The sequence below is a fragment of the Chiloscyllium punctatum genome, chromosome 4, assembly GCF_047496795.1.
Source record: "Chiloscyllium punctatum isolate Juve2018m chromosome 4, sChiPun1.3, whole genome shotgun sequence".
NCBI classification, from domain to species: domain Eukaryota; kingdom Metazoa; phylum Chordata; class Chondrichthyes; order Orectolobiformes; family Hemiscylliidae; genus Chiloscyllium; species Chiloscyllium punctatum.
This window is the reverse complement of record NC_092742.1, coordinates 84,479,172-84,592,706: the sequence shown is the minus strand read 5'-3', so window position 1 is coordinate 84,592,706 and position 113,535 is coordinate 84,479,172. Positions and strand designations below refer to the sequence as shown.

The window sequence follows — 113,535 nt, the reverse complement described above, 5'->3', positions numbered from 1 at the left end:
AGGTGAATTGGCCATGCTAAATTCCAATAGTGTTAGGTGCATTAGTCAGAGGGAAATAGGTCTGGATGGGTTACTCTTTGGAGGGTCGGTGTGGACTTGTTGGGCCAAAGGGCCTGTTTCCACACTGGAGGGAATCTAGTCAATCTAGACAGATTAGAGGCTTGGAGTCCTGTATCCTACCTCCACAGTACCTGTTCACCATCAACAATTCACCAGTCAGAAATACTTCCCACTTGTCCAAAGATACTCAAGAAGCTTGTCACCATTAAAATAAAGCACCCTTCTGGATTAGCACCCCATCCACCACCTTCAATATTCGCTCCCTTCACCACTGACAACAGCTGTTTATGCTATCTACAAGAGGCACTGCAATAACTCGCATACTCCCCCAACATCAACTTCCAATTCCACAACCTCTACCAGCTATAATGACATGGTCATCAGATGATTGGGAACAGCAGCATACGCAAGTTGCCTCCAAAACACAAACAGTCTTGATTTGGAACTGTGTCGCTGTTCCATCACAGGGTCAAAATCCTGGAACTATCACCCTAGCCATGATTTGGAGATGCCGGTGTTGGACTGGGGTGTACAAAGTTAAAAAAATCACACAACACCAGGTTAAAGCCCAACATGTTTATTTGGAAGCACGAGCTTTCAGAGTGCTGCTCCTTCATCAGGTGGTTAAAGTTAACCTGAGAATGTTAACTTTTTAAAAAGGTTTGTGATTTACATATGAAAGAAGTGAAAAAATCATGGTCATTCTAACAGATGAGAGACTTAACAAACAATCAAGGTATTTTTCAATATATAATTTCAGTTACATCGCAGCGTAAACTTTTGCGATAAATTCTGTGTCTTACAATTGTGTACTCCACAACCACCTGATGAAGGAGCAGCGCTCCGAAAGCTAGTGCTTCCAATTAAACCTGTTGGACTATTAGCATAGACAATCCACCTAATCTGCACAGCTTTGGACTATGAGAGGAAACCAGAGCACCCAGCTGAACAAAGAGACCTCGGAGTGCAGGTTCATAGCTCCTTGAAAGTGGAGTTGCAGCTAGATAGGATCGTGAAGAAGGCGTTTGGTATGCTTTATTGGTCAGTGTATTGAGTACAGAAGTTGGGAAACCATATTGCAGCTGTACGGGACATTGGTTAGACCACTGTTGGAATATTGCATGCAATTCTGGTCTCCTTCCTATCAGAAAGTTGTTATGAAACTTGAAAGGGTTCCGAAAAGATTTACAAGGATGTTGCCAGGGTTGGAGGATTTGAGCTACAGGGAGAGGCTGAACAGGCTGAGGCTGTTTTCCCTGGAGCGTCGGAGGCTGAGGGGTGACCTTATAGAGGTTTACAAAATTATGAGGGGCATGGATAGGATAAATAGACAAAATGAGTCCAGAACTAGAGGGCATAGGTTTAGGGTGAGAGGGGAAAGATTCAAAAGAGACTTAAGGAGCAACTTTTTCACGCAGAGGGTGGTACGTGTATGGAATGAGCTGCCAGAGGAAGTAGTGGAGGCTGGTACAATTGCAACATTTAAAAGGCATTTGGATGGGTATATGAATAGGAAGGGTTTGGAGGGATATGGGCTGGGTGCTGGTAGGTGGGACTAGATTGGGTTGGGATAGCTGGTCAGCATGGATGGGTTGGACCGAAGGGTCTGTTTCCATGCTATACATCTCTATGACTCTATAACCTGGTGTTGTATGATTTTTAACTTTGTATCGCCCTAACAGTACTGTAGATGTACCTACACCCCAAAGGACTTTGCACTTTGCTGCCATCCCTCGAGGGCAATTAGATTTGGGCAATAAATGCCTTAGCCAGTGATACACACATCCCATGAATGTATAAGAATGAGGAGAGTGAGAATAAAAGAGCAGTTTTACAAAAAAAGGATTCTTACATAAACATGCCTGTTAACTGTGTATTACTAACGTTAAGCATTTTAACAATGATAGTAAGTGAGTAAAAAAGCAGAGTTCAGAGAGTAGAGAGATTTGAGGTGACATATTTGGCAATTTATAATGATTTTATTTTGGATTTCTTCAACTAAGCACTAATCAAATTCTTAAGTTAATTTGATTTTGTACCTCTGGCAAGAGGTTTGCACTTGTTGTCTGTAGGCTTGAAGGCTTTTCCAATGACCCACAGGTAGAAGAGGTTTCTGTCTAATCTAACTCAAATTCTGGATAACTTTCACCATGTGGGCAGAGACCAGATACACCTTAGAAACAGATCAATGAAACAGCATTTTTTTTTATTTTTAGAAAGATTAAGAGCCACAATTCAAATTCTTCTCAGAAACCATGCCTGAAATCTTGGTGAAGAGGAAGAGTATGGTGAGAGTGGAGTGTGTTGGATGCCTTAAGTTTTCTGTGGAAGCTAGCGGTTCTTTCTTTAGACTGTTTATAAATGCAGGCATGTTCACTGCACACATATCAAAATCTCAACAGGGAATTTAGTTATTTCCAATTCACTGCAGCACAATATTTAAAATATTTGTTCTATTTGGTTGCATTTAACTAAGGCGGCCTAGAACTATTATTTTAATTTCTGAATGAAATGCTTTTGTAACTTCAAGTATTAAGTAAATAGGCTGTCACAGTTGCAATCAGTTGGTCATGAAATGTTTCGCACACTGCCCTGCCTACGTGTATAGATATTTAAAACATTAGGGAGAGCCAAGGGCTCTCAGAGAACAAAATCAATTCTCTACATAAATGGATGTAACTAAGAAGAATGATGGGCTGAGAGAGACAAGAGAAAACTTTGGATTTACAATAGATGATTTTTCAAGTCCACTAACTTCTCCATTAGAGCATCACATTTGCAGTTGATCTTTTTTTTGTCCTTCCTGCAACTGATTTGAAAGATTATTTCTGATATCCATTACTCTTTGAGTACAAGGTTTTTTTTCCTCACGGAAATCAGTCTGAACTATATGGTCAAATTCCTACTTGGATTTATTATCATTAAGTTCACCGGAACAATCATATATAAAGGAGATTGATGAATTTGATATGATTTAGTTTAAAATATCATTGTACTGAAAATATTTTAAAATCTAACAATTTGCAAAAAGATCTAATATCTTGTATGCAATTGACTTTTCTTATTAAAGGGGTTTGCTTGAAAAAATGACAGCAATCAAAGAATTGGAAAAGTAGCAAGTATTCCAAATTTCAGGTCTCCATCCATTCTAGAAATTCATTTGGTGGAGTAATGATTGATCAGTCGATCAGCCTCCCTCCAGCCCGACAGCAGTGCTCCATGGCTGGTGCTGTGGTAGCTCCGATGTGTTGCTTCACCAGCAAATAAAATCTGCATCGTCTAGAATCAGAGGGACATGATTTAAGTTGCAACAGCTAAGCATTTTTTCATGATTTTATAACGTAGATTCATCAGCATGAGGGATGACAATATTGGAGTGAGTGCAATATTTTCCATTTACCATGCAACAAGCGATCAGTCTAATTGTTTAATAGAGACCTCAATACCACATCTTCAGCTAACGTAACTCATTTGTAGCCTCCAGCAGTCTGTTTTTATTTCAAATTTTCAGCATTTACAGTACTTTATGTTTATTTCGGATATTACTAAGTTATTTTTATTATTAATACAGCTGTGACCAATATTTGTGATATGAATAACAACTACTTGTGCATGACACCCTATTGAAGAACAACAACCAGGAGCCTTCAGGAGTAGGTTAGAGAGAATCGCATTCACATCTACACTGTGCTTACGTACATCTGTAACAACTAAATGTATTTAGTTGGTAAGATTATCTCTGGATATACATGCAGCATTTTACAGAAGCTTGGAACATTATGACAGAAAAAATATTCATTGGATGTTCAGAAAGTTATTAAACCTAGCAAAAAAAAAGTTTAAGTCTTTACTTTGCATTGAATGAATTGAAGACCATCAACTGCAAGATACCATCTAAGCCATATATCATCCTGACTTGGATACATTCCTTTATCAGTACTGCATCAATGCAATGGCATTTCCCATCATTGACATTCTGGGAGCACAATCGCTATAAAAACTGCTATGATTCATAAAATCATACACTACAAAAGAGGCTCTTCAACCCATCGAGTCTGCACCATTAAAGTCTACACTAAATCTACTAATCCCACTTTCCAGCACATGGCCCATATCCTTCAATATTGTGACACTTAAAGCGCTCATCAAAGTACTTCCTTAAAGGTCAGGTTTCTCTCCTCAACTACCCTTCCAGGTTATGTGTTTCAGATTCCCAGCACTTTCTGGGTGAAAATAAATGCCTCAGGTCCCCTATAAACCGCTTGCCTTTCACCTTTAAATTGTGCCTCCTTGTTATTGACCCCTAAATTAAGGGGAACTGTTGGTTTCTATCCACTCTGTCCATTACACCTCCCCCCCCCCTCCCTTTGTCTTATGCACCTTAATGAGGTCCCCTCCAGCTTTTATTGTTCTAAAGAAAACAACCTGAACTTATCCTGCCTTTCTTCATAACTAAACCGCTCCCACCATGACAACACCTTGGTGAACATCCTCTGCACTCCTTCTGGCATAATCATATCCTCCCTATAGTGTGGTGACCCAAAGTGCACCTAGTATTCCAGTCATGGCCTAACTTAAGTTTTGAACAACTCCAACATAACCTCCCTGTTCTTATAGTCTATGCCATTACTGATAAAGCCAAGTGTCTTGTAAGCTGTCTGAACTACTCTATTAACTAGTCCTGCCTTCACAGATGAGCACCACAAGATCTTTCTGTTCCTCTGAGCTTTCTAATGCTCCGTCATTCATTGAGTACTCCCTTGTCGTCTTCTAAAGTGCATCATTTTACACTTTTAAGGATTAAATTCTATCTGCCACTCATCTGCCCACTGACCAACCCATCTATATCTTCCTACAACCTAAAACTATTAAACACCTGGCTAATTTTCATGCCATCTGTAACCTTACTTATCATCTACCCACATTGTCACCTATGAGGAGTCACAGAGTCATACAACACTGGAACAGACCCTTCGGTCCAACTCATCTACACCAACCAGACATTCCAATCTGACCTAGTCCCATTTGCCAGCATTTGGTCTATATCCCTCCAAACCCTTCCTATTCATATACCCACCCAAATGCCTTTTAAATGTTGTAATTGTACCAAGCTCCATCACTTCCTCTGGCAGTTCATTCCATACATGCACCAACCTCTGCATGAAAAAGTTATCCCTCAGGTCCCTTTTAAATCTTTCCCCTCTCACCTTAAACCTATGTCTTCTAATTTTGGACTTCCTCATACTAAAGGGACCCAGCACAGATCCCTATTGTATGTCATTGTACACTGGCCTCCAGTCATATAAACAATCTTCTATCACTACCCTCTGTTTCTTACTGCTATGCCAATCCAACTTGCCAAATTACCCTGGATCCTATACGCTTTTAACCTCTTTATCAGTCTCCCATGTGGGACCTTATCAAAGGCTTTGTGAAATCCATATAACCTACACCAATTTTACTACTCTCATCTACACAACTGATTACCTCCTTGAAAAGTTAACTCAAAATTATTAGGCATGACCTCCAAAGCCATGCTGACTATCCCTGTTTAAACCTTGCCACTCCAAGTAGATATCAATTCCCTCCTTTAGAGTTTTTTCCAATAGTTTCCCCACCACTGCTGTGAGGTTCATGGGTATATAATTCCTTGGCTTCTCTCTACCACCCTTCTTGAAAAGTAGAACCACATTGGCTGTCCTTCGCTGTGTCCAGAGAAGAATTAAAAGTTTGGTTTGGAGCCCCTATAATGTCCTCTCTCATCTCTCACAGCAGCCTGGGTTACAAGTCATCTGGAGCTGGTGATTGGTTCAACTTTAAGCCCGCCAACACTTCTAATACCTTCCCATTTCCTATGCCAAATTGCTCAAGAAGCTCACAGTCCCTCTTCCTGAATCGTGTGTCTATGTCCTCAGTTCCCAAAGTGAAGACAGATGTGAATTATTTATTTAACACTCAAGTAACGTCCTCTGGCTCCACACACAGATTGCTCCTTTGGTCCCTATTGGGCCTACTCTTTCCCTGATTACACTATTCCCCTTAATACACTTAAAGAATATTTTGGTATTTTCGCTAATCTTAGTCTCCAGTGTTTTTTTCATGCCCTCTCTTTGCTCCACTATTCATCATTGATTTCTCTTAGAAACTATGAATTGTTGATGAACATAACCCTGCCTACATTTCCTACATTCTGTAAAGAATCCAGAGGCCAGCATTACTGTGATGTATTTCTATAGTCTCCATTATCTGCTATCACTATCTATTTATGTTTGTAATTGTGTGTGATAGTGAGTGTGGTGTCTTTGCTGTTGGTAAACATAAGGTTTCATTGAAAATTGGCTTTTAATTATACTTATGCAAGGCTTGACATAGAACCACCCCTCAATAGTTCTGATACTTGTGAATTTACATCATTAATGATGTAGAATATCCTATTATATATTAACATTGAACCTTTACACTGCAGGTTAAAGATCTGTGAGCAGACCAGCTAAACGGGATTCCCTCTGTGCTTCCTATTCTGTGACTCCTGTTCCATATAATACACATGTGAACACTGAGTTAGAATAAGACTGGGCTCAATTGATTGGTTTACATTGATTTTCTGCTATGTCTTAGATATTAAGAATAGCCACTTGTGTCGCGTATTGGAGGCCAAGAAGGTGTACTTCTGCTCCTGGTCTAAAACTTAAAGAAGGCTGGAGGGAGATAGAAGTACTAATATGAGTAAACTGTTTGGTTATTTAGAATTCTAAGAATGATACATCAACCTTCATGTCAGACTGTTAAACAGTGAGACTTACCGGAGAAGAAGTTCCCTCTTTTGCCTGTGGTAAGGGTTCAGTCAGTGTGTCAATCATGTCTCCAGTTGAATTGATGGATATGTGGGAGTAGGAACCCCGAGTGTAAGGGTTACTGAACCATTTTGTCACAAAAGCATTTTTTGGTGCAGGCAGTGAAGGTCTCCCTAGGAAATATTACAATGGTAGTTAAAGTAGACCTCACAAAAAAAATGCCCAAATAATTACTGCCAAAATCATATTCCAGATACTGCATTTATGCAACAAAGGCAAAAAGTGCTGGCAACAGTCTGGCACCATCTAAACAGAGTTCATCTTTCAACAGAATTGGGAAATGTTAGAGGTGGACAACTATTAAACAAATGGAACATCAGAATGAAAGCAAAGAGCTGATTGAGAACAAAAGGGAAGATCTATAATAGGATGGAGGGCAGGAGTGGTTGAGTGACAAAAGATACAATGGGTTAAGTGAAAGTGCAATGAGACAAAGAAGCCTCATTAGAATTGTTTGACACCTGCTGACATTTTTCTAATTTAATGTCAAGATTGGACATTGGTGAAGCTTCTATTGAGAATTATTATCATACATGTTGGTTTATCAAAGTTAGTTGACCGTGAGCCCATCCAATCTGTTTATTCTGATAGTTCTATCCCATAAATAAACAGATTCCTCAAAGTTCCAAATTCATACCAGTAAATTGTCTGAAAAGTTTGGTGAAATTTGACACTATTTCTTCAGGACTCAGGGATTCCACAAACTCTGCCTCTTTTCCGGAGATTGTTCCCACAAGGACATGACCAAACCTTTGGAACAAAAAGTCAGACATTGGTCAACAGCAATTTTGTTAAATAAAAGGATAACATTTTGTGATAAGCACTTTCAGTCTGTGTTTTCTGTGTTGCCTAATAGCTATACACTTTTAATGCAGCATCTAGGTGCATACTGAATCAGAAAACTCCTTTTATCTTTCAGAAACAATAAACTCAGTTAGAAATTGAGCATGAGAACCTTTGGTGAGATGACAAGCTGGTCAAATTTAAAAATGCAATATATAATTGATACAACATTTTTTCCATTGTGTCCTCTATTGGATGCCCTCACTTGCTGACATGATTCAATGTCCTTCATTAGTATTACTCATTCATGGGGTGAGAGTGTCACTGATTAGGCCAGCATTTATTGTCCAACCCGAATTTAAGAGTCAATCACATTGCTGTGGGTCTGAAGTCACATGTAGGTTGGACCAGGTAAAGATGGCAACTTCTTTCCCTAAAGGGCATTAGTGAACCTGATCGGGTTTTTCCAACATTTCGAAATGGATTCATGGTCACCATTAGAGTCTTAATTCCAGATACTTTCTTCATTGAATTCTGCCTTGGCAGGATTTGAATACAGGTCTCCAGGACATTACTGGAGTCTCTGGATTAATAAGGTAAAAACAATGACTGCAGATGCTGAAAACCAAATACTGGATTAGTGGTGCTGGAAGAGCACAGCAGTTCAGGCAGCATCCAACGATCAGCGAAATCGATGTTTCGGGCAAAAGGGCTTTTGCCCGAAACGTCGATTTCGCTGATCGTTGGATGCTGCCTGAACTGCTGTGCTCTTCCAGCACCACTAATCCAGTCTCTGGATTAATAGTCCAGTGATAATACCACGAGGCCATCACCTCCCTGATAAGCCTAGATATTTAGCATCATGAGCTATTTTATAATGGAGGCCATCACATGCAAGTCTTGCAAAGGCAGAAGTGAAGTGCACTAGACAGCAAACAAAAGCAGCAGGCCTGACTGATTTCCTTCTTCCTCACAAATCATAGATTCTGGGACCAGTTGTAGTGCAACCTGCAAAACCCACACCTCACCCAAAAAGCTTGATTCTAAGCTGACTCAGTATTCAACATTTCTCTGGTTTGTGTAGGTCAAGATCACACAAAATAGCACAGATACCAACAAAGCTTTCAATGAAACTCAATGAGCATGTTTTATGCAATATTGATTGTGAGTAATCTTTCTAAATTTAAGATTAGAGATGGCATGTAATTTGTGATACAATTAATTGTGCAATAGATAGATTCCCTACAAAATTGCAACATTTATATTGGGGATTTAAGGGAAAATATCCCATGACACTTAGTGCAAATGTAATTAGGAAAAATTAGGAAGATGATCACAGATGGGATACCAGGAATGATGACAGGAATACTGCCTTAAGGAGGGTTCCAAAGCAAGAGAAGGAAATGGGAGGGGGGGGGGGGGAAGGCTTGACCTGCATTTACCCTGTTTATCCCAGTAAGGATTTTCTTTGTTTGAATGAGATTACTTCACATTCCTCTAAAGTCCATGGAATACAGGCTCAGTCAATTTAAACTTTGCTCACAGGACAATTTCTCCTTCCCAAGAAGTATTGTGGTGAGTCTTTATTGCAACCCCTCTATGGGAAGTATGTATTTCCTTAAGGAGATCAAAACTGTACATAATACTGCATGGTCTCACCAAGACTATACATAATTGAAGTAAGACATCTCTGCTCCTACATAAAAGTCCTCTCTTAGTAAAGGGCAACATTCCACAGAGTTATAGAGTCATTGAGATATACAGCATGGAAATAGACCTTTCAGTCCAACTTGTCCATACCAACCAGATATCCTAAATTAATTTAGTCAAATTATCCAGCACTTGGCCCATACCCCTCTAAATACTTCTTATTCATATACCCATCCAGATGCTTTTTAAATGTTGTAATTGCACCAGCCTCCTCCACTTCCTCAGGCAGCTCATTCCATACGTGCCCCACCCTCTGCGTGAAAACATTGCCCTTAGGCCTCTTTTAAATCTTTCCCCTCTCACCCTAAACCTATGCCCTCTAGTTCTGGACTCCCCCTTTCCAGGAAAAAGACCTTGTCTATTTATCCTATCCATGCCCCTCATGATTATAAACCTCTATAAGGTCACCCCTCAGCCTCCAGTACTCCAGGGAAAACTGCCCCAGCCTATTCAGCCTCACCCTATAGCTCAAAGCCTCCAACCCTGGCAACATCCTTGTAAATCTTTTCTGAACCCTTTCAAGTTTCACAACATCCTTCCTGTAGGAGGGAGCTCAGAATTGCACACAATATTCCAAAGATGACCTAACCAATGTCCTGCACAGCCACAACATCACCTCCCCAACTCCTATTCTCATTGCACTGACCAAAAAAGCAAGCGTACTAAATGCCTTCTTCAACATCCTATTCTGTTACTCCGCTTTCAAGGAACTATGAACATGCACTTCGAGGTTTCTTTGTTCAGCAACATTCCACTGGTCCTTAAGACTATTAGTAGCTTCAAAGTTCAACGCTTCCCAACTTTGCACTACTTCAAAAAATCTCCATATCTATGGGTTTGCCTAAAAGTGGATAACTTTGCCTTTCTCCAAGGATTAAGGTTGTTTGGGTTGTGTGGCAGTGGTAGAAGGCTTAATGGAGAGATTCAAATGTATTGAAAGATGGGCACAAATTGTGAAACAACAATTGCTGAAGGATTTTGGAGAGGATGGTGAGGTAAAAATAGAATATTAGCTGTCAATGAGAAAGGAGGTCAAGTGTTGTAACCGTAAAGTCTATCATTATAAACTGCTGCAGAATGCCTCAGTACTCATTTTCAATTTTCCTTTGCCTCTTGCTCCCCCTGCTGGTACTATAACCTTTACATGTGGTCATCCATTCAAACATAAGGAGAGGCAGAATATTCTGAACTAGGGATTGAACAACAAAGATAAACTCTAAGGACTCCATACTTATTTTGTTATTTCTTTCAATGCTCCAAATAATCGATTAGCGCAGAGTAAACAAGTCACTAGTACTTCAAGAATGAGGGTATTGTCCAATACAATTATGGTAGCAGTGAAGGTTGATGTCATGTCCTCTCAAATATTCGATGCTACATGCCACCATTTTACTTGACAGAGATGGGCAGCTTTTACACATTAAGACAGATTGTTGCCAGAAACCTTCTTGTGGTTGCATCTTTGATGTAGATAGTTGACTCTTCTGAATAAGAACAGGGAATTAAAAGGCATATTTTGATTATAAATCCTTAACCTTTACTTACAAAATAAACCTTTAAAAGCAGTGTCTAATCACATTTAAAATTCTTTTTCCTAACTCATTGACAAATCAAAACAGAAAAAAAATTTATCCAAATGTTAAGATTACTGTTCACACGGCTTTGTTGCTGGATTAGTAACCCAGAGTGGTGAGATCAGCAGTCAGAGAATTTAAATTCAGTTAATTAAATACATCTGAAATAAAAATTGTTTGTGTCTGTAATAGTAACCATGTTGCACTAACCTCAAAATTGCAGTATTGTCATAAAAAATAGTTTACTCTCTTATGTTGCAGAAATTAACCTGTTCCTAGCCAGTCTGGCCTATATGCCATTTCAAAGCCCCAGCAATAGGGTTAACTCTTAAGTCTTACCTAGCCTTGCCATCATTTAAAAATGACAGACTGCAAAGAATCAAGAAGTTAGTTCAATCATCATCTTCTCAAGGGCACCTCATGATGGGCAATAAATACTGGACTTGCCAACTAAGTCGTCACCCCATGAATAAATAAATTTAGAAAATAAGTTACTGTTAAACATTATTATCATAATTTTTGTGAAAAGAATTGCTTATCTCTGGCATTATAAATCTTGCATTCTCATCAACAACATAGAATTGTGAAAAACCCAAACTTTCAAAAATTTGCCAATGATACATGGAGCAATAATTTGCAATGCTTTTGATAGAGAACTGTCAGCATTTGCTGTCATTAGATTAGATTACCTACAGTGTGGAAACAGGCCATTTGGCCCAACAAGTCCACACCGATCCTCTGAACAGCAACCCCCCGCCCACCCTACATTTATCCCTAACATTATGGGCAATTTAGCATGGCTAATTCACCTGACCTGTATATCTTTGGACTGTGAGAGGAAACCTACACAGACACAGGGAGAATGTAGGTAAAAACAATGACTGCAGATGCTGGAAACCAGATTCTGGATTAGAGGTGCTGGAAGAGCACAGCAGTTCAGGCAGCATCCGAGGAGCAGGAAAATCGACGTTTCGGGCAAAAGCCCTTCATCAGGAATACAGGCAGAGCACCTGACGGGTGGAGAGATAAATGAGAGGAGGGTGGGGGTAGGGAGAAAGTAGCATAGAGTACAATAAGTGAGTGGGATTGGGGATGAAGGTGATAGGCCAGGGAGGAGGGCGGACCGAATAGGTGGAAAAGAAGATAGGCAGGTAGGACAAGTCATGGGGACGGTGCTGAGCTGGAAGTTTGGAGCTGGAGTGAGGTGGGGTAAGGGGAAATGAGGAAGCTGTTGAAGTCCACATTGATGCCCTGGGATTGAAGTGTTCCGAGGCGGAAGATGAGATGTCTGGTGGTGAGGGAACGGCGGTGAAGGAGGCCCAGGACCTCCATGTCCTCGGCACAGTGGGAGGGGGAGTTGAAATGTTGGGCCACAGGGCGGTGGGATTGATTGGTGCGGGTGTCCCAGTGATGTTCCCTAAAGCGCTCTGCGAGGAGGCATCCAGTCTCCCCAATGTAGAGGAGACCGCATCGGGAGCAACGGATACAATAAATGATATTGGTGGATGTGCAGGTAAAACTTTGATGGATGTGGAAGGCTCCTTTAGGGCTTTGGATAGAGGGGAGGGAGGAGGTGTGGGTGCAGGTTTTGCAATACGTGCGGTGGCAGGGGAAGGTGCCAGGACGGGAGGGTGGGCTGTAGGGGGGGCGTGGACCTGACCAGGTAGTCATGGAGGGAATGGTCTTTGTAGAAAGTGGATAGGGGTGGGGATGGAAATATGTCCCTGGTGGTGGGGTCCGTTTGGAGCTGGCGGAAATGTTGGCAGATGATTTGGTCCGTTTGGAGGTGGCGGAAATGTCGGCGGATGATTTGGTCCATTTGGAAGTGCAAACTCTACACAGACAGTTGCCCAAGGCCAGGATCGAACCCATGTCCCTGGTGCTGTGAGGCAACAGTGAGGCAACACTGAGCCACCATGCTGCCTCTACGATTGCATCTGTCTGTCCCTTCAGGATGTAGCAGGAATACAGATGAACGTGGAAATCCTGAAGTTTATTTTATTATTCATTCACAGGATGAGGCCAATACGTTTTGTCCATCCCAGAGGACTGTTAAGAGTCAACTGTGGTTCTGGAGTTACATGTAGTCCAGACCAGGTAAGGATAGCAGGATTCTTCCCTAAAGGACATTAGTGAACCGGATAAGTTCTGGTCTGTCATTCACATCTCTGCCACAGATTCCTCTCATACCCCTCACTCACGAAGTTTGCAATCCAAGAAATACATTGATTGGGTGAAATTTTTCCATTTTACCTATGGCTGTTAAAAAGTCTTTAAAATGTTATTCCTGACCCAAAGCTCTGTAACTACAAGGTTCCAAATACCTGCTATCCTTAACATAAGGAAGTGTTCCCTAAATTTATTCCTTTCACTTTGACTCTGACCCAAGTCTTATACTCCCAATGTAGAAGAAATAGCTTCTCCTGATCTATCATATCTATTCCTGCTAAGATTTAATCAAGTGACTCTCTAACCCTCTAAATTCAGGGAATATAAACACGGTCTGTGCATCGTCTCCTCGAAATTTAATCCATAAGGGTCTAAATACATTTTGGATAAAGCTTCACTGCATTCCTTCAAGGCCAATATATCCATCCTAAAATGTGATGACCAGAACTACTCCACTATAACCAAGCCTTTCTATAGCTTAAACATGAATTCTGTCCCCTTCTGTTCTAAGCTCTTATGAGGTACAGTTCACAACATTTTGATTTCACCAATAATTCTGCTCAATGTAGGTGTATCATACACTTTGAATTTCTGATAAAAATGCAAAGGCATTACTGCAGAACATGTACTGCTGCTGTACAGATGGGAGTTTTACTTTAGTACCTTTCAGGTGGCCTGATCACATAAATGACTGGAACACGTCTCCACCACTCAACCAGGTTGGGTTTCTGGACAGACAATGGGGTCTCATCCTCCCAAACCAATCCAATTATGTCTGTATTTTCATCCCAAAATGGCGCCTCATACTCCAGGTAAATCTTATTCATTGTACCAAAGCCCATGTTTTGAATAGCATGCTGATACTTCTTGGGAAGGCTTGGCTGAAACAATGACTGGCTATTTGCCTTTAGACAACCTGTGAATGTGAATAGAAAATAAATGACACTTTAAACATCATCCCTTTGTCATAATTACTCCATTGTTGCTTAAATTAACCATTTTACTACCGGCACATTATTTCCTTGTGTTGTTTGTTATTGTTAACATTTTGCTCGCACCCAATCGTGATAAAAACAGGGACCAATAATATGATGGGCATGGATAGGATAAATAGACAAAGTCTCTTCCCTGGTGGGGGAGTCCAAAAGTAGAGGGCATAGATTTAGGATGAGAGGGGAAAGATATAAAAGAGACCTAAGGGGCACTCAGAGGGTGGTACGTATATGGAGGAAGTGGAAGTGGTGGAGGCTAGTACAACTGCAACATTTAAAAGACATCTGGATGGTTATATGAATAGGAATAGTTTGTAGGGATATGGGCCGGGTGCTAGCAAATGGGACTAGATTGGGTTGGGATATCTGGTCGGCATGGACGAGTTGGACTGAAGGGTCTGTTTCCATGCTGTACAGCTCTATGACTCTATGTCTCTATGACAGTAAATCTACCTAATTCTTTGAAAAATGTTTAGCAAATCATGTTAACCCTAACTATTGAGACATTTACTAGTGTACAAACTACTGATTTTTGATCTCTACTGTTGCTGCTTCCAAATAATTTAGCATTAATTTTACTCTTTTCTTTTACAAACTGATGTGATTCATTGTAAATTTTCTAACAATCTATAATCTTTAAACTCATCCTTTCAAGTTTCCTCACCCTTTTCACAGGTGGATATTATTTTGAGAAGAATGATCTTTTGAACCTGTTGAGAAAATTCAATTATCAGAGGTTACATAGGACTTTGGTGAAGCCTCTTCTGGAGTACTGTGTCCAGTTTTTGTCTCCATGTTATAAGAAGGGTACTATTAAGCTGGAAGGGTTCAGAAAAGATTCAGCAGAATGTTGCCAGGAATGGAGAGGCTGGGACTTTTTTCACAGGGGTGTGGGAGGTTGAGGGGTGACCTTATTAGAATTAGAATCCCTACAGTGTGAATCCCTACTTCGGCCCAACAAGTCCACACCGACCCTCTGAAGAGTGACCCACCCAGACACATTCCCCTACCCTATATTTCCCCCTGACTACACAGTGGGCAATTTAGCATGGCCAATTCACCTGACCTGCACATCTTCAGATTGCGGGAGGAAACCCACACAGACACAGGGAAAATGTGCAAACTCCACAAAGATAGTCATCCGAGGCTAGAATCGAACTTGGGTCCCTGGCATTGTGAGGCAGCAGTGCGAACCACTGAGCCATCATGCCACCAAGTTTATAAAATACTGAGAAACATCAGAGGCTGAGGGGTGACCTTATAGAGGTTTATAAAATGATGAGGTACATGGATAGGGTGGGGTGGGAGAGTCCAAAACTAGAGGGCAAGGGTGAGGGGTGAAAGATTTAAAAGAGACCTAAGTGGCAACTTTTTCACACAAAGGGTGGTACTTGTATGGAATGAGCTGCCAGAGGAAGTGGTGGATGCTCATATGATTACAACATTTAAAAGGTATCTGGATGGGTATACGAATAGGAAGGGTTTAGAGGGATATGGGCCAAATGCTGGTAGATGGGACTAGATTAATTTAGGATATCTCGTTGGCATGGATGCATTGGACCTAAAGGTCTGTTTCCGTGCTTTATATCTCTACAATTCTATGACTGTTTGAGGGGCATAGATAAGGAGAATAGCAAAGGTCCTTTCCCTAGGATATTGGATTTCAAAACTAGGGAGCATACTTTTAAGGTGAGGGGAGAAAGATTTTAAAAAGACACGAGGGACAAGTTTTTTACACAGAGATTGGTTTGAGCATTGAATAAACCTCCAGAAGAAGTGTGGATGAGAGTGCAGTAATAGTATTTAAAAGACATTTTGATAAGCACATGAATAAGAAATCTTTGGAGGAATATCTGCCAAACGTAGGCAGGTAGGATGAGTTTAGTTTGGGATTAGGGTCTGGTTGGATCGATAGGTCTGTTTCTGTGCTGTATGACTCTGTGATTTTATGACTGTGGCTTCCAAGTGTTTTTTTTTTGTGCAACCAATTAGGTGAAGAATTAATGAATCACTGGTTGGGTATCCCTGGTACTCTTTGATTCCAACTCCTATTCCAGTTTATTTTCTGGCCGAAATATGTATCAATTGATAATTAAGTGAACACTTGGATGATGAAGCTTGTTAACCAAAGGTTATTTGCAAAATTTATGTGAGGGGATAAAATGGATTGGACCAGCTCCTATTGTCTCTCTGCTACATTTAATTGACAATAGTCTTTGGACCTGACATGACAAACACCATCAAACCATGCCAATATTCTGAAGAATTTGTAAGGATTACAATTTTTCTTGTTTCTGTTCACTTCAGAATACATTTGACTTGATCCCTAAGTTAGAATACTTTTCCATAAGAATGCAGAATACTTCCTTTGGCATAACAGTGGCAGTAATAAAATTTATTTGGAGATGCCGGTGTTGGACTGGGGTGTACAAAGTTAAAAGTCACATAACACCAGGTTATAGTCCAACAGATTTAATTGGAAACACACTAGCTTTCGGAGCGACGCTCCTTCATCGGGTGATGACTTGTCCCTCGTGTCTTTTTAAAATCTTTCTCCCCTCACCTTAAAAGTATGCTCCCTAGTTTTGAAATCCAATATCCTAGGGAAAGGACCTTTGCTATTCTCCTTATCTATGCCCCTCAAACAATCGTAGAATTGTAGAGATATAAAGCACGGAAACAGACCTTTTGATCCAATGCATCCATGCCAATGAGATATCTTAAATTAATCTAGTCCCATCTACCAGCATTTGGCCCATATCCCTCTAAACCCTTCCTATTTATATAGCCATTCAGATACCTTTTAAATGGTGTAATCATATCACCCGATGAAGGAGTGTCACTCCAAAAGCTAGTGTGCTTCCAAATAAACCTGTTGGACTATAACCTGGTGTTGTGTGAGTAATAAAATTGTTATTGTACTGTGAGCCAAACTAAAGGGATCCCATCAAACTGAAACTGATGGTCCAATTACAAGATACATATTTTGAAGAAATTACTGTGGATCATCATTAGTCTTGGCTTTAAAAAATAATTCGAGCTCAGTGGAATGGTTCACTGAGAAAATAGTTACCCAGTGAAATGGTTACGATGACGTGGTCAGCTAGAATGTGATTTCCATCTTCACACACCACTCTGACTGGATACAGTGAAGTGTCCTCCGATTTGAAGTTTCCATCCCATTGGATTTGTTTAACTGGCCTCTCCAGCAACAGTTTCTCTTCAGGGATAACCTCCAGCAATTTCTGCAAGAGGCTGGGAAACAGTCTGGAATGACACAGCATTTTGTCACCCATTGATAATGCAAACGTAAAGAAAAATCAGCAAAGGCAAACAAGATTATTCCATCCGGATACGGTGAACCCACAGGCAAGCCCTGAACCACTTTGTAATCGTGCTCTTCTCTGGAAGGGTGGGAGGTTAATTTAGGAAGAAGTGAAGGAAATATTTCTCAATTCCGTACCCCTGAATACCACTGATCACCCACACTTGCATCAGTCATCATCAGCACCTCCCCAGGGATATCCCAAGGTGACAAAGGCTACCTCTGGGAGACAGCAACAGTTCATCTCAGCTCCTAATAATTTGTTTATAGTGAGAAATATTCTTAATTCAGAGGAAGTTGTCAGGTTAATTTTACAATGAGTGCAATAAATCTGCACCCTATCCATGCCTTGGCAGTCTAGTCATCATTCTATCCAACTCAATTTGCTTCGTTAAACAGGTTATTTTATTTGAAAGACTTTAGCAACGCTCATGTCTTAAACAGACTCAAAGCTTCCCCTTGTAACTAAGAGCTGGAAAATTGGTCACACTCTTCCAGACCTTTTCCAGATCCTTGATATCGTTTGTCATGGAGAGACCAACAGCATTGGCTATGAACACTGAGAACATTTAACGATGGCATGAGATAAATCCTTAACCCTGAACCTTAACTCTTCATCATGGACACTCCTAGGTTATGCATTAAGCCCAGGTTTTGCAATGAATGATAACCAAATTTGCCTTGTTGATCTAACTTTTGTCAAACAATTTAGATGATATTCCAGCACCCAATTCCCATCAGGATCCTTTAACCTACTGAGTGAAGAAATTTTCAGTCTTCTGAAAATCATCAGACAACTTACAATTATTAATTACCCTTAGAATCATAGTCAGCAGTGAATATTTGAATATGCAAAAAAAATTGATAGATGAGCTCAACTGACAAAAATCGAGTCCACAAGATCAAGTAAGTGTGGGTTTACGCTGTGAGGATGGGAGGGTGGTTTGGCAAATGTTTCCGCTAGATAAGTGGAGCTGCAGGACTAAAATTTTAAAATTCTGTCGAATATAAATGAACAAAATAGTGACTGATTTTTGTTTTGCAACTGTCCAACTTGGGAAGTCAAATCATTTAATCTAGTGAAATGTGACTGGTGAGAAGAAACAGTCCAGTTGATGTTATTAAAGCTATTTAGTTTTTTTTTCACAGGAGTTGAGCAATAGCAGTTCAATGATTATTTCTTTTTGGTTGAGCTTAGTATCTCAGATTGATATACATTTGGGAGATTAGTTTAGGTTTACAGTCCTGAGATAACTAACCAGATAACAATGTGATAATCACCAGTCTCTTTCTGTAAACATTTCAGTGCTGGTATTCTTGCATCAGTGTGAGGGTCATGAGTTCAAATCCCATTCCAGGGAGAGCACGTAACCTTGACTAACGCTTCACTGCAGTGTTGAGGAATATCAATTCTATCAGCTTTCAATGTCCCTGGACTATCTCTGACACCTCGCTCCCCTTCCTGGAAAAATTCTGACAGAATCTGTAACTTAACCTGTAGGCAATCTCTGATACAAATTGCAATATATCCACACAATACAGCAACATTAGTTAACATCACTGAATCCAATAAAATCTTAAAGAGATATAAGATTGTACAAATGTAATTCAATTACTTTTCAAAGATCATAGGAAGTGCAGGTATTATTCATCATCTCATATGGCCAGAAAGGGTCAATTCCCTGGTGATGAACTAGAGTCTGATGTTCACCTAGAACAGGAAAGAATGGTAGGTTCTCCCCCTCAAACAATTCTGCTGAACCACTTAGATTTTCAAGAAACTTGATTATTTTACCAAAAGTACTGCAAGTAGAAGTTTTCAAATGTTGGGGCTTCTAGCTCCGTCATCAAAAAAAAACATCGGTGGACACATCCCTCCCAACCTCTGCACTCTTGCAGGCACTTCCTGCTCCACAGAGTGTTACGTTGCTGGAGACAGGGCTGCCAGCCCTCACTGCTGAGGAAATCTCAAAGAGCAACCTGGAGTCCAGTCTGTTCATCATGCAGCGTCATCAGCACTCCTGGTCCTAAGGATGGGCTCACACAGTGATGAGTGGGATTTGGTGAAGTAGGGAGAGGATGCTGAGGGTCCTGATGGCAAGTCCATACAGAGTGGAACAGTAAGTGGGGCGGCGGTGGGGGGTGGGGGGCAAAGCAGATTTTTTGGAGTGCGAGTATGTACTTGATCTTGAAAGTGGGGTCATTGGACACCACTCCCTTCAAAACTTTCCAAAACCAAGACCAGATCAGAACAATCTTCAATCAGCCTCCCTCTTCATCCTGGATCTACTCTAACAGCCTCAAATTTGGGGCTGGGTGAGAGCATAAGAACTAGGAGCATTTTAGGCAATTCAGCCCCTTGAGCTTGATCCACCATTTGGCTGATCTCACCTCAGCCTCAACCCCATTTTTCTGCTCGCTCCCTATAACTCTTCAATCCATTACTAATTAAAAATCTGTCTACCTCCTCCTTAAATGTACTCAATGTCTCAGCATACTCTGGGGTAGCGAATTCCACAGATTCTCTTTGGGAGAAGTAATGTCTCCTCATTTTTAAGGAAGCAGCCCTCGAGTGGCTAATTATCAGCCACTGTCGGATCACAATTGGTGGGGGGGGAGAGGGGGCATGAGTGTTTGGGCTGCTCAAGGCTTTGCTTCTCCCTCTCATATAATTGCAGACTATTCAGGGGTGGGAAGGAAGCTGGCAGGAAGGTGATCTTGGGACATTCACCCAAAAGATTTGGAAAATTGCCCAGGTATATCCTGTACACTAAACGCAGGAGAAAACCAGCCAATTTACCACCACATCACTCCACTCATTATCATCAGTAAGGTGATGGAAGGTGTCATCAACAGCGCTATCAAGCAGCACTTGTTAGCAATAAATGACTCTGCCACTCAGTTTGGATTCCACCAAGGTCATTCCAGCCTTATTGCAAACATAGATGCAAGACCTGAATTTCAGAAGTGATGTGAGAGTAACCACAGGTAGAGCAAGGAGGCAGCTCCTGAATCCACCCTAGCTAGATCAAGGATCAAACTCAATGCTATCAGCACCGAGCTGATGCACAGCAGCTCTCTCACCAACTGGCCCCTCAAGAACTCTGCGTTGCTATGGCAACACACATTTTTACTTGAATGGTGTAAATTGGAGCCAAATGGATAGTGATGTCAAAGGCTCCAATTTAGTTCCACCATCTGGCTGACCAGGAATTGCTGCTCACATTTGGCATGAAACTTGAAAGGGTTCAGAAAAGATTTATAAGGATGTTACCAGAGTTGGAGAATTTGAGCTATAAGGAGAGGCTGAACAGCCTGGGGCTGTTATCCCTGGACAGTTGGAGGCTGAGGGGTGTATAGGTTTATGGTGAGAGGGGAAAGATTTAAAAGGGACCCAATGGGCAACTTTTTCACGCAAAGGGTGGTGCATGTATGGAATAAGCTGCCAGAGGAAGTAATGGAGGCTGGTGCAATTACAACATTTAAAAGGCATCTGGTTGGGTATATGAATAGGAAGGGTTTAGAGGGATATGGGCCAAGTGCTGGCAAATGGGACTAGGTCATGTTAGAACATCTGATCAGCATGGACGCATTGGACCAAAGGGTCTGTTTCTTTGCTGTACATCTCTGTGACTCTATGTGTTGGTGGATTTCGAAATTGATACTCAGTCCTTTTGGCACTGTTATGAACCTTACCTGGCCATCAATTCCTGGAGTGGATCTTGAATCCAGACCTTCTGGCTCAGAGACAGAGATGCTACTCAATGCTCTACAACAGCTCCATTATAACCACTGAAATGGCTAAAAATATCAATATCAGTTAACATTACATACAGTAAAGATTGTTAAATGTGTTTACTAACCCTGGAGAATTTTGGTCATCACCTTCAATGTTTTTATACTCTCTGTATTCATGAACAGATACATCTCCTAGGCTATTTGTTGCAAGATGGATACATTGCCATTTCATTGACATGCTCAACAAAGCCAATTTCTGTATTCTCAGCTCGTCATGGTCATCAGTCCATTGTTTGAGTAAGGTCTTTACTTCCTCTGAGTAGACTTCAGCAAGGCTTTTAGCTTGAGTGTACCTTTTCTCTTCAGCAAGACAATGAGCACGCCTCAGAATGCTGCTTGCTAGATTTCTCATTTCCTCAGTGAAGTCAGAGTTGAGCAGTTTCTGAGTGTTGGTGAGCACTGACCACTCTGTGCCTGATTTATTGTACACTTGCTGCAGAAGGTCATTTTGTTTGGCCAGTCGAAAAATGGGGTTCTTCATGCTTGCCCCATGAATGTACTGGGCTCCTTCATCGACCACTGATTTACCTGAATGTATTGAGTGAAAATACTTTAATTCAGATGTAACAACTGTGCCAAATGCTTCCTTAATAAATATATTTAAGGATAAACCTAACATCAATGATTTCCCATGGTTTATTTTTTAAATTAAAAGTGCGTGTATTGGAAAGGTCATAAGTCTACATTCTGCAAAAGAACACAGTCCCAGACCCACAAAATTTTTAACTGCGTTAACCATGTGCTTTTGAATTTGTTTTAGGATTTTAAAATATAATTTAAATATCACATCCTGAACCTTAGCTAAATGAATTTTTTGTACACGCTGCTAACTCATAAAGTTTAAATTTCCATAATTTTAACAAGACCATAGGGCTGCTCTCTCACTAGAGACAGACAACTGATAGTGGTTTAAAGTAAGGATCACTACACCTAAGTGAAAGAGAGGGTCCTTCATGGTAATCTCAACCAGGGCAAAAATTGAACTCACACTGTCATATTGCAATGCAAACAGCCATCTAGCCAACTGAACTAACTAATACTGTCACACTGATGGGCCATCAAATGGATCCCACAACTGTATGCTTCAGATTCCTCAAACGAGCAAGGTCATTCATTATTCAATATGAACTCTTAATTCTTAAGTAAAACTCTTGGTTAAGTTTCGAGTTTGACAAATGGTACTATTGTAGGAGGGAAGCAGCACACAGCGGAAAACTGCTTTCAGTTTACGAACACACACACAAAGGACTTGAAAACATTGGGTTTACATTTTTGAGTTGAAGTGGAGATGAATGAACTTCCAGGAGTACAAGGTATTTAATCTTTTTTTATCGTTTTGGTTTATGAACTCTCTGCTGTTTCTGAGAGAGTGTCTGCTAAATGAAGCTAGGACAAGTATTAACTGAACATTTTCAAATGTTACCAGATGTAATTTATTGCATGTGAGTGTATCCACATAAGCAAATGGGACTGGCATAAGTGCAATGGTACTGTCCCTACCTCTGGGCTAGGTGGGCCCAGCTTCAGACCTATCTGCCCCCTGAGGTATGTCACAACTTGCCTGAACATGTTCATTAGAAAGTATCTCAATGTAAGAAAGCTCATGAAGTTATTGTTAGTTCACTGTTTTGCACTTAAAATGTTATACATCCTTGGTTGTTCATCTGATATCCATATTGCCTTTTACAAAGCTATGAAAAATCTACATTCACTCAATAGCATTAAGCGATGGGTGAATGTATTAACTATTTGTCATTGTTAATGCATTTTATCATTTAATCTACCTGAGCAGAGACTTAAAAAAGCCCTGGTCCAATGTTATGTGATTTCCATATTCACACACATTTACTGCTTCATACCAAATGGATAGCTCCTGATCCGTCCTCCAGGCTGACTTGATGCCTCAATAATCTGTACATCAGCGAATCCCTGTTGGTACAATTTTTCAGCAGCCGCCACACCAGCTATCCCAGCTCCAATAATGACCACCTTTGGGATTTTCTTCTTGGGATTCATGCTTCAAAACAGAAGAAAACAAGCACACACACAAATATAGTTACATCACAGTCACCTGGAAAATGGTCATGAGTAAATTGTTGGAGCTTCAGGTTGCTAGGTTTCTAGGTACTGATAGACTATTTCTTGGGGTCTTAAATGAGATAGCTAGTGACATAACTGATGCATTGGTTTTAATTTTCAAAATTCCCTCGAATCAGGAAAGGTTCTATCCCATTGGGAAGGAGTGAATGTAATTCTTGTATTAAAAAATTGAGGAAGATTTAAAGCAGAAAACTTACCTGTTGTTGGGACGATGTTAGAAACTATTGTTAAAGACAGTTTAGCAGGTCACTTAGAAAAGTTAAAGGCAATCAGACAGAGTCAGCATGGCTTTGTGAAAGAGCAATAATTTTTAGTCATCTCATTGGAAATCTTTGAGGAAGTAATATGTGCTGTAAAGAAAAGGGAACTGGTGAATGTACTGTACTTAGGCAATTGTGAGACTCCCACAAAAGGTGGGTAGGGTATAATTAAAATTCACCGGTCACAGGCTGATGACATCATCAGTTCCACAGCTTATATTTAACAGTGAGAGAGGAGGCCCATGGCCTGGGGTGGGGGGCTACATCGGGTCCCAGTAATGGGCCTGGGACTCGAGGGAGATGAGGGTGTCCTGCTGAGCTTGGGTTAGGAAATCACTGTAGCTTCAATCCTCTTTATCTCTCCACTAGCCCCCAACAAATCTCTACGATATCTGTGACTGCCCCTAACGCTGGCAATTTGATGATTCCCAATCCTAATTGCACCATCATCGGTGGTTGCGCGTTCAGCTGCCTGAGTTCTGGAATTCTCCCCCTAAACCTCTCTGCCTCACTTTCCTCCTTTTGAGAGCTACCTCTTCGAATAAGCTGTTGGTCACCCGCCCTAGCAAAAAGGCTCGGTATTAAATATTTTCTATAATGCTTCTGAAGGTTTGAGGACATCTTGTTACACTCCAGGCTAATGAATAAATTATCATCCAACTCAACTCTGACTGTGTGAAGTCAATGCTAAATAGCTGCTGCTTATAGTATTTGTTGTAGTCTGGGAGCACCACCCTGCTATTCAAGAATATCAAGGAAGCTCTGACCTTGCCTGGTCCTGACAGATTATTCAGCCTCTCCCTCACACTCAACAACCCTCCCAAATGACTGCTATGAAGTGACCTCACGAGTACTTCATTCCAGCCAGAAGGCTGTTAGTCTGGCTGACTATCAAGTGAGAATTTGCAACATTTCTTTTTAAGCAAGCCCCTATTGTTGTGATTGGTTGGGCCATTATGTCCCAGTCTTGCTGCGTTGTGGACCCCTGTGCCTTCCTGAACCCTCCCTGTCTTTCCAATATTATACAAGAAGTAATTTACACGTCAAACAACTTCACCAGCAACATCCAGCTCTTTAGTGTTTAATTTCTCCAGCAGTTACAATTACTATCATTATGAGTGTGGAACTTCTTTTCCAGTAGATACTAGCTCTCAGTTGCTATGCTGTTATTAACTGTTGAGTTTGTGAATAGCATTCATTTTACATTTTTAGATATAGCTCACTCTATGTTGTCTTATTTTATTGTGAACCAAGCCCTGTGCTTTACTTTATAAATATTCCCAATTCAGATGAGGAAAATTATAGACTGTCCTATTATTTTGGAATGAAAGATTACCCCAACAGTTGGAGTTTCGATTGGATACGTCTGAATAGAGAAGGATAATTGCACATAAGCAATCCACTCGATACCACAATTTCTTTTAAATAGGGTGAGTTTAGCTGATTCAAGGCTTTAATTACATACAACTGTTATTTTGAGCAAGGGCTCCCAGTGACCTCAGTCACAAATCTGCTGATTAGATTTGTTTGCAGCCAGTATTCCTTGTTCAAAAAGAGAATTTTTAATAATCACAGGTGGATAGGGTGGTTAAGACGGCATTTAGCACACTTGCCTTCATTGCTCAGACCTTTGTATAGGAGTTGGAATGACATATTGATGTTTTACAGGGCTTTGGTGAGAACTTCTCTGGAGTACTGTGTGTAGTTCTGGTCATCCTGTTATAAAAAGTTTATAATTAACCTGGAGAGAGTTCGGAAGAGATTCACCAGGGTGTTACCAGGAGTTATGTTATGGGGAAGAAATGGATGGGGTTGGGACTCCCAATGGAGAATAGGAAGTAAAGGGGTGACCTTGTAGAGGGTGTGGGATTTCAAGACTAGGGGCATATTTTTAAGTTTAGAGGAGAGAGAGTTAAAGGCAGACATGAGGAGCAATGTTTTTTACCCAGAGAGTAGTTCCACAGTGTGTGGAATGAATTTCCAGAGGAAGTGGTGAATGTGGGTACAATTACAACATTGAAAGGACATTTGAATGAGTACATAAATAAAAAATGTTTGGAGGGGTATGGGCCAAACATAGGTAGGTAGACTAGTTCAGTTTGGGATCATAGATGGCATGGACTGGTTGGACTGAATGAGGTAAAAACGATGACTGCAGATGCTGGAAACCAGATTCTGGATTAGTGGTGCTGGAAGAGCACAGCAGTTCAGGCAGCATCCAAGTAGCTTCGAAATCGACATTTCGGGCAAAAGCCCTTCATCAGGAATAAAGGCAGTGAGCCTGAAGCATGGAGAGACTGAATGGTCTATTTCTGTGCTGTATGACTCAATGACTCTTAAAATATGACTCGTAGTAAAGAAGAGAGATCTGGTTGAGGTGTATAGGTTTATGAAGGGTATGAATAGAGTGGATAGGAAGCAGCTGTTCCCTTTAGCTGACGAGACAATAGCAAGGGACCATAGTTTTAAGGTGAAGGGCAGGAAGTTTAGAGGGGTTTTCAGGAAAATCATTTCTACTCAGAGGGTGGTGGGAATCTGGAATAAACCTGCTTGCATGACCAATTGAGGTGGGAAACCTAACAACCCTTCAAAAGTATTTTGACGAGCACAGAAATGTCATAACGTACAAGGCTATTGTCTTGGTCAGTGTAGGCTAGTGACAGAGGCTGTATGGGCCAAGGAACCTCCTCTGTGCTGTATGAGTTTATGTAACAAAACAACTCACAGAGTAGGCCATTAGTAAATAATAAGAGGCAGTGTCAGTTCTTTGGAACAAAAAAGCCTCAGGTGTGCGAGTAGTGCCCAGCTATGACAAAAGAATGCTACATGTGTAAAGCTGTAGGTCACTTCCAAAGGAAGGTATAAAAGTCAGACATAGTTTCACAGCAGAACAAAGTCTAATACCTATTCATATAAAGGTGCTAATGCAGTCAACCCACCAGCATTAGAACAGTAGTGACTTTTCCTTTATTGAGGTTGTATAGGATTTTGGTGAGAACTTTTCTTGAGGAGTGTGTGTAGTTCTGGTCACCCTGTTATACAAAGATCATTATTAAGCTGTAGAGGATGCAGAAGAGATTCACCAGGATGTTGCCAGGAATAGAGGATTTGAGATATGGGGAGAGATTAGATAGGCTCGGACTTCCACTGGAGCATAGCAAATAAAAGGGTGACCTTGTAGAGGTTTAGAAAATCATGAGGGAGAGAGATAAGATGTACGGCGGTTGTCTTTTCCCAAGGGTGGGGAATTCAAGACTTCCTAATCACTTCCTAGCAGTCATTTGGGAGGGATGTTGGTTGTGAGGGACATCAGGGCCAGGCAAGGTCAGAATCTTCCTTGTGATAGCTAGAGTAGTACTCCCAGACCACAACAAATGTTTCCTATCCTTTAGTAATTGACATTTCTACCTTGGAAAAAGAAAGACACTAACTATCCTTTGCATTTATGCTTCTCTTAATTTTGAATACTTCAATCAGGTCGCTCAACAACCCCCCCTCCCCCACCCCACCACCCCCCACCCCCACCCCCCCCCCCCCCTCCATCCTTCGATGTTTTAAGTGAGAAAATGCATTCCTAGGTGAAGTTAGTGATCTATCCAACTCAAAGTTAAAAATCACACAACACTATGTTAAAATCCAACAGGTTTAATTGGAAGCACACTAGCTTTCGGAGCGACGCTCCTTCATCACCTGATAAAGGAATGGCGTTCCGAAAGCTACTGTGCTTCCAATTAAACCTGTTGGACTATAACCTGGTGTTGTCTGATTTTTAACTTTGTACACCCCAGTCAAACACCGGTATCTCCAAATCATATTCAACTCAAGTTTGACAGAATCTATCTCTGTTATTAGTTTAACATTGATAATGTTAATGTCAATTTGTAACCCCCTTATCTGATTAAATTACAAAGCAAAGTAATAGAAAAATAGAAATGGAAACTGAAGAATAAAAATTCACTAGGTGCAGACATGAAACAATATGATCGAGGTAGCATAAGAGGGTTATGCTACTCTGAAGATTAAAGGTATGCCACAAATAACTCTATAACATAAACAGCAAAAGAGAATTGCAAATGGTATGAGCATGATAGGATAGTCTCATATAATAATAACAAATATCATAAATACTATGACAGGACTATAAAATTTTGATTTCCATCATCTGATTTTTAATGCCATTGACTTAAAATGAACTAAAATGATGTTTAAAAAAAGACATTGAATTAAGTGGCTGTAGTAATCAGTTAATCAGTTAATGCAACAATTGCCCCAGTCTGAACTAAAATTAATGTCATCAAAATGACTCAAACCAGTCACGCAGATCTCTAAATAAAAGCTGAAAGAAGTGCAGATGCTGTAAATCAGAAACAAAAACAGAAATTGCTGGAAAAGCTCAGAGGGTCTGGCAGAATCTGTGGAGGGAAATCACAGTTAACATTTCGAATCGACTGACTGTGGTTCTGAGGAAGGGTCCCTGGACCCAAAACACTAACTCTGATTTCTCTCCACAGATGCTGCCAGACCTGCTGAGCTTTTCTAGCAATTTCGGTTTTGGTCTCAGATCTCTATTGCCTTTTGTGTATGGAACAAGCTGCCAGAGGAAGTGGTGGAGACTGGTATAATTACAACATTTAAAAGGCATCTGGATGGGTATGTGAATAGGAAAGGTTTAGCGGGATATGAGCCAAGTGCTGGCAAATGGGACTAGATTAGGTCAGGATATCTGGTCAGCATGGACAAGTTGGACCGATGGTTCTGTTTTTGTGCTGTACATCTCTATGACTGTATGACTCTATTTATAACTTTTTGGATTTTCGCACATTGGATTGAAGATCATCCAGTTGATATAAAATTGAAGTCAGACATGGGAACAGACAAATGAACTACAATTTGAATCCAAAGACTTTGGACAGAGCAGAGGGAACTATAGATTGTTAACAGCAGAGCTTGAAGGCTTAGTCTCTCTCTCTCTCTTTGACCTTCCTGAGAGAGAGACAGCGAGAGAGAGAGAGACAGAGAGAGAGAGAGAGAGAGAGAGAGAGAGAGAGAAAGAATATATTAAGGGCTAGGACACAGAGACTCCAGCTTCCACAGGCATCAACAACCCATTCAGGAGATTGTAGACAGCTTCTCAACCTTGGATAAAGAAATACTAGCTACTGGTCCCTTGATGCCAAAATCAGCACCAGGATTGCCAAAGTCACCACTGTCATGTCAGAGTTGAGGATTCACCCGTGAACCAACAGCAAACACACTGAAATGATAAAGCTCTGTGTGTTCCAGGTTTGTGTTCTCAGCAACTTCCTTTGCAGCAGCAAATCATGCACTACTTAAATTTTCAAGACAAGTTACACAGTATTGACAATTTCTGCCCCCACTAAAATAACTCCACTGATGCTGGTATCCCATTACCAAGCCACCCTTAATTTACACATGAACAGTCATTGATTATACTACTGCCTTATTCAGAGTCAGACACCAGAGTATCAGTCTCACTGCCATTCAATCTTTTTATGTCATCCAGGGCTCCCTGATTGGACCAGATTAAGAGCTCCAACCAGGGAACTCATATTTTTATGAGGTACAACTGGTTGATATCATTATAATTACTACATCCATTATCTCAGACAAATATCGCAAAAGAGTGTTGAATATGGAATCTTTGCCTCTCAAGTCAATGGTTTAGGATCTCTGAATCATTTTTACAGTCACTGATGTTAACTCTGATCTATTCTGCCTTCACAATCTGTGGTAGGGTTTTTTAAAACTTTCAGCAGGGTATTCCCTTCAGATGGAGTGATACTAATGCTCGTTGCCATAGCATACAAGTGAGACACAGATAACATGGCACTGAAGGATCCAACACTGTTTTGTTACAGCTCCTGGTGTTACAACTGAACATTCCTCATGAAGGGCTTATGCCTGAAGCGTCGATTCTCCTGCTCCTCGGATGTTGCCTGACCGGCTGGGCTTTTCCAGCACCACACTTTGCAACTCTGAACTCCAGCATCTGCAGTCCTCACTTTCTCTCGTGACAACTGGAGGCACTTCCATGCCTGGGCTAATGTTAAGCAATTCAGACGTAAATTGTATCATGCTTCCCATAGTGTCTCTCAGAGCATGGGAACCAGGTAAACTACTATAGCAACAGGTTACATGATATAATATTGTGATGACATTATGACCAGGTTTCTTTAAGATACACTTTATTCTAGCTGAATGACATTCGCAATAGTGGCAACTATGTTGACTGGGTTGTGTGACTGAATGGATGATGGCCTCAACCCCTCCACTGCTATTGGCACAAGACCAACAAGTAGCTTTTGTCTACAATACAAGGACTTCTGTAAAGGGGCTTACAATTGATTGGAATAAATGCAATGAAAATCCTTGCTACAGACCAAATGCCAGGAGACAAATTGTCCAAAAAGGCATGGAAAAAGCAGAGGACAAACAAGTGACCAGATGCTTGAAAAGAGAGCCCATCAGAAGCAAATCATCTGTCAACTATTCATATGTGCCAACTACAGAAGAGACTATCACACATGAATTGGCCTCTACAGCCATAGAAGCATAAAAACTGGGAGTAGGAAGAGGCTACTTGGCCCTTCAAGGCCTACTCCACCATTCGATGCGATCATCATTGAATCTCTAAGTAAATGCCACATTTCTGCTTTCTCACCATACCCCTTGATGCCTTAAAATCAGAACAGATAATGTTCAATCTCCGTGTAACCTCTACCTGGGGCTGAAATATCACCTCCCGAGGTGGACGGATGCCATCAGGAGTGGGGGTACATATGATAAATCGTGGTAACGTGATTGTTGTGTTCAACAGACACCACTGAAACTATGAAGTAAAATATATCTGAATGCCACATTTTAGAATTGACAGTAGCTACTCCAGTAATTAACTGGACTATTCAGGGAAGATTAGATTACATTCCCTACAGTGCAGAAACAAGACTTCAGCCCAACCAGTCCACACCGACCCTCTGAAGAGTAACAAATCCAGACCCATTTCCCTCTGACTAATGCACCTAACACTATGGGCAATTTAGCATGGCCAATTCACCTGACCTGTGCATCTTTGGACTGTGGGAGGAAACCAGAGCATCTGGAAAAAACCCACGCAGACATGGGGAGAATGTGCAAACTCCACACAGACAGTCACCCGAGGCTGAAATCAAACCGAGGAACCTGGTGCTGTGAGGCAGCTGTGCTAACCACTGAGCTACTGTGCCGTGAAGTTGAGTGGTGTGTTATGTGAAAAATGTAATTACAGCACAGGTCATTGAACCTGTCTCCAAATGGTTTTGAAACCCATAATTGGTGCTTGTTAAAACAATAGGAATCGTAAGTTGCAGGATAGAGTCTGAAGGTTGAATTATGCATTCAGAAAGGAATTGCAGTTTCCACGCTTTACCTCGCCCCTCCCCCATCACCTCTGAGCATGAGAGTTTAATTTACTGTTTGTAGTCATCGAGTTGTACAGCAGGAAACAGACCCTTTGATCCAATTTGTCCATGCCGATCAGGCATCTTAAATTAATCTAGTCCCATTTGCCAGCTGTTGACCCATATCCCCCTAAGCCCTTGCTCTTCATATATCCATCCAGATGCCTTTTAAATGTTGTAATTGTACCAAGCTCCATCACTTCCTCTGGCAGTTCACTCCATACATGCACCACCTTCTGTGTGAAAAAGTTGCCCCTCAGGTCCCTTTTAAATTGTTTCCTTCTTACCTTAAACCTAAAATCTGTCTGTCTGTCAACCTTGGATATACTTAAACACCAAGCATCTATAGCCCTTTGCGGAAAGAATTCCACAAATCCCCCCTCAGAAGGAAGAAATTCCTCTTCATCGCTGTCTTTAATGGGTGACCCCTTCCCACACAAAAATAACTGGGACCAAATGGCACCTCCTACCACCTTCCCCACTCACCTCAGGGGCAACAAACTAAACAGGCACTAAGAAACACAGGCAGAGATAGTAAGAAACAGAGAGAGAGAGAGAGAGAGAGAGACAGAGGCAGACAGAGAGAAGGGACCCCAAGGCTGGTTTCACCGATTTAGGATTGCACATACTGATCAAGAACACAAATAATTCCAAATAAATTTAACAGTGTCACAAATGGATATTGCCTGACATACAACAAAGGAAGAAAACCATTTGCTTGCTGATAAAGCCAAATCAATTCATGGGAAATTATATAATTATAGGTGTGCATGATCTCCTATTCACTGACCATCCTAACCCCAGAACTACTGCCTGTGTCTGATTATATGGTAGAAACAAATTATATGAGATACTAATACCAGATGAAATTGCTGCCGAGTCAAATGGATCATTAATAGTTGGCTTGTAATGAGAATATCTTCAACCAACTCAGAATATTTTTACATTGTGGAACTCCTCACTTTCATTGAGCTTCAGACCTGCTAGTTGAGCCAAGCATGTTATTACAGAATGTTATTTAGCAGTCAACAGGAGATACCATGGGTTCTGATAGTGTCAGAATAGTGTAGTATAGGCATACCCACATGACTTGGAAGTGTCGGTGTTGGACTGGGGTGTAACTTTGCATGCCCACATGGCGTCTATACATGATTGAGAACATCGAGGGGAAAGCAAAAATGAAAAGGCTCTAGGTTACTCTCAAAATGGTTGATTTCAATAAGAAAACTTTTGATTGGGTTTGGTAAAAATGAAAGCTTTCATTTTGCAATACTTGACATACAGAGACTCAATTTCTGTGGTTCCAGTTGTTAATCACATTTGCAGAGGAAATAAATGCCTTGGTGTTTTGATGTGGTTCAAGTTTAATTACAATAACAGTACTTTACCTTAAGGTAAAGTATAACCTGTGCTAGTTCTCAGATGGCTGCCACTATGGCTGAGGGGTTTAGTGTTTATATAGGTTTCAGAGAGTTGGTTCATTCCTGCACACAGTTCTCAGGATTGTAGGATTGTGAATCTCTAAGGTTCCATAGAAAAAGATGCATTTGTCTTCCGAACCATCCATTCTATTAGCTCCCATGTTGGTGTCCCAGAGCCAGCTGAACCAGTCTCTATCAAGATGCTGCAGTTTGCAACCCAGCATGCCCATCCTCACAAATCGACGTTTCGGGCAAAAGCCCTTCCTGATGAAGGGCTTTTGCCCGAAACATCGATTTCGCTGCTCGTTGGATGCTGCCTGAACTGCTGTGCTCTTCCAGCACCACTAATCCAGTATTTGCTTTCCAGCATCTGCAGTCATTGTTTTTACCTCATCCTCACAAATCCCCCAGCACAACCATGCCAAGGGACCTTAGCAACCTTCACCTCCAAAGTTTTGAGCAGCGGGTAAAGTCTTTGTTAGGGCACAAGGGAAAGTCAATGATCATAGAAGATAGACACTTAAAGCTTTGCATAGGGTGGCTCTGAATTATTTTTGAAAATGTTATGTAAGAATTTGCTTTGGATTTACATTTATAGGAATGACAGTAACACCTACAGAGCATGACTGAATGACAACCAAGAGATATGGTAGTAAGGGTGATGAGGATTGCAGGACTATGTACAAAGTGATTGCTGACCTTACCTGTACAACAGCTGTGACTTCACTCTGTAAGGTATTTCATCAGTTGTAAATAAAAAGTAAATGGTGCTATGTAAATACAATTTATTTCGCCTTGCTTCCTTTCCTCAACTCATTTGTTTTTATCCCTTCTTTTCCAGTCTTCCACTGCCATTAGGAAAATATTTTATTTACGTTTATCAAAAGCAAGTTAAATTTGACTTTCAAGGAGAAAATGCATTAGCAGTGGTGAAACATACCCCACAACCTCAGTGTTTCCCACCAGCCATTAACAGCCTTTGCTGTAACTCAATACCTTCATCTTCCAATGCACAAGTCTCACACTGTCAATGGCATTTTTGATTAGATTCATTCCCTACAGTGTGAAAACAAGCCATTTGGCCCAACAAATCCACACCAACCCTCTGAAGAGTAACCCACCCAGACCCATTTCCCTCTGACTAACGCACCTAACACTATGGGCAATTTAGCATGGCCTATTCACCTGACCTTTAGACTGTGGGAGGAAATCGGAGCACCCAGAGGAAACCCACACAGACTTGGGGAGAATGTGTAAACTCCACACCAACAGTTGCCCCAATCCTGGAATTGAACCTCGGTCCCTGGCGCTGGGAGGCAGCAGTGCTAGCCACTGAGCCACCATGCCACCCAAACAAGTCCACACCAACCCTCTGAGGAGTAATCCACCAAGATCCATTCCCCTACCCTATTAGTCTACATTTACCTCTGACTAATGCCCCAAACATACACATCCCTGAATATTATGGGGCAATTTGGTATGGCCAGTTCATCTAACCTACACAGCTTTGGACTATGGAGGAAGCTGGAGTACCCAGAGGAAACCCACACAGACTCGGGAAGAATGTTCAAACTTCACACAAACAGATACCTGAGGCTGGAAATGGACCTGGATTCCTGGCATTATGAGGCTGGAGTGCTAACCACTGTGCCACCATCATTTTGGAACATTAAACTGTTGACTGATGTTCAATTGATTCAGGCAAATGCCCAATTTTTCCCTAGGTGTCCTTATTTTCCACATGGATCTGCTCTGAAAACATGCTGAAGTATTCAGTGTCTCTTCATGTTCATATCATGGCATTACCCTTCCGCTACTCATCAATTAGACAGTACCATATTCTCAGCCAGACCTACATACACACTCAGTCAAGTTCAATGCTGAGTAACTCATAGCCCTCCTGGATATATATTGGGGCATCTTCATTTTGGGGGAGAGTTCCACTTTGCGTTGGAGAACCTATATGCACATCAGAGTTTGGACCACTATCCCAATATCTCAGAGGTGATCCAAATGAAAGGCAGAGTGTCTTACGATTACTTGGGAAATGCCTCATAAAGGTTCCTCAAAGTGGAAAAAAATCTAAAATGGATTTGAGAAATCTGACAAAAGGAAATTGGCAGATTAGCTTTTCTAAAATCATAGGGCATCTGATGATCAGCCATTCATAGCGCTGGTATATGAATTCCCGATATTCATCAGCCATGATGAAATAGGAAAGTTAGATTATTTTATCGGAACCAGGTAGTTTGTTGCAATTTCCTTCCTAAACATAACCTGTTTTGCTTTGTTGATACAGAGGGATCAGCGTATATTATAGTGTTCAGTTATTCTGTATTTTATTACAGGAGTCTGTTTATTATTGATTCTCACTGTGTTTGATTGGTCAAGCTTGGCTGTGGACTCAGAGAAAAAGAAACAAAGCCAGAGAACAAGGTGGAATAAATGAGTGAGAAGCATGGAGCAGACATTTTAAAGCACTGTGAATAAAACCTGTCACGCACAGACAAACCTGTCACACACAGACAAACCTGTCACACGCAGACAAACCTGTCACACGCAGGCAAACCTGTCACGCGCAGACAAACCTGTCACACGCAGACAAACCTGTCACACGCAGACAAACCTGTCAACTCTGCATACATCTCAGCCATAGACTATGTAATTTCCAACATTTTCTAATTTCAATTGTCTTTCATTTTCACTTGCACTTGCCCAAAGAGAGGCACGCATTAAATGTCATGTTTTAAATATTTTTACCTTAAGAACGTTAAAAGAAATATATCAAAGCTCATTTAACTTCGCCAAACAAAAGCATACTTCTGGGAAAAGATGGCATATTGCAAAAAACTTCCTATGGACCAGCAGGCGTACTTTGAAATTTGATTCCAAGAATCTTTGAAAAATTTGCACAAAGGTACAATTAAAATCTCTCTACAGTTGAAGTACAGTTAAAACCCAGATCTGGAAACTTGTTTGTCTGCAATTTATACTCAGTATTTAAATTTATTTTCTCAATGGCCTTTGAGTTCAGATTGATGTGACAGTCTCCACACAGTAAGCAAATTCCACCTATCCATCTGTATTCAGTATTGACAATCAGCATCAGTGTCTGGTTTAGAATCTTTTACCTACCTTCAATTGTACTTACTGACTCGAAAAGCAGATTTTCACAGAACATAGATCTTCTCAGATTGGGTATATCCTCCCATACAATTCTCTTCAAGATGACTTAGCCCACATCGCTCTAGGCTGTGTTAAAGTACTTTGGTTCAAACATCCATAAATTGATAACAATTTGTATGTTACAGTTCAAAGTCATAAAGCACTACCAGTCACTTGTCATTGGGAAGCTAATGAGTAACAAAATGTTTGCACTCTCAAGCCTCAGATGAGATGAAAGAAAGATTAGTTTAAATAACATTCTTTTGCAACTGTCACCATGTGGCAAGTTCTTGCACAAATTGCCTTTTTTGCAATTGATTGCCAAACAGTAACGTGTAACTAGTACTGGCTGATTTCTTTATAACTTTGTCCTTTAAACAAAGTGTTTTGTCAGCTCACAGCAGTTCTTAATATATCAGTCTGATTCTCCCTTGTCTCTGGGTTATAATGTTGTGACGTTAGGACCCACAGCTGAGGTCAGAGGCTATAATTCCATTGTCAGAATGGAGAGCCAGTGGGGGACCAACACTGTCGTTGTTCCAGAAGACCTGCCAAGATCACAAAGCAGACAGGCTGTGTCCAGGCCACCAGCAAGGCCGCGCATTGGAATCAAGAGGTGAGGAACTGGATGTCTCACTTACAGAGAGCTTTCAGGCAAACAGAAATCAGGAGCTCTTCTGCTCACCACATCTCCCCCTCCACTCCCCAACACCTAGACCCTTACTCAGACCCTCAGTGTTTTCGATCGAGGGAACCCACTCCAGGAGGTCATGAGCTAACTGCATGGTTTTAGCTACCACACTTGCCACAATGTGATTGGCCCACCTGCAGCCCAGAAGTATGGTTTGTTTTGTGAAGCTAAATAAGCTTTGAAAAGTTTCTTTTGACATTCTTAAGAAATAAATGTTCAAAACCTGACATTTAATACATGCCTCTCTATGGACAGTTACTACCCCAAGTGCAAGTAAACCCCAGTGGCGACTGGAAGACAAACTTAAAGTGATTATTCATTGGCCGCTTGTGCAGGGATGTTGGCGGGTTGGACCATGGGCCTTCCCGTTCAGAACTTAATTTTGGCAAATGCTGAAGGTGGCAAGGTTCAGATTGTTCCACCTAACTACATGCCTTTCCACCTTCATCTGAGACAGCAGAAGGTTGCCCACAGAGATGCAATACTCTTCAGCAGATGTATGCATTGAACCCACATCCATTTTGTATGCCAATAGCGTGATTTTAACTGTTATATGCCATTCCTAATGGCAGAACTGAAAGAGTGCACCACTCACGCTCTCTTGCTTTTTGCTGATTTCTACACAAAGAAACTGCTGGGAGCACATGTTTCATAGTAGGGGAAGACTTTTGGTGGTGACATCCACTATTTGTATGTGTGGAGTCTCTTGGACAAACAGGGAGGCTCATGCAGAGTGGAGAGTATACAGCTGGTGAACCTTGCACCAGAGAGTGATGAGGAGGACAGATTTAGTAAAAGCTCATATCGTAGAGTGACTAGAATAATGTTTTCATAGCACCGAGTAAGTAAAGTTCAATGACAGAAGTAATATCTTGCTGAACTGTTGAAGTTTTCCAGGACCTATCTGCAGTTCTGCAATTGAGAGGATCTGGACCAGATGGGCCAATGGGCAGAGAAGTGGCAGATGGAGTTTCGTTCAGATAAATTCGAGGTGCTGCATTTTGGGAAAGCAAATCTTAGCAGGACTTATACACTTAATGGTAAGGTCCTAGGGAGTGTTGCTGAACAAAGAGACCTTGGAGTGCAGGTTCATAGTTCCTTGAAAGTGGATTCGCAGGTAGATAGGATAGTGTAGAAGGTGTTTGGTATGCTTTCCTTTATTGGTCAGGGTATTGAGTACAGGAGTTGGGAGGTCATGTTACAGCTGTACAGGACATTGGTTAGGCCACTGTTGGAATATTGCATGCAATTCTGGTCTCCTTCCAATCGGAAAAATGTTGTGAACCTTGAAAGGGTTTAGAAAGGATTTACAAGGATGTTGCCAGGGTTGGAGGAACTGAACTACAGGGAGAGGCTGAACAGGCTGGGGCTGTTTTCCCTGGAGTGTCGGAGGCTAAGGGGTGACCTTATAGAGGTTTACAAAATTATGAGGGGCATGGATAAGATAAATAGACAAAGTCTTTTTCCTGGGGTCGGGGAGTCCAGAACTAGAGGGCATAGGTTCAGGGTGAGAGGGGAAAGATATAAAAGAGACCTAAGGGGCAACTTTTTCATGCAGAGGGTGGGACGTGTATGGAATGAGCTGCCAGAGGATGTGGTGGAGGCTGGCACAATTGCAACACTTAAGAGGCATTTGGATGGGTATATGAATAGGAAGGGTTTGGAGGGATATGGACCGGGTGCTGGCAGGTGGGACTAGATTGGGTTGGCATATCTGGTCAGCATGTTCAGGTTGGACTGAAGGGTCTGTTTCCATCCTGTACATCTCTATGACTCTATGACTCTAAAAGCCTTGCTGAAGCCCATGTAGATCACATCAAATACACTGCTCTCATCAACGCACTGAATTACCTGCAAAGACCATTTCTGTTTGTTTACAGTGCATGTTCCATGCAATAAAGAGCAAGAGAACCAGCAATCTGAACGGTCTTTAATCGTCCTAAAAACAATGACAATCCTGCATAAATGGCTGAAACATTTGACAAGCTTTGGGTTAATGTAAAAACACATTTCTCCAGCCAAGCTGATAACAACTTGGAGAAAGTGAGTACTGCAGATGTTGGAGATCAGAGTCAGAAAGAATAATTCCCGACGAAGAGCTTATGCTTGAAACGTCGAGTCTTCTGCTCCTCGGATGCTGCCTGACCTGCTGTGCTTTTCCAGCACCACACTCTTTGATAAAAGCTTGGGTCAAGTTGACTTATAGTTAAAATAAAACTTCAAAATGGAAGGGTAAAAAAGTGACTGATTGGTTATATTGATGAATCAAGTTTCAAATGTTCCGACACATTACTACATGGATACATTTAAATTACTTATTTGTCTGACGATGTTCTTCCTCACTGGTGGAGTAATGATTGATCAGTCGATCAGCCTCCCTCCAGCCCGACAGCAGTGCTCCATGGCTGGTGCTGTGGTAGCTCCGATGTGTTGCTTCACCAGCAAATAAAATCTGCATCGTCTAGAATCAGAGGGACATGATTATTGCAAACTGCAGGCATATGCACTTATTCCTCACAAAGAAAGGAAGAACTTACATTTATGTAGCATCTTTCACAACTACAGGACATCGTCCCCAAGTAACTATTTGCAGAGAATAGTCACTCATGTCATGTAGGAAACACAGAAGCCAATTTTTACACGGGAGAGTCTCACAAACAGAAGTGAAATGTATAGCAGGATTATCTGCTTTAATGATGCTGGTTGAAGGATAAACATTGGCTAGGACATCAAGGAAAACTTTCTCACTTTTCTTTGAATTATTATGAGAGCTTTTATATCCACCTGAAATAATAGATGGGATCTAATCTCAAAAAGCTGTGCAGTTGCAGGCTGTACATCTCTAAGACTCTGTGACTCTATAATTTAGATTATGGGCTGAATCTTCCTGTACATTAGCTAAGCGTCAATTTTTGGGAGTTTCACAGAGGGTGTGTGTGTGTGTGTGTGTGTGGTGGTGGGTGGATGAGGTGGTGTGCTCAGCACTGATGGGACCTTTCAGCATAAGTGCCAAGGGTGCCATTTTAAAGCCCAGCTTTGTGCCAGTTGAAATGCTGCAGGCTAGTCATTACCATTCTAGGTGTGCAACTTTACCACCTTGCAGAATTACATTCCTTTTTGCTCAAAAACTGCATAAATCCATGTAAGATTCTGTAAATCCCATTTTAGAAATAGAATCAGTCTGACCTAACATTGGGACGCAGACTTGAAGACCTTCAATGCATTATCTGAGCTGAGATGACACGTATTGTTAAAGCCATTTTGAGGATGGAACTTGAAAAATGTTCTGGGATTTACATATAAAGGAACCGAAACTAACATGATCATTCTAAAAAATGGAAGACGTAAGCTAAATTTATTTAATATTACATTCCACGACACTGCAATCCTGTTGTTATAAAGTCTGTGTCTAATGATTCTGCTCCAGAACCACCTGATGAAGAAGGTTGTCGTCCAACAGGTTTATCTGGAAGCACTAACTTTCTATGTGCTGCTCCTTCATCAGGTGATTGTGGAGTATAAGATCGTAAGACATAGAGTTTATAGCAAAAGCTTACAGTGTGATGCAACTAAATTTATATATTGAAAAAGACCTAGATTGTTTGTCGGAAGATGAGATGCTGTTCCTCCAGTTTGCGTTGGGCTTCACTGGAACATTGCAGCAGGCCAAGGACAGACATGTGGGCATGGAGCAGGATTGTAGTTGAAGTGGCAAGCCACGGGAAGGTCCAGGACCTGATTGCATTCAGACCAAAGGTGCTCAGCAAAGCGATCACCCAGTCGATGTTTTGTCTCTCCGATATAGAGGAGACCACATTGGGAGCAACGAATGCAATAGATCAAATTGAAAGAGGTACAAGAGAAACGCTGCTTAATCTGAAATGAGTGTCTGGGGCCTTGGATGGTGAGCATGGAAGAGGTAAAGGGGCAGGTGTTGCACCTTCTGTAATTGCATGGGAAGGTGCCGTGTGTGATGGGAGAGGTGTTAAGTGTGATGGAGGAGTGGATTAAGTTGTCCTGGAGGGAATGATCTCTACAGAATGCAGACAGGGAGAGGGAAGGGAAGATGTGTTTAGTGGTGGCATTGTGTTGGAGTTGGTGAAAATGGCGGAGGATTATTCTCAAGTTGGTGAAAATGGCGTGTGTGTGTGTGTGCAAAATGGCCGATAGCCAAGTTCGGTGCCCATGTCTGATAGCCAAGTTCGGTGCCCATGGGGATGGCCTCAACTGGGACCTTGGGTTCATGTCACACTACAGGTGACCCCACTGCACTTCACACATGTGCACATGCACGCACACACGCACGCACACACTCCTACAGATGCACACAGTGACACAGACACACACACGCTCCTACAGACCCATACGCTCACGTAGACCCTCTCTCATATGCTCGCACATACACTCCCACACTCACACGCACACAAGCACCCTCTTACAGACTTATTTCCCTTTACACTCACACAAATACACATGTGCTGCAGAGGAGAAAGTGAGGACTGCAGATGCTGGAGATCAGAGCTGAAAATGTGTTGCTGGAAAAGGGCAGCAGGTCAGGCAGCATCCAAGGAACAGGACAATCGACGTTTCGGGCATTAGCCCTTCTTCATTCACACTTTCCTCATTCCTGAAGAAGGGCTGATGCCCGAAACGTCGATTTTCCTGTTCCTTGGATGCTGCCAGACCTGCTGCGCTTTTCCAGCAACACATTTTCAACACATATGCTGCACCCCCCCCACACACACACATATAAATTGGTGGGGTGAATTTGGACTTGCAGAATTACATTTTATTTTGCTCAAAAACTGCATGAATCCATGTAAGATTCTGTAAACCCTTTGTTCAGAAATAGAATCAGTCTGAACATTGGGGCACAGACAGCCTCACACAGGGCTCCTCACACCTTCAATGCATTATCTGGGCCGACATGGCACCTCTTGTTAAAGTTCACTTGAGAATGTAACTTTAAAAAAGTTCTGGGTTTTACGTATGAAAGAACTGAAACCAACATGGTCATTCTAAAAGATTAAACATCACATAACACCAGGTTATAGACCAACAGGTGGAATTGGAAGCACTAGCTTTCAGAGCGCTGCTCACTCAACCACCTGACGAAGGAGCAGTGCTCCAAAAGCTAGTGTGCTTCCAATTGAACCTGTTGGACTATAACCTGGTGTTGTGTGATTTTTAACTTTGTATACCCCAGTCCAACACCAGCATCTCCATATCATTATAGAAGATGAGAGACTTTACAAACAAACAAGGTCATTTTCAATATATAATTTCAGTTACATCACACTGTAAACTTTTGCTATAAATTCTGTGTCTTACCATCTTATACTCCAAACCCACTGATGAAGGAGCAGCACTCTGAAAGCTAGTGCTTCCAAATAAATCTGGTGGACTCTGACCTGGTGTTGTGCGATTTTTAACTTTGTACACCCTAGTCTAACACCAGCACCCTCAAATCATGACCTGATGAAGGAGCAGCACGTAGAAAGCTAGTGCTTCCAAATAAACCTATTGGACTATAAGCTGGTGTTGTGTGATTTTTAATTTTGTCCACCCCAATCCAACACCGGCATCTCCAAATCATGACCTTCTGAAAGGAGTTGGCTGAGAAAGGGAAGTTGGCCCCCTGTTCATGGATGAGGCACTGCAGGTCCTGGTGGTCAGGGTCATGAGGGGGAGGGCCATCCCTTTTGCACAGGATCATCAGTGGCGTCTACGGCAACAGATGCTGCTGGCATCAAACTGGGTCAGTGCCATTTCCCTGGCCGGAAGAAATGCAGAGCAGTATCACAGGAAAGTCATTCTGCTCTCCACATGGGTAAGTTAACCCATCTTCTCTGTGCCACCTCATATTTGCACCAACTCTATCATTGCACACGCCTCCCGCAAGGCTAATAGTCTCACTATTAGAGTCATGGATTTGTGTAGCACAGATACAGATCCTTTGGTCTAACGTGTCCATGTAAAACAGATATCCTAAATTAATCAAGTCCCATTAGTCAGCACTTGGCCCAAGTCCCTCTAAACCCTTCCTATTCATGTACTAATTCAGATTTTACCAGCCTCCACCAATTCCTCTGGCAGTTCATTCCACAAATGCACTACCTTCTGCATGAAAATGTTACTTGTGAGGTCCATTTTCAATATTTCCCCTATCAAATCTCTGGCCTCTCATTTTGGATTCCCCTAACCTGGGAAAATGACCTTGGCTATTCACATTATCCATGCCCTTCATGATTTTATAAGCTTCTATCAGGTCACCCTTCCGATTCCAATGTCCTGTGGCCTAACCAATGTCCTGTGGCAGCTTTCGACTACGGCTCTCATCCATCTTATCCTTCCAAACTACTGAGGCTTCCTGGCATCTGTGGCTTCCCACAGCATCAGGCACAATAAACCACACAGGAATTAATTGACACCCTGTTCCAGTGGATGTGAGCTGGTGCACTGATCATTCATTGGCTGCTAGTGTGTTGATGCTGAAGAGGCAAGTGGTCCTGTCTGTTCCTGACAGCAAATGTAGGTTTAGTTTCTTAACTTTTGCTATTGTTTAATAGAAGAGAATGTTTTCGAGGACTTTTCAGTATGTGTTGGTCACATATTGAATTGTGAGAAGACATTAGGCTACACTTGGCATTGCAGAGAATAACAACACAGGGATGGGATAAAAATAGACCAACTGGGTAGTTTGGTTTTTAAGTAGCAATATATTTTGCAGTGCGCAATGAAGTGTCTGCTGTACCACCTTAGCGAGCAAACCTACATCCAGTACCACCTCTTGGCTGGCAATTCTTGACTGGACTTCAACAATGGCAACATGAATCCTGGAAGGGTCTGGCACTGGTGAGCACTTCCACCTCTGACAAGAGGCTAAATGGGGCAAGCAGAGTTCCACAGAGAGGTGGGTAAGAAGACGAGTTTCAGAGAATAATGTCAGAAATCTCACTAGAGCTCACAGGGAGAAACCCTCTATGAAAGTCAGCAAAATGAACACTTGGCTGATTTTTGGTAAAATCCCGTCCTATATTTCTATCTTTCTAGGTTGATGGGCAGATTTTAAAAAAATGTTTCTGCTTATTTCTAATCTGTGAAAAAAAAGAGTTCACAATCTATCTCATTTTCTGCAGATTCTCTGCCAGTCACACAATTGATCATGAAAATCCCCAAGGAATTTTCCAGTGAGGGTAACTTTATTATTAGCTCCTGCTTAAAGCAGCCAATTTTCAAATTACATTTACCCTGTTCATCAAAATCCATATAAAATCTAAACCTTAAGTTTCCATTATTTGATAAACAATGAAATTTTTTTTTAAATCGAAGCCTGTTGTTAAATTCCCATTTTGGTGCCTCATAAATCTATTTATTTAAATTAGTTACCAAGCAGTATGAAACACTGGAGACTGGAATTGATTGTGAATCCATTAACCCAATCATTAAAGTCTAATGCATAGAGGACATTAAACCATAGGATGTTTTAGGTTGTCTTAGTCATAAGTTGCATAAGCCTCTCCAGAGACAAATGTATTGCCGCAAGGAATCTTTACTTTTAAGCTGTTGTTTTCAAACAGTGTACGATTGCATAAGCTGAGCATTGCCAAGTGCACACTCAACTCCATCTAAGGCTTCTTCTTATTTAAACCTTGACGTTTAAATTGAATACATATTGGTTGGCTCAGTCATTAAATGTATCACAATCAATCATAAAACTCCGAATGATGCGCTTTATCAAAAGTGATCTCAAGTAGAGTTCCTGTCCTAATGGTGCTGTCAAAATATTTATCCTCATGACTGAATTCAACACGGGTGGCACGGTGGCATAGTGGTTAGCACTGTTGCTTCACAGCGCCAGAGATCTGGGTTCAATTCCCGCCTCAGGCGACTCTCTGTGTGGAGTTTGCACGTTCTCCCTGTGTCTGCGTGGGTTTCCTCCGGGTGCTCCGGTTTCCTCCCACACTCCAAAAATGTGCAGGTCAGGTGAATTGGCCATGCTAAATTGCCCGTAGTGTTAGGTAAGGGGTAGATGTAGGGGTATGGGTGGGTTGCGCTTCAGCGGGTGCGGTGTGGACTTGTTGGGCCGAAGGGCCTGTTTCCACACTGTAAAGTAATTTAATCTAATTTCCCCCCCGTACAATATTGTAATGTTGTCTCCCTGTGGCATGATGTCTGTCCTTTTGATTGCAAATTTGACATTACTGTTGGTCTTCACTTGCCTTTCTCAGATGTCCCTTGTCTCCTTCATGTGGTAAGGGTTCAGCCAGTGTGTCAATCATGTCTCCAGTTGAATTGATGGATATGTGGGAGTAGGAACCCCGAGTGTAAGGGTTACTGAACCATTTTGTCACAAAAGCATTTTTAGGCCGTGGTATGGGTTTTCCTAGAGACAAAACCAGGGGTCATTGTGAACTGGCAATAGAGAGATGGGAGATGATCCATTTGTTAAATTGTTTTATAGCAAGACTGATGTATGTATAGAATGGCAGGTTTCAATCTTGTCTGCATTGACTGATAAGACTAGAAATTTGTACATCTCAATGGATCTATAAGAAAATGTTGTGCCATCTTAAGTGAATAACCTCTACTTCAGTAATATGTCATTTTAAACATTTTCATCAACTTAATCTGATTAAGCAAGAAGTTTAAATAACAATTCTTAAACATATCTGTTCGAGGTATACACATTTGTTAAAGTACACAGCACATAGCCAAACTGCAATGAGACCTCTCTAACGCCAAAACAACATATTTTTAAAAAAGAGGAAAATCCAAGGGAAATATTTATATTCAAAATACTTTTTCTTTTAGATCAGAATCCAAATTTTGTTTTTGGTTTCCTTTGTTAGAGGAGGTTTTTCTCAATAGCAGCATGTCTCTTCAGGAGATATTGCAGTAATCTGGAAAATGTTCTTCATTATAACATTAGAAAGATTATACCATAAAGCATTCAAAGGGGTACAATTTAATCAGTGATAATTTCACAGTATTGCAGCATAAAGTCTCAAAGCATTTTAGAATGAACATCAAAATGAATGATTTTGAACAGGTTGGGAAAGGGGAAAAGCAGAGACATCACATAATCTGGGAGGGTTGGAGGATTAAGGAAGCTAGTTTGGAGACTTCTAATTAAAAAAAATTAGGATCATTGTTGAAAGGTAGCAATATATTGGCACACTTACAGAAGGAAGGAAAGAATGGAGGTGGGTATTAGCTAAAGAGGACAAGAGTTATTTTGTGGATGGTTGATAATGGTGGTTTTGCAGAGGATAGGGATAAAGCCAGGGAGAGAGAAGCTGTTAATGTTGATGAGCTTATGACTCATGAGGTGCAGATGATCAGGAACTGGGATGGGAGGATCTTTCACTGCCGGTGAACCACCTTCCTGGAACTCCCTCCTTAATCGCATTGTGGGTGTGCCTGGTATGTCACAAGAACTGCAGTGATTTGAGAAGGTGGCTCACCACCTCCTACTCAAGGTCAGTGCGTGATAAGCAATAAATACTGGCCTTGTCAGTCGCATCCACATCCCATGAAATGAATTAAAACTGGTGGCGGATTTGGTAGGCCACATGAATGCAGTGAAGTAATAAACAGAAAGGGGAAACATTATTGCATGTGAAAACAGGTAAGTGTTCTATTAGAAATATTGTATTTTGGGATCTGGAATTTGGGCTGAGAGAAAAGAACAATGGAAGCAACTTGGTAGATAACCTCCACAGTCAGTTTTAGATTAGATCACTTACAGTGTGGAAACAGGCCCTTCGGCCCAACAAGTCCACACTGACCTGCCGAAGCGCAACCCACCCAGACCCATTCCCCTACATTTATCCCTTCACCTAACCCTATGGGCAATTTAGCATGGCCAATTCACCTAACCTGCACATTTTTGGACTGTGGGAGGAAACCGGAGCAAACCCACACAGACACAGGGAGAATGTGCAAACTCCACACAGTCAGTCGCCTGAGGCGGGAATTGAACGCGGGTCTCTGGCGCTGTGAGGCAGCAGTTCTGTGATAATGCGATGGTTGCATTCTTGTGCATCACCGCATTATAGAAAAATCATGCTTTAGAAACAGTGTTTAAAATGTTAGCAATGTAATTGCATTACAGCCAACACACTTTTTAAAAGTTTGCACTTCGGAAACAACGTCCCCACCTCGTCAATCATGTTACAGCGAGTTTGCGTTGACGAAACGTTTGGTATAGCAGAACGACCTGTATTGTGAACTTGAAAAGATTATGATTTTCTTATAATTGTTGTTTGAATTGAGAATGATAAGAAGGGATAATGCAACAAAAGAAGAGTGTGGAGTCACTTCTGCTCTTTGGGACAATACTGAATGAATAAGAAGATTTGGCAATGGAAGGGGAGTGACAGTAACGTTTGAAGTGGTCAGGCTGATGTAGTGGTGGGGGTAAGCCAGTTCGGCTGATCATCATGCTTACGGTTAAGTTAGGGACAGGGGTGGGGGGGAGGGGGCATGCACAAGGGCATTTGCAGCAGACGTAATACAGTTGTGGAGCAGAGCAACTAATAGAAGGAGAGACAATTGAAGGTTAACCTGTTGTAGAAAAAGAAATAGCAGAGCAAACATTCAGGATTTGGAACAGACAGACAGTATGTAACGAGGTAAGGAAATGTTTGGAAAGAGTCCAGTAAGTGATGGAGATCTTGGTAGTACTAAGACTATGTTTCCTATTGAGATCAAATGAGTGTGTATGTGTTTGTGCAACATGGTCATCTTGTAATATGATTACAAAGCATAGTCAGGGAGATTCATCATCTCATTCTCTTGTTAGATGTGATCGAAAAGAACATTCAATACTACAGTGTTGTAAGATTATTCTTGAGTCATGTTGTCTTCCCACACAACATTGTACTGTGAGCATAGGACCAGTGTCTAAAGTATTTAGAGGACCTTAAGAATTCTTACCAGTGAATTGCCTTAGGATCCTGGTAATGTTTGATACTATGTCCTCTTCACTGAGTGTTTCCATAAACTCAGCTTCTTTCCCAGAACTCCATCCCAAAAGGATATGCCCATATCTATTAAACAGATCAAACACCCTTAACTAGCAAATAATTAATAAACAAATGTCAGATGTTCCTATACTTACAAAGGTAAATGTATAATAGTTAAGGATTGAGAAGTAATTGAGAGAATGCAATTAAACTCTACCTCCACAATAGTCTCCCTTGTGCATCATGACCATAAAGCAAGCATTATCAGTTTCTATAGTGATTCAGTATCATTTATCAGAAGACCTGAAGTTAAATGTTGTCTGTCCTTTCTTATTTTCCTTAGCAATCTATCTGCTCACCTACAGTGCCTCTCCCATCAGATGCACACCCAGAAAAGTACTATATAGCTCTTAATCCCACTTTCATTTGTTCCCTTGCAATCAGTTACCTTTCTACTGGATGGACCACATCAAAAACAAAAATGCGTCTCCACCACTCAGCTAGGTTTGGTTTTAGGCCGGAAAATGGAGTTTCGTCCTCCCAAACCAATCCAATCCAGTGTTCCGAACTGTTCCAAAATGGAACCTCATACTCCAGGAAAATCTTATTTGTTGTACCAAAGCCCATGTGTTTGATCGCTTGCAACTTGTCCTCTGGAAGGCTTGGCTGGAACAAAGCCTTTGCTTCTGCTTTCAGATAACCTAGTAAAGAAATCTTAATGTATTCATTATAATTAAGGTGGGTTCTTGAAAGTAAAAACAGTTCTAAACAATTTTCTATCTATAATAATTCTCTTCCATTAGTTAATTAGAAAAATTAGAATTACAAATTATTGCAGTTCTTCAAATTATTTATGACTCGCATTAGACAGTTAGAAACTATGCTATGACTTAAGTAGTTGCAGTAAATGTACATTTCCACATTTTATTGTTCTTCAGTGAGATTTTTTTTAAACAGAGTGTTTTATTGACTGGATTGAAGAGACATAACAGCGCAGCAACAAATGAATTCTGCTAGTGCCTCAAATATGAAAAATTGTCTGAGATTCTCCACAGGAGCATAATTAGATCAAAGTGGACCTCAATCAAAGAAGAATATTGTAAGATATGTGACAAAAAAACTTGCTATTGATGAGAGGGGTTTTAAGCAATATTTAGAGGAGGCAAGTACTGAGGTTTACAGAGAGAGGGGAATGGATGTGGCCATGAAGGGTTTTAAACACAAAGATAAAAATTTAAAATTTGATACATTGAAAACCAAAAGCACGTGTTAGTAAGCACAGGGGTAATGGGATAAGCAGTGTGAGACATGTGCTTCAGAATTTGAGAAATACAGAAGTCGATGGATGAAGACCATCTAGAAAAGTACTGAAATTGTCTAGTAATAATAAGGGTTGCAGAAACCTATAGGTTATGGTAGGGACAGAGGCATCAGATATTACACAGGTGGATGCAGCAGCCATTGTGATGGAGAAGATAGTAGTCAAAAGTTCAACTCAAGGTCAAGTCATACAGTATGATTGGACAGTACAAGTAGCTGGGGTGAGTGGGGTGAAAGGAATAGGTAGTTGGGTTGGAGAGGGCAGTGCAAAGGAGGAGGGATTCTGAATTTCTTCTGTCCATCATGATTTAACTGGGAAAGCAACATAATAGATATATTGCATTTTTAATTTTATGTCTTCTTTAAGGTTTCACCAATTGATGTTAATACAATCTTTTCCCACAAAGTCCCTCATTTCAGTGCTGAGAAATTAGAACAGAGGGGTCAACCAAACCTGAACCCTACACCTCTGCAGCACTGCGCAATCATTATAATTTGCCTGAAGTGTGATTTATAGTGCTCCAGTATAGAATGACCACTCTACAACTTGAGTTTTGACCAAACTCCAAATGATTTCAGTGTGGAAGCATTTAGCATTACCTCACTCAAAAATGATCTGCTTTGAAAATCCTTGAGTTCATTATGTTCATCTTAATATATAGGTGTGACATGGTGGCTCAGTGGTTAGCACTGCTACCTTACAGTGCCCGGGACCCAGGTTCAATTCTAGCCTTGGGTGACTGTCTGTGTGGACTTTGCACATTCTCCCCATGTCTGTGTGGGTATCCTCCCACAGTCCAAAGGTGTACAGGTTAGGTGATTTGGCTGTTCTAAATTGCCCTTAGTGTTAGGTGCATTAGTCAAAGGGAAATGAGTCTGGGTGGGTTACTCTTCAGAGGGTCGGTGTGGACTTGTTGAGCCAAAGGGCCTGTTTCCATACTGTAGGGAAGCTAATCATACATTTGTCCCAGTTCTGTTATTACGACTGTTTCATTTTAGAAATGTTATAATGTGGCTAGTGTATAACACTTGTAGTATTGAGAATATGTGACGTTCTTAGTTCAAACGAATACTGAAAGGTCTTGTTATTTCTCTTACCCAATGAAACAGTCACAATGACGTGATCAGCTAGAATGTGATCCCCATCTTCACACACCACCCTAACTGGATAGAATGTGCCATCTTCTGATTCAAAACTTCCATTCCACTGGATCTGTTTAACAGGTTTCTGCAGGATCAGCTTCTCCCTTGGAATCTCTTTCACCAGACTGGAGATCAATTTGAGAAATAATCTGAAACAGCACAATGCGACTCATTAACAAAACCCTTGTGTCCAATTCAATGAATCAGTTTACATGACTTAGCCCAGTAATAAACATATTTATCAAATACCATGCATCCATTTAAATACCAGTCAACCAGTTTATGATGTTTATTGAGGATTATAATTTAGCATCACACAATTCATTTAACACTATCCATTAAAAATGATCATTGCATATTGAAATAATATTATCTACTGAATGGAACAGGATATCTAAAGTGGTCATGGCACATAGGTTATATCATGAAATGACAATCAGCACTGGCATAATTAGCCAATGAGATAATATATGGACCATGAGATAATATATGGACCATAAGGACTTTTGTTCTAGTTACATTCTCTCCATCAGTGTACATGTGGTTTCAGAGCTGACCTTGGGAGACCACATTATCAGAAATATACACAGCAGCTGGGAGTGATCAGTAATGATTTCAGAATCTGTCTGGTCAGCTAAGTGTTTGATTTTAAGACTTATAAAATTTACAAATCTTAATCTATTTATTTTTTGTAAATCTCTAACAATGAGTAGGGTAAGGTTTTTAAATTTTTTGAGATCTGTCTTTTGATTAAGTTTTTAATATAAAGGACATGCATAAAATTATCCTAGAGCAGTGAATTTGAGCAGTAAGACTGTGCTAATGCTGAGTTTTTGAGAAAATGTGTTGTCTTTGTTTTTTTGGGGTATATTCTGGTCTATAGATATTTAAGGTGCAGAGGTAGCTTTTAATAGAGTGATGTGCTCTTCCTGTCAGATGTGGGAGATTTGGGATCATTTCAATGTTCCTGGAAATTATGTCTGCAGGAAATATGATTGGATGCAAATCTTTTTGGATCGCATAGATTGGTTGGAACAGCAGTTAGAGGCAATGAGGAATTTACAGGTGCTAGGGGGTGTGATGGATGGCAGTTTCAGGAAAGTAGATACAGTCATGTAGATGGATTACCACTGAGTAAGGTATGAGAGGTAAGCAAGTAGTGAAGGAGTCTTCTGAGGATATCCCCATCTCAAACAAGTATGCTATTTTGGATAATGTCGGGACTGATGGCCTCTTAGGGGACTATATCACTGTCCACCAGATATTTGGTACCAAGACTGGCTCTAATGTAATGAGAGGTATGTCAGGTTCCAAGTAATCATTTGTGGTAGGGGTGTCTCTTGTCAGGGGCACAGACACATGTTTCTGCGCTGACAGCAAGACATCAGAATGGTGTGTTGCCTCCCTGGTCAGGGATATCTCAGAGAGGGTGCAGAATGTTCTGAAAGGGAGAATAACCAGCAAGAGGTCATTGTACACATTGAAATGAATGACATAGGAAAAGAAAGGGATGAGGTCCTGAGGAGCGAATACAGGAAATTAGGCAGGAGGTTAAAAAGTAGGTCCTTGAAGGTAGCAATAGCTGGATTACTTCGGATGCTATTCTCTATCCATAGCAAGCCATTACACCAGTTTGATGATTCCTTATCTTACCTATTAAGCTTTTGTGGGTGACCTATCAAACAAAAATCCAGATACGCTACATATATCAGTTTCATTTTAGCTATCCTACTAGTTGCATCCTCAAAAAAACTTGAATGAATTTGTCAAACATAATTTCTCTTTCTCAACAAAACCATGTTGCTTTCGTTTGATCATACCATGGTTTTCTTTGTGCATTGTTAAGATTTCATTTATTACATGGTACGCTTTCCTTTATTGGTCAGTACGTTGAGTACAGGAGTTTGGAGGTCATGTTGCAGCTGTACAGGACATTGGTTCGGCTACTTTTGGAATATTGCATTCATTTCTGGTTTCCCTACTGTGAGGAAGATGTTGTGAAACTTGAAATGGTTCAAAAAAGATTTACAAGGATGTTGTCAAGGTTGGAAGGTTTGAGCTGTAGGGAGAGCTGAATAGGTTGAGGGCTACTTTCTCTGGAGCATTAGAGGCTGAGGGGTGACTTTATAGAAGTTTATAAAATCATGAAGGACTTGGGAAGGAAATCCAAAACTAGAGGGCATAGGTTTCAGGTGAGAGGTGAAAGATATAAAAGGGACCCGGGACAAAATTTTCACGCAGAGGGTAGTATATGTATGCAGTGAGCTGCCAGAAGAAGTAGTGGAGGTTTGTATGACTACAGCATTTAAAAGGCTCTGGATGGGTATATGGATAGTAGTGTTTAGAGGATATGGGCCAAACACTGGCAAATGAGATCAGGTTAATGTAGGATATCTGGTCAGCATGGACAAGTAGGACCCAAAGGTTTCCATGCTGTGTATCCCTATGACTCTTAGGCTCTAAATTAGTTTGTTACTTTCCAACTGTTTTGAATCTGTTCTCTTATGAAATGTGCAATGCATACACAGCAATGGATATGTGCCAAAACAGACAATTTGAGATATCAGTCAGCAGGCAAGTATTTGATTCATACAGCTGGGCTGTGTTACAATGATTTTTTTTTTAGATTACTTACAGTGTGGAAACAGGCCCTTCGGCCCAACAAGTCCACATCCACCCGCCGAAGCGCAACCCACCCAGACCCATTCCCCTACATTTACCCCTTCACCTAACACTACGGGCAATTTAGCATGGCCAATTCGCCTAACCTGCATATTTTTGGACTGTGGGAGGAAACCGGAACACCCGGAGGAAACCCACACAGACACGGGGAGAATGTGCAAATTTCACACAGAGAGTCGCCTGAGGTGGGAATTGAACACGGGTCTCTGGCACTGTGAGGGAGCAGTGCTAACCACTGTGCCACAGTGCCACCCAATTTGATGGCTGAATCTGTAGATGTGAACCAGGCAAGCTATGTTAATTGTAATTTGCAACTTGTCTATATGCCCTGTTGAAGTGTTTCTTGTCTGAGAACCGTATGGTAGTGTGAAAATGGTTGGGGTTGTGTTTGTTATGAGTGAGGCATAACAATGGGACATGGCAATCTCTAACACTTTGAGGCTAGCAGTCTTGGGGGTAATTTACGTGAAAGGTGGTACCGTGGATTTTTTTTTATATCTTAAAAAGGAATTGTTTGCTTTGCAATCTGTTCTCTTGATTAGCACATGGGTTTGAATCTCATTGCCATCTTTTACAGGAAAATTGGCTTAATCATGGGCATGCACTTGAGTTCAAAAATTGGCCATCCCTCCTCCCGCCCAATCACCAAAAGAGAGCTTTTGTGTTACACTATTTGACCATAAATTTTGTCTGGATTTTACCCACTGGATTTTTCCTCACTTTTTTTGAGACATTACTTTACTTCCCACTTTCTTCCCTGCAAGCTTTAGCTGCTAAATGTTGGAAATATATTTTAAACCTCAATAAAGTTAATACATGTGGTGCAATCCTGTACTTATCATCGATAAATTGCCTGTTGTATCAGCAAATTTAAACTTGTGACAATTACAGTGTTACAGTTAATTAGCAGGTCTGAGTTGCAGCGGCAATATGTACTTTTACGTATATGTCATACTCTGAACCTAAGGATAGCAATGATAAAGGCTCCAATTTATTTCCATATATTGGAAAGATGTACAGAGAATACAGAGTATTTTTGGCTGTGATATGAATGCACCTTCTTGAGTTTCTGGCTTGGGGACAGGGATATCGCCCACCACACCACACGACATTCTAACATCTGCGAGAGGAAAGATTTTGTGAAACTTGAAAGGGTACAGTACAGACTTACAAGGATGTTGCCAGCAGTTTGATCTATTGGGAGAGGCTAAATAGGCTGGGGCTATTTTCCCTGGAATGTCAGAGGCTGAGAGGTGACCTTATAGAAGTTTATCAAATCTTGAGGGGCATGGATAGAATGAATAGACAAGGTCTTTTCCTCAGGGTAGGAGAGTCCAAAACTAGAGAGTATAGTTTTAAGGTGAGAAGGGAAAGATTTGAAGGGGACCAAAGGGGTAATGTTTTCGTGCAGAGGATGGTGTATGTATGGAATGAGCTGCCAGAGGAAGTGGTAGAGTCTGGTACAATTACAACATTTAAAAGGCATTTGGATGGATATATGAATAGGAAAGGTTTGGAGAGATATCAGCCAAATGCTAACAAATGGGACTGGAGTAATTTAGGGTATCTGGTCAGATGGAGTTGGAGCGAAGGTTCTGTTTCCATGTTGTACATCTCTATGACTCTACTTCCATCAACGGATGCCAATGGTAGTTGATACGAATGGGAGAGATTCCTGGTTAGCCATGTGATGGGAAGAAATTGAAGCCTTTACCATTATTATCAATGGTTATTCAATTTTGTACAATTTATTTTGCCTAATTATATGACAAATAATTACTAACTGTGGAGAATTGAGTTCATCGTCACCAATATATTCATATTCACCAAATTCCTGCAGAGACACATCATTCAGATTTTGTGATGAAAATTTTAAACATTCATCCTTCGTCATCATATTGAGGAAACCAAGCTTTCGCCTCCTGAAACTGGGAGCGTCGTCAGTCCAGTTTGAGAAGACCTTCTTTAATTCCTCCAGATAGACCTGACCAATGCTTCTAACTTCCACGTATCCCTTTCCTTGAGAATGAAGGGCTATTTGCTTCCTCAGAAAGTTAGTTAGATTCACCATTTCCTCAACAAAGTCATGATCGAGCTGTTTCTGAGTGTTGGTGAACACTGACCACTCAGCACCAGACATGTTGTCGATTTCCTGGAGAAGGTCATACTCTTTGGCCAGTTGAAAAATGGGATTCTTCATGCTCGCCCCATGAATGTATTGGGCTCCTTCAGGTACCACTGATTTGCCTGAATGCAAAGGGAAAGAAAAAGAGTACACAAGGACTTTTTTTTACTTTAAAGATCATTATCAATAATTAGTAAACTTTGTTCCATGCTAGGAAATTTGATATGACCAGCGATTCAGTTCTTTTCTGGACTTATTGCTGTGATATTTTATTTTTATTCTTACTCCATGAATGTATCAGGCCTATTTATCAATTACTGATTTGCTTTACTATATATTGAGAGGAAGTTTTAATTCTAATGTAATTGCTGCAGCAAATTGTTCCTTAGAAGTAAACCACAAAAGGAAATATCAAATGTCAGTTAGCATTTCATAGAATACCTACAGTGTGGAAACAGGCCATTTGGCCCAACAAGTTCACACCGACCCTCTGAAGAGTATCCCACCCAGACCCATTCCCCTACCCTTTTACTTTACATCTACCCCTAACCTATCCATCCCTGAATACTATGACCATTTAGCATGGCCAATTCACCTAACCTGCACATCTTTGGATTGTGGGAGGAAACCAGAGCACTTAGACAGACACAGTGAGAATGTGCAAACTCCACACATACAATTGCCCAAGGCTGGAATCGAACCCAGGTCCTTGAGAGGCAACAGTGTTAACCACTGAGCCACCGTGCCACCCATTCCTCAAAGGACAATATTAAAATAGACTAATTGGAAAGATCATTAAATGATACTCAATTGTGTTTATTTCATATTAGAACAAAGTTTAACATTTGCTAGGAAAAATGGTATAATGTTTGAAAAATGGAAAATGCAGATGCGTGGTGGTTTTGAAGTGATGCAAATCTTTTTTTCCACTTTATGGACCTCAACAATAGGCTCTTGCTTTCTCCTGGACTAGGTTGCATACCTTGCAGTGAATTGCATAGATGAGATATTTTAGAGTGGGTAACCAGTGCTTGCGAGGACAATTTAGCAGTTCTATCTCTTTCTACCATTGCAAACTGAAGTAACCTGCAGTCAGAGCATCTCAGGACCTGAGGCAGTTCTGGCTGCGCAGGATTTGAACTCAAGCAATTCAACCCTTATAAAGGAGAGGTCAACAGCAGAAGGCGGCAGTGCACAGATGGAGTTAAGCAATTCCATAATCAACATGTCAGATCAAACTTCTGAGGTCCTTCTTCATTCAGTAGCAATAGGGACTCACAAAGGAGTCCTCACCCATTTACCCGACACCCAGCCCACACACACCTAAAACTGCCACATGTCATATTAACAATATGGGGCTTCCATACTGCTGGACAACACTGGTTAATGTAGGAGATGGTCTATAAGGGGAGGCAGTAGTGTAATGGTAATGTCAAGGGACTAGCAGTCCCAGTAGGTGCTAGCTTGTCCAGCAATGCACATATCCCATGATTTGTTTTGTTAAAATGTGCCTGTACGGGCTCAAGGAAAGGCCACCTCTTGGAGTTGACAGTTCCCCACCCCATCCCACTGCTTTCAAAACCAACTGGTGGGCAAACCTAAAATTAGTTCACCAGAAAGTGAAATTCAGTATAGAAATACGAGTTGGTCAAGGAATGTGAGCATCATTAGTGCTTTAGAGCAGCAGAGCTGTAGGATGAAGGTTTGAACCGTCTAATAAACCTTGGTTCAGTCAGGAATTTCGGAAAGGATACTAGGATCAGCAGTAGGGTCAAGATTAGAATAGTGCTGGAAAAGCACAGCAGATCAGGCAGCATCCGAGGAGCAGGAAAACCAACGTTTCAGGCAAAAGCCCTTTATCAGGAGCAGCAGCAGTCATACGGAAAACATGAATAATTAAGATAGTGTAACTACATTCTAACATACACTAGTGTTAACCAAGGGAAGCAGTATTGAATACACAGCCCGCAGTGAGAACAAAACTTAACAGTCCAGCCAGATCCAGTCGTGAATGGTGATGAACAATTTATTAGCTAATCAAAGGGAGAGGATCCATGAAACTCCCCATCCTCAATCATAGTGGGACCAGCACAAGGCTGACACATTTGCAACTATCTTTGGCCCAAAAGAGCTGAGAGGATAATCTATTTTGGTCTACCCCTGAGCATCCATCATTGCATAAACCAGTTTTCAGCTAATCTGATTCATTCTCGATAATCTCAAGAAACGCAGCCCTGGCAACACATCAGCTGAAGGCCTGGGCTTCTGGACTCACCGTTGCTCATTCCTGATGAAGAGTTTATGCTCGAAGCATCGATTCTCCTGCTCCTCGGATTCTGCCTGACCGGCTGAGCTTTTCCAGCACCACACTTTTTGACTCTGATCTCCAGTATCTGCAGTCCTCACTTTCTCATAGGCCTACTTAAATTGTTCTAGCCCAACAACGACACTTGCAATTACCCCAGTGGAATGGAAAAATGCCAGGTATATTCTGTTCACAAAATGCAGGGCAAATTTAATTTGGTTATTTATTACCCCAACAGTTTACTCTCAATGATCAACAGAGCGTTGAAAGATGTGATTACTCATGTTATCAAGTCGTCCTTACTCAGTGTTAACCTATTAACTAATACTCATTTTGAGTTTCAACAGGGCTTTAGTCCTCATTACAACCTTGGTTCAATCTGAATTTGAGAGGTGAAGTGACAGCAACTGCTTTTGCCATCAAGCACTTAACTGGTATCAAAGAGCCCTGAAAGTCTTTGAGTTGAGATAAGATTGGACCCAGTTTGTGGAAAAAATGCAAAACGTTTTCCAGGCAAAAGCGCAGACAGATGGCACTAGTTTAGTTTGGGATTATGGTTGGCATCGTCTGGTTGGACTAAAAGATCTGTTTCCATGCTGTATGACTCTATGAATATCTGACTCCTGCAAAGCTAGAGCTAATGGAAATCAACGGGAAGAAATTTCCACTGGTTGAAGTAATTGCTAGCATAAAGGAAAACAGTTGTAGTCAATGGAAGCCAATCATCAAAGCCTCTGGACATCACTACAAGTGTTCCTCGGGGCACTGAAGTAGGCCCAACTATCTTCATCTATTTGATCAATGGCTATAAGATCAGAAATGGGGCTGGTCTCCGATGATTACGCTGTTTTAAGCTTTTTTTTTGCAAATAATCAAATATTATTACAGTTGGCAGTTATTTTGATGAAAGATGAAAACCCTAAATTAATACTGAACTAAGAGTCTGTTTTGATTCAAATCGTTAATTTGCATAATTTGAATTTGCCCAGAGTTGCTTAAGCAGGCTGAGTACGGAAGAAATGTGTTCACGTCATTGCCATGTCCATGAGTGGGCCAAACAGTCATCTTTAATATTATTAATGATGTCTAGATCCTGGGAAAATACACACATGTATCATCAGCATGGGAGGGGGGGGAGGTGAGGGGGTAGAAATGGTGCCACTTCACGCTTCTCCTCCTCCTACCTCTCATTCCCAGCCTGATCAACTCTTCCCATTCCTTTTGAAGACCAAATGGAATTTGTAACAAGATGGGAATGATTAAAGCTTCTTTTCTTTCAGTCACTCCTCTGAGATGTCCAATAAAGAATCACAGAGCTTACTCTTTCTGTTCTTAGAGAATTTCCAGAATAAATGTTGAAAGAGAGACAGTGAACTCTTAACAATATGCCTTAGGATTTGCCTGACGGATTTCATGGTGCTCTTCAAATGCCGAGTAGTGAATGAACAATAAAACAGTGATATATGTTTCAATTCCCTACAAAATCCTCCAAAATGACAGGGCTGAATCTTTTTTTTTAAGTGTAAATGTAGCATTGTGTTTAAAAGCAGAAATCCCTTCCTCTAAGTGATGGTTAGGTTGGCTTGTGCAGTTGCAGTTCCTCAGCTCATTCCACATGCACGCATGGGTGGAATGGCATATATTATGGGTAGAAAATTCTAAAGCAGTGGGATCTGCAAGGTTCCATCCTCCAGGTACCTTACTTCAAAGGTACCTGGACATCACTTCACACCCTGCAAACCAAAAGCATCATTGGATCTCTGTTGATCACCCCCACCCACTCCGAGAGAAATCTGATACCAGCATCTTCTTATACATTCTCCTGCATGCCGTTGGAAGAGAATGGATGCATAGTTTCCATGACAATAAGTGGCCATCCCAACTGGGAAACATAGCTTGGACTGAGGTCACAGCAGAGGTCAGGACCTGTGGGAGGATTCACTGATTCCAGTGCCACAATAGGATAAATAATCACTTGACCTCTGCCACTGTCTGCTCAATACAACCTCATACTAAAAAGGGACAGGAAGCATCATGACACTTCTGAGGATTGATACATAGAAGACTAGGAGCCAGGCATCTCCACCAGCGTCTCAAGAATACTGAGCATGTCACATTGAACTGCAGCTATCAATGCTGCACTACACACACCGTGTGGCATTAGCTCTCACACATCTGCCCAGGTTCACAGGTAAAAGGAACTACAGCACTTAGCTCAGGTACCATTCAGGGCACTGACCCTTCACTGAAACTAGGAAAATGTACATCTGTGGTATTTTCCACCAGAGGATTGCATGGGACATGGTTTCAGTCAGAGGTATTTCAGTCTCACACAGGTCATATAATACTTTATTGCATTTTTTCCCCTTACTCAAACTCGTCGAAACAATATCACCATTCATTCAGAACCTTTAACTCTTCAGATGTACTGTGACACATTGGCTTTATCAGTTCTATGAATGTCAGTTTCTATGATAAGCTTGAGAGACTGATATCTCAAACTGGAAGCATCCACGTACACATTAATGTTTCTTAATGCTCCTCTATCTGCAGGTGAAGGTCTTGTATAATAAGTGCCAATGCACCCAGACGGGGTGGCGGATGAAGGGGTTTGAATAACATAATGCTCCTTGATCCATTTGAGGAGTAGGCACAGAACTGGCAAGACAAACAAAGGGACAGTTTCTGTGCTAAAGGGGAGATTGAACATTGTTACAGTCGCCCCATATTTCGTAATTTGTGAACTTGAGTTTAATCGAATGTGCACACTTAGATTGCTTACTTTTTAAAGAAGTTAATGAAAAGGCAAAGAAATCCTTGTTCTGAGGAATTTCTTGACAGTCACATGTCTTGTGGTAACTGCTTGTTTACTGGTGAACGCCTGCCGCTCAAATATGACTATCAGGTTGTAGCTACAGTATTGGAGATTGTTGCCTTAGTGGTTGGTGGTCAGCCTGGGGATCGAAACAAGCTTCCCAACCTAGCTCCCCTATTTCCGAAAACACTCTTTTTGAGGGTTCAACGTGTCATTTGGAGCCCTGGATTAATCTGAACATTGACTGTAGCCCCGAAGATCATTCTGAAGAAACCTCAGTACTGTGTTTTCTGAGCAAGCTGTGTTGGCAAAGATCCCAGATATATCTGCTTGTATTTGGTGGATCAGAATATCAGACTGACAGCCAACTGAACATTCCATACATTATCCTTTCATTCCCTCCAAGGAGTAAGGCCTATTGGACAAAAGTGTTTTTTTTTCCCAATTGCAGAAAAAAAATCAATTTTTCCCTTTACTCAGTGTATGAGTGGATATTTAATTGCATTTAATTTTAGATTATTTAGTTGGATAAACATTTATAATTTCATAAAATGGAATAAATGTGTAAATTAATTTTGCATTATGATGAGTAAGTTTTGTTTATTATAAATCAATACTTTATGATTCTGAAATAGATCTGGTTCATGGATCTTTCATTTTAAACCCAATATAGGGAAAGTATATGAATGGGAAAAAGTGAGGACTGCAGATCAGAGCTGAAAATGTGTTGCTGGAGAAGCGCAGCAGGTCAGGCAGCATCCAAGGAGCAGGAGAATCGACGCTTCGGGCATGATTCCTGAAGATGGGCTTATGCCCGAAACGTCGATTCTCCTGCTCCTTGGATGCTGCCTGACCTGCTGCGCTTTTCCAGCAAAACATTTTCAGCAAAGTATATGAATGGCCATGTCAGGAACCAGGTAAACAATTAAATTTATATTGTGACCCATGGAGTACTAGGACTAGAAAAAGCCATCTCTCATCTTGGTCAGAGCAAGATATTCACCATATCATAAAGTCTCCATTCTGCTATAGTAGCAGCAGCATATGGGGCACCAACATCTTAACAGGATCTTGGTAAGGGTTATGGCTCATGACACTAAGAAATCTTTCTGTTTTCTATGCAGTCTCAAAACCTCACTCCCACTCCAGTAATTACAAAAGAGGAGACCACTCTCCCAAGCCCATCTCTAACACCACCCTTCTGGAGGAGGGGGAGTCAGCACTCTCAGAGGATGTACCATCCAGCAAAGACATTGACTCATCCATCTAGAGAAGGCTTGGGGTCACATCCTTGTGAGTGCAGTCATGAGCCTACAGTTAGTGCAGTGAGTTACAACTGAGGTCTTTGACAATTAGGTGACTGGCATCTCCTCTGTCATTCTTCAATCTTCCCTGCACCTAAGGCCTGATGATTTCCTTCAAGCTTTCCTGAACACCCCACCCATCCTTTGCCTTACACTGACCCTTAATCAATTCACTCACTCCTTCACCCTCACCAACATAGCTGATGTCTCCATTACGTTCCCCACTCTCATTATGCAGCTCACATCCTTCTGTGTCTCCTTGCCTCTATCATTGGGAGTCTTTCCTCTGCCTCCCAGTTATCTACCATCATTCCCCAAGATCCCTCTGACATTGCAAACTAGAACACCCTAAAGATTAACTTCCCACCTTTATTGGTAACTTTTCTGTTGAGCCCCTTTTGTGTTGAGTGCCCCATGACTGTCCAGATCAGCTTTGCTGGGAACAGTCGGTGTGGCTACCTTGCTTGTGCTGGCTGGGTGCGCCACACAGTCTCCATGCCACACACTGTAACAGTTTAAGTAGAGAAATGCCATGGTTATGAAGCACCCAGGTTTACCAGAGCTTCCAGGAAGAAGGCTACTCTATCAAGAACACTCCTCATGCGGGATCAGGTTTGCGAACACGCAGAAGATTCACATTCACAGTTCAGTCAAGATTCTGCCCGTGTTGTTGAAGAATTTAGATAGTCACAAAAAACACCTATTCAGATGTGTTATGACTCAGCTCCGCCACAGGTAGAATTTGAACCCAGGCTCTTTGGGTCTGTCTAGGCTATCTTCTTCATATATTTTGAGGGGTGATAAAGATACTACCACTGCACTATTGAACCATCCTTGCTGAAGCATTTAATCTTGCAAATATCAATATTACCAAGAAAGGCAAATTCCAAATGATCACCACAATTCATGATATAGGAGAAAAAAAAGCTCTATGGCTGTCAAGGTAATGTTGATTGACAAAGGTGTTGCCACGGAGAAAATAAGGAGGAACTATGAGTTCTCTAAGTAAACAACTTGTTTATTTCCAATTAGCTGGTTTCTTTTAGAAGCGGGCATTGGGTCAAGCTCCATCCATCAACATGCCATACAGTCTCCTCACTGATTATTAGCAGCTAATTTAAGTGGTAATCAGCTTCTTAACTGTCCTCTCAGCAGCCTTACCTAGTATAATCCATTCATCAAGACATATTACCACAGGGTAAACTAAGGTTGAGAGCCAATCCTGGCCACCTCAGAGTTTTTTTAGTACCTAAAGCACCCAGAGAAAGTTATCCTCTCCAGCAAGACCTGGGAAACATTTGGGCTTGAGTAGATAAGTGGCATGCAGCAACTGTTTTGTACAAGTGCTAGATAGTGAACATTTCCAACAACAAGAATAGCAAATAAATGCATGATAAAAAGTAAGAAATTGAACTATTTGTTGATAGGGTGAGATGATTTAAATCAAAAAATTCAACATACAATACAGTTCTACATGCACTGATTACATTTACAGGAATCTCAGTGTTTGAACTCATATTAAGCCATTCTGTTACAAACAGTGGTGTACTTCCATTTGCTTGCATGGAGCATAGGCTGAGTGGGCCAAATGGCCTGTTCCTGTGTTACAAATGCTGTACCATATTGCATAGGAGAAACTCTAACCACCTGCCAATGACACCTAATGGCATTAATATCAGCATCATCATCCGGGAAGGCATTCTAATCAGAAATTGATACAGCCCAGCCACGTGAATGTAATTGTAATAACAGCAGTTGCAGGCAGAGTATTCTGCAGTAAAATGGGTTTCCTCTCCCCAAAACATACAATGACAAGTCAGGAAAGTGACCAAATATTCTTCATTTGTCTGGATGGATAAAGCTAAGACAACACTCAGGAAGCTCAACATTATTCAGGACAATACACTGCACTTGATCAGTAGGCTATCCACCATCTTAATTATATGGCTATAGTGCACAAGCTAGAATTAGAATCCCCACAGTGCTGATAGAGGCCATTTGACCATCAAGACTGGACCGAAGACCATCCCACTGTATCCCTGTAACCCTGCATTTACCATGACCAGTCCCCCAGGCATCATATCCTTTGACACGACAGGCAATTTAGCACAGCAAATCAACTTAACCTGCACATCTTTGGAGGAAACTGAACCATCTGGAGGACACCCACTCAAAAAGGGGAGCACATGCACAAAAAGATACCCAAAGCTGGAACTGAAGTCGGGTCCCTGGTGCTGAGAGGCAGCAATGCTAATCACTGAGCCACTGTGCCACTCCCCAATCCCCCACCCAACCACACTGCCCCTCCTACCAACTTCAATATTTCTTTGACAGTGCCTTCAAAACTCACGTCTTCTACCTAAAAGGACATTAGGATCATGAGAAGACAATCCACCTCCAAGTCACACACCATTCTGGCTCAGCAGTTCTTCAGAATCTCAGCAGTTCTTCAGCAAAGCCAGAATCTCGAAATGCCTACCTAGCAGCAATGTGGGAGTACCTCCAGCACATGGATTGCAGTAAGTCAAGAGGGTTCTCAATCGTATCTTCTCAAGAGTTACTAATAGATGAGTAGCCTTGCTAGTGATGTCCACACCCTCAGGATAAACTTTTTTTTAGAATTCTAGTGGCTTTGCAAACTTATCTTCCCTCTTGACTTTCCAATCTTGGAAATTATTCCCTGTGTCAGGAATTGTATGCATTGAGCACGGACAGGAATTATTTCCACTTCTACTTTAGCTCCCAATCTTTTCCACAGTCACGGTGTTAAATTCCAAGGTGGTTGTGTGGAGTCGGTCCCAAGTGATCAACAGAGTGGGACCACAGTAGCTCTAATTAGGCTAACTTGCTCATCACACTTTACAGTCACTTCTTCACTCCCTTTTTGATTTTCTGAAAAACCTCCTCCTCTGCTTTTGGTCGCACTTCAGTCCCACGCTCCTGATCTTCGGGCACCCGGTACGGAAGAGGGAGGGCAGGTCCGAAGACTTCCTCGTGGGTCTGCTCCTGGGCCTGGCCAAACTGGCCATCAACAGGTCCAGGCAGCGGGCCGTAGAGGGGGTCGTTAGGGCCGACTGCCTGCCCCTCTTCCGCGGTTACGTTAGAGCCCGGGTGTCCTTGAAGAAGGAACACGCGGTGTCCACCAACACCCTGGAGTCGTTCAGGGAGAGGTGGGCGCCGCAGGGAGTGGAGTGCATTATTTCCCCCTCCAACTCTATTTTGATTTAGTCCCTACCCTCCCCTTCACTGTTTTGACCACACAGCATTGCCCTTGGGTTTGAAGGGCAGTGCTTGTCACTGGCCACTCGGGTGTTTTCCTATTTTTCTGGTGGTGGCAATTGAATAAAGATTCGTGCACTTTGTATCTTTCACTGTGTTTCACACCTGCACACACACAGACCATTGGTGCTAAAAAAAAATTTTAAAAAAATACAGTTACTTCTTTTTTTTCTTTCTTAAATCAGAAAGATGCTTTGAGCTGCATAAGCACATATTTTATTCATTTAGTATTTTATTCTTTTGATGGACTGAATAGAACTTGCTGATTGTTACGTTATATATGAATTATTTACCAAGCTGTTTTTATGTAGGACTGAGCCTCTTTATGCAGTATGTCCTCCCACCACCAGAATTCCAAGTTAAATTAAAACTGCACTGAAATATATTTGGGATCATTTCTCCATGGATAAAATTCCCATGGGTCCTGTACAAAGAGGAGCTGGAAGATGGGAGTGTGGCTGGGGCCAAACCCCAAGATCAGGGCATGAAGGCTCATGGATAGTCATTATGCCTTGATGCCAACCCTCAAGTGGGCAATGAATGCCCTTATTAACACCTCATCCTGCCACTCCTCCTCTCATTCAATCACAACAGATGAGGCTTTCACCACTTAGAGAGTCCAAAAATTAAATCTTGGTGTGTATTAATTGTTTGATCGAGGAACCTGACATCAGATGGGCACACTGAGAGCCACTTTCCCCTCGTCAAGCCCATTCTTGGTCTGGATCACTCACTGGTCCTGAGCCTATGGTCAGTGCATTGCTACCCACCACTACCAACCCTTAGTGGCATTGCTTGAATGAGAAGCTGTTACTCTCTGATTGACTGGCTCCTCTCAGGGCAGGTGAGAGTTTCATCCTCAGGATACCTCAGGGAAGACCCACTACTGAACACTTCAGTGCCTGACTGGCATTTAACATTGTGGGAATTCCCCAAGGGAGGCAATGTCAACTCTCACCATAGAATCATAGAATCTATGTATGTGAAAGCAGGCTATTTGGCCCATCGATTCCACTCCAACCCTCCAAAGAGCATCCCAAACAGACCCATTCCCCCTATAACCCTGCATTCCCCATGGCTAATCCACCCAACCTGCACATCTTTGGACTGTGGGAGAAAACCAGAGCACCCGGAGGAAACCCAAGCAGACGGGGGGAGAATGTACAAACTCCACACAGACAGTTGCCCGAGGATGGAATCAAACCTGGGTCTGAGGGGCTCTGAGACAGCAATGCTATCCATTGAGTCACCAGCTCCTTAACCAGCAGACAAGATCCCCATTGGGATGAAATTCTGCCCTATATGATTGGTCACAAAATTTATGAAATACTAATGGAGGGGGCATAGGGAGGTTGCGGAATTAACACTGCCTTTCAACATGAGGGAACTGGGATCTGTAAACCTTTCTGCTTTGTAACTCTATGTGGAGAAATTCAGATTAAATCACATACACCAATAATTTTCTTTGCAAATTATTATTCATTGCACAATTTGTTTTCCATGCATCCATAGCTTTTGCCTCACATTGTTCTTACCAAACAGAGAGCCTCTGATCCGTCCTCCAGGCTGGCTTGATGCCTCAATTATCTGCACATCAGTCAATCCTTGTTTCAGCAGCTTTCTGGCTGCGCCCACTCCAGATATTCCAGCTCCAACAATGACAATCTTTTGGGTCTTATTCTTGGATTTATTAAGATCCATACTTTGGAACAAGGACAGCACATGGTTATAATTTTGCGTTACGATATGGCTTTATGAGAAACTACCAGCCTGTGTATGTTATTAAAATCAGGAAACATGCCAGTCAGACATAGCATTTATCTTGTCAATTTTGAAAGGATGAAGAGCTCTGATATTTTTAATTAAGAGTTATAACAAGAGAGATGTAAGTGGGATTTTAAAACAACCGTATTTCTGAGCTGCAGGTTGGGTACAGAAAGCCCGATAGGAATGAAAATTTTGATGGGACTTGGTATCATTACCCAGCAGTAACATAGGAATTCAATCATAGCTATTGGTCATCAATAAACTAATGGAAGGTGTCATCGACAGTGCTACCATGCAACAAATGTTCAGTAATAACCAGCTCACTGACACTCAGTGTGGGTTCCCCCAGGGGCATACAGCTCTTGGCCTCATTACAAGATTGATCCAAACACGAATAAAAGAGCAAAACTCCAGAGGAGAGGTGAGAGTGACTGCCTTTGATATCGAGTTTTAATTTGAATGGCAGAGGCATCAAAGAGTCCCAGCAAAATAGGGCTCAGTTGGAATCGGGGGAAATCTCTCCTCTGTGAGAGTCACAGCGAGAACACAGGAAGCCCTTCGTGGATTTTTTGGGGTCAATCATCTTGCCTGCAGCATTTCTCTGCAGGAGTTCCTCAGGGTATTGTCCCAGACCAACCACTTACAGCTGCTTCATCAACGACCTTCCCTCCATAAATCCAGAAGTGGGGATGTCCGCTAACGATTGCACGATGTTTAGCTCCACTCATGACTGATGAAATACTGAAGCAATCCATGATAAAGTGCAACAAAGTCCTGGACATCATTCAGCTTTGAATCGACAAATGGCAATGAATATTCACAGCATACAAGTGCCAGGCCATGACCATCTTAAACAAGAGAATATCCAATCTTCTCCCCTCGCCTGAGACTTACTGGTGTTACCATCACTGAGTCCTCCAATATTAGCCTCCTGCACTTTAGGATTGACCAGAAACTAAACTGGACTGGCCACATAAACTCTGTGTCTGCAATAGCAGGTCAGCAGCTGGGAATTCTTTACTGAGTAAGTCACCTCCTCTCAGAGACTGTTCACTGTCTGCAAGGCACCAGCTCTGAGATGGAATACCTTCCATTTGCCTGGATAAGTGCAACTCCTATGATACACAAGAAGCTCAATATCATCCAGTACAAAACAGTTTGCACCCTATCCACCACCTTCAATATTCATTCCCTAAACCAGAGACACTCAGTGGCAACAGTATGTACCATCTGCAAGATGCACTGCACACAACTCATCACAACTCCTTTAACAACACCTTTTAGATTCGTGAGCTCTACCATGTGGAAGGACATGAGCAGCAGATGAACGGAAAAACCATTCATCCTCAAGTTCCTCAACAAGCTGCAAAATATCCTCATACCCCCTTTCCTTCACTATTGTTGGGTCAAAATCTTGGAACACCCTTCAGTTGAGTCACTGACACTTTTTCAAGGGGCAGTTAGGGGTGGGTAATAAACATCAGCCTGTAGACAGCAACATCCATGCACTGTCAAAGAATATTTTTTCAACACTGTAGCTTTTTCAAGGATTTTCAGAAACTGACTCAAAGTAATATTTCAAAAACTTTCTGTAGTTTAATGAATTGCTCTCTGGAGAGAACATCAATAATGCATGTATTGTCAAAGGACAAGATCCCTGGCAGCATCGTCTGGATTTATATGTTATTCTGCACATGTCCGTGCTCCTGAACGTTTCCATTATCACCTACACAATATCTAGACTGGTGTATCAAGACATAAGTAGAAAATGATAAACTTGAATGTGTGACTGAACAACATGTATTAACTGCCCAGCAACAAACAGAAATGAATCCAGACAAGCTATCAGGAGGAAATATTAATCCAGATTTCTTTGGAGGTGAGGGATTGAAATGAAAAATTAACATCAAGAAGCGCAGCAGGTCTGGCAGTGAATGTGGAGCGAGAAATATAGAGTTAAAAGTTTCGAGTCCAGTTTGACTCTTCTTCCAAGTCAGATCTCCACTCCACAGTATTTTGCTTATGCGTTTTGAGTGGTAGAATCAGAGAGTCACACAGCATGGAAACAACCCTTCAATCCAACTAGTCCAAGCCAACCGTGTTCCCAAACTAAACTAGTCCCACTTGTCTGCATTTGACGCCTATCCCTCCAAACATTTCGTATTCATGTACTTCTCCAAATGTATTTAAATGTTCTTACTGTACCTGCATTCATCACTTCCTCTGGAAGTTCATTCCACATACAACCACTCTCTGTGTCAAAAAGTTGCCCGCATGTCCTTTTGAAAACTTTCTTCTCTCTACTTGAAAATAGTTTGAACTCCCCCACCCTATCAAAGAGACATTTGCCATGCATCTTCTCTGTGCTTCTCATGATTTTAAAAACCTCTATAAGGTCACCCCTCAATCTCCTCTGCTCCAGAGATAAGAATCCCAGCTTATTTTCATAAATCAAATCCTCCATTCCCGGCAACATCCTGGTAAATCTTTTCTGATCCCCCTCCAGTTGAATAATTCCTTTCTTATAGCAGGAATTCCTATAACTGCACACTGTATTCCAGAAGAGGCCTCACTGACCTTCGGTACAACCTCAACATGACAAGGCTTTCAAAATCATGAGGAATCTAGACCAAGTAGCTGCAGGAAATCTGTTCCCATTAGTAGAAAAGTTGAAAATCACAGGAAATAAATTTAGGCCAATTGGCAAAAAGAAGCATAGGCAATCTGTGGAAAAGCTGTTTTATCCAGCAAGTGATGACAATCATGACCTCAGGGTATAGTGAAGTTAATTCAACTGTTGCTTTCAAAGGGAAATTGGACAAACACCTGAAGAGAAAAATAAACTGTCCGGGCTACAAGGACAGACTGCAACTAGCTGAGGTTGTTCTTGCAGTGCACTAGGACAGCCTGAATGCCGTCATTCTGTGTTGTACCCATCTTATGATTCTGCCAAAAGGGTTGAATGAGCACCTGAGTTAATACTCTCACAATTACTCTTAAAGACTGAATCAGGTGGAAATTCTGCATGGGGTTGGCAATAGTGGAGGGGTAAGGGTGGTGCGGTGTTGACAGGACAGCAGGAAGAGTTAACTTGGTTGTCCCAATCGGACATTGTAGCTTCATCAGGAACCCAGCGTACACCAATTAAACAGGGCTTCTACCAAAGATATGTCTCCTGAATTGGTAAATCCTATGAAGCAAAATGGGTCTCCCACAGACAATCGCTCTTTGCTTGTGCTTATGACAGATATGGCACACATGACTGATATTCTGAAATAAACAAGAATGGAAATAAAACAACATTTAAGGCCACCAATCCATAACAAAGACATACTCACGGCATTGCTATAGTATGCTCGCCCACGATCAGTGCAGTTAGCATTGTGGCACTGCAAAAACTGATGATAGATATACTCTGCATGGCTTAGTATTAATGACTGCTGCTGTTGGCAATACTTAAGATGACTTTTCAGTTTGACCTGATATTTCTGTAATGTAAGGGTATGCAAGACTAGTTTCTATAGGATTGATCTTCAGGACTTTGTCTGAACACAGTGTTATTCAATAACCTTTATGTAAACATAGAGGGCATATACTGGATTTTACAATATTTACAAGCTTTAGTAATAGGTTGATTCACATAAATCAGTGGCACAGGCTTAAAAATACATTTTTTGACTTCAAAATACCTCCAATTCTGCCCACATTCCCTTGTGTTGCTGGGACTATGTGAGATGGGAAGTGACTGAAGGCCTCTTGTCCAGGATTAATTTTAAGTTTTATATTAAAAGTGGTTTATCTGGTTAATATTACAAGTGTATTTGCTGCTAGGTTTGCAAAATAGAGTGCAGCCTTCCTATCTGGTTCTACATGAATTTGTTTACTCTGGTCATTCCAACACATAGTGTTACAGCAGAGAAGGGAAAGAAGATTTGATTAAGGGTGTTTAAAATCATGAAGGGTTCAGTTAAAGTTTACATTTTTTCTGTTGGCTGAAGGGTCAACCACCAGAGGGCACAATCCTAAACTGGTTAAACACGAGACGGAGAGGGGTGTTGACGCAATGTAAAATCAAGGCTTTTAGATTAGATTACTTACAGTGTGGAAACAGGCCCTTCGGCCCAACAAGTCCACACCGCCCCGCCGAAGCGTAACCCACCCATACCCCTACATCTACATCTACCCCTTACCTAACACTAGGGGCAATTTAGCATGGCCAGTTCACCTGACCTGCACATCTTTGGACTGTGGGAGGAAACCGGAGGAAACCCACGCAGACACGGGGAGAACGTGCAAACTCCACACAGTCAGTCGCCTGAGGCAGGAATTGAACCCGTGTCTCTGGTGCTGTGAGGCAGCAGTGCTAACCACTGTGCCACCGTGCCGCCCACTAGAGATGAACAAGATGGAAAAATATCTTTGCACCCAGTTCTGGATACCATTGAGAAGGAATTTAGTGCATAGGGGATTGTGCAGATGGCAAGTGGGCAGCATCCCAAATCTCAGAGTATTGTGCACAGCAGCACAGCAGGTTTTTTTTTGTGGAGAGAATATTGGCAACAGTAAATAGAATGTAAGGGACAGGGTCAAGGAAAAGGGACTCTGGCAGAGGAACTGAAGAAAAATGCTAGGATATCAGGATGAGAAATCAGGATCCTACGTGCAAAATGGAGATGTCTCACTGCCAAAGGCGAAATGGTATTCAATAGCACATTGAGCAATTTAAGCTGCATCTGCAAAAAATAAATTTGGAACATATCATATGGGAGCATAATATTTACCTAAGTTTAAGGAACTATTTCAAATTTGGCCACAATCAAGCATTTTATATATAGCAACAATTTGTCTCAGCCTGAGTTTGATTATTAAGTTGATGCATTGCTTGTGACTAAAGTGTATTTCATAACACATTCAAGATCTGCCCATAGAGGACATTACATTCCTGTGACATTAAATTACCTTTTTTATTTGAGTGAGTTGCCTTGACTTGCCAGATTTGAGAATCAATCTACTTACAGGAAAGGTCTGGCTTCAGTCATGTCCCCATTTAATTGTCCCTTCCTTGATCTAACACTGCAACCAGTGTGGCAGGTGTTTCACTATCCGGCGGTGTGTTTCACAGGGATCGGTGCTGGGACCACTTCTGTTTGTCATTAATATAAATGATATAAGATGGGTATATAGAAGGCCTGGTTGGTAAGTTTGTGGATGACACAAAAAAATTGGTGGTATCGTGGACATTGAAGAAAGTTGTCTAAAATTATAAAGGGATCTTGATCAATTTGATAAATGGGCTGAGGGGTGGCAGATGGACTGTAATTTGGATAAATGTGAGGTATTGCACTTTGATAAAGCAAATAAGACTAACACTTATACAATGAAAAGTAGGGGCTTGGGTAATGTTGTAGGACAGAGAGACTCAGGGGTTCAGGTCCAGCATTCTTTGAAGTTTATATCACATGTACACAGGGAGGTTAAGAAAGCATTTAGCAGGATTGACTTCATTGCTCAAGCCTTTGAGGATTTGGGATGTCATGTTGAGGTTGTACAGGACATTGGTGAGGCCGCTTCTAGAATACTGTGTCCAGTTCTGGTCATCCTAATATAGGAAGGGTATTAAGCTGGAGAGGTTAAATTAGAAAAAAAAATTACCAGGATGTTGCTGGGAATGGAGGGTTCAGGTTATGGGAAGAGACTGGATAGGCTGGGACATTTCTCACTGGAGTGTAGGAGGTTGAGAGATGACCTTATAGAGGTTTATAAAGTCATGAGGGGTATAGACAAGGTGAATAGCAGTGTCTTTTCCCTAGGGTGGGACATTTCAAGATTAGGGAGCATGTTTTTAAGGTGAAAGGAGAGAGATTTTAAAAAAGACATGCAGGGCTTTTTTTAACACAGGGAGTGGTTCATGTGGAGGAATGAACTTCCAGAGGAGGTGGTGGATGTGTGTACAGTTTAAAAGACATTTGGTTAAGTACATGAATAATAAAGGCTTGAAGGAATCAGGCCAAGGTGGGACTAATTTAGTTTGGGATTATGGTTAGCATGGACTGATTGGTTTGTTTCCCTGCTGTATGACTCTATGACTATCTAATAAACAGGGTACTTGTGCTAACTTCACTTCACTTCACAGTCATCAGTGATCTCCCTCCACCTTGGTCTTAATCCTTCTTTCAATAATACTTTCTAACCATACCCTTCAGATGAATCCAGCCTCCCTATCATTGTTGCTAGCCTATGATTTATGAATGGCATTTTGAATCTCAAGACCTAACCCAACATTTTTGGTGCTCAGAAGTGTGGCAACTCATCAGTTTCATACAAATTTGGCTGCAGTGTCGAAATATTTCAGGCTCTTGTCGATGATGCTGGTGGGTGCTATGATCACTCCACCTTTTGCATGCCTACTTCTTTTTAACAGGTGCAGCACAGAAAGGAGCCCATGTGGTGCATCAAGCCAGACTTTACTCTCTGCAGGGCAGTTTAGACACTAAATGGATGCATGCAAAGTCAATATTTTTTGAGTTGTTGGTATTTCTGCATCTACAGTAGGAAAAATAATTGACTTTGGGAAAATCATGATTTCTTGTAGTATTAACAAATTGAGTGTCAGAACTGAAGTCATCTTCAAATGCCCAATTATTCCTTGCTGTATCATTTTTGGCAAAGTTCTGGCATCCTCATGATCTATTATATTAGTAGGAATTTCATTTGTTAATTTTAAATTATCATGCTGGTTCTCTTCAATGTAGGCACAGTTTTTGGACTGCAAGCACACACAGCTTTGGATAATGCATTACTTTTTCTGCTAATTGAGCTAAAACAGTTTTTTTTTCTGCTGAGACCTGGCTCAAATCTAAGACTAGAACATAAGAATGGACAATCCTAATGAACGATTTTGCCGAATATTACACACAGATGCAATGAAGGATGGCTGGTGTTGCATTTACCACTCAATATTTGAAATGCACATGATTTAAATTACAACAGCAGGGTAGATTTCAGTACTCATAACTAAATTAAATTGTTGGTTTTGTCCTTATTTTCAAATAAAGTGGTAATTTTTCAGTTTAGATTAATGGCATGCTATTTTTGACATGCATGAAGTAGAAATGTAAACATTGCAACATTCTTGACGATGCAATATAACTCAAAGAAACTTTTCATTGAATTCATGATAAGTAGCCACATGAAGATGCTGAAGATCAGAGTCTAGATTAGAGTGGCGCTGGAAAAGCACAGCAGGTCAGGCAACATCCGAGGAGCCGGAAAATCGACATTTCAGGCAAGCGCCCTTCATCAGGAAAAAAATCCCTTCATTCCTGATGAAGGACTTTTGCCCGAAACATTGATTTTCCTGCTCCTTGGATGCTGCCTGACCGGCTGTACTCTTCCAACACCACTCAACTCTCATGGACTGCCTGTTTGAATGCATCTGTCACTCCTTTAAATGCCATGACCATGCCTATTTGATCATTTGATTTCTTGATTATGAAGTCTGTGTTGCTATTATTTCATTAATCTGTTGAGTAAGATGCACCCACCCCCACATCCTTACCACGACTCTCCTGATCCCAAAGATCTTGACTTCCCCCTACGCCTACCACAGCTACTGTTTCTGGCAATGCATCGGTTGCATAGCTGAAGATTAGTTATCATTCACCTTCCCAATGCTTTCTGCTCCTCCAACCAACAGAGTAATTCCCTCCTGCATCAGAGGAGAGAAAAAGCTTGTAATTCGATTCTGTCACTTTGATGGATGAGGACAACATTTTTTAACTGGTTGCTCCCATGATTGATTTTACTTATGTGCTTTTAAGGTGCATTCACCCAATGTCCCCAGGTATTTTGACTCTTTACATTCAATATATTTGGCCACCTCAATGATAACACCTTCCTTAGGTCCTGAGCAAGGGCGAGGATCTAGGGCTTCTGGCTCAGAGAAGGGGGCATTACTTATTGTGTCATTTATTGCTGGATCCTATGAGTGGGGACAAATAAAGTATCCCGTCGAACAATATGACAAATGTTCCTCATATCTTTTCTGTACTGGATTTTCTTTTAACACATAATTTAACCTGGAACATCTCTTCTTCAATAAACCTTTATCATTCAAGCAAATAGCACCAAGAAATATTTTATGAGAAATAGTCACTTATTAAAGCTAGAAATTTCTGTTTAAATAAGAAAAGATATTGCCATGTATTTAATGCCTGGTTCTCTAGACCACTTCTAAGAAATCTCTGATCCAAGATGTACTTTCATTACAAAGTCATCCAGTATTCTTGCAACAGAGGTCTCTGTTCCCAGATGTCCATTAATTCACTGGATAAATGGTTGATTTATTAGGTGAAGCTATACCACAGAAGGGAATTCTAGTGTGTGAAAATAAATTACATTATAAGTTTGCAAGCTGTCTGATAGACCTTGGGAGATAACATCCTTCTTTTGTGAAATCTACAAGCAGGATGTCAATCATGTTTTGACTAAGAAAGCAAGGAACATTCTTCAAACTTATAGCACAAGATTCATGCCAAAAATGTACTCGTCGTGATTATAAATGTACATTGTTAAGTATGAGTGAGCTTTTTTCAAAATTCATGCACAGAATGTTGGCTTAGGGCATAGGCCAGCCTTTAATCCCCATCCCTAATTACCCAGAGGGCAATTTTGAGTCAACCACATTGCTGCAGATCTGGAGTCACATATAGGCTAGACTACGTGAGGATGGTTGATTTCCTTCCATAAAGGACATTAGTAAGCCAGAGGGCTTTTACAACAATCAATAATAGATACATCATTGTCATCTTTATTCCAGACTTTTTGTATTAAGTTCAAATTTCACCATCTACCATGATGGGATTGGAAACCATGCCCCAGAATATTAGTCTGCTGTACTAGGTTCCTGGTAACACTAGAACTACAAGACTGTCATGTAGCATTTTTTATATATATATATATATATAAGTATCGTATTCATTGTCCAAAATATGAACCTATTCAAATTTTCCAAGTTTCTACCCTTTCCTTTCTGAATGATTGTGTTAGAGGATGACAAGAAAGAATACTCTGATTAGTTGTAAAGACCATGTAAATGTAAAACTGGAGGTTACTTCCAGAAATCTTACTGTAGCTCCATAAGCTTAAAACCTTGACTCAGTAGACACCTGAACCAATGTACCTCAGTCAACCAGTATCAATAAACAAAGATTGGTCCATTTATTTTATTTGTAGGATATTTCTTGATCAGCGTGATTGGCACATTCCACAATGTTCATCTTTTTTATTATGGATTTGCATTGCATTCCCAAGTGCATCAGAGAACAACCAGCATATGTATCACACTAGACAGTTCTGTAACAGATTGATTTAACAAGTGGGTGTATTAACAGCTTTAAGCAACAAGCAGTGGTTGTTGTTGAAGTTAGCCAAAAAACAACAGATTTGAAAGATGTATATGAAAAACAGAAAAAGACAAGCTGATTAGATCATTTTCTTTAAATATCTTTGTTCTCATTCATTCAAACATCTTATCTGGTGCAGCCACCTAATTCTAATTACTGGCTCTCAGAAATGTGTAACGGGAACTATAAACCATGGTGCTGAAGTTTGCCTCTACATCCACAGATCAAGCAGTAACTAGCACATGTATAACAGGGGTTCCCCACTGTGATATCATTTTTGATATTGTGAGATCCTTTGCTGCCTACAGGGATTGACATGTAGCCTGCGAGGTTCTTTTGATTGGTTTTGTATGGCTCTTATGTGAATCTTCTGTAATTCTTGCAGCAGGAGCTCCTAATTAACGTTATAAGAAACCTGACCTTGTTCCAGAACATGCTGTCATAGCTAAACTGGAAATTTCCCAAAAATGCAAACGGATGACCCTGTGGCAGGATATTTTAGATTAAGAAAGAGTATGTGTGGTTAAAATTATAAAAACCTGGTAATACTGCAGAAAGATATATTATTTATCAACTTGTCTGGTGAAAATGTGGCAAGAAAATAACATTATGCAATGAAGATGAGAATTGATTGGTTTTACAACGTACAACTTTGCAGAGTGGCTTTTGGCACTGGGTGCTGATGTGGTTCTCCCAGACTTGGGATAGACGGCTGAAGAAACTATTACTGAGATACAGTGAAACCTCCATCCCTTGAATTGATGGTATGCAGCTAGATTGCATGCAGAGGGAGTCGGAGCTACATTTCCATTTCACCAAAACCAGCAAAGATTTTCAGCCCCAATGCACTCAAATAGATCAATACAAATCTGACCACTAGGTGGACTTCTCTGATTTTTACATGCTATTGTATTTTTCAGTAAATTATGTGTCATTGCAACTGAATTGAGATTTAGTTACAGACTAAGGCAGATGAGAGGATACTTCCCCATACTTTCACCTCTCAACTGACCACCCAACAAGATCTGACTTAAAGAAGTGCTCTAATCCTTTGAGTGTTGTCACTCTCCAGAACAGGCAAGAGACAGGTTTTCTCATACATTTTTAGAAAAAGGAAAAATTAATATTGACTTCTCAGTTTTTGTCAGCTGACCATAGCATCCATGTTTGTGTTGTCTATATATATGATCCCTGATGACTCCAAACTTTTTACTTACTCATTTGTGGGATATTGCTGGCTGGCCAGCATTATTTGCCCGTCCCCAGTTGCTCTTAAGAAGGTGGTGGTGAGCTGCCTTCTTGAATTGCCACAGCCTAAAAGTTATGGATTGACCTATAATGCCATTAGGGAGGGAATTCCCAGACTTTTATCCAGCAACAGTGAAGGAACTGCAATATAACTTCAAGTCAAGCTAGTGAGTGGCTTGGAGGGGAAATTGAAGGGCGTGGTCTTCCCATATAGCTGCTGCCCTTGTCCTTCTAGACAGAAGTGGTCATGGGTTTGTAAGGTGCTGTCTGAGGGTCTTTGTTGAATTTCTACAGTACACCTCGTAGGTAATGCATACTGCTGCTACTGACCGTTGGTGGTGGAGGGAATGGATGCTTGTGGATGTAGTACCAATCAAACGAGCTTTTCTCCTGGATGGTGTCAAGCTTCTTGAGTGTTGTTGGACCTGCACTCATCCAGGCAAATGGGAAGTATTCTATCACACTCCTTACTTGTTCCTTATAGATGGTAGATAGGCTTTGGGGAGATGGGAGGTGAGTTACTTTCCATGCACTGGGAGAATGTACAAACTCCATAGAGACAGTCACCCAAGGGTAGAAGTGAGGATTGCAGATGCTGGAGATTAGAGTCGTGAGTGTGGTGCTGGAAAAGCACAGCAGGTCAGGCAGCATCCGAGGACCAGGAAAGTCGACAGGAAAGGGGCTTTTGCCTGAAGCGTCAATTTTCCTGCCCCTTGAATGCTGCCTGACCTGCTGTGCTTTTCCAGCACCACACTTTCGACCCGAGGGTGGAATCAGGTCTTTGGTGCTGTGAGGCAGCAGCGCTAGCCACTGAGAAACCATGGCATTTAAGGATGAGCAATAAATGCTGGCTCAGCCAGAGATGCCCACAGCACCACGACATTTTTTAATTTCAAAAATATATTTTATTCATAAACAAATCTTTATATACATACATAGTCAGTAGGGCACATCAAGTTTGAACAATTTTTGTCTAAGGAGCATAAACAACCCAAGGTGTTTCTTAGTTACACAAGACTATATTTATATTTGAGGCACCCCAAGTGTACATCTGGAAACTTCAACTTAACTTCAGTAGAAAGTCCTCAGACAATGGTCTTTCTTCACTGCGACTTGGCAGCAGCTGCCCCAACTTTAGCATGTCACTCAGCATGTAGTCCTGGACCTAGGAATATGCCAGTCTGCAACATATGGCCGAGGTCAACTCCTTGCTCTGGAAGACCAGTCAATGTTTGTCTTGGTGTGCGTCATGAGGAACAGCCCATGGATCATAGAGTCCTCAGCTGCTTGGGACAAATCTTGACAAAAACTATTGCATCTCTCTCCAGAGTCCTTTGCAAAGACACATTCCAGAAGGAGATATGTGACAGTCTCATCTCCCCTGCAGCTACTCCAAGGGCAGCCTGAGGAGGCACAGAGAGTCCAGGCATAAATGAAGGATCTCATAGGTAATGCCCTTCTCACCATCAGTCAAGCTACTTCTGGCCATGAGGCATTCTGACTCTGGCAGTCTGCTCAGAGAATCACCTGACAGGATCAACTCTTTCCTTTTCACACAGGGTCTCAAGGGCGCTACGTGCAGACCACTTCCTGATGTACTTGTGGTCAAAGGTGTTTTCTTTCACAAATTATCCCAGGAGGGACAGGTGATATGGGACAGTCCAACTACTTGGAGCATTGCACAGCAACAAAGCCAGACCTATCCTTTGCAACACAAGGCCAGATATAACCTCAGTCCCTAGTGACACTTGGTGGTTGCATAATGAGGGCCTACACATAGCCTGATGCAGCCATACACAAAGGTGGCCATCAGGATGTGGGCAGCTTTGGATGCATTCTTCGCCTCTTTATCTTGAGCTTTATACATGGTGCCCCTATAAATGGACATGATCCATCTTCAACATCCAGATGAAGTGGAAAATGGCTCTGGTGACTGCAGCGGCGCAAGCTCGCGGAATAGGCCAGGCCTGCACCATGTATTGCCATGATGAAGTAATATGAACTCTAAAGGAATTATGTGGTTGCATTATTCTGTAAACCTAATTGATCAGGTCACATTTGTTTCTCCCAGGTTTAGTTATAAGCCTGAAACAATTTCCATATTTTTTGAAATCCATTTCTTTGAATTGAGGTCCATTACTTGAAACATTTAAGCTAGCATACCATATCTAGAACATTGTTGCTATTTGATTGAATGGTTATTATTTGTTAATTTATTTACAACAAAGTTAGATGCTGTTTTTGAATAAAGATTTGAATAGATTTGATTAATATATCAATCTCAACATTCTGCCAAGGCCATCTGCACCTCTTTCTGTGCACCCTCTTTCTATAAATGTTCTATGTTTGATATTGGTCAAAAGGTAGGACTTAAAGAGGGTGAGTCTTACAGAATTCGTAACTTTACCAGACTTTGAAAATGACCAGCAAACATGAATGGTGACACCTACTGATTATAAAGAGCATTCCAACTGCATAGTCTATAGGCTGCTCAAGATTTAGAAACACCAAACCATAGCTAAACCTCGGGCTACTGATGCAATATTGTGTTTCTGTCGGAGAGATGTGCATTGGACAGAAGCAACCTTCAAATATTGGTGAAGCCAGAAGTACAGTATGTCTTAATCACTGTGGAAGTATCTGTGGTGCTAAGCATCTGTTCATCGGGTATTCAGTCAACTCTTGCAAAGCAGCGAATTGACGTTAGCAATCTGCTAATCCCATTAAATGTTTGCAACTCACAGCATTTCAAACCCTCAACATCCATACAAAGTGTGAGCCAAATGGTCATTTCATTGAGCCATGTTGGATCTTCATGCTGAAAGAAAAGTCTTAAAGGTAGTTGGAACAGCTAACTATGCATTGGTCTACCCATTTGACCGCTTGCTTGCCAAAATAAAAAAATTGTTTTTGACTATTCAGACAAAGGCTGAATCCAATTTCCTTAGCTGGGGCTATTTGCCAAGGACTCTATAATTGTGTGCAGCTTAAACAGGGTATGTGAGTAGTATCCCGCCAGCCATAACTGTTTGAAGGTCTACTTCTGAAGACTTAGCAGAAGAAAAGAAAAAGATTAGTGGAGAAACATGCAAGATAATCATGTTTATACCTTAAATGCTTAAAGCAACTCTGAAAAGCTCCAAGATCCCAAATCACTTGGGGACATCTCTGACTTGTAACTGACTAAAATGGTGAAAGTTCATTTTGAAAGGCACCAAACACACAGAGGTGAAATTGAGGCACTGTAGAGAGTGTTCACGCGTCCAAAGTATGTACTGACTCCTGTTATGAAGGTGCAAGGGGTATTCTACCTTTAACAGAGTTGAAGGACTTAGCAAGCACACAGACTGCTGGAGAATTTACAATATAACATTTGGTGCATCAACTAGCAGTACTATGAGACAAAAACAAATTCAAATTTGGACAATCAGATTAAATTATGCCCCAAAATATCAAACTCCAATCAAGTTTGAATTTAGTATTTTGACAATATTAACACCAATGAAACAAGCCAATGTTTTCAGGTATGAAACCGAAAACAATTGAACAGTTGGAGGAGAACTGCCAAACCACCAACATCTGCAGACTGTCTATAGAATAGCTCTCTTAAAGGTACCTTTATCTATCAATCTCCTGCGAAACAGAAATCCCGAAGAAGAGAAGAAGACAGAGGAAGATACAAAGAGAGGATTCAACAGCTACATGGTCTTGAAATATGAATTTTTTTGGTAAATGTTTATCAGGGGTTTTATCAGACTAGTATTGCAGAGGGGAAAGTACAAGATAGGTTAGAGAAAGGAGTTGTAAATAGTTGTTAGTTAATTATTCTCTGTTAGACTTTTAAAAACTAAAGTTGTTAATTTTTACTTTAAATAGTGACTTTTGGGATAGTTCTTTGCCTCTCGAATTTTAACAGATTACAACATGGATTAAATCATTTCTGCGTTGCAGGTTTAAATTAACAGAGGGGGGGTGTTTACCCTGTGTCGTAACACTTGATCCTCCAAACGCCACCTGCTTGGCATGTGGGGGAGTCTGAGATCACATATTTAAGTTATTAGTCAAATCAGAACACATTGAGCAAGAGTGAAAGCTCATTATTCTCAAATTAAGATGAGCCATAAAGCCGCAGTCAATTTAGATAACAAATTTAATCAAAAGATATCAGAGTGCTGAATGCAGATAACTTAAATTAGTTAATTACAAGTTCTCAGGAAGGAACAGTGTGATGACATAATCCTTTTCAAAATTAGGACACTAGTGTTAAAAGATATTAATTTATTATTCAATGTTTCACTTGGTGGAATAGTACTTAGAATAATGTTTTACAAAGCAGGGAAGTAGAATTTTTTATTTGTAAAAACTTAAAAGTGAATGTTCTATCTTCTGGTTCTTGATGTTAGAAATAACTACACTTGAGACTCAAAATGCGTTTGCTTTATTGAGTACATTTCATGTCACTCCCCATGGACTGATACATGGTCACTAGGCACACGACTGCAGTGCATCAGTGAAATTTGGCATCCTAGAATATATAATCACATTAGAATCAGTCCCATGCTCTTTGCAAAAAACAATATAACATCCCTTTATCATTAAAAATATACATATAAAATGTCTAGAATCAGACTTTTCGTCCCCTGTCTAGGTGACATCCTCAGTGTTTGGGAGCCTCCTGTGAAGCGCTTCTGTGCTATTTCCTCCGGCATTTATAGTGATTTGCATCTGCCGCTTCCGGTTGTCAGTTCCAGCTGTCCGCTGCAGTGGCATGGCACTTTCCACAGATTCAATCAATAAGCACATCGACCTGGACCCAATATACCAGCCACTGCAGCAGACAGCTGGAACTGACAACCGGAAGCAGCAGAGACAAACCACTCCAAATGCCGGAGGAAAGGTCACAGAAGCGCTTCACAGGAAGCTCCCAAGCATTGAGGATGTCACCTAGACAGGGGACGAAACGTCTGCAACACAAATTCCCAGCTCGGCGAACAGAACCACAACAATGAGCACCCGAGCTACAAATCTTCTCCCAAACTTTGAATGTCTAGAATCAATTAACTGATCCAATCATTAATTTTACCAAAACATAAAAATTACCAATTGATTTCTTATTATAAAGAAACGTTAAGCTTTCAGAGTCTGTTATAGCTTGGTTTCTAAAAGTAGTATTCATGACTTACATTATGTCCATCTTGTAAATTTGGCATTCATCATTCTCATTAGCGAGTTGACACATTGCACAGCCTATCTTGTCCATTTTGTCATGGTCATTGTAGGAGTTGTGATTGGTGATATTTTAGCTTTTTGAACTCAGGCACAGGTCAAACATGGAATCTATTTATTTTCATTTCCTAACTATTTTTGCTCTTAATGAAGTCTAACCATCGACTCTGAGCTTTGTTGTTAACTTTTGCTGGGGTTTCGGGTTTAGAAGATTAGATCCTGTACACATACAGTTGTCCTTTCAAGAGATCAGGCAGGGCTTTAATATGTTTGGGAGTGTTAGGCTCCTTATACCTGTTCTTTAATTAGTTTTTGTCTTACACCCTTCATGTCACTTGGAGTTGGGGGGGTGGGGAACGGGTGGTGTATCCAACTTGGCAAAGTTGTTGTACTTTCCCTCCTTCAACAGCACTGCAGGCAATTTCATGTCAGTCTTGAAAGGTGCAGTTTCGAGTAACAATGGGGCAAACTCTGGGCGTTCCCTTGCCTCTTTGCATTTTCTGAATATCTCTAGACTGTCTGGACATGTTTTATGTAAATCCTTGCCCCCTTGGGTAACCTAATAATGAGGTGATGATGTGGAATCCATAGTGTTTTCTGAATTCCTGAAATTACCTGAAGGTGAATGGGCTTCCATTGTCACGTATTATTCTTTAAGGAATCCCTTGCTCAGTGAGCAAGTCTTGCAATGCTGAGGCTGCTGGTGCAGCATTCAAATCATTTACCTTTCAAATAAAAGGGAACTTGAAGTAGTAATCTACAACTGTAAGTTAGCTTTCTAGATTGTCTATAAATAAATTGGCTCTCCCAGTATGCTATGGTTCAGCTGGTACTACAAAATCAATCATCTTTTTCTACTGGTGTGTTTCTGGCATTCGTGCATGTATAAACCATTCCTTCAATGTCTTTGAGGATGTCTTTCCAGTACACTGTGTATATGGGCTTTCATGTCCATTCCTGAGTGCCCTTCATGTTTCTTCTGGAGAAGTTCATCCTTCACCATATTGACCATGTTGTTCTAAATCAAGTAGGCACAACACTATGTTTTAGTCAGATTACATCTTTAATACATCTATATTGCTGGGAATCTCTGGATCACTTGTTGAGAGACCATTTATCATTCTTTGTCTTTGTTGATCCCACCTGTAAGATGACAGCTGAGTAAGCGAGGTAATATATTTGGGTGGTTGCTTTACTGTGACACTATTTAGGTAGTGTCTCCCATCCATCCCTCCTCTAACCAAAGCTCCTCTTACCGATTTGGTAAGGTTACTAGTTTTTTTTATATAGTCTGGGAATTCAGAACAATGGGAATAGATGATAGGGCAGTTGAATGTTCCTCCTATAGAATATTGGAGATGAGGCTCATCACTAGTGTCCCCACTGACTTCATCTTCAGGAAGTGCACCCAACTAGCTCCTCGGAAACCGTATTATGAGACTGGAGCTGGAGATGGATGAACTTCGGATCATTCTGGAGGCTGAGGGATAATTGAGAGGAGTCACAGGGAGGTAGTCACAACTCAGGTACAGGAAAAAGGTGAATGGCTTACAGTCAGGGAGTGGAAAGGGAATGGGGGAGAGGATTAGAGCATTAGTCATTAGGGGCATCATAGTTAGGGGACAGCTAGGAGATTCTGTGGGAACGAGAGAGAGCTATGGTTGGTGTGTTGCCTCCCAGGTGCTACGGTCTGTGATGTCTCGGATCTTGTTTTTGGGATTCTTAAGGGGAGGGGAAGCAGCCCCCAAGTCATGGTCCACATAGGCACCAACGACAATACGTAGGCAAAGGGATGGGGATGTAAGGCAGAAATTTATGGAGCCAGAGTGGAAGTTTAGAGCTAGAACAAACAGACTGGTTTGTTACCCGTGCTGCATGCTATCGAGGCGAGGAGTGAGGAAGAGAGCAGTTGACCTCATGGCTTCAGGGATGATGTAGGAGGGAGGGATTCAGATACCTGAATAATTGGGGCTCATTCTGGAGTGGGTGGGAACTCTACAAACTGGATGGTCTACACCTCAACCAGAGAGGTACCAATAACTTTGCTAATGTTCTTCAGGAGGGTTTAAACTAAATCAGCAGGTGGATGGGAACCTGAATTATAGCTCCAGTGTACAGAAGGTTGACGGTAGTGAGGTCATGAATAAGGTTTCAAGGTTGCAGGAGGGTAACGGCAGGCAGAAAGATGGTTTAAAGTGTGTCTACTTCAACCCCAGGAGCATCCAGAATAAGGTGGGTGAACTTGCAGCATGGGTTGGTACCTGGGACTTCGATTTTGTGGCCATTTCTGAGACATGGGTAGAGAAGGGACAGGAATGGTTGTTGCAGGTTCTGGGATTTAGAAGTTGCAGTAAGATCAGGGAAGGTGGGAAAAGAGGGGGAGGTGTGGCATCGTTAGTCAAGGACAGTATTATGGTAGCAGAAAGGAAGTTTGATGAGGACTCATCTACTGAGTTAGTTATGGGCTAAGGTTAGAAACAGGAAAGGTGAGGTCATGCTGTTGGGAGTTTTCCATAGGCCTCTGAAAAGTTCCAGAGATGTAGAGGAAAGGATTCCAAACATGATTCTGGATAGGGGAAAAAGTAACAGGATAGTCGTTATGGATGACTTTAACTTTCCAAATATTGACTGCAGGGGATGGGCATAATTGGAATGTGGAGCTTGTTCAAGGAACAGCTACTGCATATCCTTGTTAAGTATGTACCTGTCAGGCATGGAGGAAGTGGTCGAGTGAGAGAACTGTGGTTTACTAAAGAAGTTGAATCTCTTGTCAGGAGGAAGAAGAAGGCCTATGTCAAGATGAAGCATGAAGGCTCAGCTAGGGTACTTGAGAGACATACGTGAGCCAGGAAGGACAAGAGAGAGCAAAGAAGAGTCAGGAGGGGACATGAGAAGTGTTTGGCTGGTAGGATCAAGGAAAACCCAACAGCTTTCTAAAGATATATCAGGAATAAAAGAATGACTAGAGTAAGATTAGGGCCAGTCAAGGACAGTAGTGGGAAGTTGTACATGGAGTCTGAAGAGATATTGGAGATGCTAAATGAATAATATTTATCAGTACTCACACATGAAAAAGACAATGTTGACAAGGAGAATACTGAGATACAGGCTATTAGACTAGATGGGATTGAAGTTCATAAGGACGAGATGTTAGCAATTCTGGAAATTGTGAAAATAGATAAGTCCCCTGGTCTAGATGGGATTTATCCTAGAGTTCTCTGTGAATCTAGGGAGGAGATTGCAGAGCCCATGGCTTTGATCTTCATGTCATCATGGTCTACAGGAATAGTGCCAAATGTCTGGAGGATAGCAAATGTTGTCCTCTTGTACAAGGAGAGTAGAGACAACCCTGGAAATTATAGACCAGTGAGCCTTACTTCAGTTGTGGGTAAGGTGTTGAAAGGATTATAAGAGCTATGATTTATAATCATCTATAAAGGAATAATTTGATTAGGGATAGTCAACATGGTTTTGTGAAGGGCAAGTCATGCGTCACAAACCTTATTGAGTTCTTTGAGAAGGTGACCAAACAGGTGGATGAGGGTAAAGCAGTTGATGTGGTGTATATGGATTTCAGTAAGGCGTTTGATAAGGTTCCCCACGGTAGGCTATTACAGAAAATACAGAGGCATGGGATTTAGGGTGATTTAGTGGTTTGGATCAGAAATTGACTGGCTGTACAAAGACAGAGGGTGGTGCTTGATGGGAAATGTTCACTCTGGAGTTCACTTACTAGTAGTGTACTGCAAGGATTTGTTTTGGGGTCACTACTGTTTGTCACAAGCTACATATCAAACTACAGTGCCTTTGACCGCCTAGCGGATAAGTCTGGTAGTCATGACAATATCCATATTGCCTCCTCATTGCTGAGTGTAAGTTGCTAATCAGTCACTCAGTCCTTGGAGAGACACTTCTAACTAATTTACACCACTGCTTGTGTAACTGTAAATATGACAATTGAGTTTTGTATTTGGCCCAGGGATGGAGGTCAACTGAACAGGCACCGTGGTCAAAGCATGCACGTCGACAAATGAGGCTTGGTCAATAGGAATTTGTTCATAACTGCTTGCATTTTCCGTTCCCAAAGAATGTCTGCTGTCAGATGTTGTTCAGGAAAGTTCACCAAGTGGAGCTCTGAGATGAAAGTTACAAAACCAGTAAAACCTGAAAATAATGGTACTGGTCTGATCTGGGAGTTTCATATTCAGTAAATTGGATCCTTAATTTCCAAGTTTTGTTTACTTGATGGGAATAAGTCGGCTGACCGGGTCGTGGCAGAGTGGCAAATAAGTTAGAGCTAGCGATGGGTTCAAACAACCAGACCATAGAATCCTTACAGTTGAGAGCGTGGTGCTGGAAAAGCACAGCAGGTCAGGCAGCATCCGAGGAGCAGGAGAATCCACGTTTTGGGCATATTCTCGACTCTGATCTCCAGCATCTGGAGTCCTCATTTTCTCCCTTGGAATCCCTACAGTGTGGAAGCAGGCCATTTGGCCCATTGGAATGGAAACACAACGAAACAAGTGAGCAGATTAATTGTACTGCAACACTGTTTTGAGGTACACAAAACAAGTTGGACCAACACGTGTTATTTGATGCTATGACTCTCTGACCGGTGTTTCCTTCTGGGTGGCTAGTAGATTTTCATGAGTTGGCAGATGGATTATTTTTCTCAGATAGGAGGAAGCCAAGAAAAAGATGTTGGGTCAGAGGGCTGCACTTGTAATGTTCATTGTTGCAGTCCTTTGTTAACGATGGAATATTTTGTGAATCAGGTTAATATGGATCAACAGATGATATTCTGCCCTGATATCTGGTCACATGATCCCACACTGACCCTGCACCGGGCTTCGAGTGTGCGCATGCGTTAATCCGCACGCGCCTGGCCCCACCCAGCGGGCCAGGGCGCGCATGCGCGGTAAGGCCTCCGGAATCACTGAGGCCGTGAGGGCTCGCGGCGCCTGGAGCAACGGACCAGGACACGGGCCGGGCCTGGCCTGGCGTCCGGCACCATGAACCCCGCCTCTTACGTCACCGTCACACAGGAAATCCGCCTCAAGCGAGGCCCTTCAGGTACATTTAATTAGGGTAAGGAACATCGGAGAGAGTGAGGGATGGAGATTGGAGCGTGGGGGCGGCGGAGGACTGTGGGGGAGGGGGTGGTGCGAGGCGAAGGGAGTGGAGCGTGAGGTTAAGGGTGGAGCGTCAGAGAAGGTGGGGCGTGGGGGAGGGGGTGGGGCGAGGCGAAGCGAAGTGGGTGGGGTTGGGAGTTTAGCGCGGGAGCGGATCATGGGGGAGAAGGTGGAGCGTGAGGACGGGGTGGAGCGTGGTGGTCGAGTGGGGTGGAGCTTGGGGAAGGGGGAGGAGTGTGGGGGTGAGGTGGGGGTTGGGGTTGGGGGTGAGTTGGGGGTTGGGGAGGGGGTGGAGCTTGGGGGTTGGGGAGGGGGTGGAGCTTGGGGGTTGGGGAGGGGGTGGAGCTTGGGGGTTGGGGAGGGGGGTGGGGAATAAATTGGGAATTTTGGGGGTGGTGGAAAATGGGGAGTGGTATAGGTAGGAGGGAGGGGAAGACTTGTGAGGGGTGGAGTAAGGGGGGGGGAGGAGAGTCGAGTGGTGAATTCTGTTGTCAGTTGGGACTCCTACCCCATGTCGTACCCGGGCCCCACTTCTGTCTTAATGTAAACCCATCTGGAACTTTGTTCCCTGGACATCAGCAGCTCATGCCATGTCTGAACAGTTCATTAACTCCTTTCCTCACCAAATCACATCCTCCTTGAGGTTATTCCTTCTTGTGCAATGTCTTAATTTTCAAATTCTCAATCATACTTTAAGATCTCTCTCTCTAGTCTTGCCTTTTTTCATCAACCTTACAACTGTCTGGGATAGCTATGTTCCTCCAATTCTGGTCTCTCATTCCTTCCCGATTTTAAAGCAGTTAACTCTCTATGGCTGTGCCTTTAGCTGTGAAAGACTGAAGCTCTGGAATTCCCTTCCTAAGCCTCAATTCCATTGCACGTCTCTTTTATGACGTGGGTCCATGAAACCCACCTCCCACCTGTGTTAATATCTCTTTGAGTTTCACGATCAATTTTTATTTGTATTGGCATTTCTTTGATATGCCTTGGGATGTTCTACTAACTGACAGGTGATGTGTGAATATAAGTTGTTTGCTTGCAAAATGTTTGGTTGAATTAAAGCACTATGAATGCTGGAAAACAATTGATTTAATCAACTGACCAAGCACAGGGAGAAATTTAGGTGCGGTGGTGAGAATTTTATTTTATTCACTCAATCACAGGATGATGGCATCGCTGGCTAGGCCAGCATGTATAGCCCATCCTATGGGCACACGGTGGCTCAGTGGTTAACTCTGCTGCCATTACAGCGCCAGGGATGCTTGTTCAATTCCAGCCCCAGGTGACTGTCTGTGTGCATAGACTCATAGAGATGTGCAGCACGGAAACAGACCCTTCGGTCCTACTTGTCTGTGCTGACCGCAGTTTGCACATTCTCTGCATGGGTTTCCTCTGGGTGCTCCAGTGTCATCTTTTGAATTTGCAAATACTTACTTTCTTTATAGTTTGGTTCAGTGATAAACTGGTATCCTTAAATGAATAAAGTCAGGTTCAGTACACATACATTATGGGAACACCAGCCAGCAGTCAAGCTTTGTGTTAATGTATAGAAGATGTTTATGTTTCTGCAAGGGATGTGTCATACATATGTTAATTACTATTTGTGTATTTATTTAAGAAGTGGTCTTTTGAAAGAAAACAAGTGCATAATTCAAGTTGTGATAATTGAGCTGAACTCTTGCACCCATTTTTACCCTGATAGAGTAATAGCTGAATCATTACAGTCAGAAATATGTAACGTTGAGCAAGTACTTTAATTTACATAATGAAACCCAAACAGATGTTGATAACTCATTGTCTCATTTGGTTTACAGCTAGACTGCTTCTGGAAGCATTTGATATAGGTCACAGTTGAATTCCTAATGGTAAATTAAAATGAACACTTTAATCATACCTTGACACCCCCATTTTCCAAGATTGCCTATGCATTTGTTTTGAAAGATGGGGGATGTCAGGATTTTCCTTGTGTTTGCATGCCAGGTTTTCCATCCAGTTAGAGCTGGCTTGACTTGTAGAAATAAAATTGCAGCAGCTTGCTAAGTTTCCACTTCTTTTCACCTTTATAATTGTTAACTCTTTTAAAATCCCTTGTGATCTCATCTATCACCCCTCACATGATCACCTCCTGGGTCCTTTACCCTCGTCTGCTATAACCAGGCAACAGGCCTAGAGAGCTTTGAGGTAAAAACAATGACTGCAGATGCTGGAAACCAGATTCTGGATTAGTGGTGCTGGAAGAGCACAACAGTTCAGGCAGCATCCAAAGAGCTTGGATGCTGCCTGAACTGCTGTGCTCTTCCAGCACCACTAATCCAGAACCTAGAGAGCTTTGATCTACCTGTTCCATTTTTCTTCCCCCATGTGTCTCTTAGAATTTCCTTTCACATTCTTATTACTGCACCTGTTCTCTTAATATTCATAGCTGAAGAATTCTCACAGCAGCAAAAATGGAAAATACGAAAAGACACGAACCAATAGGAAAACACTAAAATTGCAAAATACACAGAAGATTGAGAATCAATATGCAAAAACCCATCAGAATTGAGTTCTGCATTATCTTTGCCCAATTCATGTTGTTGAACTGTATATTAATGTTGAAAAGTGAGAACCCTTTTAAAAGAGTTAAAATGTCCAGCACAATTTACACAGTGATTGTGAAAGAGGAGCTGCAGCATCAGAAGGAAGCCAATGTAAGGATTACTGAGACATGGCTACAGAAAATTCAGGGCTGGGAATTACATCTTGCACAGTGTAGTTTATGTAGAGGATTTATAGTGAGAAATGGGGAAAAAATAAGCCCAACAATCGCAGACTTAGTTAGCTTAATGTCAGTGATGGGGATGGTTCCTCAAACAATTAGTCAGGATAGAATTAACAGTCATGTGGAAAAAGCATGAGTTGACTAGGAAGAGTCAGCATTAATGTTATTGAGGAAATTGACTAACTTGCTGGAGTATTTTGAATAAATAACATAAAGGTCAGTGAGGATAATACGGTCTTCATGGACTTCCAGCAAGTGTTCAATACAGTGCCATGCAGCAGACATCTGAGAATAGTTATAGCTCATAGAATAAAAAGGACAATAACAATCTGGATAGAAAATTGGCTTAATGGTAAGAAATAGAAATGGTCAATGGATATTTTTCAGACTCGAGAAAAAGTTTGAGTGGAGTTCCCAAAGGTCAGTATTGGGCCCTTTCTTATCCTCATAAGTTTGTGGTTTATCTCTTGGTGTGTACAGGACAATTTGAAAGTTTGTTGAAGATAACAAGTTTGGGAGCATGGTAAACTGAGGAGGAAAGGGCACATGTTACTTTAAGAATGTTAACGTCAAGGTATTGGAGCGAGTGCAGAAGTGATATATAAGAATAGTTGTGTGGGTTAGACACTTCAGTTATGAAGATAGATGAGTGAGTTTGGGACTGTTCTTTTTGCAGAGAAGGCAGCGAAGAGGAGATCTATAGAAGTTTTCAAAATCACCCTGTATTGACTAGTTGGGGCGAAACTGGTCCTGCTTATAAAAGGATCAAAAATGAGAGGGCACAATTTCAAAATGATGTGCAAAAGAAGCAAAAGTAAAAGGAAAACCTTTTGACAAAAATGGAATGGTTCAGATTAGAGATGCACTGCTTCGAAGTGTGGTGAAGGCAGATTCAATTGAAACATTTAAGAGGAATTGAAGAAGTATGTATTTAGATGATATATTGTTTTGCAGGGTAACAGGTGTTATGCCATGAATTATATTTTGCTAAAGAAGTTTAACTGTTTTCCTTAAGGCAGACTGTATGACTGAGGCTGAATCTTGCTGGGCACATAACAGTATGTTAATGACAGGCTATTATTAATATACAACCTGCGCTGTGTTGTAAATCTCTAGAAATTACTGGTTGATTGAAGCCATTCTGCTGTTTTTCTTGTCCAAGAGCCATCTCTCCAGCCAATATTAAGAACTTGTTTGATTCACACACTAATTGGATATTATACTTGGCATAGAAAGTTAAGCTTTTGTAATCAAATGCAAGTACTTTTCCAATAACAGGATAATTGTTACACAGTGCTGATCAAACTCTCTAACCCAGCAGTGAGCAATTTAAACTGTGTGGCATCTCATTCTATTCAGATGTTAAATTGTTCATGGGAGATGTTGAAATATTAAATTCGAAACTACAGAGTTTTGCTGAAAGTACACTTCTGTAAATGAGTGTGTGAATTGTTTGAATTAAAATGGCAATTTAGATTGTGAAGAGTCTGTGTTTAGAGAACAGACTGTTGGACCACAGGACCAATTCTTTGTATTGTTGCAGTTGAATTGATTTCAGTTGGTTCTTCAAGATTGTTGAAAATATTTTACAATGCGCACAATGAGCACTGTGAAAATAAGGGCACACCAAATATGTAAAACCATGTCTATCTGTAAAGAATGCAGTTTGCCTTATCTGCTGCTGTTATTTAGAGAAATTGCATTTGTTCAGCAGTTGTGGTTTCCATTAAGAAATCTGCTCAACACTATATTCTTTGGATATGCACGTTCACTTATGTAACCTAATGTTTGTGCAATATTTAGTTTGCAATCACTTTGCACGTCCATACATTTTTAAAATGAATTGAAATAGGCAATTGAGTACTAATTACCATGCATTTTAGCTCCAATTTTCCTATTAAATTAGTGATAAGGTTAGCAGTGCTGGCTGTAGTGATTGTAATGAGGTCAGCTAGGTAGTTCATAGAATGAGTTTCCTGACTAGGGCTGTTAACCTAGGTTAATCAGGGAGTCCTGGCTGAAATATATAAACTGCAATGCCAGAGGTTCTGGTCACTCTGGGAGAAGCCAGACAAAGCGTCAAGTACTATGCACATGTCAATAAAGGGTGACTAAGTGATGGGATACTGACTTCTGTGGAATTATTTCACTGGCCATTAATGTGTAAATGGTTGCAGTCGCCTTAGTTAGCAGGCTGCAGTGCAATTAAATGCCACAGTCCAAAAGTTGCTGTGTTTGAATTATGCTGATGTGCTGTTATTGTAACGAAAAACATCTTGCTATCTGCTTCATTGATATTTGAATGTTGTGAAGTTGCTGTGATTGCATAGTAGATGCAAATCAAAGTGACAGTCAAGTTGGGTCTTTCCATTGTGCACACACTACTCTCTTTAATGGTGTGATGATTGTCAATTTGTGCTACCAACCCCGGCACTAAAGATTAAATACACAAGTGTGGTGTCTCATTCCTTCATGTTTTAATTGTTTGAAATTTTAACGTAACATGTTTAAGACTTTATTTTTTGCTTATTTATTTTCAGCTGTGACACATGTCCCATTCCAGACTTGAGCATTCAAAATTATAACTGACTGTATGGAGGCTTCATCATTGTCAGAGGTTCAGTCTTTTGGATGTGATGTTACATTAAGGCTTTATCTGCCCTCAAGTGAATGTAAAAAATTCTATAATATTTTAAGGAAGATCAGGGGATCAATGTCCTGTCCCAATGTCCTGTCCCAGTACTTATACCTCAGTCCACATCGCAAATATTTGTGGGCATTTTTGCATTGCTGTTTGTGTGAGCTTGCTGTGTGCCAATAGGTTGCCATATTTTCTGCATTTTTCAATCATATCTGCACTTAAAAGTATTTAATTGGCTGTAAAGGGCTTTGAGATTTCCTGTGATTATGAAAAGTAATTATGGAAATGTAAGTCTTTTTCCTTTAAATTCGATTTTTAATCCTTGTTCTTTTCCTGATTTGAGACTAAATTCACCTGCTAATTTATACTTCCTCATATTTGTTACTATTTCTCAAGAATTAATCTAATTTTAAGTTATTTGCCCTGTTCATTCAGCTCAGCGAAATCTAAGCTGTTAGCTAAATGGTGAAGCAGGATGTTGAACAATGCTCACGGTACAGTTTCCTTCATACTGGCAAGATCAAACACAGACTGAGTGACTGCTTTGTGGAACACCTCCGCTCTGTCTATAACAATGAATCCAGCAATCTAATCTAGTTGCTTGCTATTTCAAACAGACTGTTGAACTCTCATGCCACCATTTTAATCCTAGCCTGCTCCAGTGTTGCTGTGAAACAGCAAGCTGGAGTAACAACATCTCACTTCCACTGAGGCACTTTACAGTTTTTCAGGTTCAGCATTATTCTCAATAAATGCAGAGCATGAAAACTGCTCCATTTTGATTAAAAATCAGAAGTGGGATATTGCATTATTGCTCATTATTTCCAATAAGACCTTTATTTGTTCATCAAACTCTGGAATTGATCTAACCCATCTCTAAATACATATGCACTGTTTAAAGTTGCTCAAAGCGCTATCGTTGGGTGAATGTTTTGTTGAAGAAATGGAGTTTATTGCAAATATTCAATTTATTTGAGGAATTTGTAGTTTAATAGTCATTGGCAGATGTTTGAACAAGCTTTATCCCACTTTGTGACCAGGTTTGTCTGTGTCCTTTATTTCTTATATAGGGTTGGGATTCAATATTATCGGAGGAACTGACCACCGGCACTTTTGTAATGATTCTGCAATCTATGTTACCAAAATTAAAGAAGATGGACCTGCAGCTCTTGATGGACGTTTAAAGGAGCAAGACCAAATCTTAGCAGTAAGGCATCCAATGTGTTTATTTTGAGCTCTTTGTTGAGGAGTGGTTTAAAGTGTGTCATATTAGATCAGCTGGTCTTTACACTCCCACCTTTTACTTTCTTGCTGTTAGTTTCATGGACGAGGTCTATAAAGGCTGACTCATCCAATATTCTATTTGGTGTAAATTCAAAAATCCTGCTCCTCACCCCTATGTAATCTGTTTTACCTGATGTACTAACTAACTCAGAAGTCTTGCAATAAGAGAGAAGAGATTTGTGGTGGTGCCTTTCAGTTAAAGAAGTGAAATGAAACAGAAACATGAATTATCTGCCATGAATCATGGAATGATACAGCTGTATTTTTGGAAGGATACTTAAAGATGGAATGTCTCCATTGTCATTTTTCAATTTCACAATTCTGCACTGTCACAGCTCCTTTTATATACTGAAGTTGGTGACAGATGTTGGGTTAGAATTCTGTGGATTTTGCTCTTTCGTGAGTAGGTCCACTAGTTGCAGCTTGTGCTGCTGGGCGATTTGACTTTATGATGGCCATTTTTTTACTTTCCAGTGTGTACACTGTATGGGCTTCAAAAGGTGCTTGCTGAATTAACTTCGGAGCAAAATTGTAGCCAGTGGAATAAAAAGGAGAGTGGTAGCATGGATATGAAAATTGGCAACGTGACATGAAATTGAGTAATGATCAATTTTTGTTTGGACTGGTTTGTTTGATTGTTTGTTTGGACAAACAATGGGATTTGTACTAGGGCCACTGATTTCTTGATGTATATTGATGAGATTTGGGTGTACAGGGCATAATTGTAAAAGTTGTAGATGACATACAACTAGGAAGTATTGTGAGCTCTGAAGAGTATTGATAGACATGAAATGGAATGTAGGCGCGTAGCACATGAAACTTTATTCAAATAAGATTGAAGTCGTACATTTTGGTAGGTAAAGCAAGGAGATGCAAGATAAGATAAAGGATACAATTTTGAAAGGAGTGCAGGAACAGAGCAATCCAGGAGCATAAGTGCACACATCACTTAAGGTAGTTTAGAAAATGGTTTAAAAGAGCAATTAGATTCTTGGCTTTCGAAATGAAAGCAAAGAAGTTATAAGAGAAGTTAAAACTCAGGTTCTGGCATAACTAGAAAATTGTCTGATTCAGGGCAGTGGGTGTTAAAAAGGATATTTAGAATTCAGAGAGGATGCAGAAAAACTGTAAAGGATTAGTTTCAATGATAAGGAATTCGAGCTACATGATTATCTTACACAAGTTAAGGTTGTTGTTTCTAAAGAAAAGATTGAAAGGAGATATGAAAGAAGTGTTCAAAATCATAAATGATCTAGGCAGAATAGACATAAACAACTCCCTTTGCTGAAGGGCTGAAGAACCAGAAAGCATCGCTATAAACTGAATTCGAAAAGGGCCAACAGCAAAATGAAGAAAACATTTTTATGCAGTGAGTGGTTAAGTTTTGAAATGCACAATCAGAGAGTATGTTGAAGGCAGACATAATGGGGGCTTTCAGGCAGGAATTGGACATGCACCTGAAATGAGAGAAACTGCAGTCCTAAAGGCAAACTGCAGATGAGTAAGACTAATTAAGATTCTTTTACAGACACTTGGCTGAGCACAGTGGACTATATGGTGCCCTGTGCTGTTACCACATTGTGATTATTTGTTTGTAGCTTGGGGGAGGGTTCTTTGCCAATAATACTGACCTTTGTCACTGTGTTCAATTGATGATTTTAAATATTGGTTGATGTTTTGATTGTGATGTTCTTTAAAGCAGCACTCATCATATGTTTCACTGGATAGCATTCAGAAGTGGGAATGATTCTGTACCCATAGGGACTCATCATTGACTAAATTGAACTTAGGAACACCTTTATAGCAGAATACCAAATTAAATGTTACTGATCTACCTCCTTTGTAAATACACAATTGAAGTTGGTTTCCCTGTGGGAATGATGGAATGGCTCCAGTAAGTGTTCCAATAGAAGATAAGTAATCTTTTGACTTTAAGATTATGCAGTTTGCTGTGCTGTATTAGACATATTTTCCACCATCACAACTTTGTATAAACCAGTATCCTTTTAAAATAAACTTCCTCTGTCAATTAGATCAATGGGCGAGAGCTCTGCAACTTGACTCATCAGGAAGCAGTGGAAATATTTCGAAATGCTGGTGACGAGGTGACACTACTAGTCTTAAAAAAGGTAAAGTATGTATGTTGGCCCAATATCTACTCTCTGATTCCATCAGGAGTTTCTTGATTCTACTTCTTGCAAGAAACCAGTGGCATTTAATTTTTTTTGGCAATCCTTTTAGGTGTGTTGATATTGTTTTGAATCCTCTATCTTAAGTACCAGTTGTCTAAAGAAATACTATACGTAATGACACACGAGTTATTGAATGGCCCTTTGCTGTCCACCCTGGTATAGTGATAGTACTCATGCCTATTGAGTCAGAGGACCACAGACACAAGTTCCCGCTCAGTCACTGAACACTGATAGACAGCCGTATGTGCCCTCTTTCAAATGTGATACTAAATTGACTGTGATATAAAGATCCCATTGCACCTCAAGTGAAAGTGAGGACATTTCTCCTGTTAAATATTTATCCCTTAACCAACATCACTAAGACACATTATCTCTGATAATGATCTCATTGCTGCCGGTGGAACTTTGGCTCCATTGTCTATGTGGAGTTTGCGCATTCTCCCCAGGCCTGCATAGGCTTTCTCTGGGTGCTCAAGTCTTCTCCCACTGTCCAAAGATGAGAGGGTTAGATGGATTGGCTACTAAAATTGCACGTAGTGTCCAGCGATGTGTAGTCAAGGTGGATTAGCCAAGGAAAATGCAGAGTTACAGGGATGGGGTAGTGGCCTGGGTAGGATGCTGTTTGCAGGGTCAGTATGGACTCAGTGGGCCAAATGGCCTGATTCCACACTGTAGGGATTCCATGAAATGTAAGTTCTTGGAAAGTGCCATTGAGATCGGTATCATAGAATCACAATGGTTACAGTGCAGAAGAAAGGCAGTTCACCCACAATGTCTCCAACATAAACTCATTCTTCTAAACTCATGTTATGGCACACAGTAATATTCTGAGACACCTTGGTAGAGAATGCAGAATGAAGGGTCATATCGGTGGCTCAGTGGTTAGCACTGCTGCCTCACAGTGCCAAGGATTTGAGTTTGATTCCAGCCTTGGGCGACTGTCTGTGTGGAGTTTGCACATTCTCCCTGTGTTTGCGTTGGTTTACTCCAGGTGCTCCGGTTTCCTCCCACAATCCAAAGATGTGCAGGTTGGGTGAATTGGCCATGCTAAATTGCCCAGAGTGTTCAGGAATGCGTAGGTTAGGTGCATTAGTTAGGGAAATGGGCCTGGGTGGGATGCTTTTCGGAGGGTTGGTGTGGACTTGTTGGGCCAAATGGCCTGTTTCCACACTGTAGGGATTCTAGGATTCTGTGATCTGAGTAATGGGTGTCCCTTTAGGCATGTGATCAAGAGAAATTTTATTGCTTGAGGCCCTGTGAAATCTTGCACTCCTTATTCTACACAACTGTGGATGCTCAGTTGTGTGTATTCACAGCTCAGATTGATAAAATTCTGAGGTGGGAGTCGAACCCATGTCCTCGGTGCTGTGAGGCAGCAGTGCTAACCAATGAGCCGCTGTTCTTGCTAGCTGGTCTTTTTTTTTCCCAGTTCAGATATTTAACAATGCCACTGTAAATACATTAGGTGAGAAAAATTACTTCTACCTTCCTAAATTCCTAAATAACAAGTGTGGCTGATGGTGAGTTTCTGCTATAATGTCATTAGAAATTTTGTAGCAACCAAGTGGAAACAAACAAGCAGATGAAAGCAAAAGAGTTGCATTAGATTTACTCCCAGTGGATAATCCAGATCCACTGGCAAAATCTGTTTATCAACCAAATAGCTCAAATGTGGCCTGGGCAACAGAAAAAACAATAAACAACCTCACAAGTGGTCAGTGAAAATGTATTGAAGGTCAATTAAAGCTTACCTTGGCCTTTGTTTTTTTTAGAAAAAAACACAAGTATTTTTGAAACCAACTTTTTAAGATGAATGGTACAGGACAGTGTTTTCATTGTTACAGATTGCTGAGAGTTCAGAAGCTAATGGGAAATAATCAGTATGTTAGCACCCAAAATGGTGATAAAACTGAAGTCTCGGAAATATGGATAGTATTTTGAACACTTCAAAGTGCAGTTTAGATATTTTGATGTTTAATTCCAATCCAGTAATTTATTTAATGTTTTCTTTCAGATAAAATCCAAGAATAACCAAATCCACATCTCTGGTTTCTCATCACTAGTACTGACAGCGCTGGGTATATCAGTGTTGGCAATGGTTGTATACATGAAATATCGTCATAGGTTATAAAAATGAAAAAAAACTGATGTCTTTTCCTGTAGAGCAATAATGTTTAATTCCCAATGTTTGCTGCTGGTTGAGTGGCTAGCCAGATGTTAACTTTGACATTTGTTAACTATTATAGGATTGTAAAGGGAATGCGTACAGAATGGCTGAGTCATTTATAGACCACAGATAATAAGTTGCCAGTTTATTACCTTGCAACTACTTCCTTTTATCTCCTGGATGTAATTTATTTTTGTAACAGACAATTAAACATCTACCATAAATTTTAAGACATAAACATGAATGACAGTGTAACCTATGTCCTTGAAATTTTTGTAAAGACACTTGGAAGATTCTGCAGGAGTAATCAATCGAGTAATGATTTCACAGTTATATGACTTGGAAAAATTAAGTTAAATTTTTAGAAAATTCAACAAACTGCATGTGTGATCTCTTATACACTGGAGTGGATAGTGTTTAGAATCCAGATTAATAATCACCATTCAGACTGTTAATGTCTATCAACAGCTGCTTTTGTAAGTACTGTCCACAAACAGTTGAGAAATCTGTTGGCAAATGTAATACCTGCAATATTTTGTTCGGATGAAATCTCATTTCTCAAAATGTGATTGAACTATTTTAAAACATACAATAAGTATGGAAAAAATAATGGTATAGTATTTCACTTAGCAAATTTTCATAGTCATTACAACAGTGTACAATCAAAGATACCTTTGTAATTTTTTAACTCTGCTTTTTTAGACAAAGCACATGAAAACATAAACTCAACTGTTGACAGATGCCAGTATGAGAGTTTATAGTATGCTCTGTTACTTGTTTTGTTTTCTGTCATTCTTAATTTTCACTACAGCCTTTGTATTAAAATCAAATATTTTTTTGTAATTTTGGGTACTATAAGTGTCACCTAATTGGCAAGTTTTAATGTGATCTTTTATGGAATGGGATACTTTTAACTTGGTTAATTTTCGTATAAAAGTTTTTTATCCTTTCTATATTATATTACAATTTAGATGTCTTGTTGCCCTAGTAGGCTTCCTTCACAGTGTTCTTAAGTACAAGTGTTGGACAAATCCCTAAGAAACTAGTTCTGCATATAAACATGAGCATTCCATAACTTTAAAACTCTGTGTCACTTTCAGCATATAAATGTTTATCCGCTGGCAGTGAATTATATATGTAGTGCTTCAGATGATTACTCTGGTGCAGGTCCTTTGGCTGCTGGATATACTACTTGTCAAATGTTGCCGTAGGCTAATACAATTGCTGACCCTGCTTGAGTCACACCACTTCAGCCGGCTGATCACCAAGCAATGGTGAAAATTGTGGATAGGTCTTTGGGGCTCACTGACCTACTGTTCCAGTTGGAAGAAACTGTGAGACTTGTTGCCAACTAATTGAATAATGGAATGACTTTATTTGCCAAATGCTATCAGTTTTTTTTTAATAAACTGCGTAACTGCTGAACAATAATATCTGTCCTTTGTCTGCAGGTGTCACCGACAATTATGTGACCCCTGTTCAGACTGCCTGTAGCCCACAAAAATGACATGTGCTTTCTCTGTCTTTTCTTTCTCAGTCATTTTAATACTTAAATGCTAGCATTGGCAGTGCACTAATCATTGATTAAAGTAGATGTGTATTTGCGAAAAACAAATGGCTACTTTGTGGCAGGTAACTGACAAACAGTCTCAGCAGAGGTATACATTCTTTTTTCCCTTTCCTTTTGGCGATTCAACAATCCTGAAAGGGAATAAAATAGATAATGTGCTTTGCTTTGTTTGAGCACTAATCCCCTCGAGCAGGCATGTCTGAAAATAGGCAAAACTGATTTAACCGTTGCCTCTTGTTGATAAGGTCACCGGCATTAGTATGCCGACATATCAATACTTTGCCAGCGTACATTCACGTAAGGTGCTCACAAGCCTTCAATCTAATTTCTTTTGTGTGTGTTTTCATTTGAAGCCTGCTTTATAACAAATCTATTTTTGTGTTTTTTTTAAAAAAGCAAATATTGTACCAAATACATAATTGGGGTTGTGCTTTTATGCTTTATGCTTTAACCCAAATTTGGTTGACATGTTAGTACCACACCACCTACAGAGATTTGTGGGATTGTATATATTAGACCAATAGAATGTATATTGCTTTGGGTTACAGGAGAAAATTCAAGTTATCTCCACGTCTCTACTCAATTCATGTGGTTTGAATAGCAAATCAAATAGCAAAGTTTTGCTTCTTAAATTTAAAGAAAATATGTCTTAATTTCCACTGGAATTCTTAAAGAACTTCATCTGTAGTAGTGACAAGGGCTCATGCAGAAACATTTTCAAGTTACACCCTACACATCTTGTGATAGGGTTAGAATATGCTGCTCATACGTCTCTTAAGTAAAGGAGTACTTCAATATAAAGTGTATCTTGGCAGTGAATAGGGTCCCATCTGCAGAAATCTGATTATAAATTCAAATTAGCATTTCATATATTTGTAAGTGACCCTCTGTATTAGCTATTATGAACATTTGGAGCCTATCGTTAAATTCTAAACCTTGACCTAATTAAAATGTCTTACCATCTAGCTGAACTATTCCCTGCTTCTGTATGGAATCTTTTGCTATTTAATAATTTGCCAACAATGAATGCTTAGGCGGGGATATATATGTACTATATAGGTTTATAGACATTTATGCTCAGTAAACATGGGACACTAAACATTATAGTAGCAGTACATCCCTCATAATTGGTATTAGCTTTGTTTGTTCTTGATCCTTTTTATTATCCAAGATTCTGTTATTTTCATTTTATCATAAAGCTTGTTTGTAACCCTGTAAGGTCCTTAAGAATTGGCTTTCAAGAATTGTTCTAAGGATAAAAATAATGTTTCAGTTGCACACACTAAATCGATAACTGAATTTGGAAAATAAATGTATAATTCTGCTATTAAACTAATATACCTCACAAAATCCATAATAGATCTGCTAAAAATATTTAAAACTTACAATAATTTTCATGTAAATGTCATTTAACAGAGGTGTTTCATCACCAATTTAATCCTCAATTTGTGTGAACTCAAGGGATTAGTAAATGCCACATAAATGGCAATTTATGTTTCACCACTGTACCTTCCAATATTGTGCCAATATAGGCTATACATTGGTATGAAAATCTTTATTTGGTGCACCAAATTATTGATAACTTTATCTCAAATGTAGATGTTTCTTTCAAGCTACCGTTGCTGTATCTGTACACATCAACTGTGCTGAAACTGTTTTCCTCGACCCAGTGCCTACAGTTGGACAAATGCCACATGTGTCCTTTTACATAGAACATAGAACATAGAAAAATACAGCGCAGTACAGGCCCTTCAGCCCTCGATGTTTCGCCGACTGAAGCCTACCTAACCTACACTAGCCCAATAACCTCCATATGCTTGTCCAATGCCCGCTTAAATGACCATAAAGAGGGAGAGTCCACCACTGCTACTGGCAGGGCATTCCATGAACTCACAACCCGCTGAGTAAAAAATCTACCCCTAACATCTGTCCTATACCAACCTCCCCTTAATTTAAAGCTGTGTCCCCTAGTAACAGCTGACTCCATATGCGGAAAAAGGTTCTCACTGTCAACCCTATCTAAACCCCTAATCATCTTGTACACCTCTATCAAATCTCCCCTAAACCTTCTTTTCTCCAATGAGAAAAGTCCCAAGTGCCTCAGCCTTTTAGTAATGAAGAATTTTCTGTTTAATGATGTTTTAATATCTGTTTCAATATAATAACTTTTTCTTTGAAGATAAAAATAAACTGCCAGAATTGACCATTTTAATGGGTGTGCAATCAATGGTCATTTCCATCCTAGAGTTTGATTTTTACATAGTAACTTGGTTGGCCTGAAATGCTGCTAAATAACTTTAAAAACTGTATAATGATTCAAAAAATAGTCTTTTATGACTAAGCTAATGTTAATGAGCATGTTATGAAGGTCTAATCTGTCACTACAGTTTAAGTAGTTGCTTGGTGAAAATTGTGACTGCTGTAAAATAAATGTCCACATTCAAATTTATTTATATACGATTCCTGTACAGGAAATGTCTGAAAAAGAACTTATTGTAATGCTATTCATAAAGCTACTTGTTAAATATTGACTTTTTTTTCAAACGAATCTTAATTTATTTACTCATTTGAAGTGAATTATACTATCGTCTGTTACAATTTTTCAAACTGGTGGAAATTGCATACAACCCCCCAATATTTTTGTAATGACACAGATGTTTAATTAGAAACACTAACTATATGATAATATCTCCTGCCCAGAATGCTTCAGACCATGTCACTTCCATATTAAGCTATGTTCTGGATTATAGAATGCTTACAACAAGTGTATGAGCTGGAGAACACCATGAATGTAAGCATTTGCCTGAGATACAAAACCGAGGCAAAAGAATTGTTTTATGTTAAAATATTGTGATTCCATATTTTCACACACCAAATACCTCTGACTTTTTTCGTTAAAGCACTCGCAGTTCCTTTGTATCAACCATCTTTTCTGATATTGCAAGTGTATCCTGCTTAGAAAAGGTTTTGCTGCACTTTTCTTCGGTGCCACCGAAAGGGTTTTAACGTATGCTTGATGCTTTGGCCTGCTGAAAGTATTCCTGCAAAAGGAGAGAAGAGTAGAGACAGAGAGAGATTGAAGTAGGTTTGTAACATTATGTTATGTTTTACCACACTAAACGGTTACCCTGTCAGGTAATCCCAACGCCTTTCCAATTTGTTGCAGCATCGAAACAGCAATTAAGAGTTTTTTGGGTCTGTTCAAAAGGTATCCTGATAATTTGTTTCTTGATAAGGGAGATAAGCGTACCTGTCAATTTGTAAATGCATAAAATTAGAGAAATTAAATATTAAATAGTTTAAGAAATCAGTACCTCAGAGTGAATCAACTTTGATTTTGTGTACTAAAATTCAAATGTTGTTTGGAGAAGGTTAGTTAAATTATTTGAGATTAACAAGTATCCTCCCATATTACCACCATCTGTCTGCATTTAGATAAGCATCGCTTTGTCCTATTGCACTAAAAGATAGTGTGGTGCTGTGGGTGGAAAATGAGCACCAATCAGATGGCTGAAGCAATATGCACTAAAATCTCAAATTCATATGTTGAATTTTTAAGGTTTGAATGTGTTGTTTCAAGGAGAGCTGTGGAAAACCAATGAAATAGGAAAGAGATAAATGTACTTTTATGCCTGATGTAGTAAAGTTGACCAGTGAATCTCAGTTGGCAAAAGAATAATCTACATCCTGGCAAGGATTACAGAAAGTGATTATTTTAAAAATGTATAGGAAAGTCTGTACAGTGAAAAATTACAGGTTCTGTCTATCTGTTGCTCATTATTGACTAATTTGGCTATTTTCACTTTGTCTTGACTTCTACCTAATCACTTTTGAAAGCTGAAGTTTCCACAATTTGCCTGTGCTTTCAGATAATTAATGTTCGGAGATATTTTAGGTATAGGCTAGGAGTATCCTTAGAAAGGAGAAACAGAGCATACAAAGTTTGATTTGGGTGACTAAAGACAGGCAAGTAAGACAGAAAGGGACGCTAACAATTAACATCAGGCAAATAATAGAGTAGGAAGATGAGTTGAGGAAAGGAGTTAAGAGGCAAATAGAGTATAAGTACATAAAAGGAAGTCCTAAAATATCTTATCGCTATGTAAATTGCAAAACAGGAGTCGAAAGTTGGGTGGCGATAATCACAGATCAAAGTAAAAACGATGTGCAGCTATGAACATAGCTGAGGTATTGACTAAGTATTTTGTATTTTCCTTATAAAGAGGCTGCTGCCATTACTGTAGTTAAAGTAGTAGAGAAATTACACAGGATACAATTAGAGAAAGAGGATAGACATTGGCAGCACTCAATAGAAATTCTCTCCTAAACACAGTAACGAGATTATTTAACCCATTTGTCTTCTATCATTTCAGTATGATCATGGCTCACTGCCATGTTCCCACTTTCTCCCCATACCCCTTGATATCTTTATCTTAAAATGAATTAATCTCTTTTTTGAATATATTTGGTGACTTGGCTTCCAAAGATTTTCGTGGTAGAGAATTCCATAGGTCCACTGCGAATTCGACTCTGATTCTAGGCTCAACAACCAGCAAAAACATTCTCTCTGTATGTAATTTGTCCAGCCTTGTGAGAATTTTATGTATTTTAATTTTGTCCTCTCTTATCCTTCTATATTTTAGTTGAGCAAATCTCAGGACTGTCCTGCCATTGTGGTGTCTATCCAGTGAATATCTGTTCCTTTCACTCTCTAGCAAATTCATCCATCCTTGGGTAGGGAGATCAAAAGTGCACATATTATATGTGTGGTCTCACCCACGCCCTGTATACCTACAGTAAGAAAATCCTGTTTCTGAACTCAAATCCCCTTGTAAGGAGGCCAATATACCATTTGATTTAATTGCTTGCTGCACTGGACTGTCTACTTTTCTAAAGTAGTACACAAGGACACCCAGAACTCTTTTTACATTCACACTTTCTAATATTAAACAATACTCCATTCTGATTTTCATAAGTATATGACTTCACACTTTGCCACATTGTGAATAATCTGCCATGTGTTGACCACTCACTGAATTTGTCTACATCACTTGAAGCCTCCTCACATCGTTCTCATGTCTCAATCTTTGTCATCAGCAAATTGTTGAATGTTGCATTGGTTCCTTCAACCAGGCCATTTAAGTGAATCTTAAATAGCTGAGCCCAAACACTGATCCTTGAGCTAACCCTCTACCTGCAAGCTGGAGAAAGACCATGTATTTTTATTTATTTTGTTTCCTCTCAGTCAACCAATTCTCAATCTGCCCTATATCCCATCATTTAACTGGTCTGTAATTCTTTTTTTTCCTCTCTCCCTTTTTAAATGATGAGGTTACATTTGCCACAGTCCAATCAATACAAACTGCTCCACAGTCTAATGAATTTTGTTAGTTGACCACCAATGCATCGATATTTCCAGGGCATCTTTCTTTAGTACTCTGGGATGCAGACTACCAGGCCTTGCTGACATGTCAGCCTTTAACTCCATTACTTTCCCCAGCACTATTTTCTCCCTAATATTGACGTCCTTCAATTCCTCCTTCTCATTAGACATTTGGTTCCCTAACTGTTCCCCCAGTGGTAAAGATGGAAATAACAATAGCCATAATAATCCAATTCTCCATTTATAGAGAAGTGGTCCCAGAGCACTGGAGTATTGCAAATATTTATGCCCCTTCTCAGAAAGCAGAAGATGAACTCAATAACCCCAGCCAGTTAGTTAATAAATGATAGTCATGGCTTGTTAGAGTCGAGTCATGTTAGACACACAAATCTTAGATGTAGTGAGAAGAGGGTTTCTGATGGTAGTGCAATTGATGTGCCTATTTGGATTTTTAAAAGTCGTTTGATACAGACATGTCAGCAAAATTGAAACCTGTTAGATGAAAGTGGGGATGTGGATATGAAATTGTCTAATGAACATAATGTGAAGCATAATTATTTATAGTTGTTTCACAGATGTGGGTTAATTTTTTGTAGTGTCTGCCAGTGGGTGTCCTTAACATATCATTAGCATGGACATATGCATACAGGTCATCATTTCAAAGTGTGCAGAAGTACAAAGTCAAAAATGTAGTAAAGAAAAAACAAAGAACACTTTAGCAACAATTCAGAGTGCCATAGGCTGGTGTGCTTGGCAGACCTGGTATGTAGAAGTTAACACAGAATCTCTACAGTGTGGAAGCAGGCCATACGGCCCAGAGAGACCACACTGACCAAACAGCATCCTACCCAGATCCATCCTGTAATGCTACGGCTAATCCCATGGTTAATCCACCTATCCTACATATCCCTGGACACTGTGGGCAATTTAAGCATAGCAAATCCATCTGACATTTATGTCTTGGATTGGGAGGAAGCTAGAACACCCAAAGGGAACCCATGAAGACACAGGGAGAATGTGCAAACTCCACATAGTCATCCAAGGATAGAATCAAATCTGGGTCCCTGGTGCTGTAAAACAGCAGTGCTAACCACTGAGCCACCATACTGCCCCACATGTACAAGTATAAGGCAACTTGTGACACCTGGTAACTAGCCTTTCAGTTGCTGTGGTGGGTCAAATACAGCATGTATAATGCTTGCCTCAGGAAGGGACAGATGATGACTATCAGCTTGCAGACAGCGAACACGCGTTCAAATCACCATCAGAATGATGTTTTATATACATTTCAGACCAAATGCAATGGTTGTTTCAAATGACTCACTGATATATAAAAACAATTATAAGCTATAATGCATTTGATTTAAACACACTTTTAAGTTTCCACACAATGATGCTTTTTAAAAGTAATATTATGGGATTTGATGCAGTTGTTTAATTTTACTTGTACTCAAAGCATCTACATTATTATCATTCATCAAAAAGTAAATTTTATCAATCATCAAGCAATTTGTTTATTATTTTACATTGCAGAGCAGCACATATCCCAGATATTCCTTTCTCAGTTGGACAAAATTAGGCTCCAGTACTAGAAAGTGAGTGGGATGGCAGTAAACATGTACTCAGGCTTATTTCAGTGCTGCTTGTGAAGTGAAGGTAGGAGGTTTGTGACTGGCATGGGGTTGACTTTAGACTTTTGGTAGTTTCCTGTTGTATTGGGTTGGAAGAGATTTTCAGGAATAAGAGCACTAGGGATAGGTACATTGTGCTGCATGATCAAGTCAATTAAGCAATAATGTATGAAATGTTTTGGCCCAGTTCCCTTCAGAATGTATGATTCTTTTTTGTTGAGAGGTCAGACAATTTATTGGATGTTTGCCACAGGTTAAGACTTGCGCTATCTTCATGTTTGTAGCTAGAATCTGAAATCACAGAAACCTGTCATGGGGACACAACCTTGACTACATTTATTGTCCATCCGTAATTGCCTGGAAAATGTGTCTCGTGAACCACCTTCTTGAACCTTTGCAGTCCATTTGGTGTAGGTATACCCACAGTGCCATTATAGAAAAGAGTTCCAAGACTGATCCAGCAATAAACAAGGAATGTTGATATAATCCCAAGTCAGGTGGTGTGTAGCTTGGATATAAGCTTTCAGGTAGAGTTGTTCCCATGCATGTGCTGCCATTGTCCTTTTAAGTGGTTTAGTCTTGACTTTTGAAGTTGCTGTGATTGGTGTTTTAGTGAGTTGCTGCAATGAATCTTGTACACACTGCTGATGTTCATCAGTGGTGGATGAAGAAGCAGCCAATTGGGCAGCTTTGTCCTAAATGGCGTCAAACTTCTAGAGTCATCTTGAAGCTGTACTCATAACAAAGTGCAGAGCATCCCATTATATATCTGATTATGTCTTGTAAATGGTAAATATGCATTGTGGAATCTGGATGAGTTACTTACCACAGAACTTCCAGCCTTTGACCTGTTCTTGTATTCATAGGATATATGTAGCTTAGACAATTAGGTTTTTGGTCAGTGGTAATCTCCAAGAATATTGATGGTGGTAGGTTTAGCAATAATAATACAATTGAATTCCAATGGGAGTTTCTATTTTTTGGAGGTAGTTATTACACACTTGTGTAGTTTGAAAGTAATTTGCCACTTATTACCTGAATGTCCAAGGTCATGCTGCACATGCACACAGACTTCCTCAGTATCTGAGGAGTTGTAAATGGTGCTGAACATTGATTGCACAACAAGGAGTCAGCCTAAGATGCTACCCTAAGGAATTCCCTCAGTGATGTCCTGGGACTGAGACGATTGACTTCCAGCAACTGCAACTATCTTCATTTGTGTGAGAGACTTTGATCAGAAAAAAAGTTTTCTCCATTATAACCATCTTACTTCAGTTTTACTAAGGCTCCTTGGTGCCATACTCAGTCAAATTATGTCTTGATGGCGAGGGCAATCACTCACCCCTCACTTCTGGCATCTGTTTCAGAGATATCCTGGCCAATCCTCTTCTCCCAACTACCTCCACGAATTGAGATTAATTGGTCACCCATCTTAATTGATAAAGGAAATGGTTTTGAAATGGCAGTCACTTTTAACTGTAAAAATGTCTATTAAATGCATTAAAATAATTTATTGCTTACATAACAACTTGGGATCTTTGAATTTCTGATGCAGTCATTCTTTTTCTTTTCCCTACTAGAAGCCAATGAAATCAATGTAGATGTTCCAAATCTCTTTGCTTAACTCTGGAGGTCTGACTAAAGTGGTATTCCCTGATTCTGTATTTATGTAAACTCAACTCTTTCACATGAAAACAGCAATGTATTGCATGGCCAACTGCTTTAACATATGGTGACGTTTGTTATTCTTTAGCTGGATCCTTGGCAAGAGCTCATGAGTTAAGATTCTTTTTCTCAGCTTACAGAACTTCATATGGGGAGCTGTTGAATATAGTGTGCCTGTACAGTCCAAAGTCACCACCATAATTTAAAGCAATTGTTGCTTAGGCAAACATCCATTTAACTCCTGAAGGTATTGTATTATGGATTCCCTTCCCCGAAATCCTCCCTTCTCTGACCTTTTTCTGCTTTTTACAGTAATTTATACTGGGTATTGGCAATGTTGTGACTGACCAAATGGCCAACTTTCAGGGATTAGTGAATGTTGGCAAGTGATGTAACCAAGAGTAAGGTACTGACCTGAGTCCAGTCCTCTTGTTCTTTGACATTTATTTGCCCCAAACTGAACATTTTACTTAAGCCCAGAAACATTGCGGGTGACTGCCATTGTCCCCCTGCTAGAATTTAGAGATTGAGGCTGAGTGTACTTTGTTCTGCATGGAGCTCTAAGTATGTAGCACGGTGGCTAAATGGTTAGCACCGCTGCCTCACAGCGGCAGGGACCCAAGTTCAATTTCACCCTTGGGCAACTGTCTGTATGGAGTTTGCACATTCTCCCTATGTCTGTGAGGGTTTCCGCCAGGTATTCTGGTCTCTTCCTACATCAAAGATGTGTAGGTTAATTGGATTGGCCATGCTTTAGTGTCCAGGGATGTGCAGACTAGGTGAATTAGCTGTGGGAAATGCAGGGATAGGGTAAGGATTGTGTCTGGGTGGGAATGCTCTTCGACGAATCGGAATGGACTTGATGGGCAGTTTCTTCCACACTGTATGGGTTCTATGATTCTAAATCTTCGGAAATAGTGAGCATATCATAGAATTTAGAACTCACTTTGAGAGAGAGAAACTTGGGTCAGATACAACTTTGCTAAATTTAAATACAAGTACTGTAATTACAAATGAATGAAGATGGCTGGAGTGGACTGTGCATGGAGCTTAGCAGCAAAGATGGTTGAGGAAAAATGGCAGATGTTTAAGAAAATAGATCATTGCTCATAATAACGATGTGAAGCAGTAGGAATCTAGGAAGGGATAAACCAATCCTGGTTAACCAGAAAAGTCAAGGATAACATCAAATTCAAAGAAGAAAGCACACAATGTGATAATGATTGATCTTAAGCTGGAGATTTGGGAACATTTCAAAAATGAGCAAATGACAACCAAAGGAAAGGAGATAAACTTTCAAATAATATCAAGATGGTCAGCAAAAACTCCTTTGATGTTTGAAAAGGAAGAGAGATGCCAAAGTTAACATGGACCCCATAGAGATCAAAGGTAGTGGAATAATAATGAGCAACCAGGAAATGGTAGAGAAGTTGAATAATGACTTTGTTTTAGCCTTTACAGTAGAAGGTAATACTAGCATTTCAGAATTATTAAATAGTCAATGGCAAAAGGAAGAAAGGAAATAAATACAATAATTATTACTGAAGAAAAAGTGCTAAGAAACTAAGTAACAGGGCTAAAAATCTCTGAAAGGTCCCCTGAACATAATGGATTGCAAACTGGGATATTAAACGAATTACATAGAACATTACACTGCAGTACAGGTCCTTCAGCCCTTGATGTTGCGCCAACCTGTGGAACCAATCTGAAGCCTATCTAACCTACACTATTCCATTTTCATCCATATGTTTATCCAATGACCATTTAAATGCTCTTAAAGTTGGTGAGTCTACTACTGTTGCAGATAGGGCGTTCCATACCCCTACTATTCTCTGAGTAAAGAAACTACCTCTGACATCTGTCCTATATTTATCACCCATTAATTTAAAGCTATGTCCCCTCCTGCTAGCCATCACCATCTGAGGAAAAAAGCTCTCGCTGTCCTCCTTACCTAACCCGCTGCTTATCTTAAAAGTCTCAATTAAGTCACCTCTCAACCTTCTTCTCTCTCACAAAACCAGCCTCAAGTCCTTCAGCCTTTCTTCATAAGACCTTCCCTCCATACCAGGCAACATCCAAGTTAATTGCCTCTGAACCCTTTCTAAAGCTTCAACATCCTTCCTTTAATGTGGTGACCAGAACTGTATGCAATACTCCAAGTGCGGCAGCACAAGAGTTTTGTACAGCTGCAGCGTGATCTCCTGATTCTGAAATTCAATTCCCTCTACCAATAAAAGCTAATACACTATATGCCTTCTTAACAACCCTACCAACATGGTGGCAACTTTCAGGGATCCATGTACATGGACACTGAAATATCTCTGCTCATCTACACTGCCAAGAATCTTAGCATCAGCCCAGGACTCTTTATTCCTGTTGCTCCTTGAGTGAATCATCTCACACTTTTCCACATTAAATTCCATTTCCCACCTCTCAGCCCAGCTCTGCAGCTTATCTATGTCCCTCTGTAACCTGCAACATCATTCAGCGCTGTTCACAACTCCACCAACCTTAGTGTCATCTGCAAATTTACTAACCCATCCTTCTACACCCTTATCCAGGTCCTTTATAAAACTGCCAAACAGCAGTGGACCCAAAACAGATCATTGTGGTGCACCACGAGTAACTGAACTCCAGGATGAACATTTCCCATCAACCACCACCCTTTGTCTTCTTTCAGCTAGCCAATTTCTGACCCAAATGCTAAATTACCCTCAATCCCATGCCTCTCCACTTTATGCAATAGCCTGCCGTGGGGAACCTTATCAAATGCCTTACTGAAATCCATAAACACCACATCAACCACTTTACCCTCATCCACCTGTTTGGTCATCTTCTCAAAGAACTCAATAATATTTGTGAGGCACAACCTACCTTTCACGTAACTGTGTTGACTATCCCTAATCAACTTATTCCTTCCTGGATGATTATAAATCCTATCTCTTATAACCTTTTGCAAACTTTACGCACAACCAAAGTAAGGCTCACTGGTCTATAATTACCAGGGTTGTCTCAACTCCCCTTCTTGTACAAGGGAACAACATTTGCTATCCTCCAGTCTTCTGGCACTATTCCTGTGGACAATGATGACATAAAGATCAAATCTAAAGGCTCTGCAATCTTCTCCCTGGCTTCCCAGAGAATCCTAGGATAAATCCTATCCGGCCCAGGGGATTATTTTTTACACTTTCCAGAATTACTAACACCTCCTCCTTATGAACCTCAATCCCATCTAGTCTAGTAGCCTGTATCTCAATATTCTCATAATCGATTGTCTTTTCCAGTGTGAATGCTGACAAAAAATATTAATTTAGCACTTCTCCTATCTCCTCTAAACTCCACTTCCCACTACTGTCCTTGATTAGTCCTAATCTTATTTTAGTCATTCTTTTATTCCTGATATACCTATAGAAAGCTTTAGGGTTTCCCTTGATCCTATCTGCCAATGACTTCTCATGTCCCCTCCTGGCTCTTCTTTGCTCTCTCTTTAGGTCTTTCCTGGCTAACTTGTGCCCTAACTGAGCCTTTGCATCTCATCCTAACATAAGCCTTCCTCTTCCTCTTGACAAGAGATTCAATCGTTCCTAATCCAGATATAATTGCCTTTACCCCAGCTACAACTCTTGCACTGTGATATTTACTTACCCCTTTCCATCGCTAAAGTAAACATATCAAAATTGTGGTTGCTTTCACCAAAGTGCTTTAGATGGGTCAGATATTTACCTCCCAATCTAACACCTGGCCAGGTTCATTACCCAGTACCAAATCCAATGTGGCCTCACTCCTTGTTGGTCCATCTACATACTGTGTCAGGAAGCTCTCCTGCACACATTGGACAAAAACTGACCCATCTAAAGCACTCGAACTATAACCTTCCGAGGACCCCTTCGCCCACCTCCAACACACTGCATCCACCTGGACACCCCGCGCTGGCCTATTACCTGCCCTCGACCTCTTCATTTCCAACTGCCGCCGGGACATTAACCGCCTCAACCTGTCGTCCCCCCTCCCCCACTCCAACCTCTCACCCTCACAACATGCAGCCCTCCAATCCCTCTGCTCCAATCCCAACCTCACCATCAAGCCAGCGGATAAAGGGGGCGCAGTGGTAGTCTGGCGCACTGACCTCTACACCGCTGAAGCCAAACGCCAACTCGAGGACACCTCTTCCTATTGCTCCCTCGACCATGACCCCACCCCCCATCACCAAACCATCATCTCCCAGACCATACAGAACCTCATCACCTCAGGAGATCTCCCACCCACAGCTTCCAACCTCATAGTCCGGGAACCCCGCACTGCCCGGTTCTACCTCCTTCCCAAGATCCACAAGCCTGACCACCCTGGCCGACCCATTGTCTCAGCATGCTCCTGCCCCACTGAACTCATCTCTACCTACCTTGACACTGTCCTATCCCCCCTAGTCCAGGAACTCCCCACATACGTTCGAGACACCACCCACGCCCTCCACCTCCTCCAAGACTTCCGTTTCCCTGGCCCCCAACGCCTTATCTTCACCATGGATATCCAATCCCTCTACACCTCCATTCGCCAAGACCAGGGCCTCCAAGCCCTCCGTTTTTTCCTCTCCAGAAGTCACCAACAGTACCCTTCCACTGACACTCTCATTCGTTTGGCCGAACTGGTCCTCACCCTTAACAATTTCTCCTTTGAATCCTCCCACTTCCTCCAGACCAAAGGTGTAGCCATGGGCACACGTATGGGCCCCAGCTATGCCTGTCTCTTTGTTGGCTATGTAGAACAGTTGATCTTCCGTAATTACACCGGCACCACTCCCCACCTCTTCCTCCGCTACATTGATGACTGCATTGGCGCCACCTCGTGCTCCCGTGAGGAGGTTGAGCAATTCATCAACTTCACCAACACATTCCACCCTGACCTTAAATTTACCTGGACTATCTCTGACACCTCGCTCCCCTTCCTGGACCTCTCCATCTCCATTAGTGACGACCGACTTGACACTGACATTTTTTACAAACCCACTGACTCCCATAGCTACCTGGATTACACCTCTTCCCACCCTATCTCTTGCAAAAATGCCATCCCGTATTCCCAATTTCTCCGGCTCCGCCGTATCTGCTCCCAGGAGGACAAGTTCCACCATAGGACACACCAGATGGCCTCCTTCTTTAGAGACCGCA

General features: G+C 40.9%; 2 protein-coding genes across 2 annotated transcripts; one reads left to right on the top strand and one right to left on the bottom strand.

The window, feature by feature from the left end:
• Positions 1–606: 606 nt before the first annotated feature.
• LOC140476493 (uncharacterized) lies at positions 607–69,592 on the bottom strand. The gene is made up of 15 exons (XM_072569201.1): positions 69,408–69,592; positions 65,838–66,004; positions 54,259–54,721; positions 49,748–49,941; positions 47,778–48,030; positions 47,301–47,413; positions 44,582–44,745; positions 38,675–38,820; positions 23,125–23,282; positions 21,331–21,793; positions 17,216–17,409; positions 13,814–14,066; positions 7,552–7,664; positions 6,864–7,027; positions 607–3,339 (listed from the first exon to the last, which is right to left on the bottom strand). The coding sequence occupies exons 1-15, from the start codon at positions 69,488–69,490 to the stop codon at positions 3,217–3,219; spliced, it is 3,051 nt and encodes a 1,016-aa protein (XP_072425302.1). The 5' UTR covers positions 69,491–69,592; the 3' UTR covers positions 607–3,216.
• Positions 69,593–86,850: 17,258 nt separating this feature from the next.
• On the top strand, positions 86,851–102,238 carry synj2bp (synaptojanin 2 binding protein). The gene is made up of 4 exons (XM_072569199.1): positions 86,851–87,020; positions 93,552–93,688; positions 95,799–95,894; positions 97,972–102,238. The coding sequence occupies exons 1-4, from the start codon at positions 86,960–86,962 to the stop codon at positions 98,086–98,088; spliced, it is 411 nt and encodes a 136-aa protein (XP_072425300.1). The 5' UTR covers positions 86,851–86,959; the 3' UTR covers positions 98,089–102,238.
• Positions 102,239–113,535: the final 11,297 nt, after the last annotated feature.

Excerpts from the sequence above, each read along its gene's own strand:
- LOC140476493 (XM_072569201.1), bottom strand. The coding sequence starts at position 69,490 with ATGCAGAGTATATCTATCATCAGTTTTTGCAGTGCCACAATGCTAACT. Across the intron at positions 54,722-65,837 it reads GATCAGAGGCTCTCTGTTTG|GCAAATCAGTGGTACCTGAA; the intron begins GTAAGAACAATG and ends CTTTGCATTCAG. Across the intron at positions 38,821-44,581 it reads ACAAGGGACATCTGAGAAAG|ACGATGCAGATTTTATTTGC; the intron begins GCAAGTGAAGAC and ends CTCTGATTCTAG.
- synj2bp (XM_072569199.1), top strand. The coding sequence starts at position 86,960 with ATGAACCCCGCCTCTTACGTCACCGTCACACAGGAAATCCGCCTCAAG. Across the intron at positions 87,021-93,551 it reads CCTCAAGCGAGGCCCTTCAG|GGTTGGGATTCAATATTATC; the intron begins GTACATTTAATT and ends TTTCTTATATAG. Across the intron at positions 93,689-95,798 it reads AGCAAGACCAAATCTTAGCA|ATCAATGGGCGAGAGCTCTG; the intron begins GTAAGGCATCCA and ends TCTGTCAATTAG.